The 133,076-nt window shown below is 46.9% G+C and overlaps 3 protein-coding genes across 6 annotated transcripts; 2 read left to right on the top strand and 1 right to left on the bottom strand.

The window, feature by feature from the left end:
• Window positions 1-2,408: 2,408 nt before the first annotated feature.
• dmtf1 (cyclin D binding myb-like transcription factor 1) lies at window positions 2,409-75,391 on the top strand. Of its 3 annotated transcripts, XR_011934011.1 has the most exons (18): window positions 2,409-2,510; window positions 28,556-28,671; window positions 37,389-37,520; window positions 39,481-39,587; window positions 40,877-40,994; window positions 41,865-41,941; window positions 42,354-42,511; window positions 42,610-42,642; window positions 44,218-44,327; window positions 46,549-46,777; window positions 48,071-48,222; window positions 48,833-49,045; window positions 53,357-53,442; window positions 55,934-56,083; window positions 62,762-63,157; window positions 65,892-66,009; window positions 73,703-73,802; window positions 74,287-75,391. XR_011934011.1 is itself a non-coding variant. In XM_072470948.1 (17 exons), exons 2-17 carry the CDS (start codon window positions 28,563-28,565, stop codon window positions 74,361-74,363), a joined length of 2,265 nt encoding a protein of 754 aa, XP_072327049.1. In that variant the 5' UTR covers window positions 2,461-2,510; window positions 28,556-28,562; the 3' UTR covers window positions 74,364-75,391. The 3 variants fall into 3 exon arrangements, 2 of the variants coding, with proteins under 2 accessions (XP_072327049.1, XP_072327047.1); XM_072470948.1 differs by lacking the exon at window positions 73,703-73,802 and having other exon boundaries at window positions 2,461-2,510; XM_072470946.1 differs by lacking the exons at window positions 2,409-2,510; window positions 73,703-73,802 and adding an exon at window positions 8,777-8,921.
• On the bottom strand, window positions 75,193-112,973 carry tmem243b (transmembrane protein 243, mitochondrial b). 2 transcript variants are annotated; one of them, XM_072470949.1, is made up of 5 exons: window positions 112,872-112,973; window positions 98,770-99,013; window positions 87,687-87,737; window positions 77,416-77,520; window positions 75,193-75,926 (listed from the first exon to the last, which is right to left on the bottom strand). In XM_072470949.1, exons 2-5 carry the CDS (start codon window positions 98,845-98,847, stop codon window positions 75,804-75,806), a joined length of 357 nt encoding a protein of 118 aa, XP_072327050.1. In that variant the 5' UTR covers window positions 98,848-99,013; window positions 112,872-112,973; the 3' UTR covers window positions 75,193-75,803. The 2 variants fall into 2 exon arrangements, with proteins under 2 accessions (XP_072327050.1, XP_072327051.1); XM_072470950.1 differs by lacking the exon at window positions 75,193-75,926 and adding an exon at window positions 76,074-76,694.
• On the top strand, window positions 107,312-107,677 carry LOC140387784 (histone H2B-like). The gene has a single exon (XM_072470913.1). The coding sequence runs from the start codon at window positions 107,312-107,314 to the stop codon at window positions 107,675-107,677; it is 366 nt and encodes a 121-aa protein (XP_072327014.1).
• Window positions 112,974-133,076: the final 20,103 nt, after the last annotated feature.

Below are 133,076 nucleotides of genomic sequence, written 5' to 3' on the forward strand. Positions count from 1 at the left end.
CACAAATGGGTGGCTAACACAGATACTGGATTTAGAAATCAGCCTTTTTTATGTTTAAGAATGAGTTGCACGTTGATAAAGGTTGTTATGAGGGGATCCAGAGTTGTAGTTCCTCAAAGGTCCAGATCACAGTTGCTATGTGATCTTCATCATCAACATCTAGGGATGAGCTTGACAAAGAGGCTAACAAGAAGCTATCTTTGGTGGCTAGAGTTTGATTAGGACAAGGAGGATAAGGGTCGAATTCTCCATTTGGGAGACTATGCATGGCAAGGATTGCGAGGGATTCCTGAGGGTATCCCATTATCAGGCTGCCATTTTAAGTGTGCGGTCCGATAGTGAAGTCCCGCACCTGGCCAACTCCCCTTATCAGCGCCGTCCTCCCCCCCCCCACTCGGATTTCCTTTACAGGGGGTGACCCGACCTGTCGACCCCACCAGTCGACCCCACCAGAGACCGCCTAAATAGGGAGACTCCCTAGAGACCCCATAAATAGGGAGATGCCCCACAGCGACTCCCTAAATAAAGGGACCCCCACAGACCCCCTCCCAGAAAAGAGACCCCTGTCTGGAAGCTAGCGAGCAGTTCAGACAGAGGCAGTGAAAGAAATTACTCATCTGGGCATACAGCTACTGGCTCAGACAGAGGAAGCACACAAGTCAATTCCTGGAAATAGTAAACCAGTGACCTATGTTTACACCCCTCAGATCCTGGTGCTGCAAGTGACACATTCATCTCTTAGTGGGCTGTGATTGGCAGCTTCCACACACACAGCTGTCATCCTTGATTCATCATCTTCCAAACTTTGTCTTACCCAAAGGTATTTCCCCACATTTGAAGAATTTGTCTTGGACTTCTCTCCAAACGTTGTTCCCACTTGTACTGCTACTACTGTAACAATAGCCCATCTCACAGGGTTTCAGTCTTGCTTTCTGAGATTTCTTTCCCCTGGATCTACAGTCAAGCTTCACTTTTCAAGCAAAATTTCAGATCCTTGGCCGTTGTCAAGTACAAAGAACATAGAAATGTACAGCACAGGAACAAGCCCTTTGGCCCTCCAAGCCTGTGCCGACCATGCTGCCCGACTAAACTACAATCTTCTACACTTCCTGGGTCCGTATCCCTCTATTTCCATCCTAATCATGTATTTGTCAAGATGCCCCTTAAACGTCCTGCTCCAAAAGGCCACATTAAGAAGTCACCAACTTCCGGCTGCCTCCTTGAATCTTCACAATTTCTCTCAAGCCCATTTTGCTTAAGGTCTGCTCCCCGTAGCTCTTCCTTTCACTTTAAGCCTATTTGTCTGCTCCTTTCCTTCACCTTCACTTATCGGGACCTATTTCCAATCCCTGTCTTTGTCCCTGCTTGAAAATAATGGAATTGGAATTTGAGTGCAACTTTTTCATTCCATAGGTGTGATAGCATCCTCTTGCGGTCATCCGTGTGGGTGTGTATATCCACAAAGTAGAATAAACCAGTTTTTAGTTGGAATCTCATGAGTTGCCGTGTTTTCCGACCTAGAAAGATAATCAGCAGCAGGACTGTTGTGGTGAAAAGTCAGCTTTGACAGAGAGTGAGCTGGACCCCAGTCTTTGACAGAGAGTGAACAGGGCCGTGGTCTTTGACAGAGAGTGAGCCGGACCCCGGTCTTTGACAGAGAGTGAGCCGGACCCCGGTCTTTGACAGAAAGGGAGCCGGACCCCGGTCTTTGACAGAGAGCGAGCCAGACCCCAGTCTTTAACAGAGAGTGAGGCAGTCCCGGTCTTTGACAGAGTGAGGCGGAACCTGGACATGGACAGAGTGAGCCGGACCCCGGTCTTTGACAGAGAGTGATGCAGACCCTGGACCTTTGTTCCTGTCCCTCACCATAGACACTGTCCGAGCTGGCGAGAGTGCACAGTATATATTTTTAAATCATTTGTGGGATGTGAGCGTCACTGGCAACCCAGCATTTATTGCCCATCACTAGTTGCCCTGGAGGGGGTGAGCTGCCTCTTGAACCGCAGTGGCGGAGGTGTAGGTACACGCACTGTGCTGTTCGCAAGGGGGTTCCAGGATGTTGCCCCGGTGACAGTGATACATTCCCATGCCGGTCTTTGCCGTCAATGAGAAACTCTCCCTCACTCTCCACACATCCCGGGCGGCCTTCGCTGGTGTTTGCCACCGCGGCAGTAATTTGATTTTTGCTCTGGGTGTGCGGGAAAGACGCTGCAAACGCCGAGCGGCGCAGGGGCGGCGTTGGTGCGGACCAGGGGCAGGCTCGGGCCGGGGTGCGGGCCAGGGGCAGGCTCGGGCCGGGGTGCGGGCCAGGGGCAGGCTCGGTGCGGGATGGTTCAGGCTCCGGGCGGTGCGGGCTCCGTTGCCAGGGTAGCCGGGCCGGATGTGAGGTGTTTGGGTTTCCGGCGGGGCAGGCGCAGGGCCTGCTGGGAGTCTCTATCTCTCTCCATCCTGGTATTTTGTCATCCTGGTCTCTCGGACGTTGTCAAAGTGCCCGGACCTCAAAACAGGAAGTAAGTAAATGCAGCGGGAGAGTGAGTGAGTGAGGGAGGCGGCAGTGAGGGGGTCAGAGTGAGGGAGTGAGTGAGGCCCGCGGCTCCGGCCCGGGGGCATCGGCAGAGGGGCCGCTCCGCTCAACATGGCGCCGGCCGGCTGGCCTCACTGACAATGGGCCGCGCAGCCCCCCGCCTGGCGCCCCCCCCCCCCCCCCGGGCCTGGCTGCCCCCCCCCCCCCCCCCCGGGCCTGGCGCCCCCCCCCCCCCGGGCCTGGCGCCCCCCCCCCCCGGGCCTGGCGCCCCCCCCCCCCCCGGGCCTGGCTGCCCCCCCCCGGGCCTGGCTGCCCCCCCCCCCCCCCGGGCCTGGCTGCCCCCCCCCGGCTGCCCCCCCCCCCCCCGGGCCTGGCGCCCCCCCCCCCCCCCGGGCCTGGCTGCCCCCCCCCCCCCCCGGGCCTGGCTGCCCCCCCCCCCCCCCCCCGGGCCTGGCTGCCCCCCCCCCCCCGGGCCTGGCTGCCCCCCCCCGGCTGCACCCCCCCCCCCGGGCCTGGCGCCCCCCCCCCCCCGGGCCTGGCTGCCCCCCCCCCCCCCGGGCCTGGCTGCCCCCCCCCCCCCCGGGCCTGGCTGCCCCCCCCCCCCCCGGGCCTGGCTGCCCCCCCCCCCCCCGGGCCTGGCTGCCCCCCCCCCCCCCCCCGGGCCTGGCTGCCCCCCCCCCCCCGGGCCTGGCTGCCCCCCCCCCCCGGGCCTGGCTGCCCCCCCCCCCCCCCGGGCCTGGCTGCCCCCCCCCCCCCCCCCGGGCCTGGCTGCCCCCCCCCCCCCCCCGGGCCTGGCTGCCCCCCCCCCCCCGGGCCTGGCTGCCCCCCCCCCCCCCGGGCCTGGCTGCCCCCCCCCCCCCCCGGGCCTGGCTGCCCCCCCCCCCCCCCCGGGCCTGGCTGCCCCCCCCCCCCCCCGGGCCTGGCTGCCCCCCCCCCCCCCCCGGGCCTGGCTGCCCCCCCCCCCCCCCCCCCCCGGGCCTGGCTGCCCCCCCCCCCCCCCCCGGCCGCCCCCCCCCCCCCGCCTGCCTGGCTGCCCCCCCCGCCTGCCTGGCTGGCCCCCCCCCCGCCTGCCTGGCTGGCCCCCCCCCCCCCGCCTGCCTGGCTGCCCCCCCCCCCCCGCCTGCCTGGCTTGCCCCCCCCCCCCCCCCCCCCGCCTGCCTGGCTGCCTCCCCCCCCTCGCCTGCCTGGCTGCCCCCCCCCCCCCCGCCTGCCTGGCTGCCCCCCCCCCCGCCTGCCTGACTGCCCCCCCCGCCTGCCTGACTGCCCCCCCCCCCCCCCCCCAGCCTGCCTGGCTGCCCCCGCCTGCCTGGCTGCACCCGCCTGCCTGGCTGCACCCTGCCTGGCTGCCCCCCGCCTGGCCGCCCCCCGCCTGGCCGCCCCCCGCCTGCCTGGCTCCCCGGCCTCTCTCACCCCCCCCCCCCCCCCCCATTCCCTCTGAACCACAATAAAACACACTGTTGAGCCTTTTCCTCATCCCCTCTTAAAATTCCTCGTGGCCCTTGCTATTCTTTTTCGCCGTGTGTGATAGCACACTCACTGTGCACTTTGTCCAAGTGTGTGTGTATCGGGCAACCTGTACGAGACAGGGTTATTCACCAGTGGTTAGCACCGTTGCTTCACAGCGCCAGGGTCCCAGGTTCGATTCCCCGCTGGGTCACTGTCTTTGCGGAGTCTGCACGTTCTCCCCGTGTCTGTGTGGGCTTCCTCCGGGTGCTACGGTTTCCTCCCACAAGTCCCAAAAGACTTGCTGTTAGGTGAATTGGCCATGATCAATGCACAAGCTTGCGCGGATAGACCATGCAAGTGGCCCAAAGAGAGTTTGTTCAGAGGGTTGGTGCAGATTCGATGGGCCATAGGACCTCCTGCACTTGCATTGTAGGAATTCTATGGAACATTTTGTTTCTGTGTGTATATAGATTTGACAGAATGGTACTTTAAACTCATTCATAGAATGTGGGTGACCATGGCCCGGCCAGCATTTATTGTCCATCCCTAATTGCCCTTGAGAAGGCGATGACCTTGAACCGCTGCAGCCCACGTGTAGGTACACCCACAGTGTTGTCAGGAAGGTACTTCCACAGCCACAGTGTTGTCAGGAAGGTATTTCCAGATTTGACCCAGTGAGGGTGATGCAGTGCCCAATATAGTTCCAAGTCAGGATGTTGTGTTTGGGGGGGGGGGGGGGGGGGAGGATTTGCAGGCAGTGGTGTTCCCTTGCATCTGCTGCCCTTGACCTAGGGAGTTTGGGAGGGTGTTATCGAAGGAGCCTTGGCGAGTTGCTGCAGTGCATCTTGTAGATCGTACACACTTGCCATTGTGTGCTGGTGGGTGGAAGGAGTGAAGGTTGAATAATGGGGCATCAATAAAGCAAGCTGTTTTGTCCTGGATAGTGTCTTCAGTGTTCTTGGAGCTGCGCTCACCTAGATTCTCAAGGATTAAGCAACAAGGAGCGACTGCATAAACTAGGGGTTGTTTTACCTGGAATGTGGAAGTTTAAGTGATAATTTGATTGAAGATTTCAAGAAATTAAGGGGAATTTAATATCTATCTCCCCTGGCTGGAGAGTCTAAGACTAGGAGCTATAGTTTAAAAAGCCAGGCGTTTTAGGTGTGCTAAGGCCCCACGTACTAGCGTTTTAAAAGAAGTGGCTGCTGAGACAGTGAATGTATTGATTCTAATTTTCCAAGTTTCTGTGAAGGTCCCACTGGATTGGAAAATAGCGAATGCGACTCCTTTATGCAAGAAAGGCACAGAAGCAGGAAACTATAGGCCATTTGGCTCAACATCTGTCACAGGAAATTGCTGGAATCTAATATTTTAGTGGGGCATTAGAAAACCTCAATGCCATCAGGCAGAGTTAACATGGTTTTGTGAAAGGGAAATTATGTTTGACTATTGGAGTTTTTTAAGGAAGTAGCAAGTGACATGGATAAAAGGAAACCTGTGGATGTGCTTTCCAGAAAGCATTTGACAGTGTGTCACATCAAAGGTTGGTACACAAAATAAAAATAAGAGAATTGGTTACCTAACTGAAACCAAGAGTAGGTATAAATGGGTCATTCTTGGGTTGGCAAGATATGGCGTGCCAAATGCCACCGGGATCAATCCTGGGACTTCAACTATTTACAATTTATATCAATGACTTGGATTGAAGGATGTTAGGAAAATGAAAGTTTAAGAGATTTGTATTGGGAAACATTAGAAATAAGGTAGAGTTTCAAATGCGTTTTATTTAATGTTTCTGTGCCTAGAAAGGTAAACCGTATAGTTTAATTCCTGCTGGTATGTGTGAGGTTTGGTTAAGTTCCAACTGGGTTTCTCATGTGCTTAGAGAGGGCTATGGTGTAAAGAGTAAATAAATAGGCCAGTAGTGGCATGTGGTGTTGCTTAGCAACTGTGGCCTTGTACGGTAGAGAAGCTTTTACATTTTAGTTTTAGCTGAATTTGTGGACAGTTGGAGGCAGGATCTCGCGGAATAATAATAATTGCTTATTGTCACAAGTAGGCTTCAATGAAGTTACTGGGAAAAAACCCCAGTCGCCACATTCCGGCGCCTGTTTGGGGAGGCCGGTATGGGAATTGAACCCGTGCTGCTGACCTTGTTCTGCATTACAAGCCAGCTGTTTAGCTCACTGTGATAAACCAGCCCCTAACATCTCTCAACTATGCCAGACGGAAGACTGGACAGGATGGGAAGTGCAAAGAGGCAGGTTTCCGAAAGCACAAGTTACAGTCCAGATAACCAGGGAATTGGGGCAGAAAGAGGTCTAAGAAGTGTGGAGTTAAGTGAACCGAGAATGAGAGGTGATCATACTGAAACATACAAGATCCTGGGGGGACTTTGACAGGGTAGATGCTGAAAGGATGTTTCACTTTGTGGAAGAGGCTAGAATTTGGGGACACAGTTTAAAAATAAGAGGTTTCCTGTTTTAACGTTTTTCTCTTAAGAGGGTTGTGAATCTTTGGAACTCTCTTTCCCAGAGAGTGGCGAGGCAGGGTCAATGAATATTTTTGAGGTAGATAGATATTTGACCAAGAAGGGAGTCAGCTTATAGGGGGTAGGGGGAATGTGGAGTTGAGGCCTCAATCTAATCAGTCCAGGTCTTATTGAAAGAGAAGGCTTGAGGGGCCGAATGGCAGCCTACTGCTTCTAATTTGTATGTCCATACAGGTGTGCAAATAACTGGGCTTAAGCAATGGTGGGAGAAGGATCGGTGCGGCGACTAACCCCCAAGGAATAATAGGTTCTTTTTGAAGGCGTGGATTTGCGAGAATATCGTGGGGCTAAGTTGCCTGAAGATGAAATGAGAGATGGGTTTCAAAGGTGGCCAAAGTGAGAAAGCCCTGGGACCAGCGCTCTGACAGTGTGGACCTATAAACAGGGGCGACCAAACCAAACAATCATTGCTCTGTGCCTGTTTATAATTGCCTTTGTAACTAGATAACCCCGTTGTTACTGGAAGGCTGTTATTGTCTCGAGTCACCACATTGGTGACCAAGTAAACAGTTTGATATTAGTCTTAGCGGTTAATTCCGTTGGTCAAGGAACATTTTAACACCAGGGTCTTGATCATCCTACAGCAGTACAAATTCAACTCTACCGTTAGGGACCCAGAAAAGTCCACATCCGGCTTCGACGCCAGGTTCTGCCAAACGGCCGAGCATTGAGTTTGGTGCAGTATGCTATGCAAGTGTGCGGAATTAACAATCTCAGCATACAAAGACACCTGGCCGGAAAGGACAGAGCTGCTGAGATAGCTCAGGCAACGGGTGCGGCGGAAAAGGGGCATTTGAGCTCCAAAGTGCGCAGGAAGGGGAAGTGAATCAGTAATGGGACCATATGGCTGCACGCGGCAAGATCAACCAGGCACAGTCCACGAGACTGGATTGAAGTCCGAAAACAATGGATCGTTAGCCCAAGACGGGTTGTTAGCCCAAGACAGAGGTGGATTGGTATCAATGCAGGGGAGACCACCCCACGAAGCTTGCCATTGTCACGTGTTTGGCTGTTTTTGATGCAATCAAAGAGGCCATAATCTAGGCCTGTTGCTGATGCAAAACAGAAAGCAGCCTCAATCCACAGATACCGATGATCCAACTGGGGAAGAGTTCTGAGGAGGAGTACAAAGTGGGCCATCTGAATGTCGGCAAAGTAAATATGACCGCCGCAATAGAAATAATTCTGAAACGAAATGGAAAACCATTGGAGATGGAGATTGATACAGGCTTACGGTTGTGGGGAGCATACGGTTGTGGGAAGCAAACATTTGATTATACTCGAGAAGGGGGTCAGACCCTGAATTTGGGGCGCACAACAGCCAAGCTGTCAACAAACATGGGGACCGCCAGTTGCTTAAAGAACAAGAGGGCCAGCTGCCTTTGAGTGTCGTAGACGGGCACAGACCGAGCATGATGGGGAGGGAACTGGTTACAGCGAATTAAAACCAAATTGGCTGGAAACCTTTAAAAACTGAAAACAGCATTTTCAAAATGTCCTGCGAAGTTACGAGGATGCGTTCCGTAAAACGATCAGAGGAACTGGGAATAATAAACAGTGCAATTTTCCGAGTGGGCATCCCCCATAGTTCCCGTGCTGAAGCCAGACCAATCAACTTTTTTTTTTTAGCGTGGCCAATCCACCTGCCCAGCACGTTTGTGTTGTGGGGGTGAGACCCACGCAGACATGGGGAGAATGTGCAAACCACAGGGACAGTGACCCAGGGCTGGGATCGAATCCGGGTCCGCAGCGCTAACCACTGCACCACCACCATGACACTCCCAATCAATAAGAATATGTAGGGACAATAAGCTGACCAAGCTCTCAGTGAATCAGGCCACCCAGGTGGACAGGTACCCGATCCCTACTCCAAGCTGGCACGTGTAACCGCAGTTGTAAATAAACAAAGAGTCTGAGTCTCAAATGTTTGCTAGGATCACACACATAAGGGCCTACTTGTGTACACAAGGCTACTTTTTGGCATTTGCTCAGCCTGCGCTATCTTCCAGCACACCATGGAAAACCCCCTTCAGGGTATCCCAAAAGTGGTGGTCTACCTAGACGATGTTTTAGCCACCGAAGCTATTCACTAAGAGCACATGTCACGCTTTGAAACGGTATAAAGAGTTTCCGGGGGGGGGGGGGGGGGGGGGGGGAGTCCACATTAAATGTGAGAAATGTACCAGTCAGCCTACAGATGCCAAAGAAATTTGGGGTTCCGGGTGGATGCCCCAGGTCTACAGGCACTCGAAGAGAAAGTCATACGAGAGGTCCCGGGAATGAGGCTGAGCTGAAATCCTTCCTGGGAATGGTGAACTATTTGGGCAGGTTCATTCCAAACATCCCCACGAGGTGCTAAGGAAGCACCAATGCTGGCAATGGATGGAGTAGCAAGAGAAGGTTTGTAAAATGAGTCCTGCAATCTTTGAACATTTTAGTTCATGTCAAGCCGGGGGAGCCAGTTGTTGTCACATGCAACATGTCGCCATACGGGCTAGGGGCAGTTCTATCCCATAATCAGGCGCCTTTGCCTCGAGGACTCTCAGAAGCTGAGCAAGATTACGCCCACATCGAAAATTAGCTGTCAGTTCCACCAATCTGTTTACGAATGGCAATTTGTAGTAATGACTGACCAGAAGCTGCTATTGGGTCAGAGGTCAAGCCAATACCACAATTATCTCCTCCAGGTTGCAACATTGGACATTGCTTCCTGCAGCTATATTTTCCTGGCACTCAAATCTCCAATGTGGACGCATTGAGTAGACGCCCCTTGCTTAAAGTACCCCAAGAAATCATCTTGGCGCTGAACTTCTTGGGCACCTTGCTGGTGTCGTCCAGACGCACATGAAATTGGACCCAGCAAGATTCGGTATTGTCCAAAGTGAAATGGATGATGCAAACAGTTTGGCACGCACCCAAACAGCTGAGGCTATACTTAACCCGCAGGGACAACCTAACCTGCGAGGATGGAGTAATGCGTCTCTCGAGCCATCATTTCACCCCCAGCAAGGGGGACCTCTCTTACAAGAATTGTACAGCGCCCATCCGGGTCAAACAAAATTGGGGATTCTGACTCAAAGTTCTTGTGGCCGGGAATTGATAAAGCTGTTGAAGTAGTATGGCAATGCATCCCCTGCCAGACTCCACAATCGTTACCTCCTTCGGCCAATCTCCACCCCTGGGAATGGCCGGATCGTCTATGGACCAGAGTGCACATCGACTATGCAGGCCCTTTCTTGAGCAGGATGTTCTTTAACTTGGTAGATGCTCATTCCAAATGGGTATCCATACAAGAAATGGGAGTTACAACCTCGGCAGCCACTGTGGATGCCTTACGCTGCCTGCCGGAGGTCATTGTGACTGATAATAGCACCCTTTATTACTGGGAATGACGTCGAACATTTAATTGAGGCAAACGGAATTTGGCATACCTGGATGGCTCCATATCACCCTGCATCCACTGGGTTGGCGGAAAGGTCTATGCAGACTTTTAAAAATTCTGAGGAAGCAAACAGACTGGCTATTGAGCTATAGGCTGTCTGTCTTCCTATTGTCCTACAACATGGCCCTTGCCCCCCCCCCCCCCCCCCAATGCCACCACGAGGGTCACACCGGCTGAAATGCTTCTAGACCGTCCCCTCCAAACTCATTTAGACGTGATATTTCCAAATTTGGCAAGGAGGGTAGAGGCAAATCAGGCCTCCCAGAAAAATCAGCATACTTCACAAAAGGGTGGCAGATCATTCCAGGTGGGTGACCTAGTTCATGTTTAAAATGTCGCTCGGACCTACTCTGGTTAGCCGGTCTGTATCGTATTGGTAAATGTCAATGGCAGGACTGTGCGGAAGCATGTCAACCTAGTGAGAAACTGGGAAATGGTAACCCCCATTCTAGAACCGATGGGTCCAACTAGTGCCGCCGGCTCTCCAGTGGCTGTTCCAGACCAGCGGGAGCTGGGAATGTCCGGGTCAGCAGTCTGGGTGATGAAATTAGTTCTTTCTGTCCCGTCTGGTCTCAATCAAAAGGCTGAGTTCAGCTTTAGAAATTCCTTTAGTTTTTTTCAAATAGCTTGCAAGCTTACACTCCCTCTGACGGAGGCAGGAGACCCATGTCTCTTGGAACTCCCAGAGCGAGTGAGACAAAGGGAGGCAACACATTGATGCACGATCAATTAAACTCAAAGACGAGGTTGTAACATAACTGAAGGCTTTAATCTGTTCCCCAGAAGCTTTGGTACAGAATGAGGCCTGCTGGGACGGCACCGGTTCTTATACCCCGCCTGTCAGGGCGGAGCTACATACTAAACAGCCAATGGTAAACTCCTAAGTTTACCCAATGGTCTTCAGCCTCTCGGGTACTACAATACCTGATAATACCACATTCACCCCCTGTTAAAAAGGAGTCCGGAGGGGGTGGTGGCCAGTGGTTACAATTGCATTTAACATGGTATGATCAGATATGGAGGTACCGTGATACCTCCTTACAGGGTTGTCGAGAATATTTACAAGCGTGGAAGATATATACAGTCAGTGTTCATTTACAGTTACAGTGAAGCAATCAGTCGGCCGGGTGGCCTGGTCGTCCTCCTGGATCGTCTGAGCCTCGGTGATGATTCTGGTAGCGGTCCGGGCGTCTGCGACTCCGGGAGCGTGGCTTCGTCCTCCATGGCAGCTTCCTCACCCCTAGACGGCGCTGGTGGGGCAAACAGTTGACACGACAGGGGAGCGCCTGTAGGGGGCGTCGGTGGGTGGGATGGCTATGGTAGGAGCGGCGGGAGGACCGACCAGCCAGTGAGGTGCTGTGGGGGTCCGGCGGGCGCCAGGTCCCGGAGGGAGACTATATCTTGCCGGCCGTCAGGGATCGCCACGTAGGCGCCCGCACGTGCTTCCAAAGCAGGATGGGTCCGGGTGTCGCTAGCCAGGTTGGGAGCGAGGTCCCGGAGGAGGACTTCCTGGGGAAGACAAGGAGACGTTCATGAGGTGTCTGATTGGTAGTTGTACAGAGCAGCAACCGGATGGCGTGGAGGGCCTCTGGGAGGACTTCCTGCCAGTGGGAGACGGGGAGAGTCCTGGACCATAGGGCCAGTAGAACTGGGAGTACTCGTCAATCACGTTCAGGAAATACGTGTTGCGGTCGGTGGAGGGGAGGGGGCCTTTGAAGTCCATGCTGAGGCGTTCAAGGGGACGTGAAGCCTTTATCAGGTGCGCCCTCTCTGGCCGGTAGAAGTGCGGTTTGCACTCCGCGCAGATTTGGCAGTCCCTGGTGACTGTCCTGACCTCCTCGATGGAGTAGGGCAGGTTGCAGGTCTTGATGAAGTGGAAAAAACGAGTGACCCCCGGGTGGCAGAGGTCCTCGAGGAGGGCTCGGAGGCAGTCCACGTGTGCGGTGGCACACGTGCCACGGGACAGGGTATCGGAAGGCTCGTTTAGCTTCCCAGGACGGTACAAGATCTCGTAGTTGTAGGTGGAGAGTTCTATCCTCCACCATAAGATTTTGTCGTTCTTTATCTTGCCCTGCTGTGCATTGTCAAGCATGAACGCCACCGACCGTTGGTCAGTGAGGAGAGTGAAGCTCCTGCCGGCCAGGTAATGCCGCCAATGTCGCACAGCTTCTACTATGGCTTGCGCCTCTTTTTCGACCGAGGAATGGTGAATTTCTGAAGCATGGAGGGTACGGGAGAAGAAGGCCACGGGTCTGCCTGCTTGGTTGAGGGTGGCAGCCAGAGCTACGTCGGACGCATCACTCTCGACCTGGAAGGGGAGGGACTCGTCGATGGCGCGCATCGTGGCCTTTGCAATGTCTGCTTTGATGCGGCAGAAGGCCTGGCGGGCCTCCGTCGACAGGGGGAAGGTTGTGGACTGGAAATGGGGTCGGGCTTTGCGTAGTTGGGGACCCACTGTGCGTAATAACTGAAAAACCCGAGGCAGCGCTTCAGGGCCTTGGGGCAGTGAGGGAGGGGAACTCTATAAGGGGGTGCATGCGTTCAGGGTCGGGGCCTACACCTCCATTTTGCACTACGTAGCCGAGAATGGCTAGGCGGTCGGTGCTAAATACGCATTTATCCTTATTATACGTTAAGTTAAGGATTTTCGCAGTCTGGAGAAATTTCCGGAGGTTGGTGTCGTGGTCCTGCTGGTCATGGCCGCAGATGGTGATGTTATCCTGATACGGGAACGTTGCTCGGAAGCCGTATTGATCAACCGTTTGGTCCATCTCGCGTTGGAAGACCGCGACCCCATTAGTGACACCAAAGGGAACCCTTAAAAATTGATAGAGCCCATGAAGGGTTAGGGAAACTAGCACGTACGGGTGAGGGCCAGTGTACAAAGCTGTGTAAATATATCATTTTGCCATGTATATATCTTGCTCTGCGAGATTTCTTGTTTTTTTTTGTTACGGGGTGGGGGGGGGGTTATTGTTTGTAAGGGAGAAAAATTGTGTTAAAAAACTTTATCAATTTTTTTAAAAATACATATTTATTAGAGCCGCCCATCTGTTTCGAAGGCAGTGTACTTGCAGTCTCTAGTGCGGAGGGGTAGCTGATGGTAAGCGGACTTGAGATCCACCGTGGAGAAGACCTTGTATTGCGCGATCCTGCTCACCAGGTCGGATATGTGGGGGAGAGGGTACGCATCCAGCTGCGTAAACCTGTTGATGGTCTGACTGTAGTCAATGACTATCCTATGTTTCTCCCCGGTCTTCACCACCACTACTTGAGCTCTCCAGGGACTGTTGCTAGCTTCAATGACCCCTTCCCTCCGTACCCTTTGGACCTCTGACCTGATGAAGGTCCGGTCCTGGGCACTGTACCGTCTGCTCCTGGTGGCGACAGGTTTGCAATCCGGGGTGAGGTTCGCAAACGGGGAAGGCGGGTCGGCCTTGAGGGTCGCGAGGTCGCAGACAGTAAGTGGGGGTGTAGGGCCGCTGAATTTAAAGGTCAGGCTTTGCAAGTTACATTGGAAGTCCAGCCCCAGGAGGGTAGCCGCGCAGAGGTGCGGCAGGACATAAAGGCGGAAATTGTTGAATTTCCTGCCTTGGACAGTGAGGTTCGCTAGGCAGAACCACTTTATCTCCACCGAGTGTGACCCGGAGGCCAGGGAGATTCTTTGGTTTACAGGGTGGGTAACAAGTGAACAGCGCCTTACCGTGTTGGGGTGTATAAAGCTCTCCGTGCTCTGAGTCGATCAGGCAAAACGTCTCATGGCTGTTGATGAACACCGTCGTCATTGCAGTCGCGAGTGTCCGAGGTCGATTTTGGTCCAGTGTCACCGAGGCTAGACGGAGCAGTTGTGGGTTGTGATCGGGCAGCGTGTAGTCAGCCAAGCTGGGGGCCTGGGGCCCCATCCAAGATGGCGTCGCACATGGTGGTCAGGGATGGACAAAATGGCGGTGGGGGTGGACAAAATGGCGGCGCCCATCCGTCCAGCGTGGTGTCCGAGGGGCAAGATGGCCGCACCCGTGGGTCGGACGTGGCCCTAGGATAGGGGGGGTGGCGGTGAGTACTGGCCGCCTGGGGCCCGAGGGGAAGATTGCCATGGCGGTCCGGTGTCACTGGAGACCGCGGCCACAGCTCGTGCTTGGCAGACCCCCACAAAATGGCCCTTCTTGCCGCACCCTTTGCAGGTGGAGGTGCGGGCCGGGCAGCGCGTGCGGGGATGCTTCACCTGCCCGCAGAAGAAACAGCGGGGCCCAACGGAGTTAGCGGGCCGTCTTACAGAGCAGGCCTGCGGGGACACTGGGAAGGTCAGTGGGGCTGCCGCTGCGGGATGCCACGCAGCCCAGGGGGCTGCCGCGCGGTCAGGCGCTTAGGACTGAGCGTTTCTGGAGGCAACATCCATGGACCATGCCAGGGCCCGTGCCTCTCTCAGTCCCAGGGTGTCCTTTTCTAAGTCTTTGGCGGATCTCTGAGGAGCTCATACCTGCTACGAAGGCACCCCGGATTAGAAGTTCCGTGTGCTCGCTGCCTGAAACTTGCGGGCAGCCACAGTTTCTGCCCAGCACCAGTAGCGCAAGGTAGAAGTCCTCCAGCGATTCCCTGGGGCTTTGCCGTCTAGTTGCAAGCAGGTGACGTGCGTAGACCTGGTTTACAGGGCGTATATAATGTCCCTTTAACAGTTCGATCGCAGCATCATAGTCCTCCGCCTCCTCGATGAGGGTGAAGATTCCAGGGCTTACTCTCGAGTGCAGGAGATGCAGTTTCTGTTCTCCTGAGGGGGTGCCTCCGGCCGTCTCGAGGTAGCCTTTAAATCACGCCAGCCAGTGCTTAAATATCGCCGCCGAGTTCTCCGCATGGGGGCTGAGTTGTAGACACTCCGGCTTGATTCGGAGATCCATTCTTTCAGCTTAAGAGTAGTCTATTAAATTGATGCACGATCAATTAAACTCAAAGACGAGGTTGTAACATAACTGAAGGCTTTAATAGACTAGAACTGTTCCCCAGCAGCTTCGGTACAGAATGAGGGTTGCTGGTACGGCACCGGTTCTTATACCCCGCCTGTCAGGGCGGAGCTACATACCAAACAGCCAATGGTAAACTCCTAGGTTTACCCAATGGTCTACAGCCTCTCGGGTACTGCAATACCTGATAATACCACACACATGTGGTCTTTAGTTTACATTCATGCAGTATCAAGTTCCACAGACACGAATACAAGATTCCGATAGGCCCTTTCCTTGACTTGGTCATATAATCTAACTGGTTCTGATAGGCTCATTACACATTCCTTTCCTTCCTCTGGGCCTCTGCCTCCCAGCATCCTTTGTGGCATCCCTATAGCCACCCCTCCCCCTCTCGCCATGCTTTGCCCATCTCTTTGTTCACTCCCTACAACCCAAATTAATGTCCATAATGCACTATTCTAACTGGTCATCCCAGTCTAATGCTCTTTTCTTTCGTTCAATTCCTCATGGGTAGCAGTTGGTGAGGCGGACAGCCCTATAGAAGAGGTGGAGTCTCCTGAACTGTGGTCTTCTGCAGGACTACCCTGGAGATGATGGAGCCAGCTGCTGGACCAAGGAAGTCTGCGAGGGCTCCAAGGTCCCCGGACAGATTGACTCTGAATGTTTATCCCTTTTGCCTCTTGACCTTGTGTATCGCGCTTGTACATGGTTTACTTTGTATAATGTAATGAAGGATTTAAGGGGGGAATAATGTGGTCGCGTGGCCCCTTTAGGGCAAGACTTTGCAACCCACGTGACCATAAGACATAGGAGCAGAAGCAGGCCACTCGGTCCATCCAGTCTGCGCCACCATTCAAATGAGATCATGGGTGACCAGGTATGGTAGCATTGTGGATAGCACAATTGCTTCACAGCTCCAGGGTCCTAGGTTCGATTCCGGCTTGGGTCGCTGTCTGTGCGGAGTCTGCACATCCTCACGTGTGTGCGTGGGTTTCCTCCGGGTGCTTCGGTTTCCTCCCACAGTCCAAAGATGTGCAGGTTAAGTGGATTGGCCATGATAAATTGCCCTTAGTGTCCAAAATTGCCCTTAGTGTTGGGTGGGGTTACTAGGTTATGGGGATAGGGTGGAGGTGTTGACCTTGGGTAGGGTGCTCTTTCCAAGAGCCGGTGCAGACTCGATGGGCCGAATGGCCTCCTTCTGCACTGTAAATTCTATGATAATCCTCAACTCCATTTTTTCCACTTTCTCCCATAACCCTTGATTGTTGTCAGCCTTGAACATCCTTAACAACCCAGCCTCTATAGCTCTCTGAGATAAAGAATTCCACAGATTCATTACTCTCAGCAGAAATGCCTCTTCAGCTCTGTCTTAAATGGGTGACCCCTGGTCCTAGACTCTCCCACAAGTGGACACATCCTTTCCGCATCTATGCTGTCAAGCCCCCTGAGAATCCCATATGTCTACGGTCACCTCTCATTCTTCTAAACTCCTGACCAAAACTGTTCACCATATTCCACGTGTGGTCTAGCTAGTGCCTTGAATAGTTCCAGCAAGACTTTGCTATTTTTATTCTCCATTCCCACGGTCAATATTTCATTTGTCTTCCAAATTACCTGCTGAACTTGCAATACGCGAGGATCCCCAAATATCTCGGCTGCAGTCTTTCTCCATTTAAATAACATTCAGCTCCTTTATAATAATCATCGATTATTGTCACAAATAGGCTTCAATTAAGTTACTGTGAAATCCCCAAGTCGCCACATTCCGCCGTCGCCTGTTCGGGGAGCCCGGAACGGGAATTGAACCCGCGCTGCTGCCTTGTTCTGCATTACAAGCCAGCTATTTAGCCCAGTGTGCTAAACCAGCCCCTTTATTCTTTCTACCAACGTGCAAGTTTTTCTGACCTGTACATATCCCATTGTAGACTATATACCTGCCTTCCCACTTATTTTTGTGTCATCCGCAAACTTGGCAACAGCGCATTCAATTCCCTCGTCCACAGGAAGGCCACATTCTCAACCTTGTCCCTCGGCTGAGGTGTGGTGACCCTCGGGTTAATCACCGACAGTCAGCTCCCCCCCCCCCCTCGAAGGTGAAACCAGCCTGTGGTCATCTGGGACGATGGCGACTTTACAGTGTTATGTCGTGACTATGTATTGTGAATAACTGTGGTCCTGGCATGGATCCCTGTGACGCTCCTATAGTTTGCCAACCCCGAGCGTGGGGCCGGGCCTGGGAAGACCTTTCCAGCATTGCTCTGTGCCTGTATATGATTGCCTTTCTCTGTTAATAAACCCCCTTTGGAAGTCTCCAATGTATTGTCTCACGTGACCATCGGAGATTAAACACAGATTGGTGACTATTTTTCAGAACACTTCTATTCGGTCCACAGGTTAGACACTCTGCTTCTGGGCACTTGTAATTTTTATTCTTGACCTGCTCTCATGCTGACCCCTCTGTCCTCAACCTGCTGCACTGTTCCATTGAAGCTCAGTGTATCCTCAAGGAGCAGCACCTTAGGACTCGGTATTGAGTTCAACTATTTCAGATCCTAATCACTTCACCTGTTACTAAAAAACACGGGCACAGGCTGGAGGAAACATGGGCCTGACTTTAAGAGAGGAGAGCAGCCTGTGGTCGTCGGGGACTATGACAGTTAACAGTGGACTGCACAGGCCCATAACAATATGGAACTTTACTGTTCAGTTGGATCATTGTAATTCTTATCCGTACAAACATTTGTATCAAGAAAAAGTACTTTCCTGTATGCTATAGAAAAAGTGTGCCTGCTTTGGGGAGATGTAGTGAATGATCTGTTTGGTCCATTGTGAACACTAGAGGGAACCAGAACAATGTAATGGACATTAAAACAGAATGTGCTGGAAAAACCATTACAGCAACCGTGTTGAGATTAACGGAGTCAGAATGTTCCAAGTTCAATACGACTCTTCCTCCGAACCCGATGCTGCCAGACCTGCTGGGTTTCTCCACCAGATTTTCAGGATCTGCAGTATTTCAAACGTAAAATTGAGGCAGCACTTCAGTGTCGTACCGAGGACGTGCTACACTGGCGGAGATGCCATCTTTTCGGGTAAGGTGTTGAGGCCCCATCTTTTGGATGGATCCTAAAGATCCTTTGGCCTATGAGGAAGAGCAGAGGCATTCCCTGCTATCCTAACTAATGTTTATCCCTCAAACAATGTCACAAAAATGGATTATTTGCTCACTATCACATTGCTCAAATTGGCTGCCATGTTCTTTGCATTACAACAGTGACTACGTCTCGAAGTTGCTGCCAATTGCTTTTACTGATTGCTGATGTGCTGTCAGTAATGGCCAGGAAAGGTCCTGTTGTGTATTCATGGTTGTTCCGAGTTGGAAGAGTTCAATGACGTCATTGACAGTTTGGGCAGGCGAACAGTCAGTCTATTCAAAATGTCGATCCGTGCGCAGACATTCGATAAAACAGCTTCAAGTTTGGTGAGATCGTGGAGATATTGCCAGGTCACTTCTCACCTAAACCTTTGCCCATTGCCGAGAGGTTCAGGTTCCATGACCCAACAAGATGGTGAATTTTAATTAATGTAATTAAAAATTTAATTGAACATTGTGAATTTGGAGAAGTCTTGAATGTTAAAGCCGCCTTAGTCCCAGTCACAGATGATCAAAGGCTGCTTTCATCTTTGAGAGGGGAGAGCTGACTGGTTAGCGGTTTAACTTGCGGGGAAAGGTTGAGAAGGCAGAGTCTTCATGAATAACCTCAGCCAATACGGGAATTGAACCCGCGCTGCTGGCCTCACTGCATCACGAACCAGCTGTCTACCCAAGTGAGCTAAACTGGCCCCTCCCCTTGAATGACTCCATTCGAGGCAGATTAGTGTGTGGGTTAAGAAGTGAAGCTGTCCAAAGGAGGCTGTAAACAGAAAGCAATTCCGACCAAAAGAAGGCTTTAGATGTCGTGATCTCTATGAAACTAGCAGCTAAAGAAGCACAACATTGAGCTCGAGCACTATTTACAATATATATTAATGACTTGGATGTCGGGATAGAAGGTACTAGAGCTAAATTTGCAGATGACACTAGGGACTATTAAGTTGCAAAGAAAAATACAGGACGCCGAGATGAGATCAGCCATGATGGTATTGAACCGCAGAGCGGGCTGGAGGGGCTGAATTGCTTACTGCTCCTAGTTCGTTCTTAAAGTCCTTTGGCTGAAACCCAAACACTGACACTGGTTCGAATTGCCACCAACGTGCACAAACTGGCTACATGGCAACTGCAAAATTCAAGAATTGTGGTAAAAGGGGGCTCATCGATCGTGCTTGTTGGAGAAAGAAACAAGTTTCAAAGAAGTATTGTAAAAAGCAAGAACCAAATACATGAAATAAAACCGAAACAAGGGAAAAATATCCACGTGATACAAAGGGTGTGACAAAGCACCAGAGTCAGTCAGATGATGCGCTGCTGTTGAAAGTACTGACCATTGCTACATCAACCAACCATTACTGGGTCACTCTGAAATGGAAGTGGACACTGACACAGCTGTTTCGTTGGTAGCAGAAACTGTTTACGACATACCTTGAAACCCTCAAAGATAATACTCAAAACCTTTACCGGAGAAGAGGTTGCATTTAGGAGCCATCTCTAGGTAAATGTGCAGCTGAACGGACAGACCACAGACTTGTCCCTGAACATTATTAAAGGTAACTATTCAGCCCTAATGGAGGTGAGACTCAAAATGCAAATCATCTGTTTCCACGAACATGCCAGAAATTGTGACGGTGTTGGTCAGATCCTGTGCTCAGGATTTCAGCAATTCCAACATCTTGTTTCAGAAACCAGCTCTAACCAAATAGTTTGTTGTTCCAACACTTCCCAGTCAGTGAGAAATAAGCGATTTTTAAAAAATATATAACCGGTAAATGTGTTTGCAAGTAAGTTCAAAATAATACTGCAAATCAACTGCCACGCTCAGGGCAAAGACAGGTTGGCAAGTTCACCATTTGTCACAAATTAAAACAATGACCTGTCCTTTTATCTGTCGCTTTGAGAAGGTTTTGCCAAAAAAAACAGCTTTGGGCCCGAGCCCTGATTCTATAGCTGATCGCTCATTCTCTCACACTCACACCCTTACACTCTCGCTCACACACACTCTGTGCCACTCACTCACACACACACACACACACTCTGTCTCACACACACACTCTCTGTCTCTCACACACACACACACTCTCTGTCTCACACACACACACTCTCGCTCTCTCACACACACACACACACTCTCACTCACATGCTCTCACATTCAGTGTGCAGTAACTCTCTCTTTCACTCCTATTCCACTGTCCCCCAATGTTGGAACCAGTGCATGAATGACCAGATTTCAATCTTTGTCTGAAAATCAGCTCCATACAGACTACAAACATAAAAATTATGACGACAAGATTGCATTTATCATTGCAAGTAGATAGGAATAAATACATCTCACTTTCTTCAAACTCGAAGCTGATTTTCTGCCTAATATCTGCATTTGTTTTTTGGAGATATGAGGAGTGTAATCGTTTTATAATCTGGAGAGATATGTACACAAGGGAAGGTGGTTATATCAACTGTTCTGGAATACACAGGTTACCAGCAAGACTCATGGCAACGTCGACTCACCAGTAACTGGAAGGACCGTCCCAAAAATGACACAGAACCCAGTGGCATTTACAGAATCAATATTTGGTTCCACAAGTATCTCCAAAGTATAGAGTTAGCTTGAGCTTTGAGGGATCAAATCCAAGCATCCTTGTTCCAAAACACAGTCTGGCTTGATTCTACATCTAATATTAACAGACCGCATTACTGTCTCCAGGATCTGCTGACTGTAATAGTCCACTCACCTCCTGACACACATGCTTGCATCTTTGATCTCTATTGAGAGTTGGGCTGTTCCACTATAACCAATGTTCATCTGCATGGATCTTCTGGGACATCTCCACCATCATCTGTTGCAGAGTCTGGGCCATGCTCTTCAGTTGTGAGCTGCCACTGGCGTAAGGTGACAGATAGGTTTAGTCCTTTCACTGACACTTGAGCTTCTGATTCTTTCAGAGTCCCATTGCCTAACGCTGCAGAACTTTCTCAGGTGGCTCACATTGACAACATGCTCCACAATCCGGAGGCCCATCTCACCCTTCAGCGATGCCATACAATTTACAGTGCAGAAGGAGGCCATTCGGCCCATCGAGTCTGCACCGGCTCTTGGAAAGAGCACCCTACCCAAGGTCAACACCTCCACCCTATCCCCATAACCCAGTAACCCCACCCAACACTAAGGGCAATTTATCACGGCCAATCCACCTAACCTGCACATCTTTGGACTGTGGAAGGAAACCGGGGCACCCGGAGGAAACCCACGCACACACGGGGAGGATATGCAGACTCCGCACAGACAGTGCCAGCCGGAATCGAACCTGGGACCCTGGAGCTGTGAAGCAATTGTGCTATCCACAATGCTACCGTGCTGCCAGGAAACTGTCGTCCTCTAGTACATGCTGAATTGAGTCGCCATCACAACCGTCATCTTCTGAATTCAGCACGTGAAAAATCAGCGGATTGTTTGTTGGTTAAACTTCTGCTCAGAAACAGGAGAGTGATGAGACTGAAAACCAACCCTGGCTTGAACAGTGCGGCTGACGCCATTTTAACTAAATATGCCAGTAGCGGCCATTGAATGCTTCTCCCGTGATGGGGAATGCTGCGACCTTCCCGACACCCACACTTTGAAAAATCCTGGTGTAGAGGATGGGGGGCAAGTTAAAGCAGGGAATTAGCTAATAGTTAACCATTTGTATATTTCATTACAGTTCTTGTTGTTAGTAAGTTTTGTGTTTACATTTATAAACCTGGTGACTAATGTTTGGGCAGCCAAGATTTCAGGTATTTTTCTAAGAATTATTCGTTAATTCAATTGTGTTGTGACTCTGGGTAAAGTAGGGCTGGAATTGACTGTGCACTAAACCAGGGTGTCGTAACAAATATTCTTTTCCTATTTCACTCTGTATAGCAGCATTTGCAGTCCAATGAACATACCACCAGCAAGAAAAATTACCATAACCTGACTGAGCCAAACCCAAAGGCTAAATTTGATACACTCTTGAGAACCTTTTTTGAAATTACCAGGAGCAGCAGCTTCAACTAGTTTAGAAGTTGTATTCCAGAAACAAGACATAAAATGCGAAGGCAAATGCAGTGAGATTGAAACGTTGAGGGGAGAGACGTCTGATGGAGGTGTGCCAGATTCAGGAGAAGGTACCACAGAGGCTGTGCCACAATATTCAGGGAAAGGAGGCCTTGCAGTTCAACCTGGAGGGGCAGCGGTTGACAACTTAAAAAAAACAGATCGACAGCCTGGGGTAAGAACTAGCCTCTGAAGTGAAAGCTCAGAAAAAGCAACCAAATCAGGTTGTACAATGTGAGCACCAGTCTAAACGGTATTGACAATGAACTATACCACCAGTGAGAAGTGGATACCTACCATCATATTAACACACGCAGGACCAGCCTCCTACATTGTTCAAACTCTGGACAATGTTGTGTGGAGAAGACCCATTGACCAACTTTTAGCAGCTAGAACAAGGTTGCGAGAGATAACCCCCAAGTCCTACGTCAACCCCAGTTGAGGCAACAACGGGTGACGTCCAAACCCAGCCAAAAACACAAGACGTTACCATCAACACAAAAAAACAGATGCCTGAGGGTCACTGACAATCACACCAAAATCAACGTCCAACTTATTGACTGTTTTGTTAATTGTAAATTTTGGTAATGTTATATTCTGTTTCATTGTAGGATGTAAAGGGGGAGGAAAGTTGTGGATTTATGTTTGTTACTAGTTGGAGCAAGGTTACTTTAAGTGTCCAATCACATGACATACTGATGTCATCGGCAATTTGGGCAGGTTAAGTCAGCCAGCCTATCCTAGCCTATGAGAAAACACCAATAAAGCTCTTGTTTGTACCTTCGTGGTCTACATGCCTATCCTTTAAAAATACCATCGCTCCCAGCACCGATCCTTGTAGAACAACACTTGCTACCAAGGAATCGAGGGTTACGATGGTAGATTAGATGAGAAAGATGTGAGGAGGCTCAAATGAAGCATAAACGCCTGGGTGGACTGGATGGGTCAAAGAGCCTGTTTCTGTGCCATATGTCATATATAATCCCATGTTAAAGGAGTCATATCAAGAAATACTTCCTCACAAAGAGTAGTGGAAATCTAGAATTATTTTACCCCAAAAGGTTGGACGTTACTGGGTCAATATAAATTTTCAAGATCGCAATCAGTAGATTTTAATTGGGTAAGAAAGATTAAATGGAGTTGAGTACGGATTAGCTATGATCTGTTGGATTGCAGAACATGGTCGAGAGGCAGCATGTTGTCTTCCCGTTCCTATGTTTTCTTAACAGTTTACTTTTCACCTGCCTATTGAGCACCGTAAAGTGAACATTGATTTTCTGATTTCTCAGGATGCATTAATTTCTTCAGCAAATTGCTAATGTGGGGATTAGTTAGAAAGCAAAAGAGTACATGTTGTGGCCATATTTCTCTTGCTCACTGTTTTATATGCAGCCTCTCAAATCAATTGCATTTCCCCTTGGATATAGTGCATTATAGACGCATAATCAGCTGGAAATGTAATAAAGCACCAGATGGCTTAGCTAACCACTGTTTGCAAATAAACATTTTATATCTTGAAAACAGCAATCCCAAATATAAGCTGCTTAATGGGGTCAATCCGAATGGTTTTGGGCAGGACGTTGGCATCTTAGATAAACACCCAACTCCCAGTAAAAAGATTTAGATTAGGCAGAACTCCATAGTCTTTTCAAGGAGCTAATCACTGTTGGTTTATTGCAGTGGCTTAATGAATAATGTGCTCCAGATTGACCATGATTGTCAATACTTTAGCTGTATTTTTTTTAGAAAGGGCAGCACATCCCTCAATCCAAGTGTGAAAGGGTGATTTCATTAGCACATCAGAAGTCCAGCTCCTGCTTGCAATTCACCGCGTAATTCTCAGACTGACTCCGACTGTGGAAAGATATTCAGATTTGTTTCCAACTTCACACTGCACCTGACTCGATTCAAAATAGATGGAGTCACATGTCAGGCTTACTTACACAACTTGAGTGGATTAAGTTCTCTGTGAAATAAACATACTCCAAAATGATGCAGAAAACCACAACCATAAGTGGAGAATCACTATTAAGCGAAGCGGGGCGCGGTATCCAAATCTCTCCCCTTTACCATGCTAATTTATGCATGGGGTAGACCTCGCAGGATTCTGTACGAATCCTTGTACTTGGCCGCCATTTTGAGTGGGCATCCCAATAGCGAGGTCTTGCAGAGGGCCTCCACCTATGAAATGAAAAAATGAAATGAAAATCACTTATTGTCACGAGTAGGCTTCAATGAAGTTACTGTGAAAAGCCCCCAGTCGCCACATTCCGGCGCCTGTTCGGGGAGGCTGGTACGGGAATTGAACCGTGCTGCTGGCCTGCTTGGTCTGCTTTAAAAGCCAGCGATTTAGCCCAGTGTGCTAAACCAGCCCCTGAGTGTTCTAAACCAGCCCCTGAGTGTTCTAAACCAGCCCCTGACTATGCACAGTACAAATACTGCCTCCCACCCACCCCTCCCAACAGCATGCCTACTTTCACGTCCTCTATTTCTCAGCAGAAAGCACTTCGCTCCTTTTGATGTGATGAGGAGCTGTCAATCATAGCAAGAGTGTTTATAAACATTGTTGGTAACATCAAAGCAGGACAACTGAGATGCATTCAATTGTGAAGGGAAAGATAAATAAACAAACCTGCGAGGCAGCTGTGGCTGGACCAATAAAACTCAATCCCTGGCTAGTCAAATGTGTTGCTGTGTGAAATTGAATGGAAAAGATACATTTCAAATGCTGCCAGTGTATTAAAGCCATTTGAAGTGTAGTTGGCTTTTGAAGAAGCCTCTGACACTTGTAAAAGCTGCTGCTTTAAACACTTCCGTTTTAGGAAGCAGATGTTAGGGAAGGGTAAGAGAGAATGCAGTGAGTTTTCACTTTACTGCCTGGACTGCTCTTCATCTTTCAGGCAGCGTTCTCTGATCACAGGGTTTGATCAAGGTGGGGTTTGGTCACCCTCATGCATACGTGCTGTGGGGGCGGGACCTGTTATTCCTGTGGTGGGGGGGCGGGAGAGGATGCCCCTACTTGTCGGGGGGGGGGGGGTGGGAGGAGGCAACGATTATGCTCTGGTCCCCTTGACTCACTTCGGGGGCTACTGCGTCAGTGTCACGCTTGGGAAAGCTTTCACCAAAGCCCTCCCGGTGGATTTCCTGCTGGGGTGTCCGAACATAATGGGGGTGGGGGACACGGAGTCTCTGGCTTCAACCCTGTGAATGGCATTAGAACTTAGTTAAATGCTTGATTTGCATGCTCCCACCGGGGTGGATAGCATGCTGAGTCCTCCGGTAGGGGCCGCGGTGGATAGCATGCCGAGACCTCCGGTAGGGGCCGGGATGGATAACATGCTGAGGCCCCCAGTAGGGGCCGGGGTGGATAGCATGCTGAGGCCTCCGGTAGGGGCCGGGATGGATAGCATGCTGAGGCCTCCGGTAGGGGCCGGGGTGGATAGCATGCTGAGGCCTCCGGTAGGGGCCGGGGTTGATAGCATGCTGAGGCCTCCGGTAGGGGCCGGGGTGGATAGCATGCTGAGGCCTCCAGTAGGGGCCGGGGTGGATAGCATGCTGAGGCCTCCGGTAGGGGCCGCGGTGGATGGCATGCTGAGGCCTCCGGTAGGGGCTGGGATGGATAGCATGCTGAGGCCTCCGGTAGGGGCCACGGTGGATAGCATGCTGAGGCCCCCGGTAGGGGCCGCGGTGGATAGCATGCTGAGGCCTCCGGTAGGGGCCGGGGTGGATAGCATGCTGAGGCCTCCGGTAGGGGCCGGGGTGGATAGCATGCTGAGGCCTCGGGTTCGGGCCGCGGTGGATAGCATGCTGAGGCCTCCGGTAGGGGCCGGGATGGATAGCATGCTGATGCCTCCGGTAGGGGCCGGGGTGGATAGCATGCTGAGGCCTCCGGTAGGGGCCGGGGTGGATAGCATGCTGAGGCCTCGGGTTCGGGCCGCGGTGGATAGCATGCTGATGCCTCCGGTAGGGGCCGGGGTGGATAGCATGCTGAGGCCGCCGGTACAGGCCGGGGTGGATAGCATGCTGAGGCCTCAGGTAGGGGCCGGGGTGGATAGCATGCTGATGCCTCCGGTAGGGGCCGGGGTGGATAGCATGCTGAGGCCTCCGGTAGGGGCCGCGGTGGATAGCATGCTGAGGCCCCCGGTAGGGGCCGGGGTGGATAGCATGCTGAGGCCTCCGGTAGGGGCCGGGATGGATAGCATGCTGAGGCCTCTGGTAGGGGCCGGGATGGATAGCATGCTGAGGCCTCCGGTAGGGGCCGCGGTGGATAGCATGCTGAGGCCCCCGGTAGGGGCCGGGGTGGATAGCATGCTGAGGCCTCCGGTAGGGGCCGGGGTGGATAGCATGCTGAGGCCTCCGGTAGGGGCCAGGATGGATAGCATGCTGAGGCCTCCGGTAGGGGCCGGGGTGGATAGCATGCTGAGGCCTCCGGTAGGGGCCGGGGTGGATAGCATGCTGAGGCCCCCGGTAGGGGCCGGGGTGGATAGCATGCTGAGGCCTCCGGTAGGCGCCGGGGTGGATAGCATGCTGAGGCCCCCGGTAGGGGCCGGGGTGGATAGCATGCTGAGGCCTCCGGTAGGGGCCGGGGTGGATAGCATGCTGAGGCCCCCGGTAGGGGCCGGGGTGGATAGCATGCTGAGGCCTCCGGTAGGGGCCGCGGTGGATAGCATGCTGAGGCCCCCGGTAGGGGCCGGGGTGGATAGCATGCTGAGGCCTCCGGTAGGGGCCGGGGTGGATAGCATGCTGAGGCCTCCGGTAGGGGCCGGGGTGGATAGCATGCTGAGGCCCCCGGTAGGGGCCGGGGTGGATAGCATGCTGAGGCCTCCGGTAGGGGCCGGGATGGATAGCATGCTGAGGCCTCGGGTTCGGGCCGGGGTGGATACCATGCTGAGGCCTCCGGTAGGGGCCGGGGTGGATAGCATGCTGAGGCCCCCGGTAGGGGCCGGGGTGGATAGCATGCTGAGGCCTCGGGTAGGGGCCGGGGTGGATAGCATGCTGATGCCTCCGGTAGGGGCCGGGGTGGATAGCATGCTGAGGCCTCCAGTAGGGGCCGGGGTGGATAGCATGCTGAGGCCTCGGGTAGGGGCCGGGGTGGATAGCATGCTGAGGCCTCGGGTTCGGGCCGGGGTGGATAGCATGCTGAGGCCTCGGGTTCGGGCCGGGGTGGATACCATGCTGAGTCCTCCGGTAGGGGACGGGGTGGATAGCATGCTGAGGCCTCCGGTAGGGGCCGGGGTGGATAGCATGCTGAGGCCTCGGGTTCGGGCCGGGGTGGATACCATGCTGAGTCCTCCGGTAGGGGACGGGGTGGATAGCATGCTGAGGCCTCCGGTAGGGGACGGAGCATTGCTAAGCGCCAAATCGCTTTTCCCTCGGCGTTCCATTCTCTGCCCAATTGGAATTCCTAATCTTAGCAGTGTTGAATAGAGACTCCAGCCGGTAGTTAATTTCATTGTAATGGATGATTTGGCTGAACTAAAAAACTATACAGTTATTTTATGAGAAAGGACAATGAAAGCTGTCTTGAAATTAACTGTCTGATTCCTTCATTGCAATGGAAGCCACAAATTTGCTGTTCACATCTTTGTGATTTCTTCGACCACAAGCCAAGAGCATTGTGTTTTATCCCTCACAGCGCAAGGCATTGCTCACTGCATGTTGTACCAGCTCCTTCACGTTTTACAGCAATAGAATTTCCACTACAACTGTACATGGCCAAACAAATCTCAAAAGCTCACTTTCTTGAACACTTGCATGTACACAAGCTCTATTCAAACACAGAATAATATAAATGATTTATTGCAAGCTCATGATTTAATCTGCGGTAACTGGTTTCAACTGTATAATAAATACAGTTGTCAAGTGTCCTGCCATTTACAGTGAGGATATTTGTTAGTTTCTGTGACAATATTAACACTTTGAAAAAGAAGCAACATTTTGACACTTACATTTTTGTCACCACCTCACTCATTAAGGGAGGGAATTATGAATCTGCATATCATTATGGTACCTCCAGGAATATGTCCAGGCAGAGTTGGGAAGAGGCAAAGTGTTAAATTGATGTCACGGTCAACTTTGGCCAGAATGTTGTGGCTTTAAGACCCATTCGAGAGCTTGAGTAGATCATTTCATGTACCCTTTCAGTGCAATACTGGGGGGGTGTACATCCTCCAAAGGTGTGATATTTTATATGAAACATTAAATCTAGGCCCCGTGAAGATGTATAGGTCAATGGCAAAATTACTGTGTCACTTTCCTCAAAGGAAAACCGAGAATTCTCCTCAAATCCTAGCCAAAACTCATCTCTATACCAACAGCAACATGTATTTATGTATGCCCTTTAGTGTAATAAAACATCTTTCAGCATCACAAGATATACACACTTTAAATGTTATGTCTTAATTCTTTCAGATTGAGTATGAACACAATTGAGGACGAATCTGGCACAGTTACTTTGGAAACAATCAGCTCGGTAACCCTAGCCCAGGACACAGAAGGCAATCTGATCTTGCATTGCCCTCACAACGGTGAGCTGGATCAAGTGTTATTTTTTTCATATATATTTTTTTAAGTGCACACATAAGCAATCAGTTCCTTTGTATATTATTGGATTTATGTGTTGAGAGTGAAGTATAGTTTTAATTTTTCTTCTGTTTCTATCTCTTTTCCACTTCTCATTCTTTCTTTTATTGCATCTCTTTCTCCCCCTTTTTTTGAGTAATAGGTGCTTTAGCCAAGAAGATGAACACTGCAGATGAATTTTCCAAGTGCATGATGTTAATCAGCGAAATATCCAGCCAGGTCACAAGCCATCACATTGAAAATGCCTTCTGAGCCACAACTGGCAGATAGTCAAACAGAATGAAAGGGAGGACTGGAGATCCTGTCTTTATTTAAACTTCAGATGCTGCTATTTATTCTTGCGAGGTTTCAAGACAGGAAGATCCTGTAGGGAATCCACTAGCCGCTGCATTTCTTCTATCACCCAGGCCTCTGAAAAGTTATTGCATGCTCACCCTGTTGCGGTCCCAAACCTCACCAGCTACTGCAACTGTCTTCTGTCCGTCCAGAACCTGAGACCCAGTTAGAGGTTTACAGCATGATAACTGGCCCGTCGGCCCAACCTGCCCATGCCGACCAGTTTTTACCATTAAGCTAGTCCCAATTGCCCGCATTTGGCCCATATCCCTCAATACCCATCTTTCCCATGTAACTGTCCAAATGCTTTTTAAAAGACAAAATTGTACCCGTCTTTACTACTGCCTCTGGCAGCTCGTTCCAAAAACTCAACACCTTGTGTGTGGAAAAAATTGCCACTCTGGACCCTTTTGTACCTCTCACCGTTAACCTTTGCCCTCTAGTATTACACTCCCCCGCCTTTGAGAAAAGATGTTGACTATCTACCTTATCTGTGCCCCTCATTATTTTATAGACCTCTGCAAATCACCCCTAAGCCTCCTACGCTCCAGGGAAAAAGTCCCAGTCTATCCAGCCTCTCCTTATAACTCAAATCATCAAGTCCAGGTAGCATCCTAGTAAATCTTTTCTGCACTCTTTCTAGTTTAATAGTATCCTTTGTATAAAGGGTGACCGGGAACGAACCTGGAACCTCTGCGCCTTGAGGCAGCAGCGCTAACCACTGCGCCACCGTGCTGTCCCTAAACCATTAATATAATTAACAAATAACAGTGGACCCAGCACTGATCCCTGAGGCACACCGCTGGTCACAGGCCTCCACTTTGAAAAATAACCCTTTACAAGCCAATTTTGTATCCAATTGGCTACCTCACCCTGGATCCCATGAGATTTAACCTTATGCAACAACCTAACATGAGATACCTTGATAAAAGCCTTGCTAAAGTCCATGTAGGCAACGTCAACTGAACTGCCCTCATCTACCCTCTTGGTTACCCCTTCAAAAAAACTCAATCAAATTCGTGAGACATGATTTTCCACTCTCAAAGCCATGTTGACTGTCCCTAATCAGTCCTTGCCTCTCTAGCATTTGATAAAGTTCCCCATGGTAGGCTTATGCAGAAAGTAAGGAGGCATGGGATAGTGGGAAATTTGGCCAGTTGGATAACAAACTGGCTAACCGATAGAAGTCAGAGAGTGGTGGTGGATGGCAAGTATTCAGCCTGGATCCCAGTTACCAGTGGCGTACCGCAGGGATCAGTTCTGGGTCCTCTGCTGTTTGTGATTTTCATTAATGACTTGGATGAGGGAGTTGAAGGGTGGGTCAGTAAATTTGCAGACGATACAAAGATTGGTGGAGTTGTGGATAGTAAGGAGGGCTGTTGTCGGCTGCAAAGAGACATAGATAGGATGCAGAGCTGGGCTGAGAAGTGGCAGATGGAGTTTAACCCTGAAAAGTGTGAGGTTGTCCATTTTGGAAGGACAAATATGAATGCGGAATACAGGGTTAACGGTAGAGTTCTTGGCAATGTGGAGGAGCAGAGAGATCTTGGGGTCTATGTTCATACATCTTTGAAAGTTGCCACTCAAGTGGATAGAGCTGTGAAGAAGGCCTATGGTGTGCTCGCGTTCATTCACAGAGGGATTGAATTTAAGAGCCGTGAGGTGATGATGCAGCTGTACAAAACTTTGGTAAGGCCACATTTGGAGTACTGTGTACAGTTCTGGTCGCCTCATTTTAGGAAGGATGTGGAAGCTCTGGAAAAGGTGCAAAGAAGATTTACCAGGATGTTGCCTGGAATGGAGAGTAGGTCTTACGAGGAAAGGTTGAGGGTGCTAGGCCTTTTCTCATTAGAGCGGAGAAGGATGAGGGGCGACTTGATAGAGGTTTATAAGATGATCAGGGGAATAGATAGAGTAGACAGTCAGAGACTTTTTCCCCGGGTGGAACACACCATTACAAGGGGACATAAATTTAAGGTGAAAGGTGGAAGATATAGGAGGGATATCAGAGGTAGGTTCTTTACCCAGAGAGTAGTGGGGGCATGGAATGCACTGCCTGTGGAAGTAGTTGAGTCGGAAACATTAGGGACCTTCAAGCAGCTATTGGATAGGTACATGGATTACGGTAAAATGATATAGTGTAGATTTATTTGTTCTTAAGGGCAGCACGGTAGCATTGTGCATAGCACAATTGCTTCACAGCTCCATGGTCCCAGGTTCGATTCCGGATTGGGTCATTGTCTGTGCGGAGTCTGCACGTCCTCCCCGTGTCTGCGTGGGTTTCCTCCGGGTGCTCCGGTTTCCTCCCACAGTCCAAAGATGTGCGGGTTAGGTGAATTGGCCAATGATAAATTGCCCTTAATGTCCAAATTGCCCTTGGTGTTGGGTGGAGGTGTTGAGTTTGGGTAGGGTGCTCTTTCCAAGAGCCGGTGCAGACTCAAAGGGCCGAATGGCCTCCTTCTGCACTGTAAATTCAATGATAATCTATGATTAATCTAGGACAAAGGTTCGGCACAACATCGTGGGCCGAAGGGCCTGTTCTGTGCTGTATTTTCTATGTTCTATGTTCTATGTAAATGCCTATAGATCCAGTTTCTCAGTATACCTTCTAACAACTTACCCACCACAGATGTTAGGCTCACCGCTCTGTAGTTCCCGGGCTTTTCCCTTCAGCCCTTGAACAAAGGCACAACATTTGCTACCCTCCAATTTTCAGGCACCTCGCCTGTGGCAGTCGACGATTCAAATATCTCTGCTAGTGGACCCGCAATTTCCTCCCTAGCCTCCCACAACGTCCTGAGATACATTTCATCAGGTCCTGGTGATTTATCTACCTTGATGCGCTTTAAGACTTCCAGCACCTTCTTCTCTGTAATATGTCCACTTCTCAAGACATCACTGTTTATTTCCCCAAGTTCCCTAACATCCATACCTTTCTCAACAGTAAATACCGATGAGAAATAGTCATTTAGGATCTCGCCCATCTCTTGTAGATCTGCACATAGATGACCTTGTAGATCTTAAGATGCCCTTCTCTCTCCCTCTTTACTCTTTTGCCCTTTATATATTTGTAGAAACGCTTTGGATTCTCCTTTGCCTCATCTGCCAAAGCAATCTCAACCCCCCTTTTTGCCCTCCTGATTTCTCTCTTAACTCTACTCCGACCATCTCTGTACTCTTCAAGGGATCCACTTGATCCCAGCTGCCTAAGCATGTCATATACCTCCTTCTTCCTTTTGACCAGGGCCTCAATATCCCGAATCATCCAGGGTTCCCTAATTCTGCCAGCCTTGCCCTTCACTCTAAAGGGAATGTGCTTACCCTGAACCCTGGTTAACACCCTTTTGAAATCTCCCACTTACCAGCCGTCTTTTTCCCTTTCAACAGACTCCCCCAATCAACTCCCCCAATACCATCAAAATTGGCCTTGCCCTAATTTAGAAATTTAACTTTTGGGCCATATCAATCTCCCTAGCGATCTCAAAACTAACGGAATTATGGTCACTGGTCCCTAAGTGATTCCTCACTAAATCTTCTATCACCTGCCGTCTCCGCACACCAAGAACTAGAATCATCAATGATTGTGAATGCCCGACCACAGAGCATGCTGTCTCACTCTGGTCCCTGAAATATCGGCCAGTCAGAACCACAGCAGTTTGTGTCGAAAATGTATCAGGGCACATTTAGAATCATAGATTACAGCAGGAAAGGAGGCCATTCACCCTGCTGTGACTGCGCCAACTCTCTATAAGAGGAATTTAGCTAGCCCCACTCCCCAAATCTGTCACTAAAGCCCTATATGTGTTTCACTTTCAGTATTTACCCAGTTCCCTTTTGAAATTGAATCTGCCTCCACCACGCTCTTGGGCAGTGCATTCCAAGGGCTTTTCCTTATGTCACCGTTGATTTATTTTCCAATTCTTTAAATCTGTGTCTTCTCGTTCTCGACATTTCCACCAATGGGAACAGTTTCTCGCTACCTGCCTTGTCTGGGGTGGCGGTGGAGTGGGCTGGGGGGAGAGGGGGGCAGCGGTGATGCTGAGGAGGGCGAGATCAGGTCCTCAGTGGTTTTGTGGAGATCCACAAAAATAGAACATATAATTCTGACCATTTGCTGATCAGAATGATGATGCAGTTGGACAGAATGTGCACAATGCAGGCAAAGTTAGGTCAGGCCGATCGTTTCAGGTTAATAGAAGTTGAGACCGTCCCCATTTTCAGCCCTAGGGAATGAAAGCCAAGAGTGGTTTTCAAGTGAAGCAGGATTAGAGAGGACAGGGAACAATTGAAACATTGGTGCACAGGCATAATTGTGAAGTCATATTGTTAATTTTATGTTCCCATTTTTGATATTTAAATTATGGGTGAGACAAATGTTGAAGAGGAGTGATGTGAAACCCAGTTTTATTTCTACATTAGCGCTGAGAGGGTATCTTTCTTAATTGGAAGAAAAATCAAAATTTGTTAATTGATCAGAAAACGTACATAGGGAGAAAGCAAAATGGTTTCCAGAGTTTTACGGGATATTCTCACAATAGGCTGCGGACAGCGTGTTTTTCTCTGTTCTTTCAGAGGATGTGGACATCGCCAGCTAGGCTATCATTTATTGCCCCTCCCTAATTTCACTGGAGAAGCTGTTGGTGTTTAATTGTAAAGAGACAAATTATAGATACAAATGCATCCTTTATAAAGTATGACTGCCGATGGTAGAGTGAAGGGCAGACAAGCACAAAAGACCAAGTTAGAGGAATAGGGATTGAGAGGTGGGGGGAGGTGTGGGGACGGGAGCTGGAAGAGACGACAGCAATAATGAGGGGCAGGGCCATAAGGAATTTAAACATGAGGATAAAAATGTTGGGATCGCAGGAATTGGTATAGGCCAACAACAGCAGAGTGATTGGCAAATGGCACTTTCTCTGAGACAGCATATGAAAGCATAATTTTGGCTGAGCTGAGGGTGAAGGGTGGGAGGCTGCCTTGAATACAACATTGGAGTAGCCAAATTTGGGGATATGAAAGGTATGGATGAGGTTTTCGGCAGCACATGGGATGAAATAAGTAAAGAGTTGGGTGATGGAAGGCGGTCATTATGATGGGTAGGATACGCGGCTGGAGTCTTTCAAACAAAATATTCACGATTTTCAATTTTAACAAATTCAGTTACTTCACAGCTTCTGGTCTTGCTGTTCCTTACAGGAGTAGAGCGGGGTCTCGCAAACAACATGTGTTGACATGTTCTTTGAATGTTCATCAGATTCGGAGAAAAAGAATCTGAAAGCTGGAGGCACAATTGTGAGGGGAATGTTTTGCAGTGATTGACTTGGACAGTAGCCTATCAAGGCAATTGCAATAAGAATGGTCAGTGAAGACCAACTGTATAATTTAAATGACAAAAAAAATTCTCAAATTCAGGTTCTCTTGAAATCTAGAGGTTTGACAATCTACTGGTGACTCGAGAAGTAAGAATAAGAATATTATAATTATTTAATTTTTTTTGTTATCTCTCGTGGTATAACTTATTTTTACTGTTAAATGTACAGCTGGGAAAACTTCAAAACAGTGATTCGTACCAACTTTACTAAACCTTTCTCACATTTGACTTGCCTCTTATGACTAGTTGCAGTTTTACTCATATTACACATGAACCAATTAAGTGCATGTGCAACAAGATATTTTGAGTGTAAATATGGTTGCCATTTGAGGTGTGACATTGTGAAGGAACACATTGCAGTTTACACAACAAAGTGCTTTATATTGATCGGTTAGATGCAATGAAATCCACAATCATCCAAATATAATGATTAAATCTCCCCTGCTGATATGCTGTAGTTCTCTTTCTACTGATTAATATAATTTGGTTATATTAATCAACATATTTCTGCTGCTGTATAGGCACCAGAAACATATTCACGTTTGTCATGAGCAACCAGTCAGCAACTGATGGAGTGTAGGCAGTTATTTTTTGTCCCTTTGCAATTCCTGTTTATCAATGGGGCAGGTGAGTATCATTGTGCAAAAAGGTTTTCGCCTTTAACACTGTCAGTCATCTACATGCTGTACTATTTCAGGGCTAACTCCAGATCTGTTATGGATCATGTTATGTTCTAGTGGTTAGCATATGGTTTCACAGCATCAGGGACCCAGGTTTGATTCCCGGCTTGGGTCACTGTCTGTGCGTAGTTGGCACGCTCTCCCCGTGTCTGCGTGGGTTTCCTCCGAGTGCTCCGGTTTCCTCCCACAAGTCCCGAAAGACGTGCTATTAGGTAATTTTCGACATTCTGAATTCTCCCTCTGTGTACCTGAACAGGCGCTGGAATGTGGCAACTAGGGGCTTTTCACCGTAACTTCATTGAAAATGAAATGAAAATCGCTTATTGTCACAAGTAGGCTTCAAATGAGGTTACTGTGGAAATCCCCTAGTCGCCACATTCCGGCGCCTGTTCGGGGATGTAGGCCTACTTGTGACAATAAAGATTATTGTTAGATTATTATTATGATCTTGGACCAGACATCCTAGTTTATGGGACGACCCGGTTAGAGACTAATTACTTTTTATTTAAACAAAATTCAAGGTTCAAGACACTTAATAAAACCAGTTTGAACAAACAAAAATAAACTTTACAAGGACAGATATCCATCTTATACTCTTAACATTCAGGGTTAATATAAGGTACTTGTGAATTAACGGGCAAACACATCACACTGTACAATAAATGTAAGATGTGACCAAGACACGATCCACAGATTTCCAACAACCCAACCAAATGCGCAAGCCAATCTAATCGAAACTTTGTCTCTCTCACAAGTATTCCAGATCTTGCCTTGGATTCCTCTCCAATGGTCGCCCTAACTCTGACAATCTCGCCGGCAGTCCACATTACAAGGTTTCAGTCTTGTTTCCTGAGACTCGGTTCCCCTGGATTTCTGAGCCTGCACTCCAGCACCGACACACAAGCATAACTTCATCTTTTCAGCCTTGCTGTGCAGGTACTACCCCTCCAAAGGGTTACCTTCATTTCAGTTGCCTGCATCACAGAGTCACCAACTTCCTGTTCGATCGCTAGAGCTTTTCCTGAACCCCTTTAGATTGTTAGGGTTTCCCTCTTAAATTGCAAGGGCTTGCCTGAGCCCTCTCCACTTAAGGTTTGCCAATTGCGGTTTTATTTTCAATTGGAATCTCTTTCTTTGCTCCTCTTTTTCTACTTCTTAACAGGGACCCCTCCCTGTCCCTCTTCCTGTCCCCTGCCTAGGACTCCCTTCTGATTATGGCCCTCTGCTACCGATCACATGATTAGGGTTTAGGGGCCATTTTCTTTTTATGCAGGCGCACGGGGCCTGTCTTTGGCCTGAAGAGAAATAAAAATGCTGGATTGCTTGTGTGCCGCCCGCCCACTCCCGGGCCACACATGCGCAAAACTCCCGAGACCTATCAGGACTTGGAGTCCCTGAACACACTCTCAACGAGAAGGTAGCTCTGATCTTGTAGCAGTCATCATAGTTTGTCGCTCCAAAACCACAGCCAGAATCTAGTGTTCTCATTTCTCTCGAATAGTTCCACGGGAGTACAGCATTCTTACAGGGGGCACTACATCAGGCAATATTCAAGCTTTGGGTCTCCAGTTTTATATCTGCAGCCATTTCCCAACTTTCCACTTGGCCATATTGTGAGCAGCCTTTGTCATCCCAGGTCATGGTCAATTTAGGAGACTCCAGTGTTTTTAATCAGAGGAGTTGTAATGAAGGAACAAGGCTCTCCCAAAACATTAGCATTCCCATTCTTTTATTTCCCTGTAGCCTGCCATAATGGTATTTTGGAATATGGAATTTTTTCCGGGGAAAACCCTTTGTGGATTTCAGCGAATTAGAAATTAGACAGTGAAGTTTAGAACAAACAAAAAAAGGCTGCCAGTGGGGCAAATAAGTGTTTCCTGTTAGTAAAATTCAATACATTTGCTCCCTGCTTTGTGCAACATGTCCCAGCTGGAGTGAATGGCTGACCTTGCCCAGACACCTACCATATTACTTTTGATCCAGCTACAAAAAAAGACCAAGGTGACTTGTTTGTATTTGCAATTCCCCATTCCTCGTGGAAATGTCACCCTTCCTGAAGAAAAGATTTATAGCTTGTCGGTGCGACACTCTGGGAATGTATCATTTGGTTTGAATTAAAGAAGCTTATGCTGATGGCATTCCTCTATCGCTACTATACTGTCTACCCTGCTGCTTATATTTAATGTTTCTATATTAAGGGTTACCTAAAATTTGCTACAACATTATTTTTCCTTTTACCCTACAAGTACTACTTTTTCTCTCTTATCAAATGTAGATTTAGAATCTGAGGATAATCAAGAACCTCTGCACAAAAGGCTTTGTTTGTCGACTGAAGATGACGCTAGTCTCGAATCCACGGGTATTGCTGGTCCGTTTGCAGGCGTACAATCAGTTGTTACACTTCCAAGTAAGATAATTACAAATATTTGTGAGAATTCATGATTGTTAGTTAATTTCATCTTGTATAAATGTGACTTTGACTTCCTGTAATCGAATAATGTCTCTCAATTATTCTGCCTGTTGTAATTAAGAGTCAGTTTGTGCAAACTGCCTGTTCAATGGTGTTCTCTGAATGCTTCAAATTTGCTGCATTATTTACGTAACGCTATTCTCAAAATTGTAGATCATGAAAAATCTGATTGTGACACAGGTTGAAAACATGTAAATTAGCACTTTTACTAAAATAAATATTTTGCAAAGTATGATTTATTTTGGTACCAATTGCATAAGTATGACATTTCTAGCTATTTTGTACAATATAATAAGAGAACAATTGTGCTAAGTTTTGCTATATGAATGTTTGTTAAGTGAGGTCTATCTATTCCCAATTCTAACACCTTTCAGCACTGGATTGAGTATGAAAGCATTGCTACTTCTGGATGTGTCATGGGAATAATACAGGGAATTGCAAAAACAATTTGTAGGAAATCTTCCATTTCAAAGGTAGAATTCGGAAATCCTTGAGCTAGAAAGATGAATTGTAATTGGAAGTTATTCTTGAATATCGACCCACATCGCCAGTCATACATACAAATTGCATGAGGGCTGCAATGGAACAAAATGTTGGGCAGGATGTATAAGGGGATGGGGAGATCCATTTCGTGTGATGGAATACAAATTTCTATCCCTGTGTTTTCTAGTCGATCCTTGTGAAAGTGAGTTTGCAGTCCTGCCATGAAAGTGCAAACAAAAGACCAGCACAATGTTTTTAATGGATTTGTTTTGAACAATCATTTGAAAAGAAAATTGACCTTCGTATCTAAACATTCCATTTTATAAAATTGCTGGTCATTTCCACGGATAGGGACAATAGCATTGAACATATCTGAATGTCATAATTGAGGAAATTTTCCCAGATTTTGAGGCCAGTAGCCACTTGACAAAAACTCCCCACAAAGATCCAGCGATCTCTGGCATGAATTTAATCCTTCTCAAAGTTAATTTCATTCAGATTTCAGCTTTAGTGTACAGTTGTTCAGCAACAGTGATGTCATCAAGCAGGCTAAACAGCTAATCACATTGGAGAATTTTCACAGACAAAAACCCAGAAAGTAAAAAACGCTGATTATTCTTCACTTTGAATCATTTTAAAGGTAACAAAATAAAGATTGGGGCATACATGTGGAATTAAGATAGGAGTTAAAATATCATCAACAATTTTTTAAAAAATTAGGTATATATTACTTTATAAAATCTATTTTTTATCATAATGGAGCAATTTGACCATACACAAATATAAAATTATTTGTTCAGGACTAGAGAGGCTGTTTAACAGTAATTATGTCTCGGTTAAAAACTCAGTCACACCTCATCTGGAAGGACATTAATAGCACACCCCATGGTGGGGGAACCTCTGATATTCTATGTTTAACTGTGCCTCCGTAGATGCCAGGAATCACAGTCAGTTTCAGTTATAATTACAGTGAGCTCTGGCACTTTCTCTGTCATCACAACTGCAAAATCTGACCATTGTGCTCAGAGCATGGCCAACTCCAAATGAACGGAAATAGGATGGCCTTATTGAGTCTGCTGCACAAACCCTAGGGTAGTTTACTCTGAAGTTGAGCACTTAGACTTGTGTATTGAAAGTGTGTCTACCTTCTCTTTCCACATCCCTCCTCTCTCCCCCATAAGCATTGTTCCTGTTTACAGGAGTACTCCAGAGTATAGCATCTTTGCCTTTACCAGTAGGGACCCTGCAAGGGAAATTCCACAGTACCAACTTCTATAATCTTCTCTGTTTGAGCAGCAGGAATAAATTAATCAGGCATTTTGATTTTTAATTTTCAGAATTTACTTGTTTTTCAATTCCCTTATTACCTTTTGCTACAATTTCCTGGACCTTTATGTATATTTTGTGGTAACAGTTTCAGACAATGATCAAAGTTTTGAGGTAACCATGACGGGAGAGGCAGCATCTGAGCTGACACATGCAACTGAAATTGAAGACAGTGAAACTATCACTCAAATACAAGTAAGTGTTTATTCTTAGAAATGCCTCCTGTTCAAAACACAACAAAACCCAGGAATATAAGTATTAAACTCTCTGTGTACCTTTACCATCATGTTGTCACCTACTTGTGCTCCTATTTTCAAAGTTATAAAGGGTTAATCGATGTATTAAGGTATGGGCTTATGGGGCAAAAAATAAACAATTTTTACCAGGGACTTTGCTTGATCTAAGCTTAAATTCTATGATCGTACATGAGGTGATTTTTAAATTTGTAGTGTAATTGTTACAGTCTTTGCTTATTAAGGCTGAAGACTGGCAGCTAAGGAAAGGGTGAGCTGTTCCATTCTCTCTCCCTGCTGAATAAACCTTGTGGAAAAGTGGAAAGAGAATCAAACTAAAGAGGGTGTTTCACCCTCCACAAAAAGATCTCTGTTCTTTCCCCTTTTATTTGGTTGCCTTATACTCGGCATATACTTCTGAATCACGGGTTCAAACCCCCCAATCCAAAGACTTGAATGTGTAGCCCAGACTAACACTTCGGAGGTACCGTCTTTTGGTTAAGCAGCAGCCAGGTCTGCCTTTTCAGTTGGAACTTAAACTCAGCACATTTTGATAAAGAGCAAGGCATATCCTGGCATATATATATATATACACCACTTCACCAACACAAGTTAAAACAGCTGGTCATTTATCGCATTGTCTAGGGCAACATGGTAGCTCACTGGTCAGCACTGTGGCTTCACAGTGCCAGGGTCACAGGTTCGATCCCCGCTGGGTCACTGTCTGTGCGGAGTCTGCACGTTCTCCCCATGTGTGCGTGGGTTTCCTCCGGGAGCTCCGGTTTCCTCCCACAGTCCAAAGACGTGCAGGTTAGGTGGATTGGCCATGATTAATTGCCCTTCATGTCCAAAAAGGTTAGGAGGGGTTATTGGGTTACAGGGATAGGGTGGAAGTGAGATCTTAAGTGGGTCGGTGCAGACTTGATGGGCGGAATGGCCTCCTTCTGTGCTGCATGTTCTAAGTTCCATGTTCACTGCTGCCTCACGGTGCCGAGGACCCGGTTTCGATCCCGGCCCCGGGTCACTCTCCGTGTGGAGTTTGCACATTCTCCCCATGTCTGCGTGGGCCTCACCCCCACAACCCAAAGATGTGTAGGGTAGGTAAATTGGCCATGATAAATTGCCCCTTAATTGAAAAAAAAAAGAATTGCGTACTCTAAATTTATTTTTAAAAAGTGTTTTTGCGGGTTCTGAGGCCACAAATGGCAATGGAGAAATTCACGTTATTTTTATATTTTTATTTGTGTGCAGATTTTGCACAATGAAGATCAAATAGACGGCATTTCTCCCCAAAACAGTGACGATTTGGATCCTGTTAGCCAAGCATGGTTTACAACGAAAGAAGATAAGGACACTCTCCAGAATAAAGGTAAGAACATTGTGCAGCTCCCAAAATAGATTGTACACCATCTGATGGTAATCTTAGCAAGTATCATCACCCAAACAAATACAGTCATCATGAAAATGAAAATGGTAAACAAATCTGTTCAAAGTATTTTTTCACCCTATTAAAACTTGAGGCAAATTATTATTCAAAAATATACTATTGTAATCATGGGCTTGTCATTAAAATACAGGACCTTTTATTGGCCTGTCTGCCATTACTTATTTTTTTTCTGATCGAAATATATAATGTAAAATGTGCGTTTGCTGTTTTTTAGGTTTGGCAAAAATTCCTAACTGATTACAACACCAAAATGTACAAAAAAAAAATTAAACAGTGAAATTTACAAATTGAGGAATAAATATTTGCCTTGGCACCAGGGATAACAGGCCTGCACTTCTTCGAAATAGTGCCATGGGATCTTTTACATCCACACATGCAGGCAGGAGGGACTGTCGTTTAGTGTTTCATCTGAAAGACGGCACCTCCAACAGAGCAGCACACCTTCAGTGTAGCATCAACATCGATTCTTCTACACAAGCTCTCCAATGGAACTTGAACCCAGTTAGCAGAGTTAGTTACAATTAAATACAGATGTGAGGCTGGAATCAGAGGATGACATTGTAATGTGATAATCTGTTTACTCTTGTTACAGTATGTTGTGTATCTTTTATGTGTGTATGTATTTATTTATCATGCTTGCCTTGCTCCTTGGTAGCTAGTCACTCTTTTCTGTTTCTCTTGATTGCATTGCCAAGACTGGGAATTTGATGTGAGAAATTGTTAAAATAAAACTTTGACCTATCACTCACTTTATTTAAGTATTTTTGTTAAGTATAATTCTTTTTTTAACAGGCCACAAGTGGAAACAGGGAATGTGGTCAAAGGAGGAAATAGATGTTTTAATGAGTAATATTGAAAACTACCTACAGGTGAGGAATAATGAAAAAGAATTATATTATTACGCGAGGCCATTGTTTATATAATTAATTATTTCTCTTGACCTTTCTCAACCCCTTCTCTTTTCTTCTATTGCCCTCCTATTCCCCCCCCAACCCTCCCTCCACCCACACCCCTCCTTTGCATCACCTGCCCTACCATTGCAGCAGTCCTCAGCCATCTAGGCCTACATTTACGAATTCTTTCCATATATCTCTACTTCCCCGTTCACTCTAAATGCTCTCCATATGTTGACGGGACTATATAAATGCTATTTGTTATGCAAAGGAAGAATGCCAAAGTATTTACGATCCAAATCATTATGGCGATTTGAGCTTCTCAACAATACAAGATATTAGTGCCCCAAAGTTATTGTTTGCCCCTGATTTCCTGGTCTTTCCGTAGATACATGGACTAAGTGATGCCACAGAAGTCATATTTGAAATGTCAAAAGACGAAAGAAAAGATTTCTACCGGACTATAGCGAGGGGTCTTAACCGGCCATTGTTCGCAGTTTATAGACGTGTGCTTCGGATGTATGACAATCGAAACCATGTTGGAAAGTACGAACAATTTTGTATTTTATATTTTGATGTAATGTTTACAAGTTAAAGTAATTTTATTTGGCCGTATTAACATTCTGAACTATTTTTGTTGTCAGGTATACGCCACAAGAAATTGAGAAACTTAAAGAGTAAGTGTTGCGTTCTGCTCTTTTACTCATAAAAATGCACCTCATTTAAAATTTACATCCCCATTTTATCCCCTCTATTCCCAACTCTTCTCCTCCTCTCTTCCCCCCCCCCCCCCCCCCCCCCCACCCCCCGGGACTAAAGCCTCCCGTCACAAAATAACTTTCTGGCCTCTGCTACTGTTATTATTCAGACAGCATGGTACAGTGGGATTATGCTCATTTTTCTCCCTGCCTACATGCTGCCAGCCTGCTAAGTAACTTGCCTCTGTTTGTCGTTGTGTCTGAGGGGACAAGTGGAAGTTCAGCATTCAAACCAGTGTTTTTCAAACGGTTGAGCTGGACATTTCTGAAAATTGTTTGAACAAACGGCCTAAGTTTCAAAATTAAGCTAGGAAATAATTATATTTCCATGTTGAAAGAAACGGCGCCTCGGTCACACGATAATTAAAATGTACCTTTAATTAGGTTATCAAGAAAACCTTGTGGTTATACGGCATCGTTCACAACCTCAGGGTGTTCCAGTGTGCTTCACAGCCAATGAAGTACTTGTGATGTGTAGTCACTGCTGTTATATAGCAAACATAACAGCCAATTTGGATATAGGAATGATTCACAAACAATAACATCATAATGATTAGATAATCAGTTATCAGATGTTTGTTTTGGGATAAATATTGACCAGGACATGGGGAGAATTCCCTTGCTCTTCGAAATGGGGACATGGGACCTTTTTCCATCCACCCGAGATGGCAGGTGCAGCCTCGGTTTAACATCTTGGCCGACTGATGTTACCTCTGACAGTGCAGCACTTCCTCATTGCTGCATTGATGTGTCAATGTGGACCATTTGCTTAAATCCTTGGCATGGGTCTTAAGCACATAACACTCTCGCCTCTGAGTCAGGAGGCTCCCAGCTGAACTGTGGCTGCCACTTTTCCTGAGACCACATGGGCCTGATTCACCGACAGTTACACAGGCTAAATGTGAACTGAACAGCTAAGTTGTAGAAAGTGAATATTTCAGTTTGAGCTGAGAACTTCTTATCCTATGACTTTCCAAATAAATTGTATGTATTCTGGGCAAAAAGAAAGGGCTGACCGTATCAATGTTGAAAGTGAAACAATTCTGGCGTTCGGTGGGCGGCACAATGACAGTGGTTATCACTGCTGCCTCACAGCACCAAGGACCCAGGTTCAATTCCGGCCTTGGTTGACTGTGCGGAGTCTGCACGTTCTCCCCGTGTCTGTGTGGGTTTCCTCCGGGTGCTCCGGTTTCCTCCCACAGTCCAAAGATGTGCAGGTTAGGTGGATTGGCCGTGATACATTTCCCCTTAGTGTCCAGGGATGTACATGTTAGGTGGGGCTACGGGGATAGGGAGGGGGATGGGGCCTCTTTCTTTCAGAGGGTCGGTGCAGACTCAATGGGCCGAATGGCCCCCTTCTGCACTATAGTGATTCTATGACCCTCTGAAAAAGTACCCTACCTCAGTGCACCCCCCCACAATCCTAATATATGTTGCTTGATGTTACCTGTGAAGCAAAGATATATTTAACTCGTACTTTTGCCTAATATTTAGGTTACGATCTAAGCATGGTAATGACTGGGCAACGATAGGCGCCGCTCTGGGAAGGAGTGCATCCTCGGTGAAAGATCGATGCAGACTTATGAAAGATACTTGCAACACTGGTAAAACCAGCAGCAATATACATTTTATCTTATTTTAAAATACGCTCTGTAAATTCGCTTGTATTTTACAACAGTAAAGTTACTTTGTCATTTGTGTCCAAATCATTGTCCTATGTTAAGAGACTTAAAGCATTCATGAGAAAAAGCCTGGTAGCCAACTGCATGGTTTCTTCAGCTCTTCAAATGGAGCTGGTTATTCCAATGACTTGGACAAAATGGAGCCACGGTTCACCATTTCCTCTTAAAAAGACACTTTTGGAGGAAATGTACAAGAACTGATGACGTGGAAAGAACGTTTTCAATGTCTCGCTTTTAAGTGAAGACGTTGGCTGGGGTTTTCCTGCCCTGCTGTGGCCCCGGGACTTGCTGCAGGGAATGTGGAGGGCCAGCCCAAAGTCCATCTACTCTCAGCAGGACTGGAAGATCCTGGATTTGGCGGAGCTGAAAATCCCAGCCAACGGCATTTTCGCTAGTCTTTCCTGCATTGCCTGCCATCCAGGGTGGTTGCTCTGCATGAGTCGTGCATTAGGCTGACACTTTAGGGCACTTTATTCTTGAACGTTTCATCCGAATTGGAGCTTTGCAATTAATCATATTAACGCTGGACCTAAAGATTCTTCCCACATCGGCTTTAGAATGAGCAAGAAACCCTTAACAGATTTGCTATGATAATTTTTTTAAGTCATGCATAATAGTGATTTTATGATGATTTAATTGAATCCTTTATAATCCGAATTCTTTAGACTTTTAAAAGAGTGAAAATGATCAGGAACAGCAGACCAGCAACAGATTGACTAGAACGAATGGAGGCCGAGAAATTGCCCAGAAAGCTGAAAGCTAACAGCATTTTCTCCGCTTTTATTCTTAACAGATTTCTCCCAGTTATTAGTATATCTGACAGCGCTTGCCATTACCGTTCTCGATCATTGTCAATCTTTTATTTTAAAAAATGTACCTTAAAGCTTTTACATTCCATTCTTAATGCAATGTTTTGAATTTAGATGAACAAATAATTTGGCAATTTTAGCTCCAAATTCCTACTTTGATCTGTTATTTAACAAAGAACAAAGAAAAGTACAGCACAGGAACAGGTCCTTCGGCCCTCCCAAGCCTGGGCCGACAATGCCGGGGTCCGTATCCCTCTATTCCCATCCTTTTCATGTATTTGTCAAGATGCTCCTTAAAAGTCACTATCATCCCTGCTTCCACCACCTCCTCCGGCAGCGAATTCCAGGCACCCACTCCCTCTGTGTAAAAAGACTTGCCTCGTACATCTCCTCTAAACCTTGCCCCTCGCACCTTAAACCTATGCCCCCTAGTAATTGACCCCTCTACCCTGGGAGAAAGCCTCTGACAATGACATTGCTTAATTTAAATATAGGAATATTTAATTTAAAATTTGGACTCAACCGTAATGTAATCAAATCACCACAAAACCACTGTTGCAGTTAAGTGAAATAGACGTAGCGTATTCTCTAGGTTTACTTTTATGGAGCTGCTTTCTTTCATTTCAAATTTCTCTTTATTTGGCTCCCTGAGCATTAGTTCTTGGTTAAGAGGAATGGCAAGAATGCACTCTCACTCAATTTTGTTGCCAAACTAATTTGTATGGGGTGTGTGGGCGTACCTTGAGTGATGTCAATTTTAATTACTCATTTGTTTCCAAACATGTTCCTCCTTTAGTAAGTGCTTAACCATGCTCTGGCCTGTTTGTGATTTGGCGGAGATTGAGGGGGAATTTTCCGGCTGTTCTCACCAGCGGGATATTCTGATCCCGTTGATGGCAAACCCCTCTGTGGGTTTACCGACGGTTTGGGGTTGATTTAATGGGAAATCCCATTGACAGCGACAGGACCAGAGGATCCTGCCGCTGGCCAATGTCGGGGCCCCCTCCCGCGGCGGGGGTCATGCAAATTCACCCCCCCCCCCCCTTTAGTATTGTAATATTGAATTACCTCATCACAATTTAGCTCCATACATTGGAACACCAAGTTCCTCGGTCAGCACATTTAGTCTTAGTAATTGTTTTGCCCGAATATTATTCTGAGAAAATTAAGATAATTTTAAAGTAAGCCCAGTTCTATAATTTCCAAGGGACTGTGAATTATTCCCCACTTTCTTTCTTCACCTCTGTACCGTGTGAAGAGGCTTCAACGGCTAATGTTCAGTGAGCCCCAGTTGCTCAAATTGCAGAAACATTTTGTCACTTCTCCTTCCCCAGGTAAATGGACTGTAGAAGAAGAAAAGCGACTAGCAGAGGTGGTCCATGAATTAACTGCCACGGATCCAGGTGACATTGTCACCCAGGGTGTCTCTTGGGCTGCAGTGGCTGAACGGGTGGGCACCCGTTCAGAGAAGCAATGCCGTTCCAAGTGGCTAAATTACCTCAACTGGAAGCAGAGCGGAGGGACCGAATGGAGCAAAGATGATGAAATAAACCTAATTTTAAGGTATATTAATTCAGCTGCCAATAGTGCCAGTTGCAAGGGGAAAGCAAACAACCTGCTTCTAAGCAGCAAGTTAAAAACCCCACAGACAGTACATTTTCTTGCCAGGGAATCAGTTAATTTCTTTAAGTTCAAGATTGTTGGGGATGAATGCATTCCTGCAGACAATTACACTTAAGTAAAAAATGGAGGAATATTTGGAACAGAGAAAAATACAGGGAGAGAGTGGAATTAACTTTGGATTACCCTTTAATGAATGAGCATAGACACAGATGATCCGAGTTACATGGTTCTATGTCCTACTTTTAATAACTGCTATGGCATTATTTTATCAAACCAAGACTTTTAGTATATAAACTTGGGTTCATTGGTTCAAATAAACACTTGGACTAATTAAACTGCTTGGACAGGTCTGAAACCAGATATTGAGGATGTATTTGAATTTCCTGTGTTCTGAAGTGAAGCTTTATTCCTGCAATAGAAAATTTAGTGAGATTTATAATCTTGATCTTGCTATGGATTATTGCATTGATGCCGTATCACAGGTGAAATAGAACAAAGTTGTTTAATCAAAATGATTCTGAATTAATTACCAAGGAAATCACAAGGAACCAGCTAATTAATTATCAATATTTAAAAGATTCAATATTGTCCAGCCAATTGCCTTTGTCATTAAAGGTGCTGCCCAGGAGTGTGACTGACTACCATCAAATTAGAATCATGACATCAGAGAATCTCTACAGTGCAGAAAGAAGCCATTTGGCCCATCGTGTCTGCACTGACCCTCCGAAAGACCACCCTACTTAGGCCAGTCCCAATTCCTGAAACCCCACCATATGGGGCAATTTAGCATGGCCAATCCACCTAACCTGCACATCTTTGGACTGTGGGAGGAAACCGGAGCACCCGGAGGAAACCCACGCAGACCCGGGGAGAATGTGCAAACTCCACACAAACAGTCACCGAGGTCGGAATCGAACCCGGGGCCCTGGCGCTGTGAGGCAGCAGTTCTAACCACGGGGTCACCTTGCCCATCAAATAAAGCTTGTGTGTTTTGATTAATCAGTGGCACATGATATTAGCTATGAGCTGAGCATGTTATACAGTGCAGGATGCTACAGATTGAAACTGGTAAAAGATTAAGATAGGTTTTCAAAGTCACTCAATTATAGGAACTAACTAATAATTGTATAGTTGGCGATTTAGTGGAACCTTTGAATACTGCTTAGATTTGCTAACATTTTGAACCCTTATGAACAGTTGTATGTAATAGTATAATATTCAAATTAATTGTAGGATCGCAGAACTCAACGCAGAGGATGAAAGTGAGATTAACTGGGACATCATGGCGGAAGGTTGGAGCAGTGTCCGCTCTCCCCAGTGGCTGAGAAGTAAATGGTGGACCATCAAACGGCAGGTTACAAACCATAAAGATTTGACGTTTGCAGGTATAATAATACCCTCAGATACACTGTTGACATATCTTTTGCCCTGACATTTTCTGCAGCGAGTAAACCATTAATCAGCCTGACAACCTATTGCATGTTTTGTAAAAGCAAATCGGTTCAGAATGTTAGCTGCAAATGACAACGAAAGAAGTTCTGTGACAGTCGCAGAGGTTAAAAGTTATTTTTGTTGCCAAATTCTTCGGATTTCTAGCTAACAATAGTGCTATTTGATTAAACACAGATTTCATACAATTAGCTCATTCAGGATTTCTTATTTAAATCCTTTATTTTGGAAGGTTTTATTGTTTTCAATCAGTGATGTTGATCAAGCCATGTATATGGTATATTTCTTGCTTTTCAGACAGAAGCAGGGAATACAAAACTTGTCCACATTTCGTCTTCAAATCTTATTAAATTTCTCCCAAATGAATTGACCATTTACCCGTATAATAAATAGATTAGCATGTTTTTGCTACGCCATTAAATGACTTTTAACTTCTGACTAAGTATCCTATATATAATCCGCATTTTCACTTGTATAATTAAGTTATTCATTGTCAATGCTCCAGTTCTATTGGCACATTTTTTTTTCTCTGTATTTCAATGGCAGAATTGGTAGAGAGTTTGAGACAGTTGGTAGAGAGCTTAAAGCAGCCACATGTCCCAGTGCACCAATTGCCCGAGTGTCCAACCGGATCGAGTTCACGCAATTCAAATTCATCCTCTGTTCAGCATCTGCGGGTCCGGTTAGCCCAAGTGGATGAAAACAGCTCCAACAGTCCGGTGGCCGCTCTGCAGATTCCTGTGCAAATCACTCACGTTGGTATGTCTTTAAAGTATAGCGATTCAATATGGTTGCTTCTTCAGTTTATGCTTTATAACCTTGGCCAGGATTTTCTAGTTCTGCCCACGTGCAGTCACAGGAAATTTGGAGGCAGCCAATTGTCCATAGTCTTTCGGCGGGTCTGGAAAATCCCGCCTATTTGTGTTCCTGTCAGTCGATAGCAAAATTATTTCCCAAATGTGTCATAACAAGTATACATTCTAAACGCATAATGGAGACTAAAATTAGGCAGACACTGAAGCCTGAAATTAAGAAATAAAATACTGGAAATGGTCAGTAAGTCCATCAGCGTCAAAAAGGATGGGTTTAAAATCAGTTCGGATCCAAAACATGAAACTCATCTTTTCCAGGCCAGCTGTTTCTTTCTGCCCTTTTTTGTCATAAGTTCATATTCATATTTGATGCTATACCCGAACAGTCATATGAACAGGAGAAGTAGGCCACGTGACCTGTCGAGTCTGCCCCGCCATTGAGTACAATCGAGGCCGATCTTGAAATTCAACTCGGAGCCTTCAATGTATTCAACGATGGAGCAGCCACAATCCTTTGGGTTGTGGATTACAAAGATTCGCAACCCTTTGAGTGAAGTAATTTCTGCTCCTCTCAGTCCTGAGACTGTGCCCCTTGTTTTAGATTCCCCGAACAGCAAAAGCAATCTCTCGGTGTCTACCCTGTCGAGCCTCTTCAAAATCTTAAACATTTCAATGAGATTGCCTCTCATGCTTCTAAACTCCAGAGAAAATAGATCCGATTTGCTAAGCCTGGACAATCCCCTCATCCCAGGGACCAATTTAGTGAACCTACGCTCTACCATGCCCAATGCGAGTGTATCCTTTCTTAAATGTGAAGACTAAAACTGTGCACAGTATTACAAATCTGGTCTCACCAAAACCATGTACAACTCTGGCAAGACTGACGGCATGGTAGCACAGTGGTTAGCACTGTTGCTTCACAGCTCCAGGGTCCCAGATTCGATTCCCGGCCTGGGTCACTATGTGTGCGGAGTCTGCACATTCTCCCCGTGTCTGCGTGAGTTTCCTCCGGGTGCTCCAGTTTCCTCCCAAAGTCCAAAGATGTGCAAGTTAGGTGGATTGGCCATGATAAATTGCTCGTTAGTGTCCAAAAAAAGGTTAGGTGGGGTTAAAGGATTGTGGGGATACGGTGGAGGTGTGGGCTTCGGATGGGTGCACTTTCCATGGACTGGTGCAGACTCAATGGGCCAAATGGCCTCCTTCTGCTCTGTAGATTCTATGAAATTCCAATCCCCATGCAATAAAGGCCAACATGCCATTTGTCTTCTTAATTGCTTGCTCTACCTGTATGTTAACTTTTTCCATTTCTTGTATGAACAAACCCATGTCTCTTTGAAAATCAACATTTTATAAGTTTCTCACCTCTTAAAAAATATTCAGCTCTTCTATTTTCGGCCAGAGTGAATCACTTCACACTTCCCTACATTATAAGCCATCTTCTCTCTTGTTGCTCACTCATCCAGCCTGTTTATACCTCTGTAGCCTCTCTGTGTCCTCCCCACAGCTTACCTTTCCAGCAACAGCTTTGACAAAGGGTCATCTGGACTCTAAACGTTAGCACTTTTCTCTCCCTATAGATTCTGCCAGACCTGCTGAGATTTTCCAGCATTTTCTCTTTTGGTTACCTTTCCACCTAGAGCTCTGTCTTTAAAACATCATTAATATAGATTGTAAATAGCTGAGGCCCCAGCACTGATCCTTTTGACATTCCACTAGTCACATGCAGACTCCACACAAGCAGTGACCCAAGGCCGGAATCGAACCCTGGTCCCTAATGCTGTGAGGCTCAGTGCTAGCCACTGTGCCACCGTCCCGCAGATTAGTTATATTACTGCATATAATAAAAGATAACTTGTGTTTTAAAGTTACAAACCTAGCGACTGCAGTTTATTGGGGTCAGCCAAGCCCCCCCCCCCACACCCACACACACAACAGAGGCCCCCATAAGTCACCTCTGCATGAAGGCTGAAGAGCAGTCCAGGCAGTGGAGTGAAAACTCACTGCATTTTTGCTTACCCGTTCCTTACATCTGCTGCCTCAGCAAGTTTCAGAAGCGTTCCCAAAAGCGAAGTACACTTGAAAGGGCTTCAAATCCCTTGACAGCCTTTGAAATGCAAACCTTCCATTCAATTTCACACAGCATTAGCCAGTGATTGTCAGTTTTATTTCTCCAAAGACAGCTGTTTTGTGGATTGTTGATCTATCTTTCCCTTCACGCTTGAATGTATCTCCATTTCCCTGCTTTGATGCTAATCCCTGTTTATAAATACTCTTGCTATGATTGACAGTTCCTCATCACATCAAAAGCAGATAAGTGCTTTCTGCTGTGAAAAAGAGAAAGTCAAAGCATGTGGTGGAAGGGGAGGATTACCCTACTTGTCAGGCGGGGGGGGCAGGATTTGCGCCGTTGGGGGGGGAGGGGGGATGCGGACCTCTGACTCGGGCTGCCCGCTCAAAATGGTTCTCACCGTGCATAAATGTGCATGGAAAAGTAGGGTGAATCGCACCTGAACCAAGTGCCATTGGAGACCTGTCCCGAGACTCCGCTGGCAAGAGCACTTAGTCTCCAGAATGGAGAATCCAGCCCCTAATTTCTCTGGGCCAAGTAGGGCTGGAATTGATTGCTCATTGCCTAGAGTGTTGTGACAACTTCCACTGGTTCCCTTTTATCTACTCTACTAGTTACATCCTCAAAAAACTCCAAAAAACTTGTTAAATAGGATTTTCCTTTAGTAAAACCATGTTGACTTGGTCTAATCGTGCTATGCTATTCCACGTAGATTCCAGCAATTTCCCAACAACTTATGTTAGGCTCACTGGTGAATAATTCCCTGTTTTCTCCCTCCTTTCTTGAAAAGTGGAGAAACATTTGCCAACTTCAAATTTAGTGGGACTGTTCCCGAATCCAGTAAATCCTGGAAAATCATGAGGATAATCTTATGAGATGATGGATTTCTGGATTACAAAGTCTATAATTTGAATTACAAGTGTTCACTCAAATATACTGGTTTTCAGCAAATATGTTTACTTTTCAAAGACTACCTCTTTATTTTATTTACTTCCCTCCCATACAGAATATCTTTCTGTGGGTGAGCAGCTCACCCGCTTCTAGGTTCTCTGTACAGGCAATTTTAAAACCAGCTACCAAGAAGTTGTGAGAGAAACAGTCCAACTCCCTGTCCTCTCCAACAATTCTGCAATCAGTAACTTGGGGTGTTGGGCAATTAAAGCCAGTTGGAGCATCATTCTTTGGTGCCACACAGTACCAATCTGTGTCACTCTTTATGTTCACATCTTCACGAACTTTGAGACATATGAGTGCTGAGGTGCAACACACTTTTCATTTCCAAGCAGCTATTGGGTGGTCACATATTTCCCACACAAGCTGTCTCTGGTCTCGTTACGATTGATACAAAATTAGAGGCAGTTTTTTGCTTTAGGAACATAGGGGTTTATGAGCAGGAATAGGCCATTCAGTCAGCTCGAACATTCAATAAGATTATGGCTCACCTCGTTGTGGTCTCAACCTCACTTTCCTGCCTGCCCCCCATAATCCTTAACTCTCTTGTCGTTCAAAAATCTGTCTAACTCTGTCTGGAGTAGGTTCAGTGACCCAGCCGGCTCTGCTTTCTGGGAAAGAGAATTCCAAATACCAATGACCCTTTGACAGAAAACGTTTCCCCTCATCACCGTCTTAGAACGGCGACCTCTTATTCTTAAATTGCATGTCCTAGTTCCAGTCATCCCCAAAGTGGAAACATCCTCCCAGTATACACACTATCAGTCCCTTCAGGATCTGATATGTTTCAATAAGATTACCTCTCATTCTTCTAAACTCCCAAGAGTAAAGGCCTAATCTTCATAAGACACGTCCCTCATCCTAGAAAAGAGTAAAATGAGCCTTCTCTAAACTGCTTCTCATGGAATTATATCTTTTTTTTTAAATAAGGAGAACAAAACTACACAATATACGAGATGTGCTCTCACTAAGGCCTGTAAAGCTGCAGTCCTATTTTTATATTCCACCCCCCTTGTAATAAATGCCAACATACCATTTGCCTTCCTAATTACTTGCTTACCTACATGGTAACTTTTTGTGCTTCATGTAGCAGGGCACCCGGATTTATTTAGTGATAATAAATAATACAACCCTGTAACCGAGAGAAGCCTTTTTGTATTTTTCCAAATATTGTCATTTATCTTTGAGATTGCAATATGTCTGTCATAACTCAATTAAGTATTAATAATTTTTGTGCAGCATCAGGCGATTCCTGTGGTAGCACTACAGATTGTGAAACAATAACGTTGAACGCGGGGACTCTACAGAGATTCGAATTCCTACCTGTAAGTAAAGCAAACCAGCAGGAACTACACCTGTAGTGTCACTCACAATGAACTCAATACTCTCCCAGGATCGTTCATGAGAACCAAACTAGTGGAAGAGAGATGGTTTCATGGGAGACTTCCAACAAAAAAATAAAATAGTTAAGGCTCACAAATTTAATGGCAAATGAAGTGGCTGGATTAAAAGTTGCCCTGCCTGATATCTGATCTAAACTGAAATGGCATCCAAGGTTAGGGCAGAGAGAATCAGCCTGGGCCCTTGCGTCTAACTTATCCAGCCATCCTTACTGGAAGTGTATGCTGGATATTCCAGAAAATCAGTTGGTGAAGGTTAGAGCCGGAGCCAATCTTATTAAGCATTTATTTATAGAGTTACACATTACAAACAAAACCCTCCGAAAACAACAAACATTGTTTCAGCCTCTGAGCAGAATTTCATGCCCTTCCCCAAGGCAGGGAGAGTATTTAATTGGGTAGAGGCTGCAGGGTGGGGACTCTCATCGCCTTCCCGTTACGTCTATGGAAAGAAGGGTCATGAAAGGCCATCTCGCCCCAATGCCAATTGATCCCCTGACGTGGGCAATTAATGGTGGGAGGGTTCATCCCCTGGGCCTTGATCCTGGGAAAAGCCTGCCACTGGCCACTGACATGCTTGATTGGCACTTACTATTGCAGTCTTCTCCAAAGGAGTGACGCAGAGCCCTTGCTGGCCCCCCAGCGGTGAGCAAAACCCCCATCACCTGAATGAAATTCCACCCAATGGCTGTTTATACCCACCACTTGCATATAATGAATATACATTTACTCAGGAAGCAATTAGGCTTTCGACTTTTCTGGACCAGTAATCCAATAATTTGGAGGAAGGTTCTTGTCCCTGACAGTCTTCAGTGCCTATCTGAGACCTGACTTCTATCTGCCCCAACCAGCTCATGTTTCAGTTAACACAAACTCCACTCCTCAACTCCTTTAAACAGTTGTCCAGTTTGGTCCCATACTCCAGCCTTTTCCCAATTAGCTTGAAAATTAATCCTCTTCAGATACATGTCCAATTGTCTATTGGGAATTCTGATGGAATCTGCTTCCACCAAACTCCCGAGTGTTGAAGGTCTTGCCTGTCCTCTGTGTGAAACCATTTCCCCGCCGGTATTTTTGTCAGTTATTTTTATCTGTAACCGCTGGCTATTCCATTTGCCACTGAAAACATTTTTTCCCTACTTCCTCTACCAAAACCCCTCATCATTTTGAATGCCGATATTAGATTTTCTCTTAAACTTATATGGCCTAAGGATAACAACTGAACATCCTCTTCCCGGGTACTCCTGGTAAACCTCTGCACCCTCTCTGAGGTCTTGACGTTCTTTCTAAAGTGTGGTTTTCAGAATTGTACACCGAGTACAGCTGATGCCTGACCAATGATTTGTAAAGACATAGCATGTCTTCCTTATTGGTATTCAATGTCACTAATTTACAAAGTCATGTATCCTTTATTTTTTTTAACTACTTTAGCAACTTGCCTTGCCGACTTGTCCACAAACAGTCCCCTACTTAAAATTAAAATGCTGATGTACAGATACTGTTACTGTTTCAGCTTGAATCTTCATCCGTGAGTTGGTGAGGGCTCAATGCTCTTAGGACATGTTCAAGACCTGGGAAAATGAATGGGATTTGATCGAAATAGATAATATGTAATCTGGGGGAGAAATAGGGACCCAAGAAACTGAAGAATAGGCATTTGGGACAGCCAGATACAAGGACCAGGAAATAAGACCCCAAAAAGAGTTTGAACTGTTGTCCTGTTCAGAGGAAAGTAGATCGGATGCGATGAAAAAAATCAGCTACTGATTCACAGCAAGCCTATTCCGCACTGGTGCAGAGCAATTTCACCCCCAAGATACCTTGTGTGCTGAAGTAGTCTGCTCATCCTCATGGTTTTAAACTCTGGTATTGCCAAGAGTTTTCCTTTGCTCATGGGACTGTCTTCCAGCAAGAAGGAGCTGGAGGAGGGGCAAAAGTTAAGAACCGAGAAGAAATTGATGGTCCAATAATAATACACATCAGTAGCCATAAATAGCCAGTGTTTCAAATACTAAAAAAAGATGTGAAACAACGTGATCAAACATGGATTACCACCTATTATTTGCCAAATGTCTACTTTGTGTCAGGAATTGTTAATTGGGGCGTGAACTTCATGCAGGAGCACTGTAAAGTGATTTTAATGGAGCAATAATGGAACCTGGAAGGTCAACTGCGTGGTGGACATTAATGCAAAGGAGCAATAGAGATTCTAAAAAGCAGTAATGGAAATGGGAAAAGTTCAGGTTTTACGAAACACACACTGGCTGAGCCAAACAGCCCTTTTCCTCATGTTGATTTCTATGTAATTGCTAACTATATTGTTTTTTAAAAATGCATTTTAATTTATTCATCCAAAATACAGTGTTGAATTCTCACCCTGTGTTGAAACTCACTTTGTTGCTTTTATTCCTCCCAGTCTTTCCGATTACAGCCCACAGGAACGCCAGGAACGTACTTGATTCAGACCAGCTCAAGTCAAGGCCTTCCTATAACATTGACAACTAGTCCAACCGTCACCCTTACCTCACCATCCTCTCCGGAACAGATTATTGTGCACACACTTTCTGTAAGTATGGGTTGAAGAATCAAATCTTGTAGCTCAGAAATACCATAACAATAAGGTGGTTTACCTTAATATTAAGTCATTTGTTATCATTGTCATTGCGTAATTTTGACACTGATTGCAACATACCACAGTTTTAACATGAGCAATTTAAATTTTCCACAAAGCATCTGGATTTTTCTCTCTTCCAAGCTAGTAGTCGCTTGGTAGTTTGAAACTTGAGCATTGCTGAAAAAAGCAACCGGCTATTGATGCTCTTGTCTTGCATTCATCGGGACAGATACAAGAATGCCAAATTTCAAAGCGAGCAACAATTCACACAGCATGACAAAAGAGTGCTGATTGGTTGGCAAGTCGACCCTGATTGGTCAAGGCATTGCCATAGAGAATGCACCAGGGAACTATTGATTCCACCCTTTTATTTAATTCAAAAAAGGTGCAATGCCTGATGTCCCTTTGGCCTGCAGTGAACAAGTCCCTGTGTATGAATAAATGTAACTTCTAGCAAACATAAGTGAGCTACATTGCGAACCCGACTGATGATTTTAAATGAGTGTTTCATGTAATTCATTCCAGTTAACGAGTGGGATTAATGAAGAGTGGTGCATTTTACATTTCTTTCTGTATTTAGTGATAATACCGGGGCAGCACGGTAGCATTGTGGATAGCACAATTGCTTCACAGCTCCAGGGTCCCAGGTTCGATTCCGGCTTGGGTCACTGTCTGTGCGGAGTCTGCACATCCTCCCCGTGTGTGCGTGGGTTTCCTCCGGGTGCTCCGGTTTCCTCCCACAGTCCAAAGATGTGCAGGTTAGGTGGATTGGCCATGATAAATTGCCCTTAGTGTCCAAAATTACCCTTAGTGTTGGGTGGGGTTACTGGGTTATGGGGATAGGGTGGAGGTGTGGACCTAGGGTAGGGTGCTCTTTCCAAGAGCCGGTGCAGACTCGATGGGCCGAATGGCCTCCTTCTGCACTATAAATTCTATGTTTTAAAAAAATGCCCCTAGATCAGGTCAAGATGTGTAAGCAATTAGTAAACAGCCTCAACAGCACATCCTAAATTCGACCATGTTCTGTACGAAATAGCTATGGGACATTCTGCTCTCTGACTGTGAAATTTAGCTGATATTCAAGTACCAATGAGTCAACCTGCCTCTGAATGTGCATGGATTCTACTCTGTATCCATGGAAAATGAATGATTATATAGTCAATGGTGTAACTAGATGGTTGCCATGGGTTGCCCTTTGCAGGCAACAGCCTTGGAATGGTATCAGTAGTAGAATGGTTTCCTTAAGAAGTAACTAGGAGCTGTAGTGTTAAATGAATTGTTGATGAATCACTCACTGTTCTCCTTTGTTGTTGCTCACAAGTAATCTGGGATTTGGAGTGTACTTTGATATGTTGTTTTGTAAGAGAATTGCATCACTGAAGTGTATTTGTGTCCCTGCTTGGGAACAAAGTCTCATTGCCTACTAAAATGGGACATCAATCAAAATGGGGAGGGGATGGCTTAGTGGCATGGTCACTGGACTAGTAACCCAGAGGCCCAAGGTATTGACAGGCGGTGGAATTTAAACTCAATAAAAATCTGGATTAAAAATGTAATGATGACCATGAAATCATTGTCGATTGTTGTAAAAACCCATCTGGTTCATTAATGTCCTTTAGGGAAGGAAATCTGCCGTCCTTACCTGGTCTGGCCTACCTGTGACTCCAGACCCACAGCAATGTGGTTGACTCTTAAATGCCTCCTGAAATGGCCGAGCGAGCCACTCAGTTGTATTCAAACGCTACAAAAACACAAAAAAGGAATGAAACCAGACGGACCACTCGGCAACAACCCAGGCACCGGAACGGCAAAAGCAGCCCGGTCGACCCTGCAAAGTTCTCCTTACTAATACCTGGGGGCTTGAGCCAATATTGGGGGAGCTGTCTCACAGACTTGTCAAGCGACAGTCTGACATAATCATACTCCAAATAATACCTTACAATGTTCCAGACACCACTATCACCATTCCTGGGAATGTTCAGTCTCACAGGCAAGACAGACCCAGCAGAGTTGGCAATACAGTCGGAGGGAGTTGCCCAGTGAGACCTCAACATCGACTCTGGATCCCATGAAGTCTCACGGCTTCAGGTTAAACATGGGAAAGGATATCTCCTGCTGATTACCACGTACCGTCCACCATCAGCTGATCATTCTGTACTCCTGCATGGTGTATACCATTTGAAGGAAGCACTGAGGGTGAAAAGGGTGCAGAATATACTCTGGATGGGGGACTTCAATATCTATCACCGCGATGGTAGTACCACAGATCAGGTTGGACACAGCTGCTAGACTGGGACTGCAGCAGGTGGTGAGGGAACAAACAAGAGGGAAAACATACTTGACCTTATCCTCACCAACCAGCCTGCTGCAGATGCATCAGTAGAAATGACCATTGCACAGTCCTTGTCTTTCCGTCCTCACATTGTGGATACCCTCCCATCGTGAAGTGTGGCACTACCACCGTGCTAAATGGGATAGACTTCGAACATATGATATCTAGCAACTCCAGACTGGGCATCCATGAGGCGCTGTGGGCCATCATCAGAAGCAGAATTGTACTCAACCACAACCTGCAACCTCATGGACCGGCATATCCCCCACTCTACCCTTAACACCAAGCCAGGGGATCAACTTTGGTTCAATGAAGAGTGCAGGAGGGCATGCCAGGAGCAACACCAGGCATACCTTAACAAAGAATAGAGTGAAGTACAGCACAGGAACCAGCGCTTCGGCCCCCCAAGCCTGCACCGACCATACTGCCTGTCTAACTCATAACCTTTTACATTTCTGGGGTCCGTATCCCTCTAGTCCCATGCTATTCATGTATTTGTCAAGACGCCCCTTAAATGTCACTATCGTCCCTGCTTCCACCACCTCCTCCGGCAGCGAGTTCCAGGCACCCACTACCCTCTGTATAAAAAAACTTCCCTCACACATCTCCTCTAAACTTTGCCCCACGCCCCTTAAACATATGTCCCCTAGTAATTGACTCTTCCACCCTGGGAAAAGGCTTCTGGCTATCCATTCAGTCCATGCCCCTCATAGATTTTGTAGACCTCTATTAGGTTGCCCCTCAACCTCCGTAGTTCCAGTGAGAACAAAACGAGTTTATCCAACATTTCATCATAGCAAATGCCCTTCATACCAGGCAACATCCTGGTAAACCTCTTATGTACCCTCTCCAAAGACTCCACATCCTTAAAATAAGGTGTGAACCTACAACACAGGACTACTTGTGTACCAAACAGCATAAACAACAAGTAATAGACACAGCTAAGCAATTCCACAACCAATGCATCGGATCTAAGCTCTGCAGTCCTGCCACATCCAGCAGTGAATGGTGGTGGACAGTTAAACAACTCACTGGAGGAGGAGGCTCCACAAATATCCCCATCCTCAATGATGAAGGAGCCCAGCACGTATGTGCAAAAGACTAGGCTGAAGCATTTGCAACAATCTTCAGCCAGAAGTGCCGAGTGGATGATCCATTGCAGTCTCCTCTGGAGGTCCCCAGCATCACAGATGTCAGTCTTCAGCCAATACTCCACGAGATATAAAGAAACGGCTGAAGAAATTGGATACTGCAAAGGCTTTGGGCCCTGACAATAATACTGAAGACTTTTGCTCCTGAACTTGCCGCACCCCTAACCAAGCTGTTCCAGTACAGCTACAACACTGGCATCTACCCGGCAATGTGGAAAATTGCCCAGGTGTGTCCTGTTCACAAGAAACAGGACAAATCCAACCCAGCCAATTACCGCCCGATCAGCCTACTCTCCTTCGTCAGCAAAGTGATGGAAAGAGTCATCAACAGTGCAAACAAGCAGTACTTACTCAGCAGTAACCTGCTCAGTTTGGGTTCCACCAGGGTCATTCAGCTCCCGACCTCATTACAGCCTTGTTTTTTTTAAATAGACAATTTAACTGAACTTTTATCATTTTATACAAATCACAACCTGAATCCCACATATAATAGCAACGTAAAAACCAAAAAAAGAAAGAAAAATGCCCACCCCTCTCACTAATAGCCAACAGTGACCAGCTCCTTAAAGTGCATTATAAGCTGCCGTCATCTATAGAATCCATCGATCGACCCCTTCACCGTGAACTTGACCTTCTCAAGATACAAGAATTCCATCAAATCGCCCAGCCATGCGTGCCACTAGGCGGTGTCACCTGCCTCCAACTCAACAGAATCCACCTCTGGGCCAACAGAGCGGTAAATGCCACAACATCCATCCTTCCCCCGTCCTCAGCTCTGGCTGGTCCGACACCCCAAATACAGCTACCAACCGGCATGGCTCTAGGTCCACATTCAGGATAGTCGATATGGTGCTAAAGAAATGGCCACTAAAAACCTCACCAGCTTTGGGCAGGACCAGGACATGTGCATATGGTGAGCAGGCCATCTCGAGAACCGTTCATACCCATCCTCGACTCCTTAAAAAATCGACTCACCTGGCCTTGGTGAGATGTGCCGTAAACACCACCTTTTAGCTGAATCAGGCTCAACCTCACACAGGAAGACGTCGCATTCACCCTGTGAAGGGCCTCACTCCACACCTCCTCCAAAATGGGTCCCAGCTCCGCCTCCCACCTGGCCTTCACTTCTTCAACTGAAACCTGCTCTTCCCCCATAATCCGCCCATTTACCCTGGACATGCTGCCCTCCTCCAGCCCCGCACAAGAGAGTATCCTGTCCATCAAGGTAAATGGCGGTGCCTCCGGGAATACCCACCGAACAAAATCCCGCACCTGAAAATACCTGAACGCATCCGATCCCCCAAACCCAACTTTCTCCTTCAACTCGTCCCAGCTGGCAAACCTCCCTTCCAGAAACAAGTCTCTCACCCTCTCCAGAATGTAGCATCCAATTTCGCCGTCTCAAACAAATGGTTCCTACAGATAGGGGCCCACCATGACACCGCCCTGAGCTTAAAATGCTGGCAGAGTTCCCGCCATATATTTTAACATGAAGACCAGCACCAGGTTCGAAGAATATTTTGCTGAGCAAATGGCAGAGATGCCGTCACCAGCGCCTCCAAACCCCGACTGTCCTCACCCAAAGAACGTCCTGATCCCCAAATCACCCTAACACCTTCTCCACATTAGCACCCAATATTAATACATCAGGATCAGCAGCACCAACCGCCCCCCCCCCCCCCCCCCCCCCCCCCCCACACCTGCCTCTCCCCCTGTCGGACCCCCCTCCAAATCCAAGGAGTTCTCCCCGCCCAAATGAAAACTGCTACGAGCCGCTCCATTTCCCAAAAACGTGGCTTTGGTAGAAAAACTGAGAATTAACTCGGCCCACCAAGGACAATGGGAGACTGTCCCACTTTGTAGATCAACTCGAACCCTACTCAACAGGCTCGTAAACTTAATTTGCGAAGATGCGCCCAGTCCCAGGCCACCTGGGCCTCCAAATAGCAAAATCTAGTCCTCGCCAGATGGAACGGCAGCCCCTCCAGCCACTCCTCCCCTCGAAGGGCCAACAACAAAATACTCTTCCCAATTTTCAGTTCATACCCTGAAAAGGAGCCAAACCTCTTCAATGTGCCCAATATATCCTCCATATATCCTTAGGTCGCTGGTTCATTTCCGCCTTGAAAGAAGCCTTACCTCCCTTACCGCAATGCGGCACAGTAGCACAGTGGTTAGCACTGTTGCTTCACAGCTCCTGTTCGGGTACACGGAGGGAGAATTCAGAGTGTCCAAATTACCTAACAAGCACGTCTTTCGGGACTTGTGGCAGGAAACCGGAGCACCCGGAGGAAACCCACGCAGACACGGGGGAGAACATGCAGACTCCGCACAGACAGTGACCCAAGCCGGGAATCGAACCCGGGACCCTGGCGCTGTGAAGCCACAGTGCTACCCACTGTGCTACCGTGCTGCATTGCGGTTGACCAGTTTGCCGGTTTAATTCATGATTACCTTGTTTCAAGGGGCTGGTTTAGCACACTGGGCTAAATCGCAGGCTTTTAAAGCAGGCCAGCAGCACGGTTCAATTCCCGTACCAGCCTCCCCGAACAGGTGCCGGACTGTGGCGACTAGGGGCTTTTCACAGTAACTTCATTTGAAGCTTACTTGTGACAATAAGCGATTTTCATTTCATTTCAATTCTGGATGTTGGAGTATATGACCGATATTGTTGATTGTTTGCTTTGCCGACTTTTAGGTTGTGAATACATCTCTTGTTTGTTTAGAAAAACAGAATCTTGTGGCTTTATTTTCTTAGTAAGTAACTGTGATTTCAAATGTTATCTACTGTAAACAAATCATTCTTGGTCCCTCACCAGATCATAACCAAATTTGGGGGTCTGGTCTGAGATCTTAACATATGCTAATGTCTGTTGGGGAAAATATCCAGGAAACAAATATGACAGTTAAAAGTACATACTATAAGCAAATATATTATAATCTGTACATAATTAAGCTGCTCACAGCAAATTATAACCACTTGTATTTTTGTTTCAATTTGTCTCTATATCTCCCCATTACAAATATAGTTCAATTAGTGTAGGATTGTTTGAAGGGTACAGTGCATGATTTGAGTGCTTGGAGTTTTAAAAATATTGTTGGTGAAAATATTTTGTTGACCCAGCCAACTCTGACATCTCTTCACAGCCCGAAGCTCTCCTCCACAGTGCTAATGAAACTGTCAGTGTACAAATGACGCACCCGAGTGTCATCATCCATGCCGTTGCCACAGATGACATCACCTCTTCTATAACACAAGCCGAGTTGACAGTGGATTCCACAATCGACCACACGGATTTGACAGAGAACCAGATTAATTCCACACCTCTTGAGACTGAAGCTTACAGTGAGATTGACCAGGCAAAGTTAACTGAAGCCCAAAGTGCAGGTCAGACAGACCTTACAGAAGCAGAAATTGCCCAATCAAACCTGAACTCTGATAGTAGTGAGGATGTGATGGGTTCAGATGTAAATATTAATGAATCAGATCTCAGACAGGACGTTGAAGTGCAATCTGATCTAAGTGCTGCTTATGTAACTGAGGTAAGACCTGTCACTGTGTAAGAAATTCATATTTTACTATATAATTAAATCAAAAATAAAGCCGTTGCAATATTACTATTTTTAATAGCAGAGAGAAAAGCATTCATTTTGAATAGAGGAGAGCGAGGCAAGAGTTCATTTTGAACTTTGGATCATCCGGGAGGCAGAGGGGAGTGACAGAGAGGTATTTCAAGGAGGTAGCCACACCCAAGGTTCAGGACAAGAGTAGCTGGGTTACAGTCAGGGGAAGCAAAGGGAACAGGCAGACAATGCAGGGATTATCTGAGGTTGTTAGATGTTCCGGGGTTTAGATGTTTTAAGAAGAGGAGGGAGGGAGGTAAAAGAGGAGGGGGAGTGGCACTGTTAATTAGAGAGAGCATCACAGCTGCAGAAAAGATGGTAGTCGAGGAGGATTTATCTGCTGAGTCAGTATGGGTGGAAGTCAGAAACAAGAAAGGAATGTGGTGGTATGCATCACTGTATATACACAAGGGGTTAATGTAAATACACTACAACTAAGTAACCACTAGAGAGAGCACCAGATATGTCATGATATGCAGACATACAGCCAATGGGTCGTTACAACAGGACACAACCAATGGGTAATCAGGACAGCAAGAGGTGGCGTTACCACAAGGGGGCACTACACAACCCATATAAAAAGACAGGGCACACATGCTCTGTCTCTTTCCACAGACCCACAACTCGAGAGTACATCAGGGTTGATCAGCAGCATCACACCCAGCACGTGGCTAAGAGCTAGATCAGGGATCGTGGCGGGAACTTGTGCCTAGAGTCTAAGGAGGTGGGAGAGGCCCTAAATGAATACTTTGCTTCAGTATTCACTAGAGAGAGGGACCTTGTTGCTCGTGAGAACAACATGAACCAGGTTAATAGACTCAAACAGGTTGATATTAAGAAGGAGATGTACTGGAAATTTTGAAAAGCATCAGGATAGATAAGGCCCCTGGACCAGATGGGATATACCCAAGGTTACTACAGGAAGCAAGGAAGGAGATTGCAGCGCCGTTGGCGATGATCTTTGCATCCTCACTCTCCACTGGAGTAGTACTGGATGATTGGAAGGCGGCGAATGTTGTTCCCCTGTTCAAGAAAGGAACAGGGAAATCCCTGGGAATTGCAGACCCATCAGTCTTACGTCTGTGGTGAGAAAAATATGGAAAGGATTCTGAGAGATAGGATTTATGATTATTTTGAAAAACATAGTTTGATTAAAGATAGTCAGCATGGCTTTGTGAGGGGCAGGTCATGCCGCACAAGCCTCATTGAATTCTTTGTGGATGTGACGAGACACATTGATGAAGGTCGGGCAATGGATGCAGTGTATATGGATTTCAGTAAGGCATTTGATAAGGTTCCCCATGGTGAAAAAAAATGAAATGAAATGAAAAATGGTAGGCTTATTCAGAAAGTTAGGGGGCATGGGATACAGGGAAATTTGGCTGTCTGGATACAGAATTGGCTGGCTGAAAGAAGACAGCAAGTGGTAGTGGATAGAAAGTATTCTGCCTGGAGGTCAGTGACCAGAGGTGACCCGCAGGGATCTGTTCTGGGACCTCTGCTCTTTGTGGTTTTTATAAATGACTTGGATGAGGAAGTGAAGGGTGGGTTAGTAAGTTTGCCGATGACACGAAGGTTGGGGGAGTTGTAGATAGTGTTGAGGGTTGTTGCAGGTTACAACAGGACATTGACAGGATGCAGAGCTGGGCTGAGAAGTGGCAGATGGAGTTCAACCTTGATGAATGTGAAGTGATTCATTTTGGAAGGTCGAATTTGAATGCTGAATACAGGGTTAAAGGCAGGATTCTTGGAAGTGTGGAGGAACAGAGGGATCTTGGGGTCCACGTACATGGATCCCTCAAAGTTGCCACCCAGGTTGATAGGGGTGTTAAGAAGGCGAATGGTATGTTGGCTTTCATTAACAGGGGGATTGAGTTTAAGAGCCGTGAGGTTTTGCTGCAGCTTTATAAAACCCTGGTTAGACCATACTTGGAATATTGTGCCCAGTTCAGGATGTGATGCTTTGGAGTGGGTGCAGAGGAGATTTACCAGGATGCTGCCTGCACTGGAGGGCATGTCTTATGAAGAAAGGTTGAGGGAGCTAGGGCTTTTCTCACTGGAGCGAAGGAAGAGAGGTGACTTGATAGAGGTGTACAAGGTGATGAGAGGCATGGATAGAGTGGATAGCCAGAGACTTCCCCAGAGCGGAAATGGCTGTCACGCGGGGACATAGTTTTAAGGTGATTGGAGGACGGTATAGGGCCGATGTCAGAGGTAGGTTCTTTACACAGAGAGTGGTGGGTGTGTGGAATGCACTGCCACAGAATGGAGTCAGAGTCAGGAAGGGCATTTAAGCGACTCTTGGACAGGCACATGGTCAGCAGCAAATTGAAAGGGTGTAGGTTAGGTTGATCTTAGATTAGGATAATTGTTCGGCACAACATCGTGGGCCGAAGGGCCTCTACTGTGCTATGTTCTACTGTATATAGGTCCTGCAAAGTAGTAATGGGAAAGAGTACTAAGTGACCAAGTGGAGAGTGAATCTGTTGACTGTTAATCCTAATCGTCAGTGATAATACTCATATTCTATTATTACTCGAGAAAATTTCATTTATTTGAAGCCAAATATTGTATTGTTCATATTCCTAATAATGCTTGCGGTTGAATTCAGGATATAATTTATATGTCTTTCAATACATGTTTCTGTTCATAGGCTCTCGGTTCTCCCAATATTGATGAAGAAACAACACTTATTGCTTCATCGGATCATGAGTTTATTCAATCAACAGATATTGATAATGACTCTGTTTTGCCGTTAACAACGCTGACTGGTAAGGAATTTTATTTGCGTGGTTAAATGCTAATTTATTTTTTCAATGCACGTATATGCCTATGGTTAATAGGACCATGTAAAGAAACTAACTTGATAAATTTGTTTTGCATTTCTTAGAAAATGGTAGAGTTCCACTCTCTCTTTTGTAAAAGGAATAGCCTTTTCTCAGGGGTCAGCTATTTTGATTGTAGGACCAATGCTTTTCTTGACATACATCAATGACCAAGACTTTGGTATACAGGCCAAAATTTTAAAATTGGTAGGTGACACAAAACTTGGAAAGTATTGTGAACTGGAAGAACAATAGTAATAGACTCCAAGAGACATGGCCAGGCTGGTGGAAAGCACCTTGCAGCCAGTGAGGTATAGTCACTGTTGTGATGGAGAAAATGTGTTTTGCATATAGCAAGCTCAAATACACTGCAATGGGGCAATGACCAGATGATCTATTCTTCTGGTGATGATTCTGGAGTAAATATTAGCCAGACATCAGTGATACTTCCCCTGCTTTTCTTTGAAATGGTGCTCTGGGATCTTTTACATGCACCTGACCAGGTAGATGGGACTTTGGTTTAGTGCAGCACTCCTTCAGTACCCCACTGGGAGTGTCAGCCTTGATTTTAGTACTCAAGTCCTGGAGAGACGAGTGTGGAACCAAATGGGCCACTGCTGACATGCAAGAGGAAAGGCAATATCAAATAAAGGATACAAATCTAAAGGGGGTGCAGGAGCAGAGACCTGGGGTTTAAGCACAGATTGTTGAAGGTGATAGGCAGCTTGAAACAATGGTTGAAAAGTTAAGCAGAATGATGGACTGCATAAGTAAAGGCATAGAATGTAGACGTTACCCGAAGAGTTCCAAATAACGATCAAAATGGAAACCAAACCACAAGCCCTGGGAGCAGCAGTGGTGACATCAACCTGACAACAATTTGGTGCCGTGGACAGAACACCCACAGGGAGGAATCAAAAGAAGACTTCTTCGAAGGAAGAATCAGAAGACTTATCTTGGTGAGCGGTACACTGAGATTCGGCGGCAATGTCAGCACCAGGTGAACAGACACTGCCCCTTCCTGCAGCAGTTTGCAAACCTCTATGGTCCACAGGGAGGTCAGCGTTGGGAGTTGTGGAAAAAGCAATTCCAGAGACAGTGAGCAGCGTTGGGTTTGCAGACCAAAAAGCAGAAACACCAGGTTAGTATGTTCCAGTGTGCGGTGGAGCTCTTTACTGATGATGCCCTCCTGAGACAGGGGATAGAAGAGACCTTCACAGATTTGAAACTGCTCTGCAAGCATTTGATGCGTACTTCAGCCCAAAACAGAACCTCCTAATCGAGTGAGTGCAATTCAGTCAGAGATTCTGAAATTCATTAAATTGGCTAGCCACTTGCTGCGGGTATGGTTCATTGAAAGATGAACTTCTTATTAGTAACCACATTGACAGCGTTTCGCTGTGGACTACAGCAGCAGAGATTTTGTTACTCAACCAGTTGGTTGATACACGAGGCAGGCTGAACTTGGGGAGCAAAATTGGACTATAATTTGTGGGGGGAAAAACAAGGCGTTAGACGGGTTAGGTAGGCCCAAAGTGGCACCTCTGCCCACCAGAATAGGGGAGAGAGAAACCCTGAAGCAGCCATTTTAAGGTGCCCACAATGGAGTAACAAGCAGGATTGCCCAGTTGACTGTTTCCAATGCGGAAAGTCAGGACAGTTCAAGCAGTTCTGTAGATATGCAATTAAAGAAAGTAAAAGAATATCTATGAAAAGCAGACAAATTGGGAATGAAGAAATGAATGGGAATACAGACTTCCTAGAACAAGTAACTGATCAAGAACAAATATTTTGGTTAGTTGCCTTTGAAGTGAAAGGCTTCCAAACTGAGTTCAAACGTGACAGTGGAGCCCGTGTTACAACACTTACTGATTAATTGGAACGGCTCAAAGCAGTAAACATCCAGCTCTCAAGAATTAAATTGCACCGTCCAGGTGGTACGGATCTTCATGTGAAAGATCAGAAAACTGCCACCCTTAGCCACAAGGGGTGAGATTATAGAGACACTCTATTGGACTGGATTGGATTTGTTTATTGTCACGTGTACCAAAGTACAGTGAAAAGTATTTTTCTGCGAGCAGCTCAACAGATCATTAAGTACATGCGAAGAAAAGGGAATAAAAGAAAATACATAATAGGGCAACACAAGGTACACAATGTAACTACATAAGCACCGGCATCGGGTGAAGCATACAGGGGTGTAGTGTTAATGAGGTCATTCCATAAGACGGTCATTTAGGAGTCTGGTGACAGCGGGGAAGAAGCTGTTTTTGAGTCTGTTCGTGCGTGTTCTCAGACTTCTGTATCTCCTGCCCGATGGAAGAAGTTGGAAGAGTGGGTAAGCCGGGTGGGAGGGGTCTTTGATTATGCTGCCCGCTTTCCCCAGGCAGCGGGAGGTGTAGATGGAGTCAATGGATGGGAGGCAGGTTCGTGTGATGGACTAGACGGTGTTCACGACTCTGAAGTTTCTTGCGTTCCTGGGCCGAGCAGTTGCCATGCCAGGCTGTGATGCAGCCCGATAGGATGCTTTCTATGGTGCATCTGTAACTGTTGGTAAGGGTTAATGTGGACATGCCAAATTTCCTTAGTTTCCTGAGGAAGTACAGGCGTTGTTATGCTTTCTTGGTGGTAGCGTCGACGTGGACGGACCAGGACAGATTTTTGGAGATGTGCACCCCAAGGAATTTGAAGCTGTCAACCATCTCCACCTCGGTCCCGTTGATGCTGACAGGGGGTGTGTACAGTACTTTGCTTCCTGAAGTCAATGACCAGCTCTTTAGTTTTGCTGGCATTGAGGGAGAGATTGTTGTCGCTGCACCACTCCACCAGGTTCTCAATCTCCCTCCTGTATTCTGACTCGTTATTCGAGATCCGGCCCACTATGATCGTATCGTCAGCAAACTTGTAGATGGAGTTGGAACCAAATTTTGCCACGCAGTCGTGTGTGTACAGGGAGTAGAGTAGGGGGCTAAGTGCGCAGCCTTGCGGGGCACCGGTATTGAGGACTATTGTGGAGGTGGTGTTGTTGTTCATTCTTACTGATTGTGGTCTGTTGGACAGAAAATTGAGGATCCAGTTGCAGAGTGGGTAGCCAAGTCCTAGGTTTTGGAGCTTTGATATGATCTTGGCTGGGATTACGATGTTGAAGGTGGAGCTGAGGTCAATAAATAGGAGTCCTTGTTGTCGAGATGCTGTAGGGATGAGTGTAGGGCCAGTGAAATGGTGTCTGCTCTGGACCGCTTGTGACGGTATGTGAATTGCAGTGGATCAAGGAGTTCTGGGAGTATGGAGGTGATGCGCTTCCATGATCATTATGCACTTCATTACGACTGAAGTCAGGGCCACCGGACGGTAGTCATTGAGGCACGTTGCCTGGTTCTTCTTTGGCACCAGTATGATTGTGGTCTTCCTGAAGCAGGTGGGGACCTCGGAGTGGAGTAGGGACAGGTTAAAGATGTCCGCGAACACCTCTGCCAGTTGGTCCGCGCAGTCTCCGAGTGCACGACCAGGGCTCCCGTCGCATTCCGAGGGTTACTTTCTGGAAGGCAGATCTGACTTCGGAAGCTGTGATGGTGGGTATGGGTGAGTTATGGGCTGCTGGGGCACTCGACAGCGGATTGTTGGTTACCTGCTCGAACCGAGCATAGAATGCATTGAGTTCATCGGGGAGGGGTGCGCTGCTGCCGGAGATACTGCTCGGCTTTGCTTTGTAGCCCGTTATGTTGTTTAGTCCTTGTCACAATCGGCGAGAGTTTGCCTGTAACTCTAGCTTGGTTTGATATTCTCTCTTGGCATCTCGGATGGCTTTGCGGAGGTCGTACCTGGATTTCTTGTATAGGTCAGGGTCGTCGGACTTGAACACCACAGATCTGTCCTTCAGTAGGGAGTCGATCTCACGATTGAGCCATGGGTTCCGGTTGGGGAACGGAAGTACTGCTTTCTTTGGCACGCAGTCGTCCACACATTTGCTGATGAAGTCTGTGATGGTGGTGGCATACTCATTTAAGTTGGTCGCCGAGTTCTTAAATATGGACCAGTCCACTGTCTCTAAGCAGTCACATAAGAGCTCTTCTGTTTCCTCGGACCAGCACTTTCCGACCTTCTTAGCTGGATTCTCCCACTTGAGTTTCTGCTTGTATGCCGGGAGAAGGAGCACCGTCTCATGGTCTGATTTCCCAAAGTGCAGTCGGGGGATGGAACGGTAGGCGCCCTTGATTTTTGAGTAGCAGTGGTCAAGAGTGTTGTCGCCCCTGGTGGGACAGGAGATGTGCTGGTGGAATTATGGCAGTACACGCGAGGTTGGCCTTGTTGAAGTCTCCGGCCACGATGCACAAGGCCTCTGGGTGTCTGTTTCGTAGTTGTTTATAACTGTGTACAGTTCGTCCAGTGCCTTCCTCACTTCTGCCTGGGGTGGGATGTAGACCGCTGTGATAATGGCTGAAGTGGACTTACGTGGTATAGTATGGGCGGCACTTCTAGGTCAGGTATTCCAGGTCCGGGGAGCAGTCGGTTGCCAGGGTCGCTACATCCAAGCACCAGGAGTTGATGAGGAGGCAAACCCCTCCACCCTTCGCTTTGCCTGATGACGTGGTGCAGTCCACCCGATGAATTGAGAAGCCTTCCGGTTGTATGGCACAGTCCGGTGAGGCGGGGGTGAGCAATGTCTCTGTGAAACAGAGCACACAGCAGTCTCTTACTTCCCTCAGGGGTAAGTCTGGCGTTAAGTTCATCCAGCTTGTTTTTGATCGCTTGGACATTTGCCAGGAGCATGCTGGGGAGAGGGGTCTTCAAATCCCGTTGCTTCAATCTAACCTGCAGACCACCGCGTTTCCCTCGCTTCCTCAGTCGGCGGCTGCGGCTGGATGATCCTGGGATCCAATGGGACAAGTCTGACCTTGTGGAAGGTAGGTGGTTGTATCTGGCGGGGTCCAGGGCACTGGTTAGGTTTCTGGGATCGCGTCTGGCAGGGTCCCGGGCACTGGTTGAGGTAGAGGGGTTGCTAGGGGGGCATGCTTGCGATCCGGATGAGTCCCGGCCTTCTGCGGGCATGTGAATACCTTGCAGCGCATTCGGGTCCTCACGCGGGGTCTCTGCCATTTCGGGGATCCTGAGTATAAGTTAAGTAAAAAGTGGATCTGTTGGGGAGAGCGCGCAGAGAGTCGCCTCGCTCCAGCGCCATCTTCTGTGCGAACATTTTGCACAATCAAAGCACATCGTTACTGAGCAGAAATACCTGTATAGAGCTGGGTCTTCTGAAAACATCAGACAAGATCCAAAAAAAACGTCAACGGCACAACCCACAGCTCTTTCAGGGACTTTTTAAGCTCAAGCATGAATATCATACATTGTTTCCAGATTCTAAGCCTAAATGTCTATACAGTCCCAGGAAGGTACCACGCCCATCATGATGTGACAGTGATATCACCAGTCATGTGCAAGAGACTGATGATAGGTGGAATAATTTATACAAAAAAAGAGATGTGCTTAACTAGAAGCTTAGAATGTACTTTCGTGTAAATAAAGGAATTTTTGAAGAAACATACCAGAGTTCATCCTCAGTCAACTCAAGTAGTGGGAAACCTTCCCAATCCAGAACAGGCCACAAGTTACCCATTGAGAGATCCAAATAGAATTCAAAGTGGAAACCAAACCACAAATCTTCAGCGTACAAAAGCAAGGAAGTTATGATTAACTTTTTTATGGATCACTGGTCCGACTTCTGATGCTATGACCAGTTTTGGGCACCTTACCTAGAAGTCTGTGAAGATATTAGAGAGGGTACAGAAATGATTTGTAGGAATAGTTCCAGGAATTACAGGGCTAGATTGGAGAAGCTGGGATTGTTCACTTTCAAGAATACTTTGAGAAATTTGATTGCGTGTTTAAAATCATGAGGTGTCAAGCCAGGGTGAATAAAAATAAATTGTTCCTATTGCCAAAGAGAATACCATTTAAAATGATTGGCAAATCAACAAAGGCAACATGAGGATAAAGTTACTTTAGGCAGCAAGTGATGTGGATCCAAAAAAAATGCCTGAGTGTGGTGTAGGCAGATTCAAACTAAAGTTTCAAAAGGAAATCGGATAAACATCTGAAGGGAAAAAAAGCATGAGTACAGGAAATGAAAAGGATAGGATAGCACAACTAGTTAAGATTCCTTTTACAGAAAGCTGGCATAGGCTCCATGAGACAAATGTCCTTCTACTGTGCTGAAAACATTCTATGAAACATTAACATAAGGATATCTTTGTGCTTGTGAAGATGCAGTTATTTTACTTTTGGTGCCAAGTAATTGAGGGATTTTAGTGCTGGGGAATGGACGCTTCTCCATTTTGAGCACCCAATATCAGCATCATCGGGTGCAACCCTAGCTTGGCAATGAAGGATAAACCTCCACCCTCTTTTTTTTTTTAATTCAATCACAGGATGTGTCTCAGTCAAGGCCAAATTTTACACTCCATCCTTAATTGCCCTTGAGCTGCTGATGTGTGTGTGTAGTGAAGATATTCCTGCAGTGCTGTGAGGATAGAGTGTTCCAGGAGGTTGACTCTTGACAATGAAGGAGCGGTAATACATTTCTAAGTCAAGATGATATGTGACTTGAAGGGGAACTTGCAGGTGGTCCGATGTGCCTAATAATGCTCGTCCTGCTCAGATGTAGACGCTGCAGTGCATCTTCCAGATGGTAAACACGGTGGCCACGTTTGGTCAGTGGCAGAGGGAGTGAATGGTTAAGCTTGTAAATAGCACACCGATCAAGCTTTAGCTTGGGTGGTGTCAACCTTCTTGAATGTTTTTGGACCTGCACTCATCCCAAACTCTCCAACACACAAGAGTAAAGTTATTCACCACAAAACACCAAAGCTCTGACCCATTCTTGTACTCAGTCTTTGTGGCTGTCCAATTAAGAAGCTCGACCAGGATTTTGCTGGTGGGAGGTTCAGAATGGATAACGCCTTTGAACGGCATGGGGAATTGTTTGATTCTCTTGTTGGAGATGGCCATTTCCAGGCACAAATCCACATATCAGTCCAAACCAGAACATTGTCCAGATCTTGCTACATATGGGCATATCCGAAATGGTTATTAGCCTGCGCAAAGATATGCTTTAACTGGAAAATCATGAGCATTTCTACCTTTCCAGTGTAAAATATTACAATGTAAATATTAATATTCACCATATGTCTGTACTTGTGCAGGAAAGCCAGAAAAATTTCAGTAATATAAAGTATTCAGACTATCAAGCCCCTCAGTTCCATAATGGATGCTATCATTCCATCTCCTAAGGAAATAAATAACAATTGGTAAAATATCCAGCAGCTTGAATCTTTGAAATTTCTCCCTAATCACTGTAGTAGTGGCCTAAAAAAAAAAGTATAAAATCTATTTTATAATCCACTTCATTAACTCCCGAGCCTCAGCAGAACCGCCTCATGTACTCATGGATATTTCATCATCTCTGCTTATCCTTCTAGCCTTAAGCCTTAAATCCTACTCTTTTAACATCATTAATCTACATAGTAATAACTGTTTTTACAAGGAGTCTATTCCACATATTCATTATTTTGGGGAACTATTCTCCAAATCTCTCGTCTTGCTCAGAACTTGTTCATTTTTTTTTTTTACTCCTGCCTTCTAGTTGTGTGACTTTTATCAGAACATTGAAATTGAGCCAGGCTCCAGCCCTCAAAACAACACTGATCCAGCCATGGACGCAAGAGCTGAATACCCGAGACGAGGTAAGAAGAAGCTGCCCCCTGACAGCAAGGTATCGGTCGACCAAATGTGGCACCAAGGAACCATAGCAAATGGAGGTCAATGGGGTCAAAGGGAAAACTCTTCAGTGGCTTGTGTCGTGCCTGGCGCAAAGCAACATGTTTGTATTTGGTGAAGCCAATCACTGCCATCGCTTTCAATTTCCCCTCCAAGTCACAATAGTTGGTATGGGATTATAGTCCTGAGGTTGGAGTTGAGACCGTGCAAAGGGAACGTTTACTCCATAATAGAGCTGTGCATTTAAACCTGTAGGGAGCGCTTGATGCTGATATTAGAGTTTCTGAAATGGGAAGTGTTCCATTTGTCAGCACTAACTATCCTCACTCGGATGAGCAGTAGTTAAAACTCAAAACTGAATTGTCAGAGCTTCCATATTCCTGCAAGTTTGAATACCCCTAGTTTACAGCACACACTTGAGAGATTAAAATTCTCATTTTCTGTTCTCAGATCCTATTTTACAACCCCGTGGGGACTGTTCAGACGACATTGGCTCATCACTGGACACCCCAGATCCTGATGATTGAAAATAAAGACTGTCCTATTGTTCACCAACTATGGAATGGTCACTAATGAATCCTCTTAACAATTCAACATTTCTGAATGTATGGTGCTGCCTTTGAGACCATCTGCATAAAGTGGATTGGATTGAGTAGTTTTTAAATCAATTTAATTTTCTAGTGCAACTTTACTAAACAATGTAAACTTAAAAAGTGACATTGGGCCAAGGAAACTACCAAATTCCTGAAAGTGTGTAAAATATTACATCATACTCAGACTGACATAGGCTTGAGTTGAGGAACTGCCTTTGAAATGAGAAAGAGAGAAAAAGTGTTCTAACTATATGAACCATCATTGCTAAAGGTGCTAAAATTTGTTTTACTAATATCACCTTGAGAACAGTTCACCATCCCTCCTCAAAGCTCCTGCAAGTCAGATTTTGAACCAAGTTACACATTCTTCGAATTGAAAAGGTTTTTTTAAAATATGTAATTCGTACTATAAATAATGTGGTTTAAATGTGAGTTTCATACATGTGTTGTAACTCCACAGTATTTCAGAAATATCTTTATAGCTAGAGGTGTTTGTTAGTCTAATAGGAGGAAAGAACATCCCTTTCTCCCTCCCATCTTTCCTGAAAAACGACCTTTCACTACTGTGTAGGAAAAGTACAGGAATTAAGTGCCCAGGCATAATTAAGGACAAGGACAAACTGTACTTACCAAAAACAAACTTGCACTAGTGACAAATTTGTTAATACTTGTCACAATATTGTGACATCTCCAGGAATTCTCATCAATATTTAGTATTCAACATATTTTTGTGCACAAATAAACAAAGTGTAATAGACACAAGTTCAATGTATATAAATTATTTTATTACTATTTATTCTTTAAAACAAAAGTAAATGCTTTCTTACCGTTGTATTGTCTAGTCTTGGTTCACAGGCTTGGTTTGGCTATTTCATTTTATTGTAAAAATCCAGTAGTTAAGTGGCTGCATAGTGCAATTATTTCATTACTTAAGACAAAATAAAAAGTATATTTGTCCTGCAGTATCTTTATTTCTACATTGTGTTATACTTTATAAACAGGTCATTGTCCTTGAAGTGCTGTATATAATTAAAAAAACAATTTACAGGAGAAAAAAAACACCCTTTACAAAAAGAGAATGTGTGTCATCTCGGAACCTTGGCAAGTCTGGAATGTTCATTTAGTGCAAGTCTTAAAATTTATTTTGGAAAACAAATTGCATTAATGATTGTGGCATCAATCCCAGCTCACGCAAGACGCAGTCTGCATCCAGTATACTTCAAGTTCTGTAGTACAATACGAAGCTGGCAAGGAAACATTCTTGCTGTGCAGACCAGAAATTCCATTTCTACGTTCGAGAACTTCATTTGTGTCATCTTAATTTGTCAGCATGTGGTAGACTGGAAGTGGAATCTTAAGCTGGTACTGTCCAAGTCATTTACCAACATCATGGAAGTATAAGTTGGCACATATGCACAGCATAAGGATGGAAAATAAATTGTAGTAGATTAGATTCCGGAATTTAGGTTCCAGGTCACCTTGTCGATACCAGAAAATCTGAAAAATATTAAAGTGTGAACTAAATGCAAATCTTTATAGGAAGCTTAATGTGGAATCTGGATGAATTTTGCAAATGAGCTATTAAAAAAAACAGTTTCCTCTAAGTGACAAATTCTTGCAGATGGAAAGTAAAATAACCCAGACTGTATTTTAAATTCCCGTGTTTATTGTAGGGAGCACAGGTTACATTTGATGATCTGCATACAATCCAGGCGATCAGAAACAAGTTTGGACCAGCTGAGTGTTGGATTCTGCTCAAATCTTCAAAAAGAAACCCTAAGCCTACTGCAATAAGGAGTAGGTGGAAAACTATTGTTAGTAAGCCAGCTCAGTGAATACATGACAGAGTGAATGCTGCTGACCCTGTCAGAATATACAGGAGTCATTCGGTATGCCAAGCACATCTTAGGACACCCACTGGGAAAGGGAAATACAATATTTAGTGCTCCTGGAAGGTATCGCTGGCAGACACTCCCTAACAAAAAGATGTATTCATGAAAGTCATTTAGCATCCCTTCTCAAATGCCCGATATATCCATAAATTCAGCATCTTCCAATTCTGACTCGTCTTTCCTGCATCCTGCAAAGCTGGTAGCTAATGCGAGTCTTGACATAGGAAAGTCCTCAAGTTTCCTCTGACAACAGGGCTCCCGTCTGTCATGGGCAGAACACCAAGACTTTGCCCTGAAAACTTGTGGCAGCCAGAGATCTCGCATTCCCAGGTCCAGCCCCAATTTCTGTTCTTGCCGTGTCTCTGACACCAATCTAAAGGAGCCGTGACAAATTTGAACCCAGTGAACTTCAGTTTGATAGGATAGTGAGAACAGTGGGGAAAAAAAGGTGCATTACAGCCATTCGAGAATCTTCCACCATTCAATCAGATCATCTGTACTCCATAAGGTGACTTCATTTATCCAACTTTGGTCCATATCGTTAGATATCCTCATTTAATGAATCAATCGTGGGTCTTTAAAATTTCAATTGATGCAATCCTATTATTCTCTCCATTATATTAAGATAAATATTAACTACACTTTTCCCCCATTAGCTTATTAGATCCCCTTGAATCACGGATAGTCATTTTCCATTCGAAGGAAACTTTTGGCTATTTGTTTCTCAATTATTATAATAAAATTAAAATTAGCCATATCACAATTGTTACAGTGCAGAAGGTGATCGTTAAGCCCATGTCTGAACTGGCTCCCCAAGTGAGAATTATATATATTTATTCTTGACATTCTATAGAATGTTGAACCAGGGGCTGGTTTAGCACACTGGGCTAAATCGCTGGCTTTTAAGGCAGACCCAGGCAGGCCAGCAGCATGGTTCGATTCCCGTACCAGCCTCCCCGAACAGGCGCCGGAATGTGGCAACTAGGGGCTTTTCACAGTAACTTCATTGAAGCCTACTCGTGACAATAAGCGATTTTCATTTCATTTCATTATCGCCACTTTTGAAAACCAGATTACAAAATCCCAATACTTACAAGAACACCAATGGAGGCACAACTCAGCAAGATGCAGACAACAAAGAAAACATTCAGTGGTTTTGGAGGTAATTGAGGGAAAACAAAAGAGCTAATAATTGTTACCTGTAGAACAGAAATTGGAGAAATTAGGAATCAGATATGCAATGACACAATCATCAACATTATATTTTTTTACATCCCTTCCAAAGGCAAGCAGGTTATATGAAGAAAACATGCTAAGAACTAAATTTATTTAGCCGCTGCTGATTCTCAATTCTAACTTCTTCATTCTGACCTCCTCCCAAAGCAAATACTTGGGGCTGGATTCTCCACCCCGCCGGCGAGATTCTCCGTTACGCCGGCCGGTCAATGGGGTTTCCAATTGTGAGCAGCTCCACGCCGTCGGGGAGACCCGCTCTAGCAGAGAATCCCACCCTTGACTTTGGAAACTCCATCTTTTTATTCCCATGGACACAAGCCTAGTCTAATTAATCACAGTAAAAGCAGCTGAAATGTTTGCTTTTTATAGGTCTATGTTCACCAGTGAGATAGATAGAGACATGAGGGTAGCACAAGTGGATAGCACTGTGACTTCACAGCGCCAGGGTCCCAGGTTCAATTCGCCGCTGGGTCGCTATCTGTGCGGAGTCTGCACGTTCTCCCAGTGTCTGCGTGGGTTTCCTCCGGGTGCTCCAGTTTCCTCCCACAGTCCTAAGACATGCAGGTTAGGTGACTTGGCCGTTATAAATTACCCTTAGTGACAAAAAGGTTAGGAGGGGTTATTGGGTTACGGGGTTAGGGTGGAAGTAAGGAAGGGCTTGAGTGGGTCGGTGCAGACTCGATGGGCCGAATGGCCTCCTTCTGCACTGTATGTTCTATGAGGAATAAGGAATAAAAGCTGGGTTACCAGGGGATTTAGATGCCCAAATCTTAAAATTGGAATAATTGACAGAGCTGTAAAAAAAAAAAGGCACCTAGGTTTTAACAGAGCCATTTCCAAAGATGAGGTCATGCGAAATCTATGCAAATCATTGGTTCAACTACAACCAAAATAATGTATCGACTTTCTGGTACGCTACTTTAGAAAGGGTGTCAATACCTAGCACGAGATTTTAAATATGAAGAACAATGACACAAACTGTTTCCTCTCCTGACTCTCTCTTTTACCCTCCCCCCCCCTCCCATACCCCATCAGAAGAATCTGCTGTAGAATAACTCAAAACAGAAGTTTTAATAATGCAAGTATGGGAAAAATTACCCCAAAAAAGTTAGCATGAACTAAGCGTTATAGGGTATCTAATTACCTTTTGAAAGGGAAATAGATAAAACATTTCTAAACAGTGACATTTAAATGGGCATGTGGAAGCTACCAATGAGAGATCTTTCGGAATTGGCATAGGTGAAATAGGCCCAAAGTAATCTTGGATGCTGTAAAATTCTATAATTCTATTCTACCATCAACTCAAAGCACTGACATTCTTCACTGTTTTTAGACTCTACTTTATTCATCCCGTACAATAGCTCCAATAGATGTTCAGAATAACCAACCAGAAAACAAGATTCTAACATTTTATCCTTCTGTCCTACCTACATTTAATCTGAAATCCGAAAAACTATAGGAGTAACCAAATTCATTTCCTATTTTTAAACTAAACCATTTCAGATTCTCTCCATTTGAAATAGAACAAAACCCACATGTTAGGTGCATATTATTTCAAATAAACTGGAAGATTGGGCTTCGGGAGGTCTCACTACAAGGGGGGACGACGATATACAGCCCTTTCATTCTAATGACTATTGAAACACTAACATTAATTCAGACTCCTACTTTTCCGGTATTAGAAGACTGCCTTAAAAACGGATGCATCACTTGCATCTCTGACTATCCACTCCGTCTATGCCCCTCATAATTTTGTAGACCTTTATCAGGTCGCCCCTCAACCTCCTTCATTCCAGTGAGATCAAACCAAGTTTATTCAACCTCTCCTCGTAGCTATACTCTTCCTCTGGGAGGACCAGGGAGGCAGGTAGCTTGGTTACACCTGTGCTCTACCACCCTAATGGCCATCGTTTAAATCCCCATTTGTAAAATTGCTTGCCAGAATAAGAATTTAGTCTGAATTAGAAGCAATACCTTTGATTAGTTAGACCTGGACTCTGGCTCAGACCAGAAAGGATAGGCAGCCAAGAAAAGAGTCTCCAAAGGCCACAGGCATCATGTCCACACCTGAAACTTTCATAGGAAAGCTAGCAAGTCAACGTGATTGACCTTGGGCAGCATTGTGGTATATTAGGGTGACACACAGATAGAACATAGAACATAGAACAATACAGCGCAGTACAGGCCCTTCGGCCCACGATGTTGCACCGAAACAAAAGCCATCTAACCTACACTATGCCATTATCATCCATATGTTTATCCAATAAACTTTTAAATGCCCTCAATGTTGGCGAGTTCACTACTGTAGCAGGTAGGGCATTCCACGGCCTCACTACTCTTTGCGTAAAGAACCTACCTCTGACCTCTGTCCTATATCTATTACCCCTCAGTTTAAAGTTATGTCCCCTCGTGCCAGCCATATCCATCCGCGGGAGAAGGCTCTCACTGTCCACCCTATCCAACCCCCTGATCATTTTGTATGCCTCTATTAAGTCTCCTCTTAACCTTCTTCTCTCCAACGAAAACAACCTCAAGTCCATCAGCCTTTCCTCATAAGATTTTCCCTCCATACCAGGCAACATCCTGGTAAATCTCCTCTGCACCCGCTCCAAAGCCTCCACGTCCTTCCTATAATGCGGTGACCAGAACTGTACGCAATACTCCAAATGCGGCCGGACCAGAGTTCTGTACAGCTGCAACATGACCTCCCGACTCCGGAACTCAATCCCTCTACCAATAAAGGCCAACACTCCATAGGCCTTCTTCACAACCCTATCAACCTGGGTGGCAACTTTCAGGGATCTATGTACATGGACACCTAGATCCCTCTGCTCAGCCACACTTTCAAGAACTTTACCATTAGCCAAATATTCCGCATTCCTGTTATTCCTTCCAAAGTGAACCACCTCACACTTCTCTACATTAAACTCCATTTGCCACCTCTCAGCCCAGCTCTGCAGCTTATCTATATCCCTCTGTAACCTGCTACATCCTTCCACACTATCGACAACACCACCGACTTTAGTATCGTCTGCAAATTTACTCACCCACCCTTCTGCGCCTTCCTCTAGGTCATTGATAAAAATGACAAACAGCAACGGCCCCAGAACAGATCCTTGTGGTACTCCACTTGTGACTGTACTCCATTCTGAACATTTCCCATCAACCACCACCCTCTGTCTTCTTTCAGCTAGCCAATTTCTGATCCACATCTCTAAATCACCCTCAATCCCCAGCCTCCGTATTTTTTGCAATAGCCTACCGTGGGGAACCTTATCAAACGCTTTGCTGAAACAGATGTTCAACATTGGTGCTATTCCCACTAAGTAGAATGCTTAAAATTTGTTGTGCATATAATCTCTTAACCATGTGCAGGCATCACTGAAAAATTCTCATTGCAAACACACTTGTAATTTGCCAACTTCTAGATAAGTGTTGTGGAAATTTTGTTACCTGGTAGCGGACAAGACACCGAGGACCCTTGGTAACAAAACAGTCTTTACAGCTATAATAGGTACCCATCAGTTACGCATACTCAATATTTATGTATGATGATAAGAACTAAAAGGTGATCTTAAGAAGCTCCTGAAAGCAAATATTTTTTACTATTTGCTTGCACCTATTCTTCACATTCCTATAATTATGCCAGAACTCGACTTTTTTTTATTTAAAACACCATTTATCAAGTTCTTTGAAACTGCGTTATTGAAAATGCTGAGTATTAGCAGATGGGTCTTCATGAGCATCTACCCTTAGTGACAGCTGCACAGATAGCTGGGTAAGCTTGGCTGCTTCCTGTAAAGATGGCAATTCTGGCCTCGGGTGACAGCTAAAGACATTCTTCACATTTAGATTTAAAAAATTTAAACTGCATCATTTGGGTACATGGCATAACAGTAATAACTGAAAAAAATATTCTTCAGAAATTGTTCTGAAGATACCAAATACTATTTGGACTAGTTAGTTTGGATTCAAACAACCTGTAGAAATATGGATTGATGCAACTGCTCAACTAGCTTTTTAAAGAGGCTTGCCTGCTCTCAAAAACTGCTATACTCAACACTGCTAATCTTAGGAAAGCCTTTGCTAAGGACCCGATGTTACGGACCAAATACTTTAAACATGCCAAAGCATTACAAAGAGCTTTAAACAAGTAGATAAACTTGTCAGGAGGGATGTTAATTTTCTTTCTCAGAAAGCATCTTAAGGAATGTGTTAAGTGGAAAGTGCAACCAGAGACCAGAAGATAAACAGTAACAAGCCAGCCCAGATCTAAAAGGTATCTTAATGAATCTTTCTTCTCAAGTAAATAACTTTAGTACAGACTGGAAAAGGCCAAACAATCTCATCAACTTTGCTTCCAATTTTCAACTCCCTTGTCTTCACATCCAATTCTTCCATTTCTGGAAATAGGTCATCAACCAATATCTACTGTAAGCCCGATAACTCCTACAGTTACCGTGTCTACACCTCCACCCTGCTGCCTGTCAGGACTCCATTCCATTCTTCTAGTTTCTCTGGTCTGACAATACAACTTTCCGTTTTCCTCAACCAAGAATTCTCTCTCAACACTGTCATCAAGGTTGTGGAGTTCTTTCTATTTTCAACGCTCCCAGAAATATGATAAAGATTCCCCTTCTCAACTCCCACCCCACCTGCCTCAACATCCCCATTCACCATCATGTCCACCATCTCTAGCATAATGCTACCTGCAAGCGCATCATCTCCTCTCAGCTTTCTAAAGCAGCCATTCCTTCTGTGACACCTTGGTCTGCGACTCCTCACTCGCTCCCATAGGAAATTGTCATACACGTGCAGGAAATACACCACTTCCACTTTTACCTCCTCCCTTCACACCATCCAAAGATGTTCTGGGGGGAAAACAGCAAATAACATTACCTCTTTCAATTTAGTATTGTGTATTCATTGCTCACAATACGGTCTTCTGGGGGAACCAAAAACTGATCAGATGACTACGTTGCAAAACATCTCCACTCAGTCCACACGCGGGACAGGGTTTCCAGTCATTTCAATTCTCCACTCTCACTTTCACCTTCAATGCTGTTCCAACTTGGTATCTCATCTTTTGATTAGGCTTTTCACAGCCTTCAAATTCAACCATTATCACCTTTTTTTTTAATATGGCAGTTGTTGGTTACTAATCTCCCCTCCCATTAAAACCTCAATACACAGCTTTTGTTTGTGCCATTACCATCTCCTTTTCCCTTGCACCATCACTCCTTTTCCCATTTAATCTCTCCAGCCTTCCACCTCCTCACTCCACTTAATCCCCACTTCTGTACTTGCTTAAAACCCATTACATCTCTAAATCTTCCCAAATCAGAAAAACGGTCATTTACTTGAAACATAAATTTTGTTTCTCTCCCAATAAATGCTGCCAGACCTATGGGCGTTTGCAGCAAGATCACAGCTCAAGAAGAACCTGCCACTTTTAGAGGAAACGTGCTCTGTTCCTCAGGCCACTTTTGCACACTTTCAGGTCCTTAAAAATAAACTCAAACGATTTATGACTTAACCACAGTCAATGTCACAGCTGCTGAAGTATTTTTGGCACACTAAGTGGTATGACAGGCCCAGCCAAATGCAACTATGACAGTGGCAAACACATCAAATTTGAACCCGATAGCCAAGCATAGAACTTGAAGAAATTGTACTGCAGTACCCATGGTGTTTCCATAACTTACTGCACATGCTGAGACATGAATCAAGGCCAAAGGTTTGCACAAGGAGCTTAAATGTTTACCCACAAAACTGACTGCCCAGAATGGCTGAGGAAGCCAGTTGAACAATAAAGAAGTCAGACTTTGAACTCTTCTGCACCAAAAGCTTGACATTTCCAAATTGGGTAAACAAAAAGACAAAGACAAATTAAGTGTATTTGCATCACCTTTTCAACCTTCCCCCAGTTGCCCTCCTCCTCCTCTATAAAATTCAGTTCATTCCAAACTCCATAACCTACATTCAGCAAGGGATTTATATTTGTATTGGTAAACATTAGAAATAGGTATAGGTTCAGGTGTGTTTAATATAATATTTCTGTGCCTGGAAGGGACTTATAGTTACATTCATGCTGGACAACGGTGTGTGTGGGAGGAGGGGTGGATTGGTTAAGTGCCAAATGTGATAAGTGGGAGCTACAGCGTGAAGAGTAAATATCTTTGCTTGGCAACTAGGAGGCCCTTGTTCTGTAGTTTTAGCTGGAAGCTACAGCAGTTTGTAGATAGACAGCCGGAGAGGGAACAGGTCCCACAGCTCTGCTAAAAACAGTGTTTTTAGAAAGCTAAAGAGGGAACATCTCTTGGCTAACTAAGGAGCAGCTAGTTAAGGAATTTAGATAAATTAAACGTTTCCAGGTGGTCAGAGGTTAAAGTACGAGAACGGAGGGCTGTTCAATAAAGGGAGGCCGAGATGCCAGAAAGACATCTGAAGTGATTTTCAGGTTAGAGAGATTATACTACAGCCTGTGGAATGTAAATTGAAATAGCTGTGGGATTTGGTGGATGGACCTGGTGTGTAAAAGCAGTCACAGCAAAGAAATTCCAAGAGGGGTTAGTGTAAAACCTGGAGTGGATTCACCCGTAGAAATGGAGCAGAAGCTCTGTTCAAAGAGTCCTTTTGGAAATGTAGAGTTGATTTCAGATGTAACCTTCTAATGGAAAGCCTTATTACGAGATTTGAATTAGGGATTAGAATTTGGAAACTTTCATATACTAATCATCCGGGGGATTCGGAGGAGACACATCCACAGACACTAACTTGGGTTCAGAGTGAAGTGTGTATTTGGCCACAGCCCATGTGTTTTAAAAAAGGGCTGTGTCAATGAGACCATTGCAACTTCAAATGTACTTTGTCACCCACGATAATCTTAAACTGTGTGTGTAATTGTTAATCTGGTAGAGAGAGAAAGAGTACAGGACTATAGTATAATCCAATTTTTCCATGTTCAATAATTTTTGGTTGAAACTAATTAGTGGTCCTGTGACTCTTCCTCCACGTTTGATTTAAAAAACATAAAAGTTATGGTCTTTTGAGCCAGGGATCCATTCTGGGATCTTCCCATCCAGCTATAAAATCACCAGCTCTAAAAATTGTAACACCTATCTCCATACCAAGTACCACTCACTCATCACCCCTATCCAAGCCAACTTGCATTGACTTCTGTCTTCCAACACCTCAAATAGATGCAGGCGACAAATCAAAAGGTAGTTGAAGGGTTCAATGAGGTGACGTGGCATCATCAGCATATATAATACAAGTAGGCTTACATTAACACTGCAATGAAGTTACTGTGAAAATCCCCTAGTCGCCACATTCCGACATCTGTTCGGGTACACAGAGGGAGAATTCAGAATGTCCAAATCACCTAACAGCACGTCTTTTGGGACTTCTGGGAGGAAACCCACGCAGACACGGGGAGAACGTGCAGACTCCGCACAAACAGTGACCCAAGCCGGGAATTGAAATCTTGTCCCTGGAACTGTGAGGCAACAGTGTCAACCACTTTGCTACAGTGCTACTCTATGTGGAACCGGAGTGTTTTTGGAATGGCGGTTGGGGAAAATAGAGCAAATAAATGAAAAAGAGAGCTGTTACAAAGATCTGTAGAGGGACAGGTAGTACCGAGGAAGCAAGGGGGCTGCAGAAGGATTTGGACAGGCTAGGACAGTGGGCAATGAAGTAGCAAATGAAATACAATGTGGAAAAGTGTGAGGTTATACACTTTGGAAGGAGGAATTTAGGCCTAGACTATTTTCTAAATGGGGAAACGCTTAGGAAGTCAGAAGCACAAAGGGACTTGGAGTCCTTGTTCATGATTCTCTTAAGGTTAACGTGCAGGTTCAGTCGGCAGTTAAGAAGGCAAATGTAATGTTAGCATTCATGTCAAGAGGGCTAGAATACAAGACCAGGGATGTACCTCTTGAGGCTATACAAGGCTCTGGTCAGATGCCATTTGGAGTAGTGAGAGCAGTTTTGAGCCCCATATCGAAGGAAGGAAGATGGCCTTGGAAAGGGTCCAGAGGTGGTTCACAAGAATGATCCCTGGAATGAGGAGCTTGTTGTATGAGGAACGGTTGAGGACTCTGGGTCTGTACTCGTTGGAGTTTAGAAGGATGAGGGGGGTGGGGGGGGGATCTTACTGAAACCTACAGGATGCCTGGATAGAGTGGACGTGGAGAGGATGTTTTCACATGAAAAACTAGAACCAGAGGACACAATCTCAGACTAAAGGGAAGATCCTTTAAAACAGAGATAAGGTGGAATTTCTTCAATCAGAGCACGGTGAATCTGTGGAACACTTTGCCGCAGGAGGCTGTGGAGGCCAAATCACGGAGTGTCTTTAAGACAGAGATAGATAGGTTCTTGATTAATCAGGGGTTATAGGGAGAAGGCAGGAGAATGGGGATGAGAAAAATATCAGCCATGATTGAATGGCGGAGCAGACTCGATGGGCCGAGTGGCCTAATTCTGCTCCTATGTCTTATGGTCTAAATGAGAAAATGCTGGAAAGTGGAAATATGAATAGAATAGAATAAAAAGGTGTTTGATGGCCGGGAAAGGATAGGCAGCACGGTAGCACAAGTGGATAGCACTGTGGCTTCACAGCACCAGGTCACCGCTGGGTCACTGTCTGTGCAGAGTCTGCATGTTCTCCCCGTGTCTGCGTGGGTTTCCTCAGGGTGCTCCGTTCTTTCCCCTTTTATTTGGCTGCCTTATACTCGGCATATACTTCTGAATCACGGGTTCAAACCCCCCAATCCAAAGACTTGAATGTATTGCAGACTAACACTTCGGAGGTACCGTCTTTTGGTTAAGCAGCAGCCAGGTCTGCCTTTTCAGTTGGAACTTAAACTCAGCACTTTTTGATAAAGAGCAAGGCATACCCTGGCATATATATATATATATATACACACCACTTCACCAACACAAGTTAAAACAGCTGGTCATTTATCTCATTGTCTAGGGCAACACAGTAGCCCGTGGTCAGCACTGTGGCTTCACAGTGCCAGGGTCACAGGTTCGATCCCCGCTGGGTCACTGGCTGTGCGGAGTCTGCACATTCACCCCGTGTGCGCATGGGTTTCCTCCGGGTGCTCCGGTTTCCTCCCACAGTCAAAAGACGTTCAGGTTAGGTGGATTGGCCATGATAAATTGCCCTTAGTTAGGAGGCGTTATTGGGTTACGGGGATAGGGTGGAAGTGAGGGCTTAAGTGGGTCGGTGCAGACTCGATGGGCCGAATGGCCTCCTTCTGCACTGTATGTTCCTGTCCTGTAAAACTTTGACTTATTTTCAGAATGAGAATATTCTTCACCAATAATTGTGTTCTCTTTACAATATTAAGAATTTAAATCTGTCCTTCAATAGCCTCAGAGTAACCTACACAAAGATTTTCTACACATCACAAGTCACAATGAAAATGAGCAACTGAGAGAAGACTCCATTCCTGGAGGCATCATCTCTTCAAATCAGACTGGGGGCCCAACTTCCTGTCTTGATGGTTCAGAGGAACTCCATGGCATTAAGAGCAAGCATCCTCCTGGTGTCGCAACCAACTTATTCCCGTACCCCACGCACACAAAAATAGATTGTCTGCTTTACTGCTATTTGGGAGAATTACTAACATAGAGCAAACAGTCACAGCACTTCAACAAATCTTTGTGAGAAGCATTTTAAGTTGCACTTTGCATTTGCAAGTATTAATACAAAATACACAAAGATAACTCCAATATGAAAGGGGTTGCAAGTATACCATTTTGTAAAGAATTAAGCACCTTCAATATTGGCAAATGAAACAAATTTGCTTTGCCCGCTCCGATCTCCACTGTATTGTCTGACCATTAGATACGTTCAGATAAAGATGCACCCTCAACTTATTTGGTTGTTTGTTTCTAGAACACTTGATACTAACATTTTCCCATTACAGTTACTAGTTTCATTGGAATCCAATATTCTGGTCTCAAACATTCTTCCTGGCAATCTATTTCATAGAAGCATTTGCCCTAGGTTTGTCTATTTTATGGTTGCAGTCTTGCAAAATACAGATCATCTATGGATACCACTAAAGTAATTAACTGTAAATAAATTAAGATTCAAAAACTCTGTACTTACTATTAGCAATAAAGAAGTGAGGACACCAACAACAATGTTGATAATGCGATCCTGAAAAAAAAAGTGCAAGAAAGATTTCAAGATGCACATAATCAGGATATTAAGATACTATGACCCAATTTAGGATCATCGGTGTTTGAATTCTCTTCCCAAGCGAGCAGTGGAGGCTGCAGCATTGAATCTATTCAAGACAGACTTTTGATCAATAGGAGTCTCAAGGATTACAGGTGCACACAGAAAAGTGGAGTGAATTGAAGTGGATCTTATTGAAGGCAGAGCAGGCTCGAGAGGGCAAATAGCCTACCATCTTTAGCGCTGGATCCTGCTGTCCCCATTCACCATATACCAGACTACATCCCCATTTAGCCCCGCAAAAAACTCCAACCACAGTCATGCAATGGTCTTTATGTATTCCGACAGTGAAATGGCATTCATAAACTAGGAATTCCTTATTGGAGGTAATACAACAGAACAAAAAACCATCAGGAGCAGCATGGAGTGTTTTAAAGTTCACAATGGGACAAACATCTAGTTCATATGGTTTAGGCAGGTGTTTAGATCAACATCCACAATAGAGATATGTTAAATAATTAGGGATTAGTGGTTAAAATATTAAGAACCCGTATGAATTTTAAAATGACAAATTTCAAATAACAGAAAGAGACAAGAGATGAAAGGATTTAACTAGAAATTATTGCTAAAGGACATCCAGGTTCAGAATAATTGGAATGCTTCAGAAACAATACAAAAGTCAGCAAATATCCCCATCAAAAATTAAGTTTAGGAATTACCAATTAGTCCTCAGCTGGAGCTTTGCGGGCAATCCTGCAAAGAAAACTTCAGGAAAGATTACCAGGGTCTAGGTTACGTGGAGAGGTTGAACTAGACCTCTTCTCCTCAGAACAGAGATGGTTACGAGGTGAACTAATAGAGGTCTGAGAGACGAGAGCTTCTGATAGTCGATTGGGACAAACCATTCCCTCTGGCGAGCGAGTCAGTAACCAGAGGGCACAGATTATAAATCAGTGCTGAGACCTCGAGAGGGGGAGAAAGGTTTGCACTCAAGAATGCGTTCACATCCCAACAACAAGGGTGAAAAGATGGTGGAAGCAGATTCCATCATTAATTTTAAAAAGGGACTTGGACAGATGAAAAACTTAGGGTTATGGCCAAAGATAGAGTGTGATCTGGGACTGAACACAACTGCTCTTTCAATGCCCGGCACTGGCTGAATGGCCTCCTTGTGTGCTGTAAATGTCTACAATTCTATGAAGTGTGCTGAATAAATAGTCTCCAAATAGATAAAAGGTATATCCACTAGACTAACAAATTACACAAAACCATGATAGAAAAGGAAATGACAACTGCAGGATGAATTTCCAGGGCACAACGTTATTAATTACTGCTCACTATGAGGAGGAAGCTGGACCAGTCTTTCCTCAATACAGGTTGAGAACACAGACACACGCTCCCTTTTCCGCCCCACCCGCCAAGCACAGATGGAAACCAGTTCTTCTACATATTGAAGTACAATGCCCTAATCTTGCCCAGCTGCCCTCATTTACAACTGAGCACACACTTTGTGACAAGATTGCAACATTAACACAGGTGCAATGGCACAAATGGCAGGTAATGCATTGTGCGATATATTCTAATAGCTTCCATTCAATTATATTATACCCATTCATATTTGACAGACATATTATACATCAAGTGTTATATCCGACCTAAACATGGTATCAAGACAGCTGGGGAAACACCACTCTGTCCAGATTTCTGCTCATTTCACACCAGTTTACAAGAGTAACTTGAGGAAACTGAGCCACTATGTATTTAAAATGAACATGGACGGCACAGTGGTTAGCACTGCTTCCTCACGTTGACGGGGACCCAGGTTCGATTCAGGCACTGGGTCACTGTCCGTGTGGAGTTTGCACATTCTTCCCGTGTTTGCGTGGGTTTCGCCCCCACAACCCAAAGATGTGCAGGGTAGGTGGACTGGCCACGCTAAATTAATTGCCCCTTAATTGGAACTTTTAAAAAAATGAACATTAGTCCAACATCAGTAACAGGTAAAATAATGGAATCAAAGCCAAGTGCCTGTCCAAAACTTAAAATAACCACAACGTACTTCAAAACAGAAGATCCTGTCTGACAAAACCCTGAGGATTTTCAAGATTAAATAGATGGCAATGCTTCCTTTGAGATTCTATATTTAGACATTAAGAAAATAGGGCAATATATGCACACAATTAACACAATTCATTAGTGCAGGAAGATTTAATGAAAATCACTTATTGTCACAAGTAGGCTTCAAATGAACTTACTGTGAAAAGCCCCTAGTTGCCACATTCCGGCGCCTGTTCGGGGAGGCTGGTACGGGAATTGAACCGTGCTGCTAGCCTGCCTTGGTCTGCTTTAAAAGCCAGCTCTTTAGCCCTGTGCTAAATCAGCCCCTTGCTAAATCAGCCCCAAGAAGGGAACACCTTCAGTGTTCAAACAAAGTGAAACTGAAAGAGGTAATAGAGAAATACCAGTTTGCAAGTTGAGCGTGCACTGGTCCAGCCCATAGTCAATAGTGTTCAGTTTCTAGTCGCAACCACAACAAGATGTATTTACTGACAAGCTTGTAGGAAAGAACATTGAAACTGATCCAGTGTAAAGATAAACAACGAGAGAGGATTTGCAAAGCTTGAACAGTCCAGAAAGCTAATAGAAGATCCTCACCAAAAAAGAATATATAAAATCATCCAGCTTTGTTTGAAAATGCACCAAGGCTACATAAGTCAAACGGAAATTGGTGAAAAACAATTTGGAGCAGAAACGGGGAAACAAATCTTTATTTGATTAATCATAGCCATCTTCCAAGCAGAATAGAGGTAAATAAATTTGTGTTATGCAAAATACAGCTTTGGCAACACTGGAGGATGAACTAACTGTTCTTTCATCCCTCAGACTTTTCTTGCATCACATAAACAGAGAGCTCATCATTTGAGCGATTTACAATACCTGATACTTGAATATGCACCTTCTTTGATTTTGTCCCTACACCAAGGCTATAGAACATGGAAAAATACAGCACAGAACAGGCCCTTCGGCCCACGATGTTGTCCCAAACCTTTGTCCTAGATTAATCATAGATTATCATAGAATTTGCAGTGCAGAAGGCGGCCATTCGGCCTATTGAGTCTGCACCGGCTCTTGGAAAGAGCACCCTACCCAAGGTCAACACCTCCACCCAACACTAAGGGCAATTTATCATGGCCAATCCACCTAACCTGCACATCTTTTGACTGTGGGAGGAAACCGGAGCACCCAGAGGAAACCCACACACGCGCACACGGGGAGGATGTGCAGACTCCGCACAGACAGTGACCCGGAATCGAACCTGGGACCCTGGAGCTGTGAAGCAATTGCGCTATCCACAATGCTACCGTGCTGCCCTTAAGAACAAATTAATCTACACTATATCATTCCACTGTAATCCATGTACCTATCCAATAGCTGCTTGAAGGTCCCCAATGTTTCCGACTCAACTACTTCCACAGGCAGTGCATTCCATGCCCCCACTAATCTCGGAGTAAAGAACTTACCTCTGACATCCCCCCTATATCTTCCACCATTCACCTTAAATTTATGTTCCCTTGTAATGGTTTGTTCCACCTGGGGAAAAAGTCTCTGACTGTCTACTCTATCTATTCCCCTGATCATCATATAAACCTCTATCAAGTCGCCCCTCATCCTTCTCCGTTCTAATGAGAAAAGGCATAGCACCCTCAACCTTTCCTCATAAGACCTACTCTCCATTCCAGGCAACATACTGGTAAATCTCCTTTGCACCTTTTCCAAAGCTTCCACATCCTTCCTAAAATGAGGCGACCAGAACTGCACACAGTACTCCAAATGTGGCCTTACCAAAGTTTTGTACAGCTGCATCATCACCTCACGGCTCTTAAATTCAATCCCTCTGTTAATGAACGCTAGCACACCATAGGCCTTCTTCACAGCTCTATCCACTTGAGTGGCAACTTTCAAAGATGTATGAACATAGACCCCAAGATGTCTCTGCTCCTCCACATTGCCAAGAACTCTACCGTTAACCCTGTATTCCGCATTCATATTTGTCCTTCCAAAATGGACAACCTCACACTTTTCAGGGTTAAACTCCATCTGCCACTTCTCAGCCCAGCTCTGCATCCTATCTATGTCTCTTTGCAGCCGACAACAGCCCTCCTCACTATCCACAACTCCACCAATCTTTGTATCGTCTGCAAATTTAATGACCCACCCTTCAACTCCCTCATCCAAGTCATTAATGAAAATCACAAACAACAGAGGACCCAGAACTGGTAACTGGGATCCAGGCTGAATATCTGCCATCCACCACCACTCTGACTTTTTTAAAAAATATATATTTATTAAAGTTTTTTAACACAACTTTTCTCCCTTACAAACAAAGGCCAGAATGCCGGCCTCTTTCGCCTCCTGCACTCCCGGTTCGTCCACTACTCCGAATATTGCTAGCCCCCAGCTTGGCTTGACCCGGACTTTCACCACCTGAGATATTGCTCCCGCCACTCCTCTCCAGAACCCCTCCAGTGCCGGGCATGACCAAAACATATGGACATGGTTCGCCGGGCTCCCTGAGCACCTTCCACATCTGTCCTCTACCCCAAAGAACCTACTCAACCTCGCCCCCGTCAAGTGCGCTCTGTGGACCACCTTAAATTGTATCAGGCTGAGCCTGGCACACAAGGAGGAGGAATTAACCCTACCTAGGGCATCAGCCCACAGACCTTCCTCGATCTCCTCTCCCAGCTCCTCCTCCCATTTACCCTTCAACTCTTCTACCAGCTCTTCCCCCTCTTCTTTCAACTCCTGGTGTATTTCCGACACCTTGCCCTCCCCGACCCATACACCCGAGATCACCCTATCTTGAACTTCTTGTGCCGGGAGCAACGGGAATTCCCTCACCTGTCGCCTCACAAAAGCCCTCACCTGCATATATCTAAAGGCATTTCCCGGGGGCAACTCGAACTTCTCCTCCAGTGCCCCTAGGCTCGCAAACGTCCCGTCGATGAACAAGTCCCCCATTCTTCCAATCCCCGCCCGATGCCAGCTCTGGAACCCCCCCCGTCCATCTTCCCCGGGACAAACCGGAGGTTACCCCTGATCGGGGACCACACCGATGCTCCCATTGCACCCCGGTGCCGTCTCCACTGGCCCCAGATCCTTAGCGTTGCCGCCACCACCGGGCTCGTGGTATACTTTGTCGGCGAGAGCGGCAGCGGTGCAGTCACCAACGCCCCCAGGCTCGTTCCTTTACAGGACGCCATCTCCATCCTCTTCCATGCAGCCCCCTCTCCCTCTATAACCCACTTGCGGATCATCGCCACATTTGCTGCCCCAGTAGTAGCTCCCCAGGTTTGGCAGCGCGAACCCTCCTCGGTCCCTACTGCGTTCCAGGAACCCTCTCCTTACTCTCGGGGTCTTATTCGCCCACACAAACCCCATAATACTCCTGCCTACTCTCTTAAAAAAGGCCTTAGTGATCACGATGGGAAGGCACTGAAACACAAACAGAAACCTCGGAAGGACCACCATTTTGACCGACTGCACTCTACCCGCCAGCGAGAGCGGTAACATGTCCCATCTTTTGAAATCCTCCTCCATTTGCTCCACCAACCTCGTCAGATTCAGTTTATGTAGGGTCCCCCAACTCCTGGCTATCTGGATCCCCAGATACCGAAAGCTCCCCTCCGTCATCCTCAGCGGTAGGTCCCCTATCCCTCTTTCTTGGTCCCCCGCCTGTAATACAAAGAGCTCACTCTTCCCTACATTGAGCTCATAGCCCGAAAACTCCCCAAACTCCCTTAGTGTCTGCATGACCTCCACCATCCCCTCCATTGGATCCGCCACGTACAGCATCAGGTCATCCGCATATAGCGACACCCAATGCTCTTCTCCCCCTCGGACCACCCCCTTCCATTTATTAGACTCCCTCAATGACATGGCCAATGGTTCGATCGCCAATGCGAACAACAGGGGAGACAGGGGGCACCCCTGCCTCGTCCCTCGGTACAGTCGAAAGTACTCCGACCTCCGCCGGTTCGTCACTACACTTGCCATCGGGACTCTGTAAAGGAGCTTAACCCAATTGATAAACCCTACCCCGAACCCAAACCTGCGCAGCACCTCCCAGAGGTACTGCCACTCTACTCGGTCAAAGGCCTTCTCCACGTCCATAGCTGCCACTATCTCCGCCTCTCCCTTCTCCGATGGCATCATTATCACGATTAAGAGCCGCCGCACATTGGTGTTTAGTTGCCTGCCCTTTACAAATCCCGTCTGGTCCTCGTGGATTACCCCCGGGACACAGTCCTCGATCCTCGTGGCCAGCACTTTTGCCAGCAACTTTGCATCCACATTGAGGAGCGAGATTGGCCTGTACGATCCACATTGCAGTGGGTCCTTGTCCCGCTTTAGGATCAAAGAAATTGTCGCTTCCGACATTGTCGGGGGCAGGGTCCCCTCCTCTCTTGCCTCATTAAAGGTCCTCACCAGTAGCGGGGCCAACAGGTCTGCGTACTTCCTGTAGAAGTCCACCGGGAATCCATCTGGTCCCGGGGCCTTCCCCGCCTGCATGCTCCCCAAACCCTTGCTCAGCTCCTCCAACCCAATTGGTGCCCCCAAACCAGCCACCTCTTGCTCCTCCACCCTCGGGAATCTCAGCTGATCTAGGAATCGTCTCATCCCCTCTTCCCCCGCTGGGGGCTGGGATCTGTACAGCTCTTCATAAAAGGCTTTGAATACCTTGTTTATTTTCGTCGCACTCCGAACCGTGGCTCCCCTTCCATCTTTGACTCCCCCTATTTCCCTCGCTGCCATCCTCTTACGGAGCTGATGTGCCAGCATCCGACTAGCCTTTTCCCCATACTCGTAGGTCACCCCCTGCGCTTTCCTCCACTGTGCCTCCGCCTTCACTGTGGTCAACAGGTCAAACTCCGTCTGGAGCCGTCGTCTTTACCCAAGTAATCTTTCCTCCGGGGCCTCTGCGTATCTCCTGTCCACTCTCAATCTCCCCCACTAACCTCTCCCTTTCCATACCCTCTGTCTTCTCCCTATGAGCCCTAATGGAAATTAGCTCTCCCCTGATCACCGCCTTCAATGCCTCCCATACCACCCCCACCCGCACCTCCCCGTTGTCGTTGGCCTCCAAGTGCCTTTCGATACACCCCCTCACCTTCCCCCACACCACCTCGTCCGCCAGCAGTCCCACATCCAGCCGCCACAACGGGCGTTGGTCCCTCTCCTCTCCCAGCTCCAGTTCCACCCAGTGTGGGGCATGGTCCGAAATGGCTATAGCCGAATACTCCGTCCCCTCCACCCTCGGGATGAGCGCCCTACCCAGAACAAAGAAATCTATCCGGGAGTAGGCTTTGTGTACATGGGAGAAGAAAGAAAATTCCCTGGCCTGCGGCCTTGCAAACCGCCATCGGTCCACTCCCCCCATCTGATCCATAAACCCCCCAAGTACCTTGGCCGCCGCCGGCCTCTTTCCAGTCCTGATTTGGAGTGGTCTAGTGCTGGATCCACTACTGTATTGAAGTCCCCTCCCATTATCAGGCCCGCTATCTCCAGGTCCGGAATGCGCCCCAACATGCGCTTCATGAATCCTGCATCATCCCAGTTCAGGGCGTATACGTTTACCAACACCACCCACATCCCTTGCAGCCTATCGCTCACCATTACATATCGCCCTCCATTGTCCGCTACAATAGTCTTGGCCTCAAATGACACCCGCTTTCCCACCAATATTGCCACCCCTCGATTCTTCGCGTCCAGTCCAGAGTGGAATACCTGTCCTACCCATCCCTTTCTTAGCCTGACCTGGTCCGCCACCTTCAGGTGTGTCTCTTGGAGCATGGCCACGTCCGCTTTCAGTCCCTTTAAGTGCGCGAACACTCGAGCCCTCTTCACCGGCCCATTCAGGCCCCTCACATTCCACGTTATCAGCCGGATTAGAGGGGCTCTCACACCCCCCCCACGCCCCGCCGACTAGCCATCTCCTTTCCTGGGCCAGTCCCGTATCACCCTCCAGTCCCCTAGAGGGGGGATCCCCATCCCGACCACCTCTTCTGTGTCCCATTCCCTTTCGGCCAGTGCAGCAGCAACCCTTTTTCTCCCCCCCCCCCCCCAGATGTTCAAGTCTTCCCGCCCACCTCTTGTGTAGCGCCTCGTTCTGCTCCACTCTCACTGCCAGGCCCACGAGCTCGTCCTCGTTCTGACTGACTCTTTTCTGTACCTCCTGGATCTTAGCTTCGTGGACCTTCTGGGTGATCCAGAGTCCTTCAATTGCCGAAAGCATAGGCGCCAGCATCTCCTTGCGCATCTCCTCGCGCTGCTCCTCGAAGCAGCGCTTGATGAACTCCTGCAGCTCCCCTTTGTCACTGGCCGCCGCCATTTTGTTTTCTTTTCCTCGCTTCTCCCGTTGCTCCAGTGCCGCTCCTTTGGCTGTTACACTTCTGGTCCGTTTAAAAAGTCTATGGAAACTCCTGAAAAAGGTCTGAGAGTCAGTTCCAGACGGGAGCTGCCGAATGCGCGACCTACTCCTCCATGGCCGCCACCGGAAGCCTCGTCCCTGCTTCTTCAATGGCCTTTGTAGATATTTTCACAGTTGTTCCCTCTGCTGCTAGAATTCACCTTTGATAGAGTCAAGTCAGATTGCAGCTTTAAGCTTGCTCTTCCCCCGCCTGCATGCTGGAAGAGGCTTTTGTCTAAACCTGCAGCCAAAGCCAAATTTTTTACTGTTTCTGTCGGGTCTGGCAGCCAAAAGACATAACATTCCTGGGGGACACTGTCAGGGGAATGCTGCAGTCTTCTTGCCACACCGGGAAATGTCAAACAAATGCCGTGGGGGCCCTGTAAAAGAGACCAAAAGTCCGTTCCAAGCGGGAGCTACCAAATATGCGACCTAGCTCTGCATAGCCGCACCCGGAAGTCCACTCTCGGACTTCTATCGGTTAGCCAGTTCGTTATCCAACTGGCCAAATTTCCCACTATCCCATGCCTCCTTACTTTCTGCATAAGCCTACCATGGGGAACCTTACCAAATGCCTTACTAAAATCTATGTACACTACATCCACTGCTTTACCTTCATCCACATGCTTGGTCACCTCCTCGAAGAATTCAATAAGACTTGTAAGGCAAGACCTACCCCTCACAAATCCGTGCTGACTATCCCTAATCAAGCAGTGTCTTTCCAGATGCTCAGAAATCCTATCCTTCAGTACCCTTTCCATTACTTTACCTACCACCGAAGTAAGACTAACTGGCCTGTAATTCCCAGGGTTATCCCTAGTCCCTTTTTTGAACAGGGGCACGACATTCGCCACTCTCCAATCCCCTGGCACCACCCCTGTTGACAGTGAGGACGAAAAGATCATTGCCAACGGCTCTGATCTATAGTGTTTGAAAAACTCAGTCATGTTAAATAAAGTGGGCAGCACGGTAGCACAGTGGTTAGCACGGTTGCTTCACAGCTCCAGGGTCCCAGGTTCGATTCCGGTCTTGGCTCACTGTCTGTGCAGAGTCTGCACGTTCTCCCCGTGTGTGCGTGGGTTTCCTCCGGGTGCTCCGGTTTCCTCCCACAGTCCAAAGATGTGCAGGTTAGGTGGATTGGCCGTGCCAAATTGCCCTTAAGTGTCCAAGAAAAAAAGGTTGGGTGGGGTTACTGGATTACGGGGAAAGGGTGTAGGTGTGAGCTTCTCTTTCCAAGGGCCGGTGCAGACTCGATGGGCCAAATAGCCCCCTTCTGCACTCTAAATTCTATGATTCTATGAAAACACCATCAAGATTTTGCATATTAAAGGGTGTACACCCATTTACTTACCTTCTCGACTGGACACCAAACCTTGGTGCAGACCTGGATACCATTTCAGACTAACTGGGAAGAAATCCTCTGCATGGTATTTATAGCTAGAGTGTAAATGAGTTCTTTGTATTTATAATCTTGCTGCAAATAGGGAGATGAAATCTTCCTCAGCATGTTTGTATATCAAGAGCAGAAAGTGTGACATTACAAATAACATCAGGAGTAAGCTACTGTTAACAATAAGCTCCTGCAGTTCAGGTTGATGTTTTGGTCCTCTGATATTTGTGTGTATATATGTGTAAAAAGCCTAGAATAAAAATATTTTTTAAAAACAGTAAGCTACTGCTACAATTTCATTTGGTAAAACAAGCACGGAATTGAATTCCATTTTGAAGAGAAAAGTATTTTTTTCACCTACTACGCACAGCACAGGAAAACATGCAATGTGACAAAAATTGATTTCAAAAAGCGGAGACAACATAAAATTAATAAAGCAAACACAAAGTGGACTAACAATAAATGAATAGCGTGCATTTAAGAAGTGGTGCTGTCGGAACCAATAAACTTTCAGCACAAGACGATGGTTCACTCTACCTTTGCTGCTACAAGCTCCACGTCAGAACTAATATAATCCCACTTTCCTGCTTGTTTTCCTACTTAAACTAAGGTTCTAAATATAAATATATTTTCAAAGATGTTTGTGAATAATTATATTTGATGGTAAGGATCATTCTTTCTTGCCAATTCTTTTATAACATGAGGCACAATCTAAGAAGCACGTTGCTTTGAATATGCAGTTTACCATTCAACACCCTCAAAATTTCTCAGTACTCCCTCGATAGTTCAGTGGATAAGCGTTATGAAATTAGGTTTGAAAACTTAGCGTGAACATACTACAGGTTAACTAATGTACCAGCCTCCAGGGAGTGCAACCAAACTAAAATAGTCATCTGTGATGGGCTAGCAGTGCACAGCATTACTCCAGGTATCTGTTGCTTTTCCACGTTCACTCCCACATTGATTTACTCGAAATAATGCATCAATTTCAAACCAAAACCTTAAAGCAGAACAATAAACAAGAAAAATTTCAAATTGCTTGGAGCTTCAGTGGAAAACAAATTTGAAACGATAATACCTGTACCCAAATGCATCTTTAAATCTTTAGAATTGGAGATCACAGTGAATTATTGTCTTCTAGATGTCCTTACCCTTGCTGATGTCTCTCCAAACAAGGGCCTGTTGTCTTGCACGCTAGTGCCATAAGTCCTTGTGGCATATTCATCCATTGCAATTTTAGATGGTACACGTTCATGCAGACCAAAATCTTGCTTGTGCTCTCTATAAACAAGTTATCCTGAGTACATTATGGAAAATATATTCATTCGTGGAGACATCGAACGGAATGCACTTCAGCTGCCGACTACTTCCACTTGCTTTTCATGGTGAATGATTCTGAAATAAAAAAATAAATGAGTGAGTCAGAATGAACTTGTGCCCCTACTGCTCTTTTCATTTACTTTGCCTTGTGACAAGAAAGATGAATGGTTTTCTTTGTACAAAGCAACACATGCCACTACCAGATTATGTTTCACCATGTAACTTAATTTTAGTTACATTAAACCATTAAGTTCTTCAAATATACTTAGCACTATACAAGGCATTCCCTTATTAATGGCAACAGCAGGCAAACAAACTTTAATATCTAATTTTCTCCACAATGAAACCCATTCCAAAATTAACAGCTACTCTAATAGAGTCAGAGCTCAGATTTTGCTTCAGAAACTATACTCGAGCAGATCAACTCAAAGCAAAATACTGCAGATGTTGAAAATTTGAAATAGAAAATATGAAAATATTCAGAAGATCCGGCAGTTTCATAGGAGAGAAAAACAGAGTTTCAAAGTCTATGACCTTTCTGCGAGATCTGTTGAGCACCTCCAGCATTTTCTGGTTTTATTTCAACTCCCCAAAATATTGGATTACACAAGGATCAATGAGCACTATAATTGGTTAAAGCTGCCTTCTTTGGTAGTAAAAACAGGAAGGCAGATTATCCATATGGCTAGAAATTGAGAGGGGGGGGGGGGGGGGGGGGGGGGGGGAGAATGCGCAACGAGACCTGGGTGTCCTTGTACACCAGTCACTGAAGGTAAGCATGCAGGTAGAGCAGGCAGTAAAGGCGGCAAATGGTATTTTGGCCTTCATAGTGAGGATTTGAGAGCAGGGGTGTCTTGCTGTAGTTATACAGTGCCTTGGTGAGGTCACCCCTGGAATAGTGTGCGCAGTTTTGGTTGTCTTATATGAGGAAGAATATTCTTGCTCTAGAGGCAGTGCGGCCAAGGTATACCAGACTGATTCCTGGGATGGCGGGACTGTCATATAAAAAAGAGAGATAGAGTCAGTTAGGGTTTTATTCATCAAAGTTCAGAAGAATGAGATGGGAATCTCATAGAAACCTATAAACTCTAACAGGACTAGACAGGGTAGGTGCAGGATGTTCCTGATGGTGGGGTTGTGCAGAACCAGGGGTTACATTCTGAGGATACGGGATGAGGTGAGATGAGGAGAAATGTCTTCACCCAGAGAGTGATGAGCCTGAGAATTCATTACCACAGAAAGTAGTTGTATGTTTTCAAGAAGTTGTTAAATATAGCACTTGGGGCAAAAGTGATCAAAGGATACGGAGGGGGGGGCATTGGCAGGAACAGGCAATTGAATTTGATGATCAGCCACGATCATAAAGAATGGCGGAGCAGACTCAATGGGGTTATTGGCCTCCTCCTGCTCCTAGCTTTGTGTTATAAAATTGACCAATATCTTGATGCAGAATATTACACTGAAATTGTTAATAGCCCCTCCATGTAATTGCTAATTTCATAATAGTCAGAAAGATTCTCTGCTAGACTTGTAACAAAATTGAATTTCCTCAGTGACGTGAGCAAATTTTTTTTTTTCCCCACTTAAAAAGTGTTAACTTTCCCCTCCCCCACATCCCAATTCAAAGACAGATACTCCAAAGTATCAAAAAGACCGCTGGGTCACTGTCTGTGCGGAGTCTACACGTTCTCCCCGTGGGTTTCCTCCGGGTGCTCCGGTTTCCTCCCACAGTCCAAAGACGTGCAGGTTAGGTGGAGTGGCCATGATAAATTGCCCTTGGTGTCCAAAAAGGTGAGGAGGGGTTATTGGGTTATGGGGGTAGCGTGGACGCGAGGGCTTAAGTGGATCGGTGCAGACTCGATGGGCCGAATGGCCTCCTTCTGCACTGTATGTTCTATGTTCTAGATACATTACTCTCTAAGTTTGCTGATGATACAAAGCTAGGTGGAAAAGTAAGCTGGGGGAGGGGGTGACACAGAGACTGCAGAGAAATATAGGCTGGTTAACGGAGTGGCCCATAAGGTGGCAGATGGAGAGATTATTAACATTTGTCGTAGCAATAGAAAAGCAGAATTTATTTTTAAAGGCGTGAAACTTATGTTGATGCTCAGAAAGACTTGGGTACATGCAAACCAGGAACAAACTTAGCGTGCAGGTATAGGCTTAAAGAAGTCTTGCAACAATTGTACAGGGTTCTGGCGGTACCCACACCCAGAATACTGGATTGGATTTGTTTGTCACGTGTACCGAGGTACAGCGAAAAGTATTTTTCTGCGAGCAGCTCAACAGATCATTACGTACATGGGAAGAAAAGGGAATAAAAGAAAATACATAATAGGGCAACACAACATATACAATGCAACTACATAAGCACTGGCAGTTGCTGTGTAACTACATAAGCACTGCACTGTGTGCAGTTATGGTCTCCGTATGTAGAAAGAATATGCCTGCATTGGAGGTAGTACAGCGAAGGCTCGCTAGGTTGGTCACAAAGGATAGGAGGGCTGTCCTATAATGAGAGGCTGAGTAAATTGGCCCTATATTCTCTGACGTTTTGAAGAATGAATGGTCTCATTGAAATATACAAGATTCTGAAGAGGTTTGACACAAGAGGTCGTTTCCGCTGGCTGGGGAATCTAGAACACGGCAACACAGACTGAGGAGGAGTGGATCATTTAATAATAATAATCCTTATTGTCACAAGTAGGCTTAAATTAACACAGCAAAGAAGTTACGGTGTACATTCTCTAGTCGCCACATTCCGGCAGCTGTTCGGGTACACAGAGGGAGAATTCAGAATGTCCAATTCACCTAACAAGTACGTCTGTCGAGACTTGTAGGAGGAAACCGGAGCACCCGGAGGAAACCCACGCAGACACAGGGAGAACGTGCAGACTCCACGTAGACAGTGACCCAATTCAGGAATCGAACCTGGGACCCTGGCACTGTGAAGCCATAGCGCTACCCCAAGGACTGAGCTGTTGTGAACTTTTGGTACTTTCTACCCTAGAGTGTTGTGAATGCTCATCATTGACTCTATTTAAGGCGGAAATAGACAGTTTTGGTTGCATGAAATAGAGGGGTATTGGGAGTAGGCGGGAAAGTGGAGTTGTAGCCCATGATCAGCCGTGACCATACGGAGTGGCGGAGCAGGCTCGATGGGCCATTTGGTGTACTCTTGTTCTTGTGTCTTGTAGCACTGACACACACCACATACCACATCCAGGTTCCATCAATTTGGAAATGGAGAGCTTCAGCAGTATTTCCTTGCCTTTCTGTCCCAGTCAAAAAAAAAAAAACAGAATGATTTGCATTTGTACAGCATCTCATTACTATCAGAGGGAAATATCTCAAATAAGGTGCATTAAACCAGAGTGCAATGAGTTAAGCAGCAGCAAGATACCATTACTAACAATGAATTGAATGATCATCTGATTGTCACATTGCTCTCCCACATTAGTCAGAGCAACAGGAAAACTCTTCCCTTCCTGAACTCTTCCCAATGGATTCCTGTTGAAATGTGTTCAGGCGAAAGCCAGCATCCATTGAACCCGCCCTTGGTAGCAACATCTCCAAACGAAAGCCAGCATCCGTTGAAACCGCTCTTGGTACCAACATCAAAAAATCAACACCAAACAATCCAAAAATTGGGAAGGACAAATGTTATATTTTCAAAAAGTGCTAGAATGCTTCAGAACTACTTGGACACCAAAAAAGATGATCATGAACAACCTGCTTAACTAGACTTCAACTCATCAAATCCCCCATTTATTCATGCATGGAGTCTGCAGCTGAGCTGCACAACCTGGATAAATGTCAAAATCTGCCACATTCTCCTGTCACACAAGGATCTGAACTGGACTCTGTGACCCAATTGACTGTGATTTTTTGATTACATCTTTGACTTTGAACACATCGCAATGACTCAAAGAACCAGCTTAAAAAACACAGATCAGCAGGGCTTCTCTGTGATCTTTGGTTCACTAAGCTCCTCTCTGGGAGGTCTTGTGGTGCAGTGGATAACATCCCTGCCTCGAAGCCAGAAGTTCCAGGCCCAGGTCCCACTCCAGGACTTGATCGACAAGGAAGGTCTGTTCATAACACAGTCAAACAGGTTAAGTATCAATGTAAAACCTTCCAACACATACCAATGGTAGAAGAGTGGGACAGATTCCTGGTAAGCAACGTGATAGAAAGAAAGTTGGAACAAACATAGAACTGACACTCTCAAAGCTCCAGGCAGATGGGTCAATGACAGTTTTAGACCAAAGAAAAATTATATATAAAATTAAAAAGAGACCGAATCAATAGAATTACCTCATGACCCTAAAATGAGTTTATATACAGAACAGAAATAGAGTAAAAAGCACAATGACCACTATGATTCTAAATCATGACACTGATTCTAAATCAGGCTAGGAACATTCTTCAATGGTAGTGAATTGTAAATGACTGGATTTTACCGCCATCAGTATGCTGTCCGTTTCCTCAGTACTTTTATACATGGTTAACCCACAAACAGAAGAAATGACAAAAGGAATTAAGGGGAAGTTTGATAATTCGGCTGTCTAGTTTTAAAGATTTTTTTCCTTTCTAAATGTCTACGTCTTGTTTCCTTTGCTATCTGAAGATGGGGGATGCAAAGCAATCAATATTTCACGGCTAAGATCTTCCGGAAGGCTGTGGTTTCCTTTTCCTCTTGATTGAAATCTGGTCACCCATTTACACAGCAGCTCATAACTGGAATGTACAGGGTTGCTGCAGCCACAGCACGGGCAGGGCAACATGAAGGACTTCTCTTTCAGGGAGTTGGCACAAAAGGACTAAATGAACTCCTGTAAAACTGGATAATTAAATAAACAATGAGAAGCATACTAAGCTCTACTTTGTTGCATATTTTAAATCAGTAAAAGTCACTGGTTTAGACCATAATCCATAATCTCTAGTATCAGCTGTGTTCAGTTGGTAGCACTCTTGCTTGACTCAGAAGGTTGTGTTCAAGCCTCACACCAGAAACTTAAGCACAAGATATATGCTGACACTCTATTGAGGGAGTGCTGCACTGTTGGAAGCACAATTTCTTTTGGACAAGACATTAAACCAAGGAGGAGCAAGGATATCCTGGATAATATTTATTATCCAAGGATATCCAATATCCTGGATAATATTTATCCCTCAAATCGACATCACAAAATCAGAATACCCTCTATCCAGTCATTATTACATTGCTGTTGGTAAAAGCTCATGGTGCACAAACTGGCTGCCACATTACAGTCAAGTGACTGCACTTCTAAAATACTTAATTAGCTGTAATCCTAGCAATATATAAATGCAAGTATTATTTTGATGTTTTTTTCTTCCCAAGTACTGTGCAGCACAGCATATGCTGGATGACAACCTGTGTGCTGTACTAATGGGTCAAGGTGCCTTGCAACATCAAAGCACATTTACAACAGCAAATTGCAAATATCTAAATTAAACTGACACAACTGGAGTTTATCAAACATTCTGGATATTTCTGTACTAATTACAATAATAACCCTGCTTAATAATTGAGCAGATAAAGTAATTCTAATTGAGCAGATAAAGTAATTCTAATTGAGCAGATAAAGTAATAGCTAATGAGAAAAATTCAGGAAGTTATTTTTGGACAGCGAAGATTACAGTTTGAAGTTGGATGTGTACCTGCCAAGACACCCTGCTGTCCCTTTACTCTTCAATGGCTTTTTCCAATTTTCTTTTGTGCTACTTTTCAAGTTTACCAATTTTTCTCAAAAATGTCCCTGCACCTAGTCACTGACAAAATTGTAATCACTTAGGGTTGCATTTATAATAAACCATTCAGATGGTGAGTTAGCATTTCAAAAACATGTCTCACTACAGAATCAAATATCCACATCCAATTTATAATACCTAACTTTAACACTACACCAATGGCAGCATGTACCATTACAAACAGATGCTGTAATGGGAAGATTACAGTTAATATTCTGCAAGGTTCAGATCACATGGGCTGATTGGGACCCCCCTCAAGACTGTTGTTACCTTTCAACAAAGAAAAAGCAGCAGAAAAATCCACCATCTCACAAATAAAACACATTTGATGATTCAGCTAAGTAACAAGTTACTGTTGTCCTTTAAACCCATAAATTACATCTTGGGTTACAGGGAGATGGAGAAGAGCAACAGCATCTATCACTAATTCCACAGTTGTTAGGTATCTGAAACATACAAAGTTTTCAATATAACACATTCAAAACCTGAACTAATCAACCTAATTAGCATGTACTTAAACCTAGAGGTCTGAAATCAATGGCAATTGATCAACACATTCCGCAAAGACTCCAATTTCAGGCTACTCAGCAGCTTCCAGGTAAATGGCTGGGGTGGGAGGGGGAGGGGACACTATAGATTAGGCGTGCAGTCCAACTTCATAGAATTCCTACAACACAAAAGGAGACCCGTCGGCCCACTGAGTCTGCACCGACTCTTCGTATGAGAATTCTACCCAGAATTCCCCACCATCCCAGTAACCCCATAACCTAACCTGCACATCCCTAGACACAAAAGAGGTAATTTAACACAGTCAATCCACCTAACCTGCCCATCTTTGGATTGTGGGAGGAAACCGGAGCACCGGAGGAAACCCACGCAAACACGGGGTGAACGCACAGACTCCACACAGACAGGGATCCAAGGCCAGAATTGGACGTGGGTCCCTGGCGCTGTGAGGCAGCAGTGATTATCACTGTGCCACCGTTCTACCCAACTTGGGCCATCTAAGTGAACAAAGGGTCTCACAAATTTAGCAGTGGGGATAATTCCTGTGCAGATTTCTCACTCTTTGCATCAAATTGACATATGCAAAAAGGCAGGATCAAACCAGTCCACACCACAGTACAAGTACACACCGAAATGTCCAGGTTAGTCTAGTGCCACAATACTACAGAAAACTAGTGAGGGCTTTGATTGCACAAGTCCTTCAATATTCAGCATAGTATTTACTGCTTTGCTCTCCTACCTGCATTAATCAAAATGCCAGATCTATAATGAAAATTAACAAATTATTTGCAGCAACTTTAGTTTCAACAAAATAAACAAACTATCCTACTAAATCAATGTTTTTCCAACATATTTGTTTACACTCTTACTGTGCAAAATAATGAAAAGACTTGCATTTATACAGCGCTTTACAGCCAATGACACGCTTTCTGAAGTATGGTCAGTGCTGTAATGTAGTAAACATTTCATAGACATACTTCCATAAAAATAACTGATCTTTAAAAAGAAATCTAATGCATTTAAATAGAGCAACAAAATAAAATTGCACGTGTAAACATTTCATCTGTGTAGCATTTGCAAATTTTAAATTCAGCCATGGAACAATTACAAAACTGTGGTGTTCACATTTCACAAATTTCAACAGGTAGTGATTTACAACAGGTCAGTAAAGGAGGTGTAATTGACAATTTGTGAGACTGTGACTTAATAAGTAGTTACTTTCTATAAACAAGCACTGATATTCCTCCGATCAGGGAAATAAATGTTTTTAGGTAGGCATCTATTTTAAAAAGTAAAATCTGACGTACATTGCATTGCTTTACAGATTGGTGTGGTTCTTTAACATCCCATGGATAGTGAAATGCCTGTATGTGTACTATAATTCACATCAAAACAAAGAGGAACTACAATGAGAGAGAGAAGGGATACAAAATCATAACCCAAGGGAACAGAGAAACAAAGTGAGTGTTTGGAAATAAAGTAGAATAGAATGAAAAAGAGAAATAGAACATTACAGAATTAAAGCAGTGGACAACAAGAGACAGCAAACAGAGCATCACAAAAGAACCCTCAGCACAAAATGTTCAGATTTCCATCCTAAAAAGGTATGTTCACATTTCCATGTAAAAAGATTATTCTCCTCTCTTCCTAAAGGCATTATCTCCTCGAATATGGTTCCAAAGTGGTCAGGTACTTCCAAAATATGAGCATTAAGAGCTAGGAGGTTATTCAACTACAGGGGTCATCACAGCCAGAGTCATGTTTTCCTCCCCATCCAGCAACAGGTGAATAGCAAAATTGGGATAGGAATAGTCACCCCCCCCCCCTCCCACCCCCACCCCCAAACCACAACAACCAATGGCAACTACAGCTCTCTTAATGCCGTTATTAAGATCAACTATTTTCAATAAATGAACCTATTTTCTTGGTGTCTCAGGCTTTGCAGCTTTACGGGTGAACTTTATTTTTCAACAGTGCACATGTACTCACACAATGTTTTAACCATTTACATAAATTGTCTTCTTCAATTGCCCACAAAAGATTGAAAGTGCAGCTGACAGCCAGCATTACCCACTATCAGCTTCACCTTCAATGTGTCTGCAGTTTGCTCCGACCAAGAAGGGCACCAAGAAAGCCCAGAAGAAGACACCAACCAAGGGCGACAAGAAGAGGAAGTCGAGGAGTCACTCCATCTCCACATACAAAGTGACGAAGCAGGTTCATTCTGAAATTGGCATCTCCTCCCAAGGCCATGGGCATCATGAACTTGTTGATCAACGTCATTTTAGAGCATATCGCAGGCAGGTTTCCCACCTGGCACATTACCACAAGCGCAGCACCATCAGCTCGCTGGAGATCCAGCCCACTGCACGTCTGCTGCCGCTGCCCGGGGAACTGGCCAAGCACGCTGTGTCGGGAGGGCCAAAGGCAGGGACCAAGGACACCAGCTCCAAGTAAAACTGTACACTGTTCTGACAGTTCTGATGTACCTTGGTCTGTCTGGGTGTGGTGCCGTCATTTTATTATGGACTTTGAAAGCCAAGATTGGATTGGTCAGCTCAGCTTCTAGCCAGACCTAACAGAGTCAGAAGAGTAAAATAGAAGCATTGTGATGGAAGGCTGATATCTCACAAGGTAGCACAGTAAAATCGCAGCTGAATAGAGAAGGTAGAGTCAGGGTAAAATAAATGCAAACCTTTTGTGTAAAAGTATAAAGTAGCATTGCAACCTGCAACTCTCACTGTAAAGGAGATGCTATTTTTCCCTCATTTGTTCCCTAATGGATGAATTTCAACGTGTATCTACTGCTTCCACAGTCCGAAAACTTGCCAAAAAACATTTTTCAGAGAGCGGCATGCATTACAAACAGAACCGAGCGTTAAACAGGCTGGTATACAAAATCAATGTATAGGCAAACTGGAATAATTTGCCCCAAACATTTTCTCAGACTAATAGCGCCACGGAAAGTAGAATATCTGTAAGTGGTCAGCAGATTGCAAAACAGTTTCCCAGTACCACTGATCTGGTAGCACCAGAAGGCAGAGAAAAAAAACTACTGAAAAGAGATATGTTGACAAAGTTTTTAACCTTGCACTCATCACGACAGATACAAGAATACCAAATTTCAAATAGTCACAATTTATACTACGGAGAGATTGTTTGGCAAATTGATCTGCCAATACGTTGCCATGGAAATAACAGCAGGAAACTCCAGGCTTTCCAAACTCCCAGCTAATTCAAAAAGGAGCACAGCATGAACATTTTTTGTTGTTGAGGGGAACAGATCCCCGCATATGTATGTATGTCACTTCCACCAAGTATCAATGAGCCACGTTATGAATTCAACCGTAAACAGATTGTTAGTGTAACTGCAGGTGCATTTGTGATTATTCACCAAATGCTTCCCAAGCTTCCCAATCACATCTAACAGTACGGATGTACGGCCTAAGTACTGAAATTCATATAAGATGTTGCTCAATTGGGTGGTAGGCAGAACCCGGTTAGTAGGCAGAACCCGGTTAGTAGGCAGAACCCGGTTAGTAGGCAGAACTCAGTTAATGGAAACTAGCAGGCGTAGCCCAGTGTGGTAGCAGTGTGAAGCGGTTTGCTGAACCAAAGACAGTCACATTTGGACCTGAAAAGTACTATTCTTCCACAAACTACCCCGGTAAAGCAAAGTATGTTAAAAATTTGAGCAACAGGTTAAACAAGCCGGTATACCAAAAGGTTCTTGTCAAAAGGCTGTTTCTCTCTTCACAGATGCTGCCAGACCTGCCGAGTGTTTTTTATACTAAGTATTGTATCACATTCAAGCAGCAGCAACAGAAATCAACACAGCTGAGTGAGCCAAGAGAAAGGTGTTTCAACAAACTCAAAAACACATTTCTCACTTCACCAGTCGATGACCATAAAGGGAAATCAGCACAACCAGCCAACATGAGGCTTACAGAATAAATCTCACATGGTGAGCTCAATACATTTATTACAATAAACCAGCTCAGCACTGCTGACTGAACCTGGGGGGGCAGGGGGGCAGCAGGCTCCATGTATTGCAGTGTTTTTCAAACTCTTTCTCTCCCCTCCCCCAGACCCACTTTTATCAACCAGCTGACCTTCGGGCCCATAACAGCTGACTTTCATGACCCAAGCCGTTCGCCATAACCTTTATGCGACAGGTGAGCCTGTTTGGTCCTCACAATCTGACTCCAATCAGGTTCACAGGAGGAGAGGGCAATGTGCACATCAGGTGCAGGGTTCAGCCGGTTCCTTTGCGCTGTCGTCACCTTTGCGAGTAAGTAAATTCAACCTTGCATATGTAGGTCATTGTGAAGGGCAGAAAGTGTTCATTTACTCAGCACTGGATACTCCTCGGAAATGCTACTTCAGAATGCTGACATTCTAATCAACCTGTAGTGTGTTTGTAATGAGCTGTCACGGGGTTACAGGGATAGGGCGTGTCTAGATAGGGTGCTCTTTCAGAGAGTTGGTTCAGACTCAATGGGTAGAATGGCCTCCTACTGCACTGTAGGGATTCTATGTTTCGTCTTCAAATACCTCAGATGTTTTGAGGGTTTTAAACTTTCATTTGTCACTACTTCCCTGCATATAACACACATGGGCTTTGCATCCTGATTTGCAATGGCACAATTAACAAGGCCATATCTTAAGTATTCATCTTCATACGGTTTTGTTCTTGATTTCAGTTTCTTCTGTAGGTTGTTCACCAAAGACCCTGGAGCTCTGTATACAGCTCACACTACAACGGCTTTGTCCTGCCGTGGACTCTCCTGTGCAGCTCTCGCCAGCAGATTCAGTTGAGATCCTGGCCTGTTTGTGTCTCAGGCCCTCTCTTCCTTATGACAAAACGATCCATCGTCAGTTCCTCACAGTCCTGTTTCTTGCTTGCAGCTAGAAAGTGGAGAAATCTCTCCTCCATGATTTTGCACCAAAAACACAAACGTGCAGAGTGCATAACGTCAGCGTATCAGCCAGGCACATGACCTACTCTCTGCCATCGCTTATGGCAGGAAGACTGCATTGCTTGTATTTAAAGGCCGATCACGGCTGACATTCCTAAATGCCCGTCGCGGTCGTTGGGCACTTCTCCCGCAATCAGGAAAGCTGCGACCGATCGCTCTGCCACCCTCCCAACACCCACCCACAACTCATCAGCGGGTTTGAAAAACCCTGATGTATTGGGTCAGATTGGAGAGCAGCTGTTGCGGTTGAACAAGTTGTGTTTTTTGGGAGAAGACCTCTCGGCCTTTCGAATAAGATCAAGTGTACGAACAAGTTTAATACCTGCTCTTCTCAGCTTGAATCCAGTATCTCTCTTTTGTGGGGACATTGGATTCAATTTAAACTGTGGTATGGAACGAGCAAACAGATGGATTAGCGCCCTGTCCACTCTACACATTGCTTTTGTAACAGACAGGTATTTTCAAAATTTACAACATAGACTGGGGGTGCAGAAAAGACCAACACAGCCGCTAAAACAACTTCAACATCCTCATCACTGGGCCAAACCGCTGAACCAGGCAGAAAGAGAAGCTTCAGCACACTGGGTCAGAGATTTGGGGGGAGGAGAAACCAGGTGACTGGGAGTCAGAGAGGACCCTCACCCCCAGGGAAGGGGGGGGGGGTAGAAAGAGAGGACCCTCACCCCCTGGGAAGGGGGGGGGGTCAGAGAGGACCATCACCCCCAGGGAAGGGGGGGCAGGACAGGGAGGACCCTGACCCTGGGAAAGGGGGGGCAGGGAGGACCCTGGCCCTGGGGAAGGGGGGGGGGGGCAAGGAGGACCCTGGCCCTGGGGAAGGGGGGGGGGGGCAAGGAGGACCCTGACCCTGGGGAAGGGGGGGGGGGCAGGGAGGACCCTGACCCTGGGGAGGGGGCAGGGAGGACCCTGACCCTGGGGAGGGGGCAGGGAGGACCCTGACCCTGGGGAGGGGGCAGGGAGGACCCTGACCCTGGGGAGGGGGCAGGGAGGACCCTGACCCTGGGGAGGGGGCAGGGAGGACCCTGACCCTGGGGAGGGGGCAGGGAGGACCAAGACCCTGGGGAGGGGGCAGGGAGGACCAAGACCCTGGGGAGGGGGCAGGGAGGACCCTGACCCTGGGGAGGGGGCAGGGAGGACCCTGACCCTGGGGAGGGGGCAGGGAGGACCCTGACCCTGGGGAGGGGGCAGGGAGGACCCTGACCCTGGGGAGGGGGCAGGGAGGACCCTGACCCTGGGGAGGGGGCAGGGAGGACCCTGACCCTGGGGAGGGGGCAGGGAGGACCCTGACCCTGGGGAGGGGGCAGGGAGGACCCTGACCCTGGGGAGGGGGCAGGGAGGACCCTGACCCTGGGGAGGGGGCAGGGAGGACCCTGACCCTGGGGAGGGGGCAGGGAGGACCCTGACCCTGGGGAGGGGGCAGGGAGGACCCTGACCCTGGGGAGGGGGCAGGGAGGACCCTGACCCTGGGGAGGGGGCAGGGAGGACCCTGACCCTGGGGAGGGGGCAGGGAGGACCCTGACCCTGGGGAGGGGGCAGGGAGGACCCTGACCCTGGGGAGGGGGCAGGGAGGACCCTGACCCTGGGGAGGGGGCAGGGAGGACCCTGACCCTGGGGAGGGGGCAGGGAGGACCCTGACCCTGGGGAGGGGGCAGGGAGGACCCTGACCCTGGGGAGGGGGCAGGGAGGACCCTGACCCTGGGGAGGGGGCAGGGAGGACCCTGACCCTGGGGAGGGGGCAGGGAGGACCCTGACCCTGGGGAGGGGGCAGGGAGGACCCTGACCCTGGGGAGGGGGCAGGGAGGACCCTGACCCTGGGGAGGGGGCAGGGAGGACCCTGACCCTGGGGAGGGGGCAGGGAGGACCCTGACCCTGGGGAGGGGGCAGGGAGGACCCTGACCCTGGGGAGGGGGCAGGGAGGACCCTGACCCTGGGGAGGGGGCAGGGAGGACCCTGACCCTGGGGAGGGGGCAGGGAGGACCCTGACCCTGGGGAGGGGGCAGGGAGGACCAAGACCCTGGGGAGGGGGCAGGGAGGACCCTGACCCTGGGGAGGGGGCAGGGAGGACCCTGACCCTGGGGAGGGGGCAGGGAGGACCCTGACCCTGGGGAGGGGGCAGGGAGGACCCTGACCCTGGGGAGGGGGCAGGGAGGACCCTGACCCTGGGGAGGGGGCAGGGAGGACCCTGACCCTGGGGAGGGGGCAGGGAGGACCCTGACCCTGGGGAGGGGGCAGGGAGGACCCTGACCCTGGGGAGGGGGCAGGGAGGACCCTGACCCTGGGGAGGGGGCAGGGAGGACCCTGACCCTGGGGAGGGGGCAGGGAGGACCCTGACCCTGACGAAAGGGGGGGGGGCAGGGAGGACCCTGACCCTGGGGAAGGGGGGGGGCAGGGAGGACCCTGACCCTGGGGAAGGGGGGGGGCAGGGAGGACCCTGACCCTGGGGAAGGGGGGGCAGGGAGGACCCTGACCCTGGGGAAGGGGGGGCAGGGAGGACCCTGACCCTGGGGAAGGGGGGGCAGGGAGGACGCTGACTCCGGGCCCCGCCGCCGCCTCGGGCCTCTCAGTGAGCCGGGTACAGGGGGGTTGGGGGGGGGGTCAGGGGGCTCTCCCCGCCCGGGTTCCGCCCTCCCCCGCCCGCGGCTTCACCCACTCACCGGCCGCGCTCCCGGCTCCGCTCCAACCGCCGCCGCCCCGCTGCTCAAACTGTCGGCCAAACACAAAATGCGCGACGTCAGCGATCCTTAAAGGGGCGGCGCTTAAAGGCAACGTCACCACATCCAGACCCAGGTCCAGGTGAGTCCAGACCCAGGTCCAGGTGAGTCCAGATCCAGGTCCAGGTGAGTCCGGATCCAGGTCCAGGTGAGTCCAGATCCAGGTCCAGTTGAGTCCAGACCCAGGTCCAGGTGAGTCCAGATCCAGGTCCAGGTGAGTCCAGATCCAGGTCCAGATGAGTCCTGATCCAGGTCCAGGTCTGTCCGGGTCCAGGTCCAGGTGAGTCCAGGTCCAGGTGAGTCCAGATCCAGTTCCCGGTGAGTCCAGATCCAGGTCCAGGTCTGTCCAGATCCAGATCCAGGTGAGTCCAGATCCAGGTCCAGATGAGTCCAGATCCAGGTCCAGGTGAGTCCAGGTCCAGGTGAGTCCAGATGCAGGTCCAGGTGTGTCGAGGTCCATGTCTAGTTCCAGGTCCATGCAGGCCATCCAATCAACTGAGCCGCTCAGCCACCCAAGGAGCTCAGTTTACTGCGACAATATTCATGCTTACAATACGATGTTACCCAGAGCTATGGATAGTGATGGTAGAGGCTCCAACTTCTTTCCATCACATGGCTGACAAGGAATCTCTATCACTCTTACTGCCTGCCATTGGGAAGGATTTACAAGTTGATGCTCAACTCTTTCATCAACGCCACATCCTTACCCACCAAGTTCCAGTAGGGCTGAAACCAAGAGCATCTGGTGAAGAGGCAGAAACACTACCCATTGTGCCACAGGACCTCCACTTCTGTTTGTCTGCAAACAAATATCTAAAAGCCTACTGGACCGATCTCAACAGAACTTGGTGTACAGATACGATGTGGCCCAAGGAAGAACTGACTAGTTTTGGTGAAAATAGGTGCCTGGATCCTGGAATTTTTTGAAGGATCCATTAATATTGGGAGTTAGGACAAAACTGTCTTATTTTTTAGAACGTTGCGGGCTGTTTTAGTTAGAATTTTGTTACTTGATTTAAAATGCGGATTGACTCAACTTCTGTGGTGGAATTTGCCACAGCTATCAAAATGTGAGCAGTTTTTCAGAGCAGGTATTAGATGTGGATTGGTCTGAAGCCTCTTCAGTGAGATAAAAGGACTTATTTGATCAGTTTTGCAGTTACAAAGCATCAATCAGGCTGGGAAAAGCCTCAAGGAAGAAATGTGTAATTGTAATAACGTTTAGTTAATACAACATGCAAACATACACGCTCCAGTGAGTGCCCTCTTCACTTGTTCTGCATGTTTTTGGATTTACTTTTGATATATTATTCATTATCCCCATCCACACTTCTATTCAAATCTCCTCTCAGCCCTCTTCATTTTGAGGTTGAACTGCCCATGATTCTCCTTCTTTCCTCTAACACAAGCTTTGTGACATTGAGCGATGTGCTGTCTTGTGTTTGTTTACACTGGCACAGGTTTTATTTGCATGAAATGGTTGTGTGATTTGTGCAGCTATTGCAGCAAATATGCCTTCAGGGAAAGGATTTGTAGATGGAAGGGCTCATAAAATAATACAAATGTTGCACTTTTTATTTTCGTCACCATATTGCTGTCAATCATCTTAAGTCAGATAACAGCACTAATCCAATTACAACACTTCAAAGGTGGCCTGGGTGGGATTCCTTATCTTTGTGACGTAATATTTCATTACATGGTATAGATATATTCCCTATTGGAGGGAAATAAATGGAGGGCTGGCTAATTTTAGGATAAACATCTTACTTAGATTTATTGTCTGGGCAGCATGTGGCGCAGTGGTTAGCACTGGGACTGCAGCGCTGAGGACCCAGGTTCAAATCCCGGCCCTGGGTCACTGTCCGTGTGGAGTTTGCACATTCTCCCTGTGTCTGCGTGGGTTTCACCCCCACAACCCAAAGATGTGCTGGTTAGGTGGTTTGGCCATACTAAATTGCCCCTTAATTAGAAAAATAATTGACTACTCTAAATTTATATAAAAATAGATTTATTGTCACATGTACCGAGATACAGCGAAAAGCATTGTTCTGCGTGCAATCCAGACAGATCACTCCATACATGAAAAATATAGGACACCGGATATATACACAATGTAAATACGTAGACACACAGACATCAGGTGAGCACAGGTTACTGGAACTCCCACATCCCAAACAAGCTTCAATTTAAAAATACAGCCTGTAAATCTTTCAATTTTTCCCTTATGTACTGTGATGTATATTAAAATGCCCCACCAAGTATGGTAGGCCTGCAATCCATTGAATTCCTTCCTATCTGATGAGATCAATAGACTTTTGGATACTAAGGGAATCAAGTGATATGGGGCAGTGCAGAAAAGTGACATTGAGGTTGAAGGTCAGCCATGACCTTATTGATTGGTGCAGCAAGCTTGAGGGGCTGTCTGGTCAACTCCTGCTCCTATTCCTTATATCATGGGCTGAACTGTAGGGGCACTATTGCCCCCCTCGGCCTTCTGGTTAAAATGTTGAGGAGCCCACCCAGTGGCTGATACTGCACTCAGGTGGCGAGGAGGCGAATTGCAGCGGAATAGATAGAGCTTTGCATGGGTACGAGAGGGGCCGCTGAGGGGCGGGTGGCTGGAGTTTGAGAGGCTATGGGGGAGTAAGACCTGCAAAGGGGGAGGGGGAATGTGTACACCTTGCAGGGGTGGGGGGGCTTGCAATGAGCCCAAGAGGAAATTTAGGGTAGCACAGTGGTTAGCACAGTTGCTTCACAGCTCCAAGACCCCAGGTTCGATACCGGCTTAGGTCACTGTCTGTGCGGAGTCTGCACGTTCTCCCCATGTCTGCGTGGGTTTTACCGGGTTTTCTGGTTTCCTCCCACAGTCAAAAGATGTGCAGGTTAGGTGGATTGGCCATGCTAAATTGCCCTTTGGTTGGGTAGGGTTAATGGTTTACGGGGATAGGATGGAGGTGTGGGCTTAAGTGGGGTGCTCTTTCCAAGAGCCGGTGCAGACTCGATGGGCCGATGGCCTCCTTCTGCACTGTAAAATTCTTTGATTCTATGAATTCTTGGAGGGACCACTGCACGCTCCCTAATCCACCATCAGCTTCCACAGGGAAACCTGGCATGTTGACCACTTGGCAGGTTTATTTCTGGATGAGGGCGTTAAGTGGGCTGTAATTGCCACTGCTGGCAGTCCAGTGTCACCTGCTACCCTCGCCGCTGGTACAATTGTAACAGGGGACTGGGGTGGGCTGGTAGGCTAGGCTTAATGTTGGACTTAATGAGCCACCGCCTTCAAACCCCATGTGCTTATCCTAGTAACCTGCATATTAATTTGAAGTTGCTTCATTCAAATTATTTGTTAACTCAAAATTGACAAAAATGACTGCTGTGCTCAAATTATTTAACTTGGATTATCAACAATAGTCCAAATCTAAATTTCAGGCAGCAAGCATAAATTCCCAGGGACAAAGCCTCTTTCAATATACAAACCTGTTGGACTTTAACCTGGTGTTGTAAGACTTCTTACTGTGCTCACCCCAGTCCAACGCCGGCATCTCCACATCAATATACAAATCAGTCTGCAGTGATGTCATTGACCTGCTATTTTAACCTACGGCACAAACTCCAAGCAGTTAAGTTATTTTTTTATCCATAGTTTCCATGTGTTGGACCGGAAGCAGCCAGAATGTCTGGCATTTGCTTCAGGTGAATCTTCGATGGGGAGCTTGAATTTGGGGATTTCTGTAATGGTGCTCACAGAAGGTATTCAGGGACATGCTGAATGCTTCACCTTAGGAGTTTGGATATTGACCTCTGGTCCTTGGAGAAGCTCATCCAGGGTTTAGGGACACAACAAAATAAAAATCGTTACGACCTCCTTCGAAAGCAAGCGTACGTCAGGCAGAGAGAAAACGTGGCATCATGTCTTATTTGCAGTGGAACCTCCCGGGCACAGATCAGCCTCAGCAGTCACCCACATACCCACTGGAACCCGACCAAACAGCCCAGATGATGAACATGGTCATTTCCGCCTCGAAGGACGAACAAGAAGGAAAAAGCAGCACCTGAGGGGTGACTTAATAGAGGTCTTTAAAATGATGTGGCAGTTTGAAATGGGTGGCACGGTAGCACAGTGGTTAGCACTGTTGCTTCACAGCGCCAGGGTCTCAGGTTCGATTCCCGGCCTCGGGTCACTGTCTGTGCGGAGTCTGCACGTTCTCCCCGTGTCGGCGTGGGTTTCCTCCGGGTGCTCCGGTTTCCTCCCACAAGTCCCGAAACTTGTGCTGTTAGGTGAATTGGACATTCTGAATTCTCCCTCTGTGTACCTGAACAGGTGCCGGAATGTGACGACTAGGGAATTTTCACCGTAACTTCATTGCAGTGTTAATGTAAGCCTACTTGTGACAATAAAGATTATCATCATTAAATAAGATGTTTCCACACGTGGAGGAGTTCAAAACTAGGGACCAAATATATAAGATAGTCACTAATAAGTCTTACAGGGAATTCTGGAGAAACTTATTTATCCAAAATGGTTAGGTCTGCACCGGCTCTTGGAAATAGTTAGAAACCAGCTACCACGGGAAGTAGTTGGGGCAAATTGCATGGAGGTGCTTAAGATAAAGCTAAGTGAGATATGAGTGAGAAGGACTAGAAGATTATTTTATTGGGGCCAGATAAAATAGGTGAGGAAGCTTGTGCAGAGCATAAACACATGCATAGACCAGTTGGGCTGAATAGCCAGTTGTGCTTTCAAGTTTATATCATTATATGTGGCTATGGGATACTATCTTTATAGGGTCTGGGTCCGCAGAGCTCAATGCAGAGCTGTCCCGTCTGATATAAGGACAATTCCTGCTAATAGGGTTGTCACAGCATGGGACTGAGCCAGTCAGCTGGGGCCTCAAATTTACCCATATCCTTCTAAATCTCTCCAGATTTTCAGAAGTTTTGTTCTGCTGTTTGTTGAGCTTTATCATGACTGTTAAAGATGCCCTCCTCAATCCTCTGATGATAAAACATTGGGCCATAACTTCCTTGGGAATTTCTGGCGTTCCGAGAGAGAAGGCTACAGATGCATGTCAGAACCCTGTGGAGGACCTGATATGTGCACATGCACTCTGAGAGGGCACGGCATTCGAATCTCCAAGTGGGTTTATTTTGCCTGTCATGAATATGTACATACTTCCGATTGCGGCTATGCGGAGCTAAGTCGCACATTCGGCGGCTCCCTCAAAAAACGGACTTTTGGGCTCTTTTCAGGGCCCCCAACAGCACTTTTTTGACGTTTCCCGGTGTGGGAAGGAGATTATAACAGTTCCCCGTCAGTATATGGCTCCAACTAGGAGCGGGGTGACAAAAAAGGTGGTGCTGGACCCGAAGAAGGTGCAAGGGAAGAAGAACAAAATGGTGGCGGGCGGAGACCAGGCAGCGTGGATGCAGTGGGCAGAGGAGCAGCAGGAGGGTATCCAGCGCTGCTTCAGAGAGATTAAAACGGACCCGCTAGAGCCGATGAAGGCTTCTATTGATAAGCTGCTGGAGACACAGACGGCCCAGGGGGTGGCGATCCGAGAGGCTCGACAAAAGATCTCTGACAATGAGGACGAGATCTTAGGCCTGGCGGTAAAGGTGGAGGCGCACGAGGCGCTCCACAAGAAATGGCAGGAGCGGTTCGAGGAGATGGAGAATCGGTCGAGGTGGAAGAATCTGCGGATTCTGGGCCTCCCGGGGGGGCTGGAGGGGCCGGACGTGGGGGCCTATGTGGTCACCATGTTGAACTCGCTGATGGGAGCGGGGCCCTTCCAGGGCCCCCTGGAGCTGGAAGGGGCCCATAGAGTGCTGGCGAGGAAGCCCAAGGCTAATGAGCCTCCGCGGGCGGTGCTGGTGAGGTTCCATCGGTTCGTCGATCGGGAGTGTGTGCTCAGGTGGGCCAAAAAGGAGAGGAGCAGCAGGTGGGAGAACGCGGAGGTTCGAATATACCAGGACTGGAGTGCGGAGGTGGCGAAGAGGAGGGCCGGGTACAATCGAGCGAAGGCGGTGCTGCACAGGAAGGGGGTGAAGTTTGGCATGTTGCAGCCGGCGCGACATTGGGTTACGTACAAGGACCGGCACCATTATTTTGAGTCTCCGGAGGAGGCGTGGGCCTTTGTTCAGGCCGAGAAGTTGGACACAGATTGAGGGCCGGGATGGGAGATTGGGGACTGCGGTTGATATGTTATGTTTATTTTTTTTCGATGGGGGGGCCTTTGTATTGCTCCGGGTTTCTTTTTCTCTGTGTTTTTCTCTTTCGGGTCGGTGAGGGTGGCTGGGGCGGGTTGGGCACTGTTTTGGTTGGGTTGGTCGGGGGGGCTCTTGGAGGGGGGTAGGTAAATGGAACATGGGGGGTGGACGGCGGTGAGATGGGGCCCCGCGGGGGAGGGGGAGGCCCGAGTCGAGGGTGAGGGGACCGGGCCTGTAAAAGGAGCTGCGTCAGAGGTGGCGGGGCCTGGTAGGTGGAAAGCGCGGGCTTTTTCCCGCGCTGAAGACTGTAGGGGGCGGGGCCGGGGCGGGGAAGCGAGGGTTGTTTCCCGCGCTTAGAATGGAAGGGGGAGGGGAGAGCCTATGGATGGGGAACGGGAGAGGAGGGTGTGCCACACAATGGGAGGAGTCGAAGGAGAGGCGGGAGTGGCCGGGGTCAGCAGGAGTCAGCTGACTTGCGGAAGTGCAATGGGGGGAGTAAAGCAGCTATGATGGTCCTAGCCGGGGGGTGGGGGGGGATCGAGTTGCTGCTGCTATGGTCAAGGTGGAGCTGGAGCGAATGGGGGGGGTCGAGACAGGGGTATGCCGCTGTGGGGAACGGGCCGGGTGTGGGGTGCGGGCGCGTGGCTGGCCAAGGAAGGGTCATGGCTAGTCGGCGGGGGAGGGGGGCGGGTAGCCCCCTGATCCAGCTGATAACCTGGAATGTAAGGGGACTGATTGAGCCTGTTAAGCGGGCCCACGTGTTTGCGCACCTGAAGGGGCTCAAGGCGGATGTGGTTATGCTTCAGGAGACACACCTGAGGGTGGCAGACCAGGTAAGGCTGAGGAAAGGGTGAGTAGGTCAGGTGTTTCACTCGGGGCTAGATGCCAAAAATCGAGGAGTGGTGATCTTGGTGGGAAAGAAGGTGTCATTCGAGGCGTCGAGCATTGTGGCAGATAATGGCGGTAGGTACATAATGGTAAGTGGTAAGTTGCAGGGAGAGAGGGTGGTACTGGTCAATGTGTATGCCCCGAACTGGGACGATGCGGGTTTTATGTGGCGTATGTTGGGTCGGATCCCAGACTTGGAAGTGGGGGGCCTGATAATGGGGGGAGACTTTAACACACTGCTGGATCCGGCACTGGATCGCTCCAGGTCTAGGACGGGTAGGAAGCCGGCGGCGGCTAGAGTGCTGAGGGGGTTTATGGACCAGATGGGAGGGGTGGACCCTTGGAGATTTGCAAGGCCGGGGGCGAGGGAATTTTCATTCTTCTCACATGTCCATAAGGTTTATTCCCGGATTGACTTTTTCATTTTGAGTAGGGCGCTGATAGCGAGAGTAGAGGATACTGAGTATTTGGTAATAACCATTTCGGACCACACCCGCATTGGTGGACTTGGAGATGGGGGAGGAGAGGGACCAGCGCCCGCTGTGGCGCTTGGAGGTGGGGCTGTTGGCGGACGAGGAGGTGCGCGAGCGGTTGCGAAGAAGTATAGAGAGGTACTTGGAGACCAACGACAACGGGGAGGTCCGAGTGGGGATGGTATGGGAGGCACTGAAGGCGGTGGTGAGGGGAGAGCTGATCTCCATTAGGGCCCACAAGGAGCGGAGGGAGCGGGGGGGGAGAGGGAGAGGCTGGTGGGGGAGATGGTGAGGGTAGACAGGAGGTATGCGGAGGAGCCTGAGGAAGGATTGTTGAGGAAGAGGCATATTCGACCTGGTGACCACCAGGAAGGCGGAGGTGCAGTGGAGGAAGGCCCAGGGGGCGATTTACGAGTATGGGGAAAAGGCAAGCCGGATGCTGGCGCATCAGCTTCAGAAGCGTGACGCAGCTAGGGAGATCGGGGGAGTTAAGGACAGGGGAGGGAGTGTGGTGCGGAGTGGGGTTGGCATCAATGGGGTCTTCAGGGACTTTTACGAGGAATTGTACCGATCCGAGCCCCCACGGGAGGAGGGAGGGATGGGCCGCTTCCTGGACCAATTGAGGTTTCCAAAGGTGGAAGAGGGACTGGTGGCGGGATTGGGGGCCCCGATTGGGCTGGAGGAGCTGATCAAAGGGATAGGGAGCATGCAGGCAGCGGGGCCGGACGGTTTCCCGGTCGAATTCTATAAAAAATATATGGACCTGTTGGGCCCGCTGTTAGTTAGGACCTTTAATGAGGCAAGGGAGGGGGGGGGGGCTTTGCCCCTGACGATGTCCCGGGCACTGATCTCCTTGATCCTGAAGCGGGACAAGGATCCCCTGCAATGTGGGTCTTACAGACCGATTTCCTTGCTAAATGTAGATGCCAAGGTGCTGGCGAAGGTCTTAGCCACGAGGATTGAGGATTGTGTGCCGCAGATCATCCATGAAGACCAGACGGGGTTTGTGAAGGGAAGACAGTTGAACGCGAATGTGCGGAGGCTTTTGAACGTTATCATGATGCCGGCAAGGGAGGGGGAGGCGGAGATAGTGGTGGCGATGGACGCTGAGAAAGCCTTCGATAGGGTAGAGTGGGGGTACCTGTGGGAGGTGCTGAAGAGGTTTGGGTTTGGGGAGGGTTTGTCAGGTGGGTTAGGCTGTTGTATGAGGTCCCGTTGGCGAGTGTGGCCACAAACAGGAGGAGGTCCGAGTACTTTCGGTTGCACCGAGGGACGAGACAGGGGTGTCCCTTGTCCCCCCTGCTCTTCGCACTGGCGATTGAACCCCGGGCTATGGCACTGAGGGAGTCAAGGAACTGGAGGGGATTGGTGCGGGGTGGGGAGGAGCATAGGGTGTCACTTTATGCGGACGACCTGCTGCTGTATGTGGCGGACCCGGTGGGAGGAATGCCGGAGGTAATGAGGATTTTAGGGAATTCGGGGTACAAGCTCAACATGGGGAAGAGCGAGCTGTTCGTGGTTCACCCAGGGGAGCAGGAGAGGGGGATTGGCGAGCTCCCACTAAAAAGGGCGGAGAGGAGCTTCAGGTATTTGGGAGTCCAGGTGGCCAGGAGCTGGGGGGCCCTGCAAAGGCTTAATTTTACAAGGCTGGTGGAGCAAATGGAGGAGGAGTTCAAGAGGTGGGACGCGTTGCCGCTGTCCTTGGCGGGTAGGGTGCAGTCAATCAAAATGACGGTGCTCCCAAGGTTTTTGTTCCTGTTCCAGTGCCTCCCTGTGTTTATCCCGAAGGCTTTTTTCAGGCGGGTTAACAGGAATATAATGGGGTTTGTGTGAGCGCGAAGGACTCCGAGGGTGAGAAGGGTGTTCCTGGAGCAGAGTAGAGATAGGGGGGGACTGGCGCTGCCCAACCTCTGTGGGTACTACTGGGCCGCCAATGCGACAATGGTGCGCAAATGGGTGATGGAGGGGGAGGGGGCTGCATGGAAGAGGCTGGAGACGGCGTCTTGTGTGGGTATGAGTCTGGGGGCGCTGGCAACGGTGCCGCTGCCGCTCCCTCCAAGGAGGTATACCACGAGCCCGGTGATGGTGGCTGCCCTCAAAATGTGGGGGCAGTGGAGACGGCATAGGGGGGAAGTTGGGGCCTCGGCGTGTACCCCATTACGGGGGAACCACCGGTTCGCCCCAGGAAGAACAGGTGGAGGGTTTTCGGGGTGGCACACGGCAAGGATATGAAAGTTGGGGGACCTGTTTGTGGACGGGAAGTTCGCGAGCCTGGGTGAGCTGGAGGAGAAGTACAGGCTCCCCCGGGGAACACCTTCAGGTACTTACAGGTAAGGGCGTTTGCCAGACGGCAGGTGGTGGAATTCCCGCGGCTACTGCCACACACAGTACAGGACAGGGTACTCTCGGGGGGGTGGGTGGGAGTGGGGAAGATCTTGGAAACTTACTGGGTGATGGAGGAGGGGGAGGAGGCCTCGGTGGTGGAGGTAAAAGGTAAGTGGGAGGAGGAGTTGGGAGAGGAGATCGAGGAGGGGACGTGGGCAGATGCCCTGGGGAGGGTGAACTCTTCCTCATCGTGCGCGAGGCTCAGCCTCATACAGTTTAAGGTGCTGCACAAGGCACACATGACCGGGACAAGGATGAACCGGTTTTTTGGGGGGTGAGGACAGGTGTGTTAGGTGCTCAGGAAGCCCAGCAAATCACACCCATATGTTCTGGGCATGCCCAGCGCTGGAGGAATTTTGGAAGGGCGTAGCGAGGACGGTGTCACGGGTGGTAGGATCCAGGGTCAAACCGGGCTGGGGGCTCGCAATATTTGGGGTGGCAGAGGAGCCTGGAGTGCAGGAGTCGAAAGAGGCCGATATTCTGGCCTTTGCGTCCCTGGTAGCCCGTCGAAGGATTCTTCTTCAGTTGAAAGATGCGAGGCCCCCCAAACATGGAATCCTGTATCAGTGATATGGCAGGGTTCATTAAATTGGAGAGGGTGAAATTCGCCTTGAGAGGGTCGCTACAAGGGTTCTTTAGGCGGTGGCAACCGTTCTTAGACTTTCTGGCAGAATGATAGACATTGGTCAATGGCAGCAGCAGTTCGGAGGGGGGGGGGTTTACTGTATAATTGTTTTTTGTTATTTACACTGAGGGGGTGTATATACCTGTTGTGTTAAGTTGGGGTGTTAATGTTAGTTTATTATTTATGTACGGGGAGGGGGTATGGGGGGTTGCTTTTCTAGATTGTGTTTTGTACTTAACCCTGTTGTTTTTTTTTCATTTTGTTATTGATGAAAACCTTTAATAAAAATTATTTTTTTTAAATTAAAAAAATGAATATGTACACAGTTCACTACTGGTTCTCTCTCTAGCCGGTACCACACTGACCCACTCTAGTTATACAACAGCACTGCTAATGAATACCCCACCCCACCCTCTCATTGGGGAGCTCATATTCCCCAAGTACCATGGGGTAATGACCCTCTTCTCACATTTTGATTTGATCTTTTGCTAAGTTCCATTGTTCTTTGTTACTTTTGGGCAGTGTCCCTGCCAGGAGCGGCCCCTTTTAATTTGTCCCTGAGTTAATTTCTTTTATTAGACTGTTTTCGATTGGACCCTAAAATAAACCATGGGGTAAACCAATTGTCCCCAGTCAATAGGTTCCAGGCAGTTATAACAGCGCCTTTCTTCCCTCCCTCCGTCCCTCCCTCGTCTCAAACATAAGGCAACAAAACTGTTGTCGTAAAGTTAAATATATTTTATTTCTAAAAATTCAGAACGGCTGAGGTATTTCTTATTCCAAATGTCACACTGTAGCTGCTTAAGTTTAATGTTAATGCGGCGTCAAAATGTTGTATGCCTTAAACATTTATGTTTTCACTAAAGTTTCCAGACTGTTACAAATGTTTTGTTACAACATCAAAACACAACATTTCAGTACAAGTTAACTGAATAACACAACTGAAATAAACAACAAATCTGGGCAGGAAGCATAAATATATTAATAAGCACCAAAAAACAAAGAAAAGTCAAATAGAACAAAGCACAATTTACAATCGTTTGGTGGCCAGTGGCACAATAAATGAACGCAGAGCAATTTTTAAAAACGGTGGTAAGAAAAGGGGTGGATGAGGTAGAGTTGTCAGTGTTGGAGGGAGAGGAGAGTGACCCTAATTCCGTCTGTGTCGGCCCTGAAACCTTCCCCGTCCACGTGGTGTAACCTCCTGCGTCCCAAATTGCACGGCATATCACCCAGCAGCAACTCTCTCTGGACTGGGTGGTTCCTGGCCAGAGGATGCAGCAGCAGGTGTCAGCATTTTAACCAGAATCTCACAAGGAGACTCATTTTGCCCTCTTGAATGATCATTTTGCTGTGTCATTTGCTCATTGTGTTGTCCCAGAGGAGGGCGGTATGGCGGCACAGTGGTTAGCACTGCTGCTTCATAGCGCTGAGGACCCAGGTTCGATCCTGGTCCCAGGTCACTGTCCGTATGGAGTTCGCACATTCTCCCCGTGTCTGCGTGGGTCTGACCCCCACAACTCAAAGATGTGCAGGGTAGGTGGATTGGCCAGGCTAAATTACCCCTGAATTGGAAAAATTAGCAAGAAATAAAATAAAAATTTTAAATTACACTTCGGCCGAAATTTTCCATCCTCATTCACAGCTGGGATTTTCCGGTGCCACTGAAAGTGAATGGCGTTTCGGCGGGAACACCAAATTTTCCCTCGCAACAAGTCCGACCATGGATGAGAACGGAGAGCCCCGCCCTTAGAATGAGTCAGTAACAAAGCACTAACTGTTTAAAAGAAATAACAGAACTAAAGGAAAAGAAGCTTCAAACTACTTTTCGAAACCAGTGACTCTCTGTGTGCTCTCTGTATTGTCTCTGAAATTGCTCTGTCAAAGAATGCCCTCAATCCGCATTCTCCATCCAGTCCCATCATAAGGGGTCATGGCTACACTGCTCCTATGCCATGCTGAGGACTGGAGAGACTATCTTGCTGCAGGCTCCAAATTGCTCCGTGCATCGGATGTTGGACCGCGATTTTCATCAATTATACCAAAGACTATTTGATCCCTGATCATTGAATCATTCAATACTGAGAAATTACAAGATTGAGCTAACAGTCTGAGATCAGTAACAAAGTAATCAATTGATTCACCTTTGTTTTGCATTCTTCTGTTGAAAATAAAACGCTCAAGACTTCCGGTGGCGGCCATGGAGGAGTAGGTCGCACATTTGATAGCTCCGCCTGTAACGGACTTTTGGACCATTCCCCCCCTTTTTTTTCGGATTTTATGGGATAAATCAGGGAAGAGTGAGACAGTAAGGAGGAATCCCCCTCCAGTGTATGGAGAATTGGACCAGAAGTGGGCGTGTGAGACGACAAAGTCCTCTAAGGGAGACGCAAGCAGAGCTGGTAACATGGGACAGCATGGCGGAGGGCAAGGGCCGCGGGGAGACGGCACAGTGGTTGACGGAGCAGCTGGTGAAGTTTTTCGAGGATTGCTTCGCCAAGCAGAAGAAAGACACGCTGGACCCGATTAAGGCTTCGATTGATCAAGTGATTCAGAATCAGGAAACCCACAGGAGAGCGATCCAGGAGGTCGAACAAAGGTTGTCTGAGCACGAGGAGTATATAACCGAGCTGGAAAGCAAGGTGGGGATGATGACCGACCGCCAGAAAAGAATGCAGGAGAAGGTGGAGGACCTGGAGAATAGGTCCAGGTGGCAGAATCTCAGAATTGTTGGCCTCCCTGAAGGCCGTGAGGGTCAGATGCGAGGGCCTATATGACGGACATGTTGGAGAACTTGATGGGGGCTGGGGCGTTCCTCGGCCCCTGGAATTGGACAGAGCGCACAGAGCCCTCGCGAGGAAGCCCAGAGCGAACTAACCGCCGAGGGCCATGGAGGTACGTTTTCACCGTTTCATGGACAAGGAACACGTTTTGCGGTGGGCCAAGAAAGAACGGAGCAGCAAGTGGGAGAACTGCAAGTTGCGCATCTATCAGGACTTAGGAACGGATTTGGCCAAGAGGCGAGCTGGGTTCAATCGGGCAAAAATGACCCTCTTTAAGAAGGGGGTGAAGTTCGGGATGCTGTACCCGGCCCGTCTGTGGGTCACACATGAGGAACGGGACTTCTACTTTGAAACGCCAGACGAAGTACGGACCTTTATTAAAAAAATGAAGCTGGAGGCGAATTAAAAGACACTTAAGCCTTGGAGAAGTACTGTGGCAGCGATTTGTGGAGCTGGATTGTATAAATTTAAGTAGCTCTATGTGGAATAATGGGCTGTGTGGATGGTTAAAGGTTGATCTGTCATGCAGGGACCTTGTTAGGGGGGTGGGGGTGGGATGGGCTTTGAATTTAGTTCTGGTTTTTGGGTGACTATTTTTCGAAAGTGACTGTTTCTTTCACTGTTTTTTCTGTTGTTTGTTTACTGGGGAATGTGATGCTTTTAAAATGTTTATTCATATGGGGGGAGAGAGTAGAGTACAATAGGGAGACAGACTGCTTGGTGCCAGGGGCGGGAGCTATCGAGTCAGCATGGGTCAGCTGACTCTTGGAAGCGCAGTGGAGGGTGAGCAGATGTTAAGCTGGAGCTGGACTTTGGGGATTGGGTTTCTAGTGTTGTTGCTAGGGGGTGAGGAGGGCGGGGGGGGGGCTGCTTTGCTGACAGGGGAGGAACTGTTACGAGGGGACAAATGGGAGGTCAGGAACGGCGACAGCCCGAGTGGGGACTCGAGGAAGCGGAGGGTGCGAGCTCGAGGCTGGCCTAAAAAGGGTGATGGCTAGTCGGTGGGGGGGGGGTGCGTTGGAAGCCCCCCATCCAGGCTGATCACATGGAACATGAGAGGACTGAATGGGCCGCTCAAGAGGGCTTGCGTGTTCGCGCATTTGAGGGAACTGGAGGCGGACGTGGCAATGCTACAAGAGACACACCTAAAGGTTACAGACCAGACGAGATTCCAGAAGGGGTGGGTTAGCCAAATGTTCCACTCAGTACTGGACTCAAAGACCAGGGGGGTAGCAATCTTGATCAGCAAACGAGTGGCATTTGAGGCAGGGAGAATCGTGTCAGACAAGGGGGGTAGGTACATAATGGTGAGTGGGAAGCTGGAGGGGGTGCGAGTGGTACTCGTGAACATGTATACTCCGAATTGGGACGACGTGGAATTTATGAGGCGGGTGTTAGGTAAGATCCCAGACTTAGAGTCACATAACCTGATCGTGGGAGGGACTTCAACACAGTCATTGATCCGGAATTGGACCGGTCAAAATACAAGACAGGGAGGTGGCCGGCTGTGGCAAAGGAATTGAAGGGTTTTATGGAACAGAAGGGAGAGTGGACCCATGGAGGTTTACACGGCCGAGGACGAAGGAGTTTTCCTTTTTTTCACATGGCCACAAGGTATACTCTCGCATCGACTTTTTTGCTCTGAGCAGGGCACTAATATCGAAGGCGGTGGATACTGAGTATTCGGCAATTGCAGTGTCGGATCATGCCCGCACTAGTGTGGAGAGAGGGCAACGCCCGCTGTGGAGGCTGGATGTGGGGTTGCTAGCGGACGAAGCGATCTGTGAGCGGGTTAACAAGTCCATCCAGAACTACCTGGAGACAAATGATACGGGGGAGGTCTCTGCAGCGACGGTCTGGGAAGCTCTGAAGGCTCTCAGAGGGGATTTAATCTCGATACGGGCCCACAGAGAAAAGGTGGAACGGGCTGAGAGGGATAGATTAGTGGAGGAGATACTCCAGGTGGACAGGAGATACTCGGAGGCCCCAGACGCGGGGCTACTGAGGGAGCGGCGGCGGTTACAGGTGGAGTTTGGGCTGTTGACCACAGGGAACGCAGTGGAACAGTTGAGGAAGGCAAGGGGGGCGATCTATGAGTACGGGGAAAAGGCAAGCAGAATGTTGGCGCACCAGCTCAGGAAAAGAGAGGCGGCCAGGGAGATAGGTAAAGTAAAGAGAACAAAGAACAAAGAAAAGTACAGCACAGGAACAGGCCCTTCGGCCCACCAAGCCCGTGCCGACCATGCTGCCCGTCTAAACTAAAATCTTCTACACTTCCTGGGTCCGTATCCCTCTATTCCCATCCTATTCATGTATTTGTCAAGATGCCCCTTAAACATCACTATCGTCCCTGCTTCCACCACCTCCTCCGGCAGCGAGTTCCAGGCAGCCACTACCCTCTGTGTACAAAACTTGCCTCGTACATCCCCTCTAAACCTTTCCCCTCGCACCTTAAACCTGTGCCCCCTAGTAATTGACCCCTCTACCCTGGGGAAAAGCCTCCGACTATCCACTCTGTCTATGCCCCTCATAATTTTGTAGACCTAGTATAGACGGTAATCCTGTCCTGGACACAGCGGGGGTGAACGAGGTGTTTAAGGACTTTTATGGTAAATTATATGAGTCGGAACCCCCAGCTGGGGTGGAGGGGATGAGGCAATTTCTGGATCAGTTGAGGTTCCCGAGGGTGGAGGAGGACCTGGTGGAGGGGCTGGAAGCCCCAATTGAGATTGAGGAAATAATCAAGGGGCGGGAGGGCATGCAGTCGGGCAAGGCCCTAGGGCCTGACGGCTACCCGGTGGAATTCTATAAGATGTTTTCAGAGATATTGAGCCCACTGCTGGTGAGGACATTTAACGAAGCAAGAGAGAAGGGAGTCCTCCCCCCAACAATGTCGCAGGCCTTGATTTCATTGATCCTGAAACGGGAGAAGGATCCGGAGCAATGCAGGTCATACAGGCCGATTTCTCTACTAAATGTGGATGCCAAACTGCTGGCTAAGAAACTGGCCACAAGGATAGAGGACTGCGTCCCGGGGGTGATAGGGGAAGACCAGACGGGATTTGTTAAGGGCAGGCAACTCAAGGTCAATGTTCGAAGGCTTCTAAATGTTATTATGATGCCCTCAGAAGGAGAGGAGGTGGAGGTGGTGGTAGCAATGGATGCGGAGAAGGCTTTTGATCGGGTGGAGTGGAATTACCTGTGGGAGGCGCTGGGAAGGTTTGGGTTTGGTGAGGGCTTTATTGACTGGGTACGGTTGCTCTATCAGGCACCAGTAGCGAGTGTGCGTACGAACTGGCTGAAGTCAGGGTATTTTGAACTACACCGAGGGACAAGGCAAGGGTGCCCCCTCTCCCCGTTACTGTTTGCTCTGGCCATAGAGCCATTGGCCATGGCGTTAAGAGCCTCTAGGATCTGGTAACACTACACCCTATATGCTTCATCTGTGCTTATGCAGTTACATTGTATATGTTGTGTTGCCCTATTATGTATTTTCTTTTATTCCCTTTTCTTCTCATGTACTCAATGATCTGTTGAGCTGCTCGCAGAAAAATACTTTTCACTGTATCTCGGTACACGTGACAATAAACAAATCCAATCCAATCCAACCTGCTCTTGTACATTTCGGACCCATTGGAGGGGATGGGGGAAGTAATGCGAATCTTGGGGAAATTTGGCAATTTTTTGGGGTATAAATTGAACATGGGGAAAAGTGAGATGTTTGCAATCTAGGCAAGAGGACAGGAGAAGAGACTGGGAGAGCTGCCGCTTAGAATGGTAGGGAAGAGCTTTCGATATCTGGGAATCCAGATGGCCTGGAAATGGGAGGTGCTACACAAGTTAAACCTATCCCGGTTGGTAGAACAAATGGAAGGGGACGTTAAGAGATGGGACATACTCCCGCTATCACTGGCCGGGAGGGTACAGACCGTGAAAATGACGGTCCTCCCCAGATTTCTGTTAATCTTTCAGTGCCTCCCCATCTTCATCCCTAAGTCCTTTTTCAAGTAGGTGAATAAGATTATTTCGGCTTTGTGTGGGCCCCGCGAGTGAAGAAAGTGTTGCTGGAGCGCAGTCGGGGGGACGGTGGGTTGGCGCTGCTGAATTGGCGCGGCAATTACTACTGGGCGGCTAACAGACCCATGATTAGGAAGTGGGTAGTGGGGGAAGGGTCGGCATGGGAGCCGATGGAGGCGGCGTCATGTAAAGACACCTGTCTGGGAGTATTGGTAATGGCACCTCTGCCGTTCTCGCCAGCCCGATACTCCACAAGTCCGGTGGTAGTGGCGACTCTAAGGATCTGGGGGCAATGGAGGAGATATTTATAGACAGGAGCTTCCCCAGCTTGAAAGCTTTGGAGGATAAATTTAAATTGCCAGCAGGGAATGGGTTTAGGTATTTGCAGGTGCGAGACTTCCTGAGATAACCGGTGCTGGCCTTTCCGCTGCTGGGGATACAGGATAGAGTAGTTTCCAGTATCTGGGTGGGAGAGGGGAAGGTATCAGATATTTACTGGGACCTTTCGGAGGCGGAGGAAACTCCGGTGGAGGAGCTTAAGGGCAAGTGGGAGGACGAGCTAGGAGGAGAGATAGAGGCGGGGCTATGGGCAGATGCCCTAAGCAGGGTTAATACCTCCTCATCATGCGCCAGGCTTAGCCTGATACAATTTAAGGTAGTCCACCGGGCACATATGACAGCGGCTAGGGTGAGTAAGTTTTTCAGGGTAGAGATAGGTGTGCGAGGTGCGCGGGAAGCCCAGCAAATCATGTCCACATATTTTGGGCATGCCTGAAGCTTAGAGGGTTTTGGCAGGATTTTGCTAAGGCAATGTCCACGGTACTAAAAACATGGGTGGTGCCGAGTCCGGAGGTAGCGATCTTTGAAGTTTCGGAAGATCCGGGAGTCGGGGCGGAAGAGGTCGACATCTTGGCCTTTGCCTCCCTGGTAGCCCGGAGTCGGATCTTGTTAATGTGGAGGGACCCGAAGCCCCCGAGTGTAGAGACCTGGGTTAATGGCATGGCTGGGTTTCTCAGTCTCGAGAAAATAAAGTTCGCCCTAAGAGGGTCAATGGTTGGGTTCACCCGGAGGTGGCAGCCGTTCGGCGACTTTCTCGGGGAAAATTAAAATGTCAGCAGATGCAGTATGCCAAAGGGGTGGGGGGGATTATTGTTGTATGGTTGAGGTGCGTAAAGATTGGGCTGTTAGAAACATTTTCAAATACCTTAATAAAATATTATTTTAAAAAAAGAAAATAAAACGCTCAAAAGTTTCATTTGTTTGAATTTTGCAATGATTATCAAACTTTGCAATTATAACTTAAAATTTGGTTTTATCTTGATCCGCCGCAAATTGAAAAGAGTAATAGACTTCGATGGCTTGTGGACCAGCCATAGTTAGAAGAACTATTTTACGTGCATCACTCGCATTATTTAAATCTGAAGCATCTAAATAAATTTGAAACTGCTGCTTGAACACTCTCCAGTTAACATCAAGTTTACCGGTGATCACCTTTGTGACTGTACAATAAATGAAAACGAATTGCAATGTATATAATTTTGAAAACACCAATAAAAAGATTTTTTTTTTAATGTTTACCGGTGATCCGGAGTTGTCATGGAGCTTGAGCTTTCTCCATCAGTCCTGGATTCGTCGATGTTCTGCAGTACAGATTGGTGCTTCGAAATTCGAATTGCTTCTTAGTTTTCTATCTAGATCCTCACTAAACTATCTAGTTAGCTACAGTAGACATACCTGGTACCATGTTATATTACCTTAGGTGGCAATATGTCATTGTTCTTTGCCTTTTGATCCAGAATGGTCCATTGAGTTGATGACAAAGAAACCACCAATCTTTAGATTGAATCAAAACTAATTTATTGGATAATGATTAATTAAATAAAGTTTGCACACACTACTGAGCTATAACTAATAATAAAGTAAGGTTGACTCTGTCTAGCAGTAATCTATAATCTAGTATTTATAAATGATGTCCTCGTGTTAACTCTCTCTAATCTATACTCCTCCTCGTGCTGTGATCAATCTGTCTCCTCTGCTAACTCTCCACTAACTACCCAGCATTCCCTGAGGTCTGATATTTATACTGGGAACTGGTGTTGCCCTCCAGTGTTTGAGTTACACTGAGATGTAATAATTAACCCTTCACTGGCGTACCTATATACATATCATTACAGGGAGGTATGCATTCCAGCAGTCCGTGTGAGTTATGGCCCAACATTGTTATTTTACTTTGAATAGCATTATGTTACGAATTGGGGAAAATTAAGATTTTAAAATTGAATTGCGATAAAATAAAATGGGAAATTGATAAGGACAACTATCTTAAGGGGGTTTTGATATGCAAATTAGCATATCACTGAGAAAAGGAAGTGTTTACCGATGTCACTGGGTCCACAGGGTGGGTAACATCAAAGGGGAAGAAAAATATATCTACAGCTCAATAACCGGAGAAAGAGACACAATAGCAGCAGCTACCATCAGAGCCACTCCCAGCTGCAGAAAACAGTCTCCCTGAAAACAAGTTAGTGCTAAAAAGGTAGCCGGTTAAAATGCAAAGCTCAAAACTGAAGGTTTTCCCAATTGTGGATAAATAACCTGTATGTGGTAATTATCTGCTGGATTCAGCTCATAGAGTTGTATAATATTATAGAACATAGAACAATACAGCGCAGTACAGGCCCTTCGGCCCACGATGTTGCACCGAAACAAAAGCCATCTAACCTACACTCATAACATGCCATTATCATCCATATGTTTATCCAATAAA

Source organism: Scyliorhinus torazame, chromosome 13 (assembly GCF_047496885.1).
Source record: "Scyliorhinus torazame isolate Kashiwa2021f chromosome 13, sScyTor2.1, whole genome shotgun sequence".
Lineage (NCBI taxonomy): Eukaryota > Metazoa > Chordata > Chondrichthyes > Carcharhiniformes > Scyliorhinidae > Scyliorhinus > Scyliorhinus torazame.

Excerpts from the sequence above, each read along its gene's own strand:
- dmtf1 (XM_072470948.1), top strand. The coding sequence starts at position 28,563 with ATGAACACAATTGAGGACGAATCTGGCACAGTTACTTTGGAAACAATC. Across the intron at positions 39,588-40,876 it reads AAACTATCACTCAAATACAA|ATTTTGCACAATGAAGATCA; the intron begins GTAAGTGTTTAT and ends ATTTGTGTGCAG. Across the intron at positions 63,158-65,891 it reads GTGCTGCTTATGTAACTGAG|GCTCTCGGTTCTCCCAATAT; the intron begins GTAAGACCTGTC and ends TTCTGTTCATAG.
- tmem243b (XM_072470949.1), bottom strand. The coding sequence starts at position 98,847 with ATGGATGAATATGCCACAAGGACTTATGGCACTAGCGTGCAAGACAAC. Across the intron at positions 77,521-87,686 it reads TCACTTCTTTATTGCTAATA|GTAACAATTATTAGCTCTTT; the intron begins GTAAGTACAGAG and ends TCTGTTCTACAG. Across the intron at positions 75,927-77,415 it reads GTGCCTCCATTGGTGTTCTT|ATTTTCTGGTATCGACAAGG; the intron begins GTAAGTATTGGG and ends AATATTTTTCAG.
- LOC140387784 (XM_072470913.1), top strand. The coding sequence starts at position 107,312 with ATGTGTCTGCAGTTTGCTCCGACCAAGAAGGGCACCAAGAAAGCCCAG.